The 121973-nt window shown below is 42.1% G+C and overlaps 3 protein-coding genes and 4 long non-coding RNA genes across 17 annotated transcripts; 4 read left to right on the forward strand and 3 right to left on the reverse strand.

The window, feature by feature from the left end:
• The first annotated feature begins 4708 nt into the window (after positions 1 to 4708).
• LOC144004195 (uncharacterized) lies at positions 4709 to 13943 on the forward strand. Its single transcript, XR_013279232.1, has 3 exons — positions 4709 to 5246; positions 10197 to 10271; positions 13577 to 13943. It is a non-coding gene; the product is annotated as an uncharacterized LOC144004195 (long non-coding RNA).
• Positions 13944 to 30236: 16293 nt separating this feature from the next.
• LOC144004136 (uncharacterized) lies at positions 30237 to 34788 on the reverse strand. The gene is made up of 6 exons (XR_013279212.1): positions 33478 to 34788; positions 33353 to 33409; positions 33134 to 33193; positions 33001 to 33054; positions 32458 to 32514; positions 30237 to 32309 (listed from the first exon to the last, which is right to left on the reverse strand). It is a non-coding gene; the product is annotated as an uncharacterized LOC144004136 (long non-coding RNA).
• Positions 34190 to 39248, forward strand: LOC144004137 (uncharacterized). The gene is made up of 5 exons (XR_013279213.1): positions 34190 to 34803; positions 34908 to 35050; positions 37072 to 37235; positions 37853 to 38066; positions 39004 to 39248. It is a non-coding gene; the product is annotated as an uncharacterized LOC144004137 (long non-coding RNA).
• A 17577-nt stretch (positions 39249 to 56825) lies between these two features.
• Positions 56826 to 99920, forward strand: prickle1b (prickle homolog 1b). Of its 3 annotated transcripts, none has more exons than XM_077498866.1 (8): positions 56826 to 57000; positions 88139 to 88342; positions 93212 to 93325; positions 94841 to 94978; positions 96679 to 96882; positions 96969 to 97155; positions 97233 to 98213; positions 98292 to 99920. In XM_077498866.1, the coding sequence occupies exons 2-8, from the start codon at positions 88151 to 88153 to the stop codon at positions 99221 to 99223; spliced, it is 2748 nt and encodes a 915-aa protein (XP_077354992.1). In that variant the 5' UTR covers positions 56826 to 57000; positions 88139 to 88150; the 3' UTR covers positions 99224 to 99920. The 3 variants fall into 3 exon arrangements, with proteins under 3 accessions (XP_077354992.1, XP_077354990.1, XP_077354991.1); XM_077498864.1 differs by lacking the exon at positions 56826 to 57000 and adding an exon at positions 57857 to 58047; XM_077498865.1 differs by lacking the exon at positions 56826 to 57000 and adding an exon at positions 84539 to 84677.
• LOC144003073 (uncharacterized) lies at positions 91381 to 92665 on the reverse strand. Its single transcript, XR_013278883.1, has 2 exons — positions 92192 to 92665; positions 91381 to 91512 (listed from the first exon to the last, which is right to left on the reverse strand). It is a non-coding gene; the product is annotated as an uncharacterized LOC144003073 (long non-coding RNA).
• Positions 99921 to 100049: 129 nt separating the features above from the next.
• pphln1 (periphilin 1) lies at positions 100050 to 118374 on the reverse strand. 9 transcript variants are annotated; one of them, XM_077498869.1, is made up of 11 exons: positions 118303 to 118374; positions 117781 to 117834; positions 117503 to 117573; positions 117217 to 117408; positions 117066 to 117130; positions 114137 to 114244; positions 112696 to 112847; positions 111297 to 111380; positions 108045 to 108100; positions 105068 to 105205; positions 100050 to 100611 (listed from the first exon to the last, which is right to left on the reverse strand). In XM_077498869.1, coding segments are annotated over exons 2-11 (1140 nt in total). In that variant the 5' UTR covers positions 117782 to 117834; positions 118303 to 118374; the 3' UTR covers positions 100050 to 100338. The 9 variants fall into 9 exon arrangements, with proteins under 9 accessions (XP_077354995.1, XP_077354999.1, XP_077354996.1 ...); XM_077498873.1 differs by having other exon boundaries at positions 114137 to 114241; positions 117066 to 117127; positions 118274 to 118374; XM_077498870.1 differs by having other exon boundaries at positions 117066 to 117127; positions 118274 to 118374.
• A 22-nt stretch (positions 118375 to 118396) lies between these two features.
• Positions 118397 to 121307, forward strand: zcrb1 (zinc finger CCHC-type and RNA binding motif 1). The gene is made up of 8 exons (XM_077498877.1): positions 118397 to 118540; positions 118642 to 118742; positions 118842 to 118870; positions 118972 to 119083; positions 119420 to 119527; positions 119620 to 119729; positions 119802 to 119880; positions 120823 to 121307. The coding sequence occupies exons 2-8, from the start codon at positions 118659 to 118661 to the stop codon at positions 120967 to 120969; spliced, it is 669 nt and encodes a 222-aa protein (XP_077355003.1). The 5' UTR covers positions 118397 to 118540; positions 118642 to 118658; the 3' UTR covers positions 120970 to 121307.
• Positions 121308 to 121973: the final 666 nt, after the last annotated feature.

Here is a 121973-nt window from a genome sequence, read left to right on the forward strand (position 1 = left end):
GTGGGCGAGAACAGGGGCATTAACAAAGAGTTCTTTCAGACGGTTAAAAGCACATTGAGCATCAGCAGACCACACGAAGCGAAGTTTGTTTGAGGTCAAACGCGTGAGAGGAGCAGCTATACTACTATAGTTTCGGATAAATCTCCTATAGAAGTTAGCGAACCCAAGGAAACGTTGTAGCTGCTTCCGATTGGTAGGCAGAGGCCAATCTTTAACCGCTTCGATTTTAGAGGGATCGGCCCTGAGCCGCCCCTTTTCTATCACATAGCCCAGGAACTTAACAGTGGAAACATGAAATTCACATTTCTCAGCTTTAACATACAGTTTGTTTTCTAGTAACCTCCTCAGGACATCTCTTACGTGCCCCACATGCTCTTCATGTGATCGAGAAAAGATGAGAATATCGTCTAGATATGCAAAAACATTCTTATCTAGCAGGTCTCTGAGTACATCATTCACAAATGACTGGAATGTTGCTGGAGCGTTTGTGAGCCCAAAGGGCATGACCAAATACTCAAAATGTCCCAAATGGGTATTGAAGGCAGTTTTCCACTCGTCGCCGTCGCGTATCCTTACCAGGTGGTAGGCGTTTCGGAGGTCCAATTTGGTGAACACCATTGCATTGTGGAGAGGGCTGAATGCAGCGTCCAGAAGCGGCAGAGGGTACTTGTTCTTAACTGTGATGGTGTTTAAGCCAGTGTAGTCAATGCAAGGGCGCAGAGTTTTATCCTTCTTTTCCACAAAGAAAAACCCTGCGCCTAATGGAGATGAAGACGGTCTTATAAGTCCTGCAGCTAATGATTCGGTGATGTATTTTTCCATTGCTTCCCGTTCGGGTTTGGTTAAGTTGTATAGTCTGTGTGTTGGGAGTGGAGCCCCAGGGAGCAGTTCTATAACACAGTCATAGGGTCTATGTGGGGGAAGGGAGCACGCCAAGTCTTTTCTGAAAACTGCCTCTAAATCGTGGTATTCACTGGGGATGTTACTTAGGTCAATATCTTTTGAGTAGTGGGGAGAGTTAGGACCCCTGGCAGGTAGGGCTGACTTTAGACAGTGGGCATGGCAATAGTTGCTCCAGTTCCGAATCGTACCTGTGGACCAGTCTATGTGGGGGTTATGCAGCTTCAACCAGGGAATCCCTAGAATTGCGGTGTTGAGGGGGGAGGAAATCACATAGAACTCAATTACTTCATGATGGTTACTAGAGAGTGTCAGATTAATGGGTGTGGTTCTGTGTGTAACCCTTTCTAGAAGCCTCCCGTCGACTGCAAGAACTTTCTTGGGGGAGGTCAGTGGAGTCAGGGAAAGATTGTTGTTTTTAACATAGTCAATGTCTATGAAGTTGTCATCGGCTCCTGAGTCTATCAGCACCTGGACAGGTAACGAGCAAAGTGTCGTGTGAATCATACCTGGTACCTGTATTTGGGAGGACGAGGGGGAAGATATTCGGCTCACCAGTGCCTCCCTTCCTACTGGTGAGCCCCGGCTTTTGGCAACTCGGGGCAGCTTGCCAAGAAGTGGCACCCCTGGCCGCAGTACAGGCACAGTCGGCTCCTCATGCGTCGCTGTCGTTCGACAGGGGTGAGTCGAGCCCTGCCCAACTCCATGGGCTCGTCGCGAGGTGTCGTGCTGGAATGGAGTTCAGGAGCGGTGCTCGGAGATGAGGCGGCGGAGTTCCCCATGACGGTTGAGCTGGACGGTGAGAAAGTCGACGAGCGACGAGCCATGTCCATCTTCCTCTCCCGCCGTCTCTCCCTGAGCCGATTGTCTATCCGTGTTGCTAATGTAATAAGGTCATTTAGTGAGTTACATTCATCCCTTAAAGCCAACTCATCTTTTATCTCCCCAGCGAGCCCCTTTTGAAAAATTGTTTGTAGCTCAGAGTCCCCCCATCCGCTACTGGCTGCCAGAACCTGGAAAGTTAATGCATATTGAGAGACAGAGTGGCTACCTTGACGCAGATCCAGCAACTGGCCAACTGCTTCCTTGCCTCGCACCGGGTGATCAAAAATGCGTTTCATTTCTCCGGTAAACTGTTCAGAATCATTTAGCACTGCCGATCCTTGTTCTGTGATTGCCAAGGCCCAAGCGGCCGCTTGTCCTGATAACAGACTCATAATGAAGGCGATTTTTGACTGGGCAGTAGCATAAGTACCGGGTTGCTGGTTAAACACTAATCTACATTGTAGCAAAAACTGAGCACATGTGCCTAAGTCTCCAGAATACCTAGCAGGAATCGGAATAAATGGCTCTCTGGGAGAAGACGGCTGGGAGGCTGGAGGGGTTGCCGCCGATGGAGAGGGCGAGCAACCAGAGGAGCTGGACGACGGCAGTTGGTGACTCATGGCTGCCATCTGCTTGTTCAGCTGGTCCACACTGGTGGTGAGTTGCTGTAGATGGTCCATCACTTGTTGCAGGGTTGATTGGTGTTGTCCAACAAGTGCTCCTTGTGCCGAAAGCGCACTCCTTAAGCGCTCTGACTCTGCTGGGTCCATTATGGCCGGAAGATTCTGTTATGTGCCGTGAGGCAAAGCAAGGCCAGGACCCAGGATGTAGAGTGAGAGACAAAGTCCACAGTTTATTGTTCATAAAAGTATCAACAGAAAATCACCTTGCTCAGGGAAAAAGTTCTAGAAAACAAAGTAGCAACCAAAAATCACCTTGTTCAGGGATGAAGAAACACTAAAGCGCAAAGTAGCAACATAAAACACTAGGGACCAAAGTAGCAACAGAAAGAGCCGTCTTAATAGACCGGTAGAACGAGAAACAAAAAACCACTACAAGCCGGAGACCAGGGACTAGAACACAACAAGGGTGTGGCAGGAGGAGACAAGCAAACGTAGCAGGTATGTTAAAGGAATCTTCCGGCACAGAACCAAAGGAGGGGCTGGTTAAATAGGTTGTTGGCTCATCAGGCTGATGAGCCCCAGGTGCGGGAGCAGGCCTCTGCCTACGAGGTTGGCGCCGCCTCCTGCCACACTCCGGAACTGCTTAGAGAGACAACAGAACCATCACAATTGGCATGTTAAATTAGCATTACCATGTTAACTTAGCGGGCAGCACGGTAGATGAGTGGTTAGCGCGTCCGCCTCCCAGTACTGAGGACTCAAGATCGAGTCCAGGCTTCAGCCTTCCTGGGTGGTTTGCATGTTCTTCCTGTGCCTGTGTGGGTCTTCTCCGGGTACTCCCATATTCCAAAGACATGCATGGCAGGTTAATTGGGCGCTCTGAATTGTCCCTAGCTGTGCTTGTGAGTGTGAGTGGTTGTTCGTCTCCTTGTACCCTGTACATAATTGGCTGGCAACCAGTCCAGGGTGTACCCTGCCTACTGCCTGAAGCCAGCTGGGATAGGCTCCAGCACCCTGGCGACCCTTGTGAGGAATAAGCAGTTAAGAAGATGGATGGATGTTAACTTTTTAAATTACCATGCTAACTTAGCATTAGCATGGGCATGGCAACTTAGCATTAAAATTAGCATGCTAAGTTAGCATTAGCATGTTAACACATGCTAACCTAGTATTAACATGCTAACTTAACATTAGCATGCTAACTTAGCATTAACAATAGCATGCTAAGTTAACACTAGCATTAGCATGCAAAGTTAGCGTCATCAAACGTTTTTGGGGGGTGAAAATGTGAAATGAGAGTCTCAGTTTGGGTTGGCACCGATCTGACGAAATATGGAAATGATTTTTCTCCACCGGACAGCCATCAGGTTGCACTTATTATTATTATTATTATTATTATTATTATTATTATTATTATTATTGCATAGCCATGCAGATGAATTCCACGCCTTGAGGACTTGCACAACTCAATCAGCTACATATCAGTAACATGCATCCTAAGCAGGCCCTCGACTAGACTTTTGTCCAACGCAAGCCAAAACTCCAGTGCTATTTTAACAACCGGCTTTTTTTTTCTTCTTCTTCTTCTTCTTCTCTTCTTCTCTTGAATCCGGTCTATTGTTTGCAGCAGATCTGCGCTTAATCAGTGGATGTGCTTGTCGGGGTGTTACATGACGAAAGTGCACGCTCGCATCGCTCGATGGCGGCCTGCCCACGTGAAAATGAGGATATTGTGTCCTTAACCCGCTATAAGCCGAATGCACATAGGCCTTGAATTGCTTTCAGATTTGATTTCACAAATAGAAGACATTATCACAGTGTATCTAATTGTTCAATTCAGGGAAAAAACAACAACATACGTACATAAAGACATGCAGCAAACAACTGTACATGATAGAATAACATAAGCAAGGGGACTACGGTGTTTACAGCATGAAGTGAAGCATTCTGGGACTTGACAATTTGCATTCCTGTCTGGGAGAGTGATGTCATTTCGACCACATGAAAAACAACAATGGAGGAAGGTTGAGACGTTTGTGTTTTCAAGATGCAAATGCAGTCACTATATTCAGATTTTGTCAGCTTAAAGGGATACTTGACTCGAACGTAACTGGTAAGGCGTTACTTAATTTTTTACTTAATTTTTTACTAAGTAACGCATTACTCAAAAAAATTGTTTTCCAAAGTAACTAGTAGTCTAACACGTTACTTTATTCTACAAAGTAGTCTGATTAAAGTTACTGTCCAGAGATTCAATGCATTACTCCACATTTTCATGAAGAAGGCAAAATATCTCACTGTTGTAACAGTCACAAACAACTGCCGCTAACTATGAAGATGAGGCGGAAGTCATTGATCACCACACTGAATTCAGCCATGGTCTGGTCGTGAATGGTTTGCACATTCAAAACAAAAGTGATGATACTTTTACTACTAGTTTTATTAACCAACAGGCACACAACGCAACAAAAAAAGTGTACATTATGGACCATAAAAGTGGTAAAAAAAATAATTTATTTCCATCCTCAACTGGTCCGTGAAGCATTATGGGATGAGGTCGTCTCCGCCCTCTCGCCAGGGGGAGTGACGTCAGACAAGTCACGTTTTCAGTAGGGGTGGAACAAAAAAACGATTGACCGAACCATCGTTCGTCAAGGGGAGCCACCTTTTTTTGGGGGGGGGGCTACCGTCAACCCCATGCTCGCGACACGGCACGCGCGCGCACAACGAGTGACAACATGCAACTGGAGACAGTTAGCAGAAGCCGGTGCCGTAGATCTCGGTATTTCCCATGGCTATCGAGTCCTCTCGGTGCACTTGTATGTCTCGTTGGTACTGCGCGCGAGCCAAAAAGAATAACTCCCATGACGATCCAATGCATGGATTCAAACGACACAGGTATGTCACACAGCCAACACACCAGCTATGCTAAAAGCACACTGCAAGTATCTCATTTCTCAGTTTGTGGCTCCCTGTCAATGTCTACAACTAGCATGAGCAGCAGATAGGAGAACTGAGACGTGCCCGCGAGTACGTCATCAAACTCAAAATGAACGACAGCCCAAAAAACAAAATATAAACAGTAGTGATTCTGTGGTCATCATCGTGTCTCAGATTAAAAAAACAAAAAAGATGTCATATATTAACCAAAAATGAATGTGATGGCAAAAGAAAAACAAAAATTGTTAAAAACAAAAATTGTTGATTAAAAGGGGAAATGAACTTTTGGAAATATTTTTGCATATATTAAGTGGTTAAAATGTGTTTGATAGATTTATTGTTGCATAAGGTGGCTTCATATTTCGTTTGGCTGGACGGTAGGTTTATTTCATGTCTTAAATTTGTGTTTCTGAAATACTTCACAATGTGCACATATTCTGTTTAATTGTGTTGGTGTCTGTCTAAAGGTTAAATATTTATATTTAACATTAAATTATCAACCTTTTGTTTTCCTGATCCTTATTTTGAAGAGAAACCCCCCCCCCCAAAAAAAAAACAATTATAACTGTCAATAACTACTAATAAATATTTAAACTGATACATTTTTCAGTCATATCGCCCAGCCCTTTGTTGCGGTATATTTAAATAATTGATTCAAAATATAAAAATATAGAAGACATATTTGTTGTTGTTCTTTTTTAACACATTTGTAGATACTGTAAAAATTTGTGGTGTTTTAAGATTAATGTTTACAAGCAACAAATGTCACTATAAGTTTTGAATATTGAAATGAATCGTATCGAATCGAAAATTGTATCGTTCCCAGACTTAATCGAACCGTATCGAACCGTTCTGTTCTGAAAGATAATTGTTTTTCAATCGAATCGCAACCTGTGTATCGAGATACATATCGAATCGGCCTCATTTCAGAGATTCCCACCCCTAGTTTTCAGCATGCACGAATCGACTCAAGTGGAATAGCGGAACAAACAATAGAGGAATTAAGGGGATTTTCATTTTCAACCTGGATAGATTTTTATTTTTTGTTTTATAAAAAGTATTTACGTTACAAGAAGTCAAGAGAGACTGCCTATTTTGTTTTTCATAAAAAAAAACTTTAGTTTCATGTTAAAAATGCACTTTCAATAAAGTATTTGGAACTCCGTTTCTACCGCATTATTTTTATGTTGAGATGGTGTTATCGGCAGCTGCTGAAAGTAACTAAAAAAGTAACTTTTAATCTAACTTAGTTACTTTTAAAATCAAGTAATCAGTAATAGGGCTGCACGATATTGGAAAAACATGCGATATGCGATATACTTGCTGAACATAGCGATATCGATATTATTGCGATATTTAACATGTACCTCAAGAAATTACATTTGTATTACCTAATGAAAGAAAAACATTTTTCATGGGGCAAAATAAGCAACCTTCATGTAATCTTAGTTAATTAATTGTAATTATGTCTTGATAATTTTCAACTATTGAATGGCGATGCACATTTTAGTTAGCATCTGACTGGTCAAATTCATATAAAAAGCATAAAATTCCATATAAAACTTATTGCGTGCCTTTGTGATATGCATATTGCAAGGGCCAATATCGCGATATCGATATTTTTTCGATATATTGTGCAGCCCTAATCAGTAATGCAATTTAGTTACTTTTAAAACCAAGTAATCAGTAAAGTAACTAAGTTACTTTTTCAAGGTAACTGTGGCAACACTGATTATTTCTCATCCATCCATCCATCCATCCATCCATCATTCCATCCATCCATCCATCCATCTTCTTCCGCTTATCCGAGGTCGGGTCGCGGGGGCAGTAGCTTTAGGAGGGAAACCCAGACCTCCCTCTCCCCAGTCACTTCAACCAGCTCCTCCGGCGGGATCCCAAGGCGTTCCCAGGCCAGCCGAGAGACATAGTCTCTCCAGCGTGTCCTGGGTCTTCCCCGGGGCCTCCCGCCGGTGGGACATGCCCGGAGCACCTCTCCAGGGAGGCGTTCAGGAGGCATCCGAACCAGATGCCCGAGCCACCTCAGCTGGCTCCTCTCAACGCGGAGGAGCAGCGGCTCGACTCTGAGCCCCTCCTGGATGACCGAGCTTCTCACCCTATCTCTAAGGGTGAGCCCGGACACCCTGCGGAGGAAACTCATTTCGGCCGCTTGTATCCGGGATCTCGTTCTTTCGGTCACGACCCATAGCTCGTGACCATAGGTGAGGGTTGGAACGTAGATCGACCGGTAAATCGAGAGCTTCGCCTTTTGGCTCAGCTCTCTCTTCACCACGACGGGCCGATACAGAGTCCGCATCACTGCAGACGCTGCACCGATCCGCCTGTCGATCTCCCGCTCCATCCTACCCTCACTCGTGAACAAGACCCCAAGATACTTAAACTCCTCCACTTGGGGCAGGATCTCATGTACAGTGAATACCTTTAAAAAGTACTTTTTGTACTTGCTGTTGAATGATGATGACATCACCTGTGCTGACCAATCATGGCTCATCTGTTTTCTGGGCTTGGTCAGTAAACTGAGCCACGATTGGTCGTCAGATACTTCCTCAGCACAGGTGATGTCATCATCAGTCGACAGCAAGTAGAAATGTTACATTTTAAAGGTATTAATTGTACATGCGAAATAATGAAGTTACCACATTAATTATAGACAAAATATGAACGTTTTACGAATGAAAATGGCTCAATGAGTCAAGTATCCTTTAAAGGTACGTTGCACACGTGCTGTTGACAAAGTGTTATCTAGATTAAAGATACTGTACATCACTTATTTAGCCAATTATAGCAATAAAAAGTTAATATTTTGTCTATAATTAATTTGATACTTTCATTGTTTTTCACCTACAATTACTACCTTTAAAAACACATTTTGCAACTTGGTGTCGACTGAAAATGACATCACAAGGGCTCGGGTAACCAATCATCACAGCTCACCTGTTTTCTCGGTTTGGTCATGTGACATTCACAAGCTGAGCTGTGATTGGTGATTGGCAAAATATTGTTTGACTGCCAAAAATGGCTAAATAAGTAAAGTATCTTTAAAAAAATAGTACCGGTACATCATATGAAATGCCGACTTTCGCTTTGCAGATATTGATAGTACTGACGGAGGGAAAAAAAACAAAAAAAAACTTGACACGCTAGAAAAAAACTGACTGCAATTTTGAAATCAGCATCGCAATTTTAGTTTTAATCTGCATGAAAATGTAGTTCAATAGATATTTTTCTCTCCAAATTGTTCCCCAGTGTAATCGCTAGTGTAAATGAACATGAAGCCCAAAAAGGAACATTGGAGCATTTGCAGAATGGTGTCTTCATGCTGACACCTTGACTTAGTGCATCCTCCTTTCACCGTTCAAAGGTGAAGGATGAGGAAAAAACGCTCGCTTCCGTTCTCTCTGCCTGTCAGATGTTTTATTCATTTCGCAGCTTGGAGCCAGATGGAAGCGCTTTGTTACGCAAAACAAATTCTCAGAGAAAAGATACTGGCCGGGTAATGAAGACGAGGAAGTGGATCGTCAATCACTGCGAGGAAAGCTGTTGTTAGTCAGATACAGGATTATTATTATAGTTTTCTAATTTTTCATTTTAGCTTGTTTTGATTTCGTTTTGAATTTATTATTATTTTTTAAATTTAGTTATTTTTAATTAGTCTTCAGTGTGGTTTCCTTAGTTTTTATTAGTTTTAGATATTTAATAAATGTTTTTTTTAGTTTAGTTTGTTAGTTTCAGTATTAGTTTTTTTTTTACGTGTATTACTTGTGCACAATATTCAAAAACCACCATGGGAGGGATATCATCTGAAAGTTATTTTCTATTGGCTGCCGCGAGATGACGTTACTTCTGTGTGACACTTTCAAACGTCCTAATTCCGGTTCATATCGAAATAAATCGACTTCAAATCACATTTCAAATCATCCCCAAAGGCTCGTGCATGAAATTAATAGCCAAAGACGAAAACAAAGGACATTTTTGCTGTCATTACAGTTTAAATTAGTTTTCAGTGTGGTTTCATTAGTTTTTATTAGTTTTAGTTTGACGTTAAATATCAACTTTTCCCCAGTCATTTTCAATAGGACTGACATTGAACTTTTTCTAACTCCCACTTTCCACACGCCCACTTCCATACATACAACTGATCATCATTACCAGCTCTGTGATACTGCTCAGTTCTTTTGATTCATTTATCTTCAATTAAAACTTGGTAATTTTCACATTATTTATCTTTCAATTTGCTTCGGAAGCATTCAGCTCAGCATTCAGCTTTCAGCATTCCCACGCAATTTCTGGAAGCGTGGGAATGCGTCTGGTTTAATAAATGCTTTATTTTAGTTTAGTTTTAGTTAGTTTCAGTATTAGTTTTAGTTTTTTTTTTGTTTGTTTTTTTACATTTTTGCTATAATTATAGTTAGTTAATTTTGTCAACATAAAAGGTAGTTTCAGTTAGTTTTCGTTTTTTAAAAAGCATTTTCATTTAATTTCGTTCATGAAATTTTTTTAATTTTAGTTTTAGTTTTTTTGTTAGTTTTGGTTAACTAAAATAACCTTGGTCAGAGATGAGCGAAAGATTTTCCCCTGTGCAGCATAAATCCTCACTTCACCTTAACAACTGAAGCAGAGTGCGGTCAAAACTGAGCACACGTGACGACGAGCGTGTAGCAACGAGGAGTGCAAAGGTCAAAGATGCCAGACGACGGTTTGACATGGGAGACAGCGAAGGGCGGTTGGTTGGGGGTTGCGACGTTGTGGGAAGCGGACAGGGAACACAGCCTGGGACACATTACCCTTGGAAGGCAATCAATCTTTTCCTAAAATTCAGACGGGCAAACGTGTATGGGGACGCAAAATGCACATTGAGAGATCAACCTTCTTCAAATCTTTTGCTTTCAGGATTCTCCCTCCTTGACTTGATTGTTCCATCTCGACTTTAAAGCCAATTATGGATAATAGTTGGTGGTGCTCAAGGTGTGTTTTTGAGCTCTCTCGTGCAACATATGGCTGCAATTTCTACACTGTGTGTATGTGCACATGAAAGTGTGTGTGTGTGTGTGTGTGTGTGTGTGTGTGTGTGTGTGTGGGTGTGTGTGTGTGTGGGTGTGTGTGTGTGTGTGTGTGTGTGTGTGTGTGTGTTTACGTAGAATGTGCTGGGGGTGCATTTAGTTAGCATGCGAGCCTCCCTTGGACAAGTCACGACGGTCTGTGGTGCAGATGGCGAGATGATAGCCCTGCTGCAATCGAGTGCGGCGTCCCGCCTGGAAGCGTCCGGAATCCCAGGAAATATTCTTTTCTTTTTTTTTTCTTTTTTTTATTTGCTCATGTATTCGTCCGTTCACAAAATTGTCCGATTAACTTAACTATGTATTCCTATTTGAGCTGGCTAATGGCACAAGACAGCAGCTCAAATAGTGGTTAGCAAAAAAACATTTGTTGTTTACTTAAGTTGGACTTTTGGGGCAGGACGATTGGCCGAGTGATTCTGACGTTGTTCTTACCGTGCGTGCGTGGGATTTCTTCTCCCGGCTTCCTCTCGCCCTGCGAGTGGCTGGCGGTAAGTGTTTTTTTGCGCCTCTCACTCAGATGGCATCGGCTCAAGTTCATCCAGTCACCTTTGGAAAACAAGAATAATGAGGGGAAAAGTTGTCTTTAGACAAACTAGTGTTAATTTCGTCAACAAAAACACAACAAAAATAATTTCGTCAACACAGATTTTTCACTGGACTAAAACTAGACTAGACTAGACTAAAACCCTCATTAATGAACAATAACTGGGACTAAATCAGTATGCATTTTCATCAACTAATGAAGATGAGACAAAAATGTCCTTCACTTCATAAAAACGGGACTAAAATCGCTGGACATTTTAGTTCATGAACAAAAACGAGATGAAAATTACATGATTTTGTCAAATCTTGTCTGCTAATCTGTCACGTCTGTGACACTGTCATGCGACACACGGCACAAACACATGTGACAGACGGGAAGTGGACTCATGGTGAAGGGTTAAAACCTTAAAAACTATAACTTAATGTTCCAACAAAAATAATGCAACTGCTAACTAATGGTGGCTAACTTGCTAGCTCATAGCATGAAGCCATAGTAGTCACTGTAATTGTGTGTCAAGTTGGTTTTCATCAAAAAGATGAGAAAATTTGATGTGAAATAGTTTTAGATTAGAAAAGCTTCAATAAATCTGCTGCACAAAAAAATAAATAAATTAAAATAAAGGGGGTAAAACGATTGTCCCGACTAAAACTAGACTAAAAAGTTGACAGTTTTTTGTTGACTAAAACTAGACAAATAAAATGACGTTTTTTCTTGGACTAAAATAAAAACTAAAATGCCAGATTCATAGTTGACTAAAAATGGCCAAAATAAAAAAGGGATGAGGTTAACCAACTGGAATAAAAACTAACAAGCATGACTAAAATTGGACTAAAACTCAGACTAAATCTAAAAATTGCAGACAAAATTAACACAAATAAAAACAAAAACAACAAAACCCGGTGTTTCACTATGATCTAGCTTATTCTTCTTGGACTTATTTTTTTATTTTTTTAAACATACTCAAACTCTTCTTTCCCTTTGCTATCAATGGCAAAAGGCATCTTCCTCCCCGCTCTATGAAATGAAACTCGCACTATTGTCGTTCTCACATTAAGAACATCCGGGAAGACGTAAATGTTTATATTAGTCATACAGAGCTGGAAAGGTCTGCAAGAGTTGTGGGGTCCCGAGCAGAAAACTGGCACCAGTTCACACAAAGTTCCATCCAAAAGGTTTACAGCACAAATCTGTTTTATTGCCCACTTTTTTTTCCATCATACCAGCGAGCAGTCTAAGGGAGAAAAAAAAAAAAGTATGTTGTAAAACTTTATTTTTCAATGTAGTCTTATGGCCTAAATATCCAAATATTATTCATTCATTATCTAATCAAAAAACAAAAACAAAAACAAAAAAACCTCCTCTTTGACGAAGAAAAGACACAAAATCAGTCAATCATGACTGCTTGATGATTTTTCAACATATCATTTTGGGCTCCCTTCTTTAACGGTCCCGCCGGCTTTTCTGGCTTCTTCCTGTCATTCTATCATCCCGTTGTCATCTGATCCCTAAAAGTAAGGATGACGGCCTCAAAAACGTTTGAGCGCTTTCTGTCACTCAATACAGTTTATAAAGTGCCGCCACATCTCCTTTTTGTCTTTTCAACTTCAACCACAGACAGCTGGGATAGGCTCCAGCATCCCCGTGACCCTTGTGAGGAGCAAGTGGTTAAGAAAATGGATGGATGGATAAATCATGCTATTTCTACTAAGTACTGTCTTAAATGTTCTCCAATTTGGATCGTGGAAATGTATAGGATGGTATGGCGAGAAACGTTTCTTGGGAGGAGCAATATGGCGGCCTCGCCATCTCAAAAGTCTTGGCCTATCGGCTATCCAGTCATATAATATAGATCAGTGCATTACACTTACTTCTCCTTATCCGAGTATATTTGTCTTACAATATTTTGGCAAGCCATGCAGTTTCGTCAACTCTGCTACTACGAACATTGTTCCAAACAATGCATTATTTTAATTTTTGTTACATTTTAACCTTGTTGGAGGTACTGAACCTTACCTGTTTCCTATGTGCATTCACAGAACCCTTCTTTACAGAAAATGAATTCCTTTTTCAAATTTTCCTCAGAAAAATACAAGAAAAAAATGGCCTTTGATTGCACGTTTACAACGGGTACAATACATGCAATTAATTAGCGAGTTAATTGTGGAAATCTTACAATTAATTGATTGACAGCTCTAATAGTTCTAATGCTGACGTGTGTTTTAAAACAAGAAACTGTTTTTTTAAATTTCTCTCTCTGTGTGGCAGATTTTCAGTTACCAGGGTTCATCATATCCATACCGAGACTCGCTGTGCAATTCCCATTGCTAATAAAATGTGGTGTGCTTGCCGAAGTGTGTTGGTCAAAGCCCGCTAATCGGCTTGTCAAGTGACCGTGAACTCGGGAGTGTGTGGTCGCCGGCGTGGCTGCTGCTGCGTTTGCGCGACGTGTGATGTGTGACATTCCGGTCATACCACAACATCACGCCAGACCAGGAAGGGAGGAAGGAGGAGCGGCGTTGAAAGAGAGATGGAAGGGGGACGAATGTGGCAATTTGGGACAAAATGGGCTGGGGAAATTGTGTGGGGGAAAAAAACATAATTATTTTAGATGGATAGTGAAGTTGTCATGTTGCTGGGCTCTCAGTGTGTTTTTCCTTGTCTCACAGTGCCTGGTTGATGAGGGGGGCGTGTCTCCTTGCACCGCACCTGCACTGCATCAGCCATTAGGACTTTATAAGGACTGGGATTCCAAGCTGCCACTGTCGGATCGTTGCTCCGTCTGCTCACAGCCATAGCCTAGTGTATCTACTGTTTTTTCGTCTTCGCTACAATTCTATACTAAAGTACTTGTTTTGGGTCTACGTAAGTTTTGCTACGTCTCTTTTTGTTCCCACCTTTGAGTGGCGTGTTTTCATAGCTATAGTAATCTGTTACTTTCTTGGTTTGCGGTTTGTAGCCTTCGGGTCTTTTTGTGTTGTTTAATTTCTCTCCTTGCATTTTGCAAGCACCTTTTGTTAACCTTTTTCCCTGGCTTCTGTCCAGCGCTTTATGTTTATATTCACGTGTTTGGTGAATAAAACATTCGCATCCTCCTCTTTGTTCTGTATTTCTGGGATCCACTCTCCGGTCATACCGGAAACCTAACAGAAGTCATGATAAATAAACACTATTATTCAGTGATTTCAATTCGATATTTATTCAGTTACGGGTAGTCCTCCATTTACGAACACTACGGGTTCTGAGAGGTTGTAAGTCCAATCATATTCAATTTAAAGTTCAATTTTACAAAATTATTTTTTTTAATAAAAAGTGTAAAATATGTTAAAAATTAAAAAAATGAAGTATGTAATAAATTAAAAAAAAATACATTTTATTATTATTTTTACAATATTTGGTGGATGAAGAGTGTGCGCCATGGCTCCTGTGCCAGAGAGGGGAACTACAGTACAGTACTGTACCATCATATATGATGATATAAATATTTACTTGCAAGCGAAATACGGCATTTATGGACATCAGTCAGCCTTTGTTTGTATTGGTGAAACATTCACAAGTCGAATATTAGTAACTAGAGGATTACCGGTACCTAAACTAGTAATATAAATTATACGAGTAATTAGGGATGACAATATCTTGACATTACAATATTAAAACTCACGATATTAAAAGCAGCACATCTGTTAAAAAAAAGTCGGGCTGATTTCCATTTGTGCAGTTCTAGCACCCTCTGGTGGCTAGTTTTTAGTGCAGTTTAATTTTCACAAGGCATGTTTTGGCCCTTATATCTTTAAAATCCACGCTAATGGTCAGCTGAAGGGGAACGTAATATTTGCTTGTGAAGCGAGTCAATATGTGGAGGAAGTCAATGTGTTGTGCTTGCATTAGCAATTAAGTCAGTGCTTCAATATTAAGTATTTTTAGAGATTTAGGTTGTTTATATGCATTGTTATGTACAAAAGTACAATACTGTGATTTTTATAGTATTTAATTCAATTAAAAAAATTCAATAATTAATTTAATTATTTAACTTATTTAATATAACTTGTTTTTCACAGATTAGTAAGAATATCTGCTTTTGAGGAATTTTACATCTGTAAGTTATGACAGTGTGTGTGAATATTTATTTTTTTAAATAATATGACTCCCGAAACTCTAATTTTCTATTAGCCTATTACTCAAATTTTGAGTTCTAATGCAAGATCCCCCCGTTACCCATAATGCATCATATCCTTGCTCGTCCTCCATGCTCACTTTTACAAAAAAAACAAAAAAAACAAAACATCCTCCTCACATTGAACTGATAACTGCCTTTTATATTAAAGCTATAAAAAAGGTCCACTCTTGCTTTCAGGGGACTTTTTTCTTTGCTTTTTTTCCCAGCTCAAAATTATTATTTTTTTTGCTGGCCCTGGTCATTCTATTCCACGTTTCAATAAAAGTTGCAAGCCAGCTGGGATTTTTTGTTTTGCACATAGACTTGAGAGAACACGTCTTTGCAAAGTCCACTATACTATACTAACGAAAAAAACAACAACAACAATATTGTTTGTGCTTTTTTACATTACAACAATGCATATAAACAACCTACCTCTAATAATACTTCATAGTGAGGCACTTACTTGCTAATGCACGCACATATTGAGTTCCTCCACATATTGACTCAGTTCACAAGCATATTATGTTTATTTGACCATTAGCGTGGATTTTAAAAATGGAAGGGCCAAAACATGCCTTGTGAAAATTAAACTGCACTAAAAAACTATCCACCAGAGGGTGCTACAACTGCAAAAATGGAAATCAACCCGACTTTTTTTTTTTTTTTTAAAGATGTGCTGATTTTAATATCGTGACATGACGACGACGATATAGTGTGGCAGTTTAATATCGCGATATCGCCTTTATCGTTACATCCCTAATCGTTAGGGATGCAGTTTTTTAGTCCAGTTTAATTTTCATAATTAAATAATTAATAATAAATAATAATAATAATAATAATAATAATAATAATAATATTAAATCAAATAATAAAAAATAAATAATATAAATTAAAAAATTATATATATATATATATATATATATATATATATGTACAAAAGCACAATATTGCGTGTTTTTTTCTTATTTTAATGTGAGCTCATTTTTTTACAATATTGTGACCTTTATTGTATCGCAAACCTCCGCACAATATCGTGATAATTATCGTATCGTGACCTTCATATCGTGATAGTATTGTATCGTGATGTTTGGATATCGTTACATTCCTACTAATCGTCATCAGTTGAAAGTGCTTCAAGAAAAAATTGAACCTTTTCATTCATTCCCTATTTACGATTTGGGAGGGCCAGAAATTACACGAACTTCATGTTGCATTTCATGATTCGTAACCGTGCTATATCGTAGTTTTAAACAATTCTTTTATGGGCTTTTACATCTGAAGTTCAAATTAGAGTTGGGCATACATAGTTGACTAAAGTCACTAAACTCTGGTCGGTCGTCAGCGTTTGGGACGTAACTCCAACCTCAAAAAAGTGCCTGCGGATTCCTTCTTTTGCTACTTTTTAGGCCTTCCCGCGATGTTGAGAATCCCCGCTTGCGCACGATTGGAATTTACAGTCGGATGGGCCTGCATGCCTTCTAATAAAACACATGTGGACTTGTAGAGGAATGGCAGCTTTGAACGGGGGGGAGGGACGGGACGGCCGAGAACAGCCTCGCTCTGTATTCCAGCACTTAAGAGCACAAACACACACATCCATTTTCTGTGTACATATACACTTATACTTGTGTACAAGCTCAGTGCACATTCCTCCTGCTGTTTATTATTGTATCCTTCTTGTATACAGAATAAATTCGATTAGCGTGCGTTGAGAACATGGGCCCAAAAATTTTGACTCCTGACATTTGTTGCAATTCATCAACTTCTCCACTAGGTAGTGTAGCAATGCTCAAGTGTAGTCCTTCCCAAACGTTTTTTTGTTTTTTTTTCCTCCAAGGAACCCCTAAATACTCCAAAATCCCAACACATTGTAACGGTCACCTGTAGCCCTGCCCAATTGGTCGTTAAACTATACAAAGTGAAATTTCTGCAGAAATTCTGTGCTGAAAGCTGAATGCTAATAAGAATATTTCCCAAGCGAGATTTGAACCAACGCACGTGCATGTCTCCATAACGCTAGGCAAGTATTTAACATGGCTTGTTGAAAGTCATGGCTCATGGCCTACTTATATGTGAAAGTGTTAGCTGAAAGTACCCTCCATTCATTTAAATGGAAAAAATGGAATGGTATCCAATGGAAAAAAGGAAAAAAAAAAAATCACCCAATAGTGCCACCTAGACATGCAGTACCTGCCATTCATTTAGATGGAAAAGTGGACCTAAGATAGTATACATGTACTGTAATCAGTTAGCATAATTGACATGGATACATTTGCAATGTACAGTCGGAGGTGGGATTCGAACACGTGACCTGGTTACCGGACAATGCATTTTACCGAGTGTGCCCACTGAGCAGCATCACACAGCTGGTAATGATGAGAAGTGGGCGTGGAAAGTGGGACTTAGAAAAAGTTCAATGTCTGTCCCATTGAAAATGAATGGGGAAAAGTTGATATTAAATGTTGAATTGTGCAAATACTGTAAGTAATGTGGAATCACACAATATATACCCCGGGAGGCGTCAATTTTTGAAGCTAGTTGAAATTTGAACAACGTAAATTGGAAGTATTATGTGGGAGTTTTTACGCGGCAAAAAAGTGTGGAGAATAAAAATCACAATAACGTGGGGAATGCTTCAGCATTCCCACAATTACAAAAGAAATAGCCATACGAAGAATTAATCACTCACAATATATAGAACCAACAAATCCGTTATTCATTCCATTCAATACTCACGTAAGTTGCGTTACGTTAAAAATGCTTGCTTTGTTCTTGTTTGTGTTACCTTATTCTTTACTGCACAACTGATTTCTGTTTCATGTACAGCACTTTGTATACAGCAACGCCTGTTTTTAAAGCACTTTATAAATAAAGTTGAATTGAGAGCAGACAACTTCTCGATTGTTCCCCAACTGTCCCGTGTCATATGGTCGTACAGACGGACAAGTATGAGGGGGGGGGGGGGGGTGGGGGGGGGGGGGGGGGTTTGATGGACAAGAGGGGTCATATGAAGGCTAAATCACAGGCTGTATATTATGAGGATGCAGACAGATAATAAACGCTTGTGGGGGCGGGACTATAGGCTGTCCCTATGTGCACGCTATAAAATGCATAAAGTGGAGCCGAGTCGGGGGTGGGACGTGGGGGGCGGGGGTTACAGTAATGAGCGTCACGAGGAGTAAGACGTCTTTAATGACCGTGATGAGACTCAACATGGCAGCTTTATTGTTTCCATTAGTGGAGTTTTTTTTTTTTTATGTACAGTACACGGCAATCTTCAGTCTGCTTCAATTGACGTTATAGTTGTCAGCAAAACTCACAGGAATGCTCCTCTATGTATGTACAAAGCAAAGATATGAGCTAACCCCAGCCATTTAAGCACAATGTCCATATATGGACTTTTTTCCGTCAAGTTCTCACAACGATGACTTTATTGTTAGTCTCTTGTGACCCCACGCCGCAGGCCTTACCCTCGTGTGTCACACGCTGCCGCAGTGTCAATAATACGCAGCCTACATACATAATTGATCCGTTTCCATGGCGACGCCGAGGAGGAGGAGCTGACCTGATGCGCTCCAGAGTTGGCAGATAAACAGCCATGTGTCAACCTTGGCATTGATATATATATATATATATATATATATATATATATATATATATATATATATATATATATATATATATATATATATTAGTGCTGTCAAAGTAAAAGCGTTAATTAATCACAAAAAATTATCGCATTAATCATTGTATTACCACAGATTAATCACACTATTAATTTTGACCGCAGATTATCCTTTTTAGCTGACAGTGGATGGTTACATTAAAGGTAGCTGTTGGAGTTGAGCAATAAACATAACTACATGCATTATGCAAATTATTCAAATAATTAATTGATTAGAAAAAGCAGGATGAGCGTGTGCAGTGAATATAAATTTTTGAAAACGTCCTCATAACATTAAATGTCGAAAAAATTAACACATAACAGGCGCGCTTCAAATTTAGCGGGCAAAATATGTTGGGAAAAAAAAGCCTTTTTAAGTCAATGATTAATCATGATTAATCTAAATTCTAAGATGTGATTAATCTGATTTAAAAATGTAATCGTTTGACAGCTCTAATATATATATATATATATATATATATATATATATATGTATGTATATATCAGTGATGTCAGTTAGTGTTAACTAATTAATCATGCAGATTAATCACACTATTAAGCTTATTATCCTTTATCTTGACAGCAGATGCTTACGTTAAAGTTAGCGCAGGTTGTTTGAGGAATAAACATAACTAGAGTACCAACCTTATCATTTCCTAAATGTTTTCATATGACATTCAGAATATTTGTTCATGTCAAAATATTGGGGTCATTTTTTTTGTCCCATTTTAAATTTTAAAGAAAAAGAGGAGGATAAATACTCATAAGGATCAAAAAATGTTGAAGACGTCTTCATAACATTAAATGTCAAAAAAATTAACACATGACTTTAAATTTGGCGGGCAAAAAATGTTGATAAAAAAACTTTTTAATTAAGCGATTAATCGTGATTAATCAATATTCTAAGATGTGATTAATCTGATGAAAAAAATTTAATCATTTGACATCTCAAAATTGATCGGCCGGCCAATTTATCGGCCCCGATTCCTTAATTTTGGGAGCTCGGTGATCGGCCGATCCCTTCAAAATAAACCGATATTTTCCACCAATCTCGTCTCCCTCCTCCGAGGTCTGAAAAAGCCAGCCACTGTCCTCTTCTGCTGAGACGACTAATCGGATTTTAATTTTTATGAGAGAGAACAAATCCATGTACAGTTAAAACAACCCATTTGTATTATTTCGCCAATATTGTTCAATATTTTCCAATAAAACAAGATTGGGACACTGAAGGTATATGCTGCTTGTTATGAAAAAAACTAACAAATCGGTATCGGCAGATCAGACTTTTTAAAAGGTCGGAAAATTGTGATCATGCACCCCTAACACGCACAAAGAAATATATATATATTAGTGCTGTCAAACGATAAAATTTTTTAATCTGATTAATCACAATTTTTAATTTTGATTAATCAGCTAAATTACTTGTGTAATGTAAAATACAAAATACCGTAATATTTTTACATTAATGCATTTTATTATCTGAATGTCATTTGCAAACATTGATTAAATGCACGTACGCAATTGCATGCATGCGTGTATTGCTCAAAACTTAACAGCATCATATCAATTGGGTGCAATTCAGCAATTATTAATTAATTAAATGCAAATTACTTTTGTTTTATCTAAAGTCCCGTCGGGGTGTTTTTTTTATAGCAAAATTTACCACCGAGCACACCAACTGGAGTCACCCCGCTCATTTTGGAACAACAGGCGTAGGAAATGCCGTGCATTGACCTCATCACTGACCTGCGTAGCCTTCAATGGAACCATCCGCGGTTACGTTCAAGGCTCAAGTGCGCTCGAAAAAAATAGTGCGATTAATCTGCGTTAATACGTGATTAATGCGGCAATTTTCCGTGATTAATTAATCTATTAAAGCTTTAACTTTGACAGCCCTAATATATATATTAGAGGTGTGCAAAATTTCCGATTCTTAGATTATTCACGATTCGGCCGTGCAACAATCGAGAACGATTCACAAATGTCCAAATTCCGATTATATAAATATGCCAAGGGAAGCGAAACGAGCGAAAAGTACGCGGAACTGAAACGCAGTAGCGCGCGCGCGGTCTTCGGGACGCTTTTTGGGACGGACCGAGAGTACACATCCACAACTCACGCCTCGAGATTCAAAACAACAACAAGCATGGCTGAGCTGACCAACCCACCTCTTCGTGAGATCAGACCTGCTCCGAAAAGGCAAACAACTTCAGGCGGAAGTATCAGCTAGCTGGCTGCAGTGCGTCGGTTAGCGTTCTACAGGGCGCCGCGCAGTGATACGAACGAACGAACAGAAAAGTAGTGGCTGGCGGTAATGGCGTCTGACTTTATTCAGAAAAGAGTATTGTGGTGGAAATGTATCACGCTTTTGAAAAAAATAGTTTTTAGAAGAAAAACGCTTTATTTCCGAGACCCCAGCCAGCTTGCTGGACTATTTTCCTCTCGTCCAACGCCGAAGTCAGCGCTGATCGCACACACGGGAGGTGAGGATCAAATTGAGATTCATGTTAAAAAAGCCGAACGATCCCATTGTTTACACGTTCATGTTTACACAAGTTAAAAAGCAGAAAAGCACTTGAGTTTTTTTTTTTTTTGTACCTCTGAGAAACTTTAATGTTTACATGTTCATCTTTACACAACTTAAAAAGCAGGAAAGCACTTTTTTTTAAGGCATTTGTATTTAAGTAGTAGTTCACATTGTCTTTCATTTATACCTATATATAATAATATATTTTTGCTCAATGCTATGTTTTATTCTGTTGAAGACTGAATATACTTAAAAGCTGTTGTTACAGAATGAGGACTTGAGTATTTTATTTACTGTTTTGAACTGTTAACTTGATACTGAAATAGTAGTTTATTTAGGCCTGAGAGGACTTTTGTACTATTTTTGTAACTAATGTACGAAACATTAAAAGCGCCAAAATACATTGTTTTTTTCTGCTGCCTGGGGGGAAATCAATAATCGTTTTATAATCGAATCGTCGCCTCTGAATCGTAATCGCAATCGAATCGTGAGGTGCCCCAAGATTCCCACCTCTAATATATATATATATATATATATATATATATATATATATATATATATATATATATATATATATATATATATATATATATATATATATAGGCAAGGCAAGGCAAGTTTATTTGTATAGCACATTTCATACACAAGGCAACTCAATGTGCTTTACACAAGGATATATATATAAATATTACATACTCCTAGGTTGTGTGGGAAAAGTTAGCTAGCCGAGGTGATTGATGTTGCATATAATGAGAGCAATAGATTCCACTTTTCACCAACAAACAAGTCTTTTGTTGACCTCTCGGTAAACAAATGGCAGCTAATCCTGCAGAATGTAGAGCAGGCCGACATCATTGGGTCTTCATCGTGTTCTGTGCCAATCTTCGGCTGCAAAGTGGACAAAAGCTCTCAATGTGTTTGCCCACAGTCGCGTCGGGGGGTCGGTCGGTTAGGACGGGTTGGCGAGAGCCGGGTTTTCCTGCAGACCACCTTTTTAACCCATGTTTATTTTCAAGTGACCTGTGATGATGGAATAGATGAGTGTAAAAAAAAAAAAAAAAAGCTACAGTATTCACATTGAGCTGCTGGTCCCACTTAGCAACACAAACACCCCCCCCCCCCCACCCCCCCACCCCCCACACACACACACACACACACAAGGGCGACTCATGGTATGGATGTGGAGTGGACTCACGCGCGCACTCACGCACGCACGCACGCACGCACGGGTTGCCCAAGCGAATGAGCTTAATCGAGCCAGCTTGATTGAGCCCCATTTCCAGCTTGGATTGCATTTTGCACAGTTAAACGCATTTTCATAAACAGGGAAAATGATTGTTTTAGTTGAACAGAATGAATGAATGAAAAAGCAAGGCTCACAATAACGATGATCTCACCATATGACGATATCGCGATTAGCGATATATTAGTCAGGTCATAAATCCACGATAATCTACGATAAAACTGCTCAAGACATAAACGGATGTTTTTTTTTTTCAATGAGAAAATCATTTCTTTTTGTACCATCACTGAAACACAATATTAAAATTGGTATCTTCTTCACAATGAGTACTTTAGTGTATTTTTTTTTTAAACAAATACAAACGTCTTAAAAAAAAACTGTAAACATGTTTTTGTGTAACATTGCATAAGTAAATAAATAAATAAAATTACTTAATTATTAACTCTAATTAAATCAATATTAATATTCCTCAGAAATTGTGTGCTTCAAAAAGTCGAAACATAAAATGTTTTCAAATGTTAAAATTGAAGATATAATCCACATTTTTTATAGAAACGTATGCAAAAGTGAGTCAGTTGCTAGACAGATAAAAGTCAGCTGATGAGTCTTCTTCACCTGACGACTTGGGTCCATTTCCCCCCCACTCTTATGAGGGGCTCCCCCTAGTGGCCCGCCAAGTAATTGCTCAATAAGTCATGAACGATGGAGCCGTTATAGCCGGCTGTATATTAACTAATTTGTTCCCAAAAACATATATATACACGTTCTATTTTAAATATTACCATGCTCCCAAAGACGTATGTAACCTCTGAACTGAAGAGAACGGTTGAAGCAATGTAGTTAATACAAAAATGGCCAGGAGTGGCAGCAGAGTATAAGAGATCAAACAGGGCATGTTGCAACAGGCTGTTTTCCCCACAGTTTGAAACAGATTTGTGAATAATGTTGTAACTATAGCTATATTATAATGCTAATTGCTGTAAAATGGAAATAAACAGAAATGCACTTTTTTTGTCCTGATGAAAGAAGAGACTCTAATCTTTCTTTTGGTTGGTTCCATATTTTGATAGCAATAGAACACAATATTCTGTGGGCCTTGCGAAAATCAGTCAAAATCCTGTAAAACAACCGGGAGCGAAGGGGGTTGCTTCAGTGAAAAGGGCTGGTAGTGAATGAGTTAACTCCAAATATCGCAATACTTGCGTAGCCGTATCCATCGGGAGGCAAAGTATCATGATTTATGGCGATATCGATATACTGTCACACTCCTAGTGTGGACTTTAAGTTGTAGATGGACGCGTACGCACTTTCCCCAGAAGCTGCTACTGTGCGCCTTGGCCTGCAATTGGGTCCTTTTGTGAGTCAACGGGTCGTGAATAACAGGCAGGGGCGTTGTGCAGTGATGATCCGAGCGAGGTAAACAAAAGGACGAGAGGGTGCGAGGGACCAACTGCAGCGTCGCACACTTTAATTAAGTTGGCACAACACAGCAAAAGAGGTGAAAGATGAGACAAATATTCTTCGGCTTTACGTTGATCGCAAAAAATGATTTTGTTAACAATGCTGGCATCTTTCGCGGCCTCGCTGTTTTGTGGATTTTTTTTTGGTTTTGTTTTGTTTTTTTGTACTGAACAGACCCAACCCACGCGGGCTGATAACCAAGCTCACCGTGGTCAAAATGGATTTCCGCCTCGTATCGTCATCATAGTGTCATTAACAGTTGTTTTATTGTTGTTGTTGTTACTGTTACGTGTGCGGTTTTATTATTATTATTTATGTTTTTTTTGTTTTTTTGTATTTTTTGTTTTTAGGGAAACATACCCGCCGGAGAAAAAAAAATGGATGAATCGCCATTATTTTTTTTCTGTTTCTTAAATCAATGTTTTGGATATTAGTTTAATTCTATTGTATTATTATTATTAGTGTTGTTCCGATACCGATACTGATATCGGCAGAGATGCCAATACTGCATTAAAACAGTGGTATCGGTATCGGTGAGTACTCAAAAGTAACATGCCGATACCATTAATTCCAACGCTAATATAGGATTTTGGATGCAGCATCTTGTGTCTTGCTGGTGCAAGACATTCACTGGTATGTGACATGTTCACTGCACGCCGATCTAAGATAATCTATTGGCCCTTGAATGCTCTGAACCAATAGCAAGACAGCTTTTTCATGTTGAGGAAAAAAACCTTAAGTATCGGTATGGTATCGGTATCGGCCGATACTGCAAAGCTGGGTATCTGTATCGGGGGCCAAAAAACGGTATCGGAACAACACGAATTATTATTGTTACTATTATAAAGGTTTGAACACAGAATGCCTACTGTATTTAAATAAGCGATAAAGTATGTGAGAAAATGTTAATACCTGGGAGAAAAGTGCGTGGTGAGGTGTTTTACAGCCTTAAAACATACATCATGCATGAAAAAAATATAGTATGGATAAAATAAACATTTAGAATAAAAAAAAATATATCTACTGTACTGTGAAATAAGTAAATAAAAAAAAACATACGATGATGAATAAAAAATCATTTAGAATAAAGTAAAACTCATACCAAAATAAAAATATATATATTTAATTAATGTGAATATATATATATTTTTTTTAATTAACACGGATTTCCAATATTGCGGGCAACAGCCGCGATAAACGAGTGAACACTGTAACTTCAAAAAACGTCCCCTCTGTGGTCTCATTTTAAGAGCAGACGCAAGTGAGAGTGAATGACCAAATTAGTTTGACAAAAAAAAAAAGACGACGACGTTTTTTTCCAAGTTCTAAACAAAATTTGGAGGGTGCCTACTAGGGGTGTGAATTGCCTAGTACCTGACGATTCGATTCGTATCACGATTCACAGGTCACGATTCGATTCGATACCGATTAATCCCGATACGAATGGTCACGATTCGATACCGATTAATCCCGATACGAATTTATAAGTCGATTGTTGCGATTTTTTTCCATTCAAATTTAGAAAATACTATCAGTAAATTTGTACATGTACACTGTAAGATTTGTATGAATATATTTATCTAAAACTTGAGGCTTATAACCGTGAGCCACTGTACACAAACAGTTTGCAATCTGTTTCACATTTGAACAGCATTAAAATAAAAATATTAATGTGCCGTTCATATAACCTTCTTCCATGCTCAAGGTGTGAATCCCCCCCCAAAAAAAAAAAAAAAAAAAAAAAAAAAAAAAAAAAAAAAAAAAAAAATCGATTCTGCCAATTACTGAATCGATTCGAGAATCGCGCGATGTAGTATCGCGATATATCGCCGAATCGATTTTTTTTAACACCCCTAGTGCCTACCGACAACGTTAGAAGGCCCCTAATGTGATAAGCAAATGGCCGCTTGACGCTGGAACAGGACTTTGAAAGCTGAAGATGCACGACTGCGACATCATCCAACATGATGCACGCTTTCATATTGATTGGGGCCTTCTCATCCATCAAACTAACACACTCACCATTTTGTTTTCCTTTCAAATGGCGCTCCTAAAATTGAATTTGCACAGTTTGCACTGTTGTGTTTCAAGGTCATCCATAATCTTTTGATTTTCTTTCCACAACCGTCTATCTCACAATTTGTTTTTTTTTAAACTCAAATTTAGAAAATACTCAATTAGTAAACTTGCACGTGTACACTGTAAGATTTGAATGATAATGTATATAACTGAAACTTCACAACTGTATTTAACAAACAGGCTGCAATCCGTTTCATGTTTTTTTTTTTTTTTTTTTTTTTTTTTTTTTCTTAGAGCTCAGAATTGTTCATTCGGTAGTCTTACAGATTCAACGTCTTATCATCATTGCTCTCTTTTTTTTAATGTTTTTACTTTATTTTTATTATTTATTTATTTATTTATTTACGTGTATGAGTGCGTTTGTGTGCGTGCGTTTGCGTGCGTGTGCGCGTGCGTGTAAATACGTATAAATTTATACTCATTAATTCACCTAAAACCTCATAAAAATCCCATTACCCTTCACCTTAACCACATACTTCAGAGTCTCGCCAGAGTCGTGAGGTTCAAATGGTCAGGAGACCAGAGAAAAGGTCAGAAAAGATAAAAAGAAAAGAAAAATAAATCAAAGTGAAATCCAGCACCGACCAAACACTTCCTGCCTTCCCCATGGTTACAAAATCAAAGTCTTAGGCCAACCTCAGAAGCCTCTAAATTATAAGGACCGCCACCAAAGAAAGGAGCCGTCAACCGCGGCCCAGCTAAGCGAGCACCGCCGCCCCCCGGAATCCCCCGAGCCGCGGCAGCACCAAGGCCACCCCCACGCCACCCGGGCGGACACCCAGATGCCCGGAACACCCCCGCCCCCGCCCCGGCCAACACCCCCGAGCCCAAGGCCGCAGAACGAGGCCCGGCGGGCCCCCACAGCGCCCCACCGGTCCCCAGCCCCCCCCCCGCACCCCACCCAAACCCGCCACCCACCACGACCCAGGCTCCAAAACCCCCGAACACACCCCGACCCCCAACACACACCTCCACCCCCCCAAACAAGGAGGGGGGACGACAAGGGAAAAGGGACCGGGAGGCGGAGGAGGACGGGCGGGGGGAGGGGAGGAGGGAGAGGCGACAGGGCGGAGGAAGGGGGAGGGGAGAGGGAACCACGGGGCACACCAAAGGCCCACCCGCCCCGAACCGCGCCGCCGGGCACGGAGCACCGGACACCAAGTGTAGATGCTTAGTGCCCGCTAGAAATAAATCTTAAGGAGTTAGTGAGTTTAGTGTCGTTTAGTGTGGTGTACTTGAGCCCACTGGCAGAAACTAGGTTCCTGACTATATAAAATTAAAAACAATCAGTTACAAAATACCAAATACAGAAGCAGCAAATACAGAAGTTATAACGATGTGGTGGCTCTCGTTAACAGGGAGAATCCGTTTCATGTTTGAACCGCCGTGACAATCCTCGAGGGACAGCGTCGGTGCTTGACGGTTGCGGTCCTTCAGCGGCATGCTTGCACCAGTACAATTTCTGATGGGGGAATGTTGGTGTTTTCCGACTGTCCCACTGGGCACCTGTAGGCTTTTAAGCTAAGGCTCATGCTAAGTTAGCATGCTAACCTAATGCTAATGCTGAGTTAGCATGCTAAGTTAGCATGTTAAGTCGGCATGCTAAGTTGGCATGCTAAGCTAATGCTCATGCTAAGCTAATGCTCATGCTAAGTTAACATGCGAATGCTAAGTTAGCATGGTAAGTTAATATTAATGCTAAGCTAACATGACGTTAGCATGCTAAATTAGCCTGCTAAGCTAATGCTAATTATTATGTTTGTCTTTCACTCAATATGATGCATCAAAAGCTGCCCTGTATCCAGTCAAAAACGATGGAATATGCCCCTTGGATCTGTGGGTTCTTTCCTGGCCCACCTCGGCAAGTTTTTTTTTTTTTTTTTCCGTAATCTTGCTACACAAACTAAACAAATCATGATGATAACATAGCTAACAATACAGATGATTCGAACATGAAAAAGTAGCCACAATTGTGGGGATTTCAAACCTCAAAAACATCAGGGGAAAATGAAGGGTTTTAGGTTGAGATTCATCCGCCACTAATGAAGCTTATGTCTTAAAAAAAAATGTCCTCGGGTTTGATTGTGGCTTGAAATCAAGCCTGTGTTTTGTTGTTGCAACAACAAAAGTGTGCCTTTGCAGCGTTTGTTGGAGCCATTCCCAACCTGAACTCTCCCTTCCGTTGCCGACTCTTTGTATAAGAAAGATGGGCACGCTGCCGCTGTTGGAAATGTGGACTTGAAGTTTCGTTTTGGCACAGGAAGGTGGACATTATGTGTAATTGTTGTTTACACAAACGGACAATGCAGCTCTGGCAACCGACCGCACTGTTGGTTCAGTCAGACCCATAAAAGATGATTTCCTCACAGGCAACGATACTTGTTGTTTTCTGTTTAGAACTGCCTTTTACTTATTGGGACCAATCAATATTTAAGATGACACTCCTTTCATTAGCATGGAGTTACCCATATGAAAAAGTCCTATAAAAATTGCATATGAATCTTATCTGTTTTAACAGAATTCTATGTGGATTTTATATGTCACAAAACTCCCAAATACAAAATGCATACAATTTATGTATGTTTAAAATCATGCGTGTCAGACATGCCCAATGCAATACCAAGTCTTATATATTTTGTATAAAAAGAACCTACTTAAATTATATCACTGCTGTTCTTGTGCAAATATATATGGCATGCCATTATGCACAGTTGTGTTTAAATTAGGGCTTTCAAAGTTAAAGCGTTAACTAATTAATTGATCACAAGAAATGATCGCATTAATCATGTAATAACGCAGATTAATCTCTATTAATTTTGACTGTGGATGATCATTCAAAATATTTGTTCATGGCAAACTATCGGGGTCATTTTTTTTTCCATTTTAAATTATGCAAGTAATTAACTGCTGAGAAAAAGAGGATGTGCGTGCAAGTGGTTCAAAAAATGTTGAAGACGTCCTTATTAAAATTCAAAAGAGTTAACACATGGCTGACTGGTTAGCACATCCACCTCCCAGTTCTGAGGACTCGGGTTCGAGTCCAGGCTCCGGCCTTCCTGAGTGGAGTTTGCATGTTCTTCCCGTGCCCGCATGGGTCTTCTCCGGGCACTCCGGTCTCCCCCCACATTCCAAAGACATGCACGGCAGGTTAATTGGGTGCTCCGAATTGTCCCTAGGTGTGCTTGTGAGTGTGGATGGTTGGTTGTTCGTCTCTGTGTGCCCTGCGATTGGCTGGCAACCAATCCAGGGTGTCCCCTGCTTACTGCCCAGAGCCAGCTGAGATAGGCTCCAGCACCCCCGGCGACTCTTGTGAGCAGCCAGCGGTTCAGAAAATGAAAAAAAAATTAAAATAAAAAGCCTTTTTAATTAAGTGATTCATCGTGATTAATCAAAATTCTAAAATGTGATTAACCTGATTAAAAAATATATATATATTTGACAGCTGTAACTCAAATGTATACTTTGTACAGTTGCTCATAAGTTTACATACCTCTCGGGTGAATATGTTAATTTATGAGCACAGCTGTATGTTGACAACCAACTAAATCTACTCCTTGATAAATCAAGATAAATACAACAATAAAAAGTCAAATATTCATGAAATGCATATATATATTACAAGTATTTTTGTTTTAATAACTTAAAACATACTTTCAATTTGGCGGCACGGTAGTCGAGTGGTTAGCACGTCCGCTTCCCAGTTCTGAGGTCTCCGGTTCGAGTCCAGGCTCGGACCTTCCTGGGTGGAGTTTGCATGTTCTCCCCGTGCCCGCGTGGGTCTTCTCCGGGTACTCCGGTCTCCTCCCACATTCCAAAGACATCCATGGCAGGTTAATTGGGCGCTCCGAATTGTCCCTAGGTGTGCGTGTGAGTGTGGATGGTTGTTCGTCTCTGTGTGCCCTGCGATTGGTTGGCAACCAGTCCAGGGTGTCCCCCGCCTACTGCCCAGAGCCAGCTGAGATAGGCGCCAGCAGCCCCCGTGACCCTTGTGAGGAATAAGCGGTCAAGAAAATGGATGGATGGATGGATGGATACTTTCAATTTTTCACAATTTTATTACAATACTGTACAACACAATCTCATTTTTGTTCTTAACAATAGTACGTCATGATAGCTTCACAAAAAATAGGACCAGATGCACAATTTATGTAAACACATGGTCTTATTATTTCATTGCTATCAATAGCTCTTTCAAAGCCAGTTGGAAAATGAACAGTCTTAACAAAGGTCATTGAGGTTTTTACACTCTTCCCTTGAACCAGTTTCTGTACAGTGCAATTTCCAAACTTGCCTACTGCATATAAATGCTGATCTTCATTCACACTGAAAAAATATGAAATTTTGAAAATGTGTTCATCTTTCAAAATCACCACACTGTTGTTTCTTTTCTTTGTCTTTGCATAAGCACCACTGTGAATGACCTCTCCATTAATAACAACTATTCTGCTATAATATCGAACAATGGAGCCTGGGGTTACAAAACCATGCAATGCTATCAGGTCCTTTTCAGATACTTTCCCTATCTTTGGCACCCCAAGAGCTGTCACTTTGTCAAATCTTGCAGCATTTCTTACTTGATGTTTAGTTGAGGTCATTTCTCGGAGGAATAACTTCATTTCAGGTGAAACTTCACTTTGCGCACATGCATTAGCTATTTGTGGCAATGCACGAGACCAAGCGACTCTTTTACATATCTGCTGAGGTACTGCATTGCTGCTTTTTACTTGCTTAAGCAAATACCCATTATAGTTTTCAAACATGAAAGCTGACTGGGCCCAGAGAGGGCCCAAGTTCTCAACACTATTGCTCAAATGTAGGAGTGAGTGTACATTAAATGTCATTTGCCCTTCACCAAACAAACACTGAACAGACTTAACATAAAGCTCAAGGGAGTTTCGTGCATGGTCAATATCTTCTTGGTTAATCTGTGACCCTAACAAAATGCTTACACCCTCCACAAGCAATGCCCAATGACAAAGGTATTTGCTTGGGAGTATGCCCTTTAGGACTGGCACACTATAGTATAACAGCCAGTTCTGCCACTCATGTGCTTTCCAAAACCTTCTCTCAACAATAGACCGTGGGCTTCGTGAAAAAGTACTCGGAGGCTTGATTTCCAGTAAAGTTTCATCCACTCCTGCGGTGTTCAACCCAATATACCATGGCTGATTATGATATTTAGAATCAAACCATAAAGTTGACATTTGTCTGCAAACCCCCAGCAATACACAATGCATATAATCAGGAACCACACCGTTGATGAGGTCAAAATGTGGCAAGTCAACTATTGGAGATGGGCCCTTAATACCCAAAACACTGTGACCATTATTTCCAGCTATTTGACCTATTTCTGCAGTTGTATCATGTTGTCTAAGTTCAGGAATGCCCTCCTTGAAAGGATACACTCTCACAGTACCATTACCTTTCCTTAGTTGTTCACCGAGATGAAGACATTGACTACATCCATACTCTCCATTGAACTGTTTGAAATTTTGTAACAACGGCCGTGCTACTGCATCACAAATGGCGCACAATGCGTATACCTTTACAGTTTTAGCTGATTTATCTGCTGGATCATGCCAAGAAAGGCCAATCTGGGCAAGACTTTTACATTCCTCTACAAAAGGTTTGAGAAAGCTGGTCATTATTGGCTTAGATGAACCAAACCACAAAGCACATAATAGAACATGCTTATCTCTTTTCACGGGAGGTAATTCATTAATACAGCATAGTAATGGCCAGATATTAAATTTAGATGACTGAAATACAGGCACACCATCACAATTGAAGGATAGTGACACAAAAGAATCACTAAGAGATTTCAGACGTTTGTACAACTTCCCATCATAGATATCAGTAAAAACATCTCTGTTTTGCTGTGACACACTGTTCATAATGGGCTGATTTTCTAAGAGACTCTGGAGTTGGTCCCTCAAAGGCAAACAAACAAACAAGTTTCCCATCTCAATGTTCTGACTTTTCTGTACAGTTGACAAGCAGATGCTACATCTTAATTCATTGTCCTTAGTTGCAGCGATGCCAATATAAGAGCTACACACTCCACAGTAGTGATGATATTCTGACTTTACCACAAAGTCTTGAAAAGCTTTCTCCAGCATGTACTTGCTACGTGGAATGGGGGCACAATCAGGGCTGCATAACCTTAACAGTTTCAGCAAATCCTCCATCAATGCCCCAGTTACATTGTGTTTCAGAGAGAAGGCAAGTATGCTCAGCCAAGATGCATCTGGTGTGGATCTTGGTGCATTCTGTTAAAAAAAAAAAAAAAAAAGTTATTTTCATTTAAAAATTATTATGTATTGGAAATGGGACTATCTAAATTTTCAAAGTCACACACATATTCATAAACAATGCTATTAAATATCCCATGCATTACTGCTAAATTTCTTATGGTACCTCTTCATAAGTTGGCCACCCTTCTGTGGACTCCGTTACTGGTGTTATAGTATCATTCTGTAAATGAGAAAAAAAAGGGATTTAAAAAGTATAACTTTCAATTAATGTGTTTGCTGTCATGTTAGAGACATTTCACATGCAACATGGTAAACTGATGTTTCTGAAACTTTGACACTAAATATTATTTTGTTGTACTATGATTAAAATCATAATTAAATTAGGAACATAGTGGATTCTAAACTTTGCCTGGATTTGTTCTAAAACACCACTGCCTGGTTTCAAGTAGGACTAAATTATTACTTAGGCAGTTGGAAGAGTAAATACCAATAAGAGTAACAGATAGATAGATATATATATATATATATATATATATATAGATATATAGATAGATAGATAGATAGATAGATAGATAGATAGTCCTTGTGTCTCTGGAACATGTGCAAGGGTTATATCCTTTAAATAAATAAAACATATGGTATTATCCCATTCCCAGATGCAGTTTAAAAAATGTATACATTATCTGAACAATTTTAATACCAGTACCTCAGATGAGGGCACCTCATTAGGGTGTGGATGGTGTGGCAAAAGGCAGAATTCCTAAAAACAATTAAATATCACTACTCCATTGTAAAATTAATGAGAAATAGATCTAAACAATAATACAAATTTTCTATACCTGCACTGTTGATGAAAATCGTTCCTTTGGCTCTGGAGTACAAGACAAAAGGTTGACATCCTAAAAATTAAAGCAATACATTTTTCTATTGTGAAATTTGTTTAAAAAAACAAACAAACAAACAAACAAAAAACTATATATATATATATATATATATATATATATATATATATATATATATATATATATATATATATATATATATATATATATATATACCTGTATTTCTGATAAATTCTCTTCTGGCTCTGGAGGACATGTCAAAAGGTTCGAATCCTAAAAAATAAAATGTAAAGTAAAAGATAAAGATAAACAATTTTTATTATGATTATTGACAGACACACCTGCTCATTGGTGGATGTGGATGGCTTTGTCTCCCCTGATGAATGTGAAAAATGATACTAAAATGGTGGAAAAAGGAAAAAAGAAAACCATGATATATTGGGGGAAAAAAATTATATTAATTTTTAAGTGTATTCTACTTACACTGTCGGTTCTTTGTGAAGAATGCTCATTAAATTGAACGTCTTTTATTTTCCGAAAACAGTTTTAATGATACAGATGTTAAAATATTGGACAATATAGATTTGTGCATACAGCCTGTGTAGCCTAGACTTTATATAGTGTTAACTTCCTGTACACACCGATAGCATAGCACACTAGCATCGTGTACAGGCTGCAGTTAGCATAAAATAGCTTAGCTTTCATGAACTCATGCTACGCACACATAATGTACCTTTTTTTCCATCGACTCAGGGTACGACGAGGAATCTTTCTCTCTCTTCCCGCAGTATCATGAAGACAGTATATTTTTCGTTTTGGCATTTTTAGACTTCTTTTGTGCTTGCTTGGAGGTGAAAGAAAAGAACACAGACAGATAACACGACCTCGGAGACGATTAAGCTAGGTGGAGCGTGATTGGTTGACATCGATTTGAACTGCTACGTAGTTAGCCAATGACAAGCCAGAAGTCAATCCAAGCGGGATAGACCAGAAGAGAGATGGCGTTACTTGCTGCTTTCTGTGGCTTTTTCGTCTGAAAAAAGTCGTTGACCAGCGAGGCAGCGAAAACATGGACACCAAAGTCCCTTCTGACTTATTGCCAACAAGGTAGAAACATTTTCAACTTGCTCCTTTGAGTTTTAAGTTATATTTGAGTAAGTTACGTTACAGCCTGTATTCCACCAAGGATGAACGTTTGCTAGTGTTGTGCTAGCTAAAGTATCGAATTTCTCCTCAGTAAGTCATTCGCCAACATTTTTAATATTTTAACGTTTGTATTAGTAGTTTTAATTTAGTTGCAGACAATATTTAACAGTAATACAAAATTTGACATAAAACAGGAAAAAAAATGTCAAAAGACAAAACATGTATAAACTTGTCTATTCAGATTTGTTAATGCTATAGCCAAGTTTATGTTGTTTAAACTCTCACAATTTGTTGTAATTGTAGTATGACAAGAAGATTCGCAGTGGTAGTGTGGTGTAATGGAGAGGATGCTGGGAAGTATAGTGAAGTGAAGACAGATGCTATAAAGTCTTATGATGATTCCAAGTTTGATGACAATGGATATCCTGTATCTGACTACTTGGCCATTGTGGAGTGGCAGAAAGGTAAAAAACCCAAACATGGTTGGCCAGTTTACAGAGCATCTGTCAAGTTCGTCAGCAGTAAGTGATTTTTTTTTTTTTTTTTAACCCAATGTCAGTTTCCATATCATTACATACATTTACATAAGGGAAATGTAATTTGTTTTGTCTATTTTTCATTTCAGGTAATCGTTTCCAAACAAATGGCAAAATTAAACAATATTTGTCTGTCAACAAGGATGAGCACCTGCCCAAAAAAAGACCCTCAATTCCGCCATGTCGATATACAGACTCTGATTCTGAAACTGATCTAGGTGAATCACCACAAGTAAGTAAAATCTTAAACATATATATGTATATATATATATATATATATATAGATATATATATATATATATATTATGTAATACTGTCTAAGAAGGTTAAACTACACTTGATAGATTGGTACTTTATTCATCTTAGAGCGGAGAAATACATTTCAGATGAGTGAGAATCTAGGGCAACTGACTCTTCTTCGAAAAGACAGAAAGAAATAGTTATAAAGAAATTACAGAAGTTGCTGCAAATCAAAGTAATAAACAAACAATCAATTGAATTGACACATTACACGTGTTCATATATTGGAGCATGTTGGCATGCGTTTTGCCTGATGATGCAAATGCAGATATTTATTTATTTGTTTTTTTATTTTTAATCAGTAACTATTGGCCAATCCTCCGTTGAAAGTGGGTTTTGCATTATTCCAGGAATAAGTGTGTTGTACTTTCAGTGAAAGTAACTGTTTTAATTTATTTTACAGACTCATAGTAAAAAACAATCGATAACAAAACCACAAAAGAATGTTGCCAAAAAGCTTATCGATAAATATCAACCAATTTTCAACCAACAACAAACTCAGAAGCTGAATGAACTAGAGGAAGAAAATACAAGATTGCGAAGTGAGAATGAAAAACTGAAAAACATGTTGGTTAGAGGTGAGTATGGTTGTGAATCAACCAACACACAACAGTACTTTTTGGTTTGGTTTAGCCAGGCACTTTTCTTGTATTGCATCTGGTTTCTTGTATTTGATTTCCTCCGCTAGGTGGCACTGTGAATGAGTGGTTAGCACGTCCGCCTCCCAGTTCCGGGGACTTTGGTTCGAGTCCAGGCTCCAGCCTTCCTGGTTGGAGTTTGCATGTTCTCCCCGTGCCTGCGTGGGTCTTCTCCCACATTCCAAAGACATGCATGGCAGGTTAATTGGGTGCTCTGAATTGTCCCTAGGTGTGCTTGTGAGTGCGGATGGTTGTTTTTCTCTGTGTGCCCTGCGATTGGCTGGCAACCAGTCCAGACTGTCCCCTGCCTGCTGCCCAGAGCCAGCTGAGATAGGCGCCAGCACCCCCCGCGACCCTAGTGAGGAATAAGCGGTCAAAAAATGGATGGAAATGGATTTCCTCCGCTAAAATCCCAGAATAATCTCATACCAAGGCCTCAAATTTTAATTTCTCTGACATATTTGTTGCTTATTCAGAGAAAATTAAAGGCACATTCAAACCAGACATTTCCAAAGTACTGTATTTTGTCAGTATTTAATGCAGTGAGGAAATTGCTGACTAACCAGAGGCCTCATGTACAAAAGGTGCTTGGCGAAAACACCTTTGCACACTCAATTCTAGATACAACAACAGTTAAATGAGCATGGGAATGTAAGGTGCTCCATACCAAACACCTTTGCTGGTGTACACGTGTCTTTAAAAAAAATAAAATAATTTTTTTTTTTTTTTTTAAACATTTTTTATTTCTCTGCTTTAGGGGGCTGTCAGCCAGTTGTAGAGATGATGCTGGGCAGTGGTGGGTGCAGTGGTGTGCAAAGCCCAGTAAATGTCCAGGACGAACGACCAACTTTGATGCTCCTGAAAACTTATTTTGCCCACATAGGGGCATATGGTGGGCAGTGGTGGACATGCCAATTTGTCAGTCAGTATTGCCATCATTATTTCAAGAGCAACTCAACACCAAATAAACTTTTTTTTTTTGCTAATATACTGTATTAATGGTGTCTATTAATGCTGTCGACATTACATATGGGCCCAGTGCATCCCTCTCTGGTGACAGCCAATGTGCGTTGACAACATACTTATTCGGTAAAATCACATGCAGGCGCCATACAATCAAACACCTAGATTGTACTGCGCCATGTGATGTATTACCAGTAAGTACGATCTCCTCCTGTTTCCAACAACTCGGATTGACTGGTCTGACCTGAAATAATGACATCATGATGACTGACAGATTGTCATGCCCACACCATTGCACAGTGGTTTGTGCAGGTAATCAGGTATTGAGTTCAAAATGTAATTGTGTTTACAGAGATACCAGATATGATTGGTGAGCTCAAGACTGCCCTCAAGTCCCGTGGTTCCACAACTTCCTTCAGCTCTGACTTCCAAGCAGGGCAAATTTCATCTCCTAGTGTTCAACAAACCTCTGCATCTGGTGTTCATGACCATCCCAAATCTTCCATAGAAGATCAGGTAGTTTTATATACTACTGTATAAACACTTTTCTCTCTCTTGCTTTGCAAGCTCTTAGTTACTCAGCAGTTTTGTTTTTTGTTTTAAATTGCCTTCTGTTCTGGCCTGTTCTTTTAAAATGATTATTTATCAAAATGTTTCACCTCTGATCTCTCAAGTCTTAATCTTGATTTACAACCAAAAGGTTTACTCTGCCTTTTGGTGGTAAAACAAGATGGCATTGCTAATGACTTGACAACATATACCGAGGACTAAGTGAAGGCTAAGCGGGGATTGCGCCTTGTCTGTTGCAACCCCCCTCTCTATCCATTTTTAAAACTTGTCTTGAAACAAATTTTAAATCTATGGCTTTTTAGTCAGCATGAGACGTGACATTGTTGTGGTGTTTTATTGATTGCTGTATTTGTGTTATTAATTTGTTTTAACTGTTTTCTTCCTTTTGTTTGTCTGTTTTCTTGTATGACTGATTTTACTCCATGTATCGCACTTTCTATACAGCAATGGTTGTTTTAAAGTGCGCTATAAAAAAAAGTTGGGTTGAGTATTTATTTATTTATTTATTTTTGTTACATATTTCTGAGAAAACATTTTTAGATTTTTTTTTTTTTTTTTAATAGGTAGAAATTGTTCCTGGGTCAATCGTCCACATCAACAAGCTGGCTTGGGCTGTGGCTCAAAATGCCAATTCTGCCTCCTGTTTTATAAGAACGCTTCTGACAGCTGTCTTTCCCATGGATGTGCTACTTGTCAGCAACCTACGAGGAACATCTAGGGATTCCTCAGGAACACGCCGTCAGGCTCTTGAAAAAAACAAAGTGGATGCAATATATAGTAAGTTTCTTAACAGTTTCTGACATACTGTTAGTGTTTAAAATGTACCTGTGGTGGTCAAAAGGAGAAATATACTGTATATAGTTTATCAAGTAAAACTGCAACACATTTATTCACTGTTGTATTAAAGAAAGTTTATAATGGCTTGCAGAACGTATTTATCAAGACACCATGACAACTGCTGGTTACAGCCATACTCGCTTGCAAGAAGCGAAGCCGTGACGTCACCACGTTGAAAGCCGTCTTAGCTCAGCCATGTCCACCTATTCAATGTGGCATTTTTTTTTTTTTACCATTCTGAATCAAGGCAATTAAAGGCAGGAGCTTGTCTGTGAGCGGGTCAGGTTGCATCCTTTCCATTAAAATAAGAATAAATCAGTAAATATCAGGCTGAGTGGTTAGCACGTCCGCCTCCCAGTACTGAGGACTCCGGTTCGAGTCCAGGCTCCGGCCTTCCTGGATGGAGTTTGCATGTTCTTCCCGTGCCTGCGTGGGTCTACTCCGGGTACTCTGGTCTCCCCCCACATTCCAAAGACATGCATGGCAGGTTAATTGGGTGCTCCGAATTGTCCCTAGGTATGCTTGCGAGTGTGGACGGTTGTTCCTCTCTGCGTGTCCTGTGATTGGCTGGCAACCAGTTCAGGGTGTACCCCACCTACTGCCCTACTTATCTGTTGCATCACTCAATAGTATTTAATAGTAACTAATGGGTGTGCGCCGTGCGCTAAAATTAACCAGGGGAATTATTTTGGCACATACAAAACGAGACACAAAAATAGAAACACCAGATATTTATCAAACTTGACAATATTGCTCCGTCCCATCAATACCTTGAAATGGGCCACCAGAGATATCCTTTAAGTGGTTTTATTTCTGCAGATGGAAATTGTGTATGCTGGTCAGTTAATAATAGCTATTTATGTTGTTTGTCTTACAGGAGCAACATTACAAAAATGGCCTCATGTCATCCCATCACATATTGGTACTGTGATCAACTCAAAGCTCTCCGAAATCAGGGCAAAGAATAAACCTAAAAATCTGGACCCTGAAACCATCATGCTGTTTGACAACAGTCAAGAGTAAATTGTCAGGTGCTGTGCTTTGGCCATGTTAGCTCAGGTGTAGTGAAGTTTTGATGCCTGAGCCACGTTTAATTTGCCTGGGGGTCTGGGCCAATCAGGGTTCGTGGCATTCTAAATAGTGTATGTAAGAAAAAACAACTAATTGCTTGAAGTTATGCATAAGGTTTTGTTTATTTGTTTTTTTGGGGTGGGGGGATGGGGGGTGGGGGGATGGGGGGGGGGGGGCTTAGATGAGAATGTCAGTGTTTTGGGAATATGTCATCTTTGACAGTCAGATGGAAGGACTAGTTTACCCACGTCGTTTGATGTTGTGCAAATTAAAGCGTGTGTGGGTGTGTGTGTGCGTGTAGGCGTGTGTGTGTAAATAATGTGTGTGTGTGTGTCTGGAATAAAAATTTTGACACAATTGTGGACTGTATTCAAATTGCATATGTCCTTTGTACAATGCACATGATATACATATAAGGATAAATACATTAATCTATCATATAAATATAGTAATAGTATTAAATCCTAATATGGAATTTGTAAGCATTTAACATTACTAACTTATTAAAATCATATTTAAATTGCCTAAAATACTTACAACTAATTTACTAGATTTAGATATTAAATGTAAGTGATTTTTTATGAAAACTTTAATATGTTCTTATAAAGTTCATATATAAATTGTTTTAAATAGTTATTTGTATTATATATCAAACATTTTAAATTGCATATATAAAACATATGTAGAACTTGTAATATTCATATAAGAGTTTGAAAATCCCCTATATGATTTATGGGTTGTTTTTGGTATGAAAGGGGCCATAATTGCACAGATATTATATAAGACATACACAGTCCTTATAAAGAAATTCTACTCAATTTATGAAAGGAATGTATAATGCTTGCCATATATATATCATATAGGCTTTTTTCATATGGGTACGCCCGGTCCACCATTTTAGCCCCGTCTGCCATTTTGGCTCCTGTGTCCACCATTTCGCCCGCAGTGTTTTCCCTTCGTCCGCTATTTAGCCCTTAGCTAGTGCTTGCGCTTGTGCACTTGTGGGAGTATCTTTGGCTACATATTCTATCAATGTTCGTCCAGCCAAAAGAAAAGCAATTACCATGGAAACGAAGCTAGACATAAAAAGATTGCAGAAAGGAGAGATACCGACTAACATCGGCAAAGACTTGGGCTTCAGTCGGACAGTATCTTTTTTTTTATTTTATTTTATTTTATTTTTTTATTTCAATATATTTTAGATTTTTTTTAATGCAAATTATTTTGATGTAAATATTAGGGATGTAACGATAACAGCAATATCGTGATACCGCGATATTAAAACTGACACAATATACTGTCGTGGTCATATTACAATATTAAAAGCAGCACCGATGGGCCCTCGGAACGTTAAGGGGTTGTTTATTGTTTAATAATTTTATCTATTTAGCTATTTTTATTTATATTATCTTTTAGCTTTGTTTTTGCCTTTTATTCATTTTTTTTAGTGTTTAACTGTTTTCTTTTCGTGTTTAAATGTTTTTAATTGGTAGTTACTAAGTTTTTTACTAAGTGTTTCCTCATGGGGGAGCCTCTACACTGGGAGGGAGGGATGGTCTCCTGTGGGCGGGCGGTTGTTAATCTGGGCCGGTGGTCTCTGGGACGGCATTCCTCCCTGTGGGAGTTGGCCGTTATCCTTCTCAGTGTGGATGAACTCCTCCTGGGTGCCTTTCCTCACAGGGTTGTTCTGTGCCCTGTCATGTTGTGGTTTGCGTGTGTGTCTGTGGGTACGATCATGGGGATATGGGGGGGGAGGGGTGGCTTTTTCTTCTTATTGCATTATGGATGTTTTAATTGTTCAGCACCTTGAGTTGCATTTGAATGTGTGAAAGGTGCTATATAAATAAAGTTTGATTGATTGATAATGATAGAGCTTTAATCGGACCGCTTGAAAATCTGTGGCTAATGGTAAAGTGTGTCAGTGATGTAACGTTACACCTGTCAGAGGCTGCAGTTGCCGCAAGGTGTCGAATTACCCACACACACACACACCACTAGGTGGTTCTCAGGTGTGTTGGAGATGTTGTTTTGCCATTGTGTACGTCCTAACAAACTGTCTGCAAATAAAGATGGCACCCTCGGGATTCCATGCGGTGTTTACCATTTGGTCGTTGCAGCATAACAAAACCCCAAATACTTGTTATAATGACTTTGCATTTTTGGGAGCAACTTAGCCACCAGCGTTATCATGCCTGTTGATCCTTTTAATAGGGGCATTTAATGCAAATCGGGATGCCTCTTTGAGGCATCAACATGCTTGTTTGTGTATTTGTGCACCACCATAGATTTCTGCATCCAAGTGCAGCATCACCACCAACTCAAGAATGTAAACAAAGCGAACCTCGGCAGACTATGTGGCGTCTTCTGCCGAGGTTGTTTCCAATCAATCTTGAGAGTTGTGTACCTGTGAATTGTTGTTAGGCGGCCTTTAACAGTGAGGAAAAGCAGGAAGTGCAGGGATAAAGAATATTTTTCTGAAATGACAATAGAGAGCAGTTCAAGTGATCTGAAGATGTGTTTGCATGACACAGTATTTCCGCAGCGTGTGTGTGTGTGTGATAAATGGCATCTCGCTATGTTCCTGTTAGACGTGACTCATCATTATGGCCTCACCAGGCTGCTAGCTTGGCACGGTTCAGTCGCCACGGCAGCCAACTCTTGCTGACTCGCCAGTGAGCGTGCTGTTTAAGAGAGCGAATGACAGAAAATGTTCACCCTAAAAAAATCAAAGCACGTTTTTTTTTTTTTTTTTTGTTTTTGTTTTTTTGCTGAGGTACAATTCTCCCAGTTTTATAAAGGTGTTGTTGTTGTTTTTTTTTTAAAGGAACCTTTCATGCTGCTTGACAGAGCTTAACCATCTGTTTGGAGCAGCAGGGGAGACCGTAATCGAGATAAAACCTTCCTCTGACTTCAGTGCAGTCCCCGGGGAACAAAGATATCACAAAGATGCCCTTGCGGATGCTTTCTTAATTTAGTCCCAAATGCAATTCAAGCGTCTTCTGCACTAATGTTGTCATTTACTGGAGACGCACACGTTGAGTTTTCCACATATTGACTCGTTTCACAGGTATATTACGTTCCCCTTCATCTGACGATTAGTGTGGATTTTAAACATAGAAGGGCAAAAACATGCCTTGTAAAAATTTAACTGCACTAAAAAAAAAAAAAAAAAAAACAACTAGCTACCAGAGGGTACTACAACTGCACAAATGGAAATTAACCTGAATTTTTTTTCATTTAAAAAAATTGATAATTCAACTGCCAGACTAAAGAGGTAAGTCTTAAGCCTCCCCTTAAAAACTAATTGTTGCCTAGGTCACAACATTGGAGACCGCAATATAGAAAGGCAACTTGGGAAGGACAACCTGGACAATAGGTCAACTTCAGTGCAAGGAACAAAAACTGAGCGGGAATGGACTAAAAATGGACTAAATAAAAATGGGATGAGGTTGACTAACTGTGATAAAAACTAACAAACTTGACTGAAATTGGACCAAAACTGAGACTAAATTTAAAAATGGCAGACAAAATTAACATTAATTGTGAATAAGACCCCAAGACGCCAAAAGATATTTGGATGCGCCTCAAAAAACAAACTAAGCAAACATGGGGTTGTCTTCCAAAGCTGGCCTGCCATTTTCTCAGGAAGGAATCACTACTATAGGGGAATCTGAAATGATTTTATGGACAAGATACTTGCTGTGTAAAATACAGGAAGTGATACAGACCCCAGGCTTCTTTCTAAACCGACTTTCTTCTTGATGTAAAGTCATTGTACAGTCGTCGTATTCTTTGATATTCCTTGCTCTGCTTTTTGTCTCACAACCATGCCTCAAGGGACATAAGCAAGCTCTTAACAATTGATGTGTCGAAGCTCAGGATCACACATCATCTTTTCATAAAAATCGCTGTCTTAACCCAGAAACTTCAAACCCCCATACGTTTTGAATACTTTGATATGGTACACGCACGCTAGGCAGATTCTTGTGGCTTGAATAAAAGGAATGACCGTATTATCTGCTTTTTTTTCTCTCCTCTCTGGTTTTCTGCATAACATGCCGGTACAGTAAGGTCGCTCGCTTCTCACAAGAAAGCACTCCATCATCAGTTAATGTATCACATTCGACATACTCCGAGGGCCTGCTTGCTGATTAAGCGCTGCGTATAGACGGCATGTGCATACATCATCTGAAACACAACACGGTTATCAGAACAGGGCGGTATGTTCGTTGGTTCCATTTGAATGTGTGCGTAGAACATGTGTTTCTCATTGGGCTTCATTTGCCTATCGGAGCCAGGTTCCCACCTCTGAAACCTTCATGGGTTTTATGTGCTCAAACATAGATGAGATAAAGGGGAACAACAACCAACTTCTCACATTACCGGATAGGGTCCAATGACGGTTACAACCTTTGATCATGTTGCTTAGAGACTATTCCTGAATGAAGAGACAACAATGTACACTTTTGGACCAACCACTATGATGGACAGTGGTGATTCGGTAACTATTTGTCCCTCCGTGATCAAGAAAACTCAAGTTCTTTGTCTCAAAATGATTGTGTTATGGCGCCTATAGTTGAGGTTTGAGAACGGACATTTCATCATCAGAGAGATGTTCAAATTTTTACATTTTATCTCGTTGACAGACTGTGGGTTGGAGAAGGTAAGGAAGGAAAGAGGGCAAATTTGGCCAAGATTGTAATAAAAGAAGGAAAATACATCTTTGGCCCGTCAGAGGCATCTGTTCCAATGGACTGGACTCCACGTTCTGGGAAAGTGCAACTTCGACGTAAGGCTTATGTGCTGAGAGGCACAAAATCTTGCCACTGGGGTGATACCCTCAAAGTTCCTGGGATGTACAAGGATTCATACCAGATATTGGCACAAGTCTGTAAGGCCAAGTCGTCCCTGACAGCAAACTTTGCATGTTTCTCAAATCACCGTAACTCCTGAATAGTTAGCAACATAATTCCAACGGATTCTGAAAGCAGAGGAGCGGAACTTTACATCGAGACCTCATACATTACGGTAGTTGGCTGAATGTCACATGTGGAGGATGAGGAAGGTCGTGCGTCAGAGGGGAGAGACTTCAAATCACCATAAATCCGGAACTGTTTGTGATAGCAACGTAATTTCAATGAATTCTGAGAGCGGAGAAGCGGAGCTTTGCATCAATACCACATACGTTACGGTAGGTATTTCTATACGTTTACGGACGATTTTCATGTGTGGAATAGGGGCAAGCACTGTGTCATAGAGGAGAGAGATGGAGGAGACAGGAAATGATGCATGATTTTCCAAGTCTACGTAACTCCGGAACCATTTGCGCTCGCAAAAAAAATCTAAAAGCGGAGGTGCGGAGCTTTACGTTGAGAGAAAAATACAAATAAAACTAGAGCTGCGAGCAGCTATAAAGGGCCCTCGCAACTTGGGCCACGTTGGGGTATTTGCATGTCGGGGTACTGGCATGTTGAGGTACTGTTTCATAGGAAACCGTCTAATTTGTAAATGTTTTTGACATGCTTTGTGTTTGCAAAGTTTCATTGAAGGCCAAAAATTATGCACAATTAAAATAAAATCAAAATAGATTGGCACATGGCTATAGAATACTTTTTGGAGGTTATTAGGCTGATAGGTATGCCTCCCAATATTCACACATCTAGCTGAACCATATAATCGGATATACTTCAGAAAAATATCTAGACAGCGCTATTGAGCCATTTATTACAAATTGCACAACAAATTATAAAATATTCATGTTCGTGAGAGATCTGATCTGCGTGCAAAGTTTTGTGAGTTTTTGCCCATGTTTAGACTCTCAAAAAAAGTATTTTTCTTTGCAAACAATGGATCGCTACAGCAAAGGCGTGTGACAAAATAAAAAATTTCAATAACTTTTCATCTTAAATATCTTAAGATGAAACATGCCAAAGAATGAAGACGATGTGATAAGTTTTACAGAAAATATGACCCCTATAAAAGGCCCCAAAAAGTGGCTACAAATACCAAAGTAAATCAAAATGTTAGACTTCCTGTTTGGTTTAGCATATGGCTTTAGAAACCTTTTTGTAAGTCTTAGGCTGATAGGTATCCCAATTTTTACAAATCCAGCTGAATCATACAATCGCAAAAGCTTCATAAAAATGTCACGAGAGCGCTATTGAGCCATTTATTGCAAATTGCACAAGAAATCTCTAGAATATTCATGTTTATAACGAGCCTGATGTGTGTGCAAAGTTTCATGAGTTTTCACACGTTTAGACAAAAAAAACAACAACAGCATTTTACTTGGCAAACAATGCATCGCTATGGCAACGGCGTGCAACAAAATAAAAAACTTTAGATAACTTTGCATCTGAAACATCTTAAGATGAAACACACCAAGTTTGAAGACGGTCGGATAAATTTTGTAGAAGGAGTTTGTTAAAATATGACCCTTAAAAAAGGCCACAAAAAATGGCTACAAATCCCATCGTAAATCAAAATGGAGGACTTCCTGTTTGGTTTAGCACATGGTTCCAAGAGACTTATTTTGTACATCGTGGTCTCTTAAGTATGCCTGCAAATTATCGTAGCACTAGGTGAAACGTACAACCGGGATTGCTTCGTTAAAGAGGAGGTTTTTTGTTTTTTTTTAGCTCAAATTGTGATGCCTTCCTGTTGGGTTTAGCACATGGCACCAAGAGACTTTTTTGTACATCGTGGGCTGTTACATATGTCTCCAAATTTTCGTAGCTCGAGCTGCTTCGTACAACTGGGAAAGCTTCATTAAGAAGGATTTTTTTTCCTTTGCAAACTGTGCATGCCACGACAACAGCGTGCGACGAAATAAAAAGCTTTCAATAACTTTTCATCTACAACATCTTAAGATGAATCACACCAAGTTTGGAGATGATGGGATAAACTCTGTAGGAGGAGTTCGTTAAAATAAGACCCCTATGAAATGGCCCAAAAAATGGCAACACGTTCCAAAGTAAATCAAAATGGCGGACTTCCTGTTAGGTTTAGCACATGGTTCAAAAAGAGTTTTTTGTACCTTGAGGGCTGTTACATATGTCTTCAAATTTTGGTAACTCTAGGTGAAATGTACAGCCGGGAATGCTTCATTAAGTACGAAATTTTAAAACACAAAATTTGATGCCCTGCCTCTGGCGGACTTCCTGTTAGGTTTAGCATATGGCAACAACCAATTTTCGTAGCTCTAGATTAAACTTACAACCGGCAATGCTTCGTTAAGTAAGAATTTTGAAACTGTAAATTTGATGCCCCGCCACCGTCATATAGTATGTCAAAAACTTTTGATTTTTTACCATGATGTTGTCCCAGGTGTTGAGATGGTACAGCCCAAGTTTGAAGTCAATCGGGTTAACCGTGTAGGAGAAGCGGGCAAAAGTATGACCCCTGTAAATGTGCAAAAATGGTCCAAAATTGGACATTTAAATACTTATACCTCACTTCCTGTCTATTTTAGGTTACACATATCAAAGAGGTTTTCTGGATGTGCTACAGGTGCCACACAATTTTCGTAGCCGTAGGACAATCATAGCGGGACAGGGATCCGTTTAACCTATGTAGGTGGCGCTACAGACCCATTTTTCTGTTATCATGTATGGCGACTTTAAAATATCAAATTTTTCGCCAGGCCTGATGTATGTGTAAAGTTTGGTGAGTTTTCGTTTACGTTTAGTGTCTCAAAAATGCGATTGTTTGCGGAGAAGAAAAATAATAAGAAGAATTCCTACAAAAACAATAGGGCCTCGCAGTGGCACCGCCGCCGGTGCCGCCGCTGCTCAGGCCCTAAAAATGCCACAACAACAGACGGAAAAGCAAAAGTTAACACAAACGTCAGTTTGCCATGCTGGTGATTGTGTGTTGTCGCATTAGTCCACTCGATATCATTAACATTGGACACAAACAGACATTTGGAGTAAGGAGAGAAAATAAGAGCAAGCCACACCATAGAGACTCATAATGTTCACAAGTCCTAAACCAAGAGTCTGAGTCAAGTCTCGAGTCTATAGTGGATGAGTCTTAGTATCCAAAAAATAGCGTTAAGTCTCTCATGATTTCAGAGTCCGAGTCGCAAGTCCCCAGCTCTGCAATGATACAGCGGCTCAACAAACTACTACTCCTTTATCAGCCTGAAACATACCTGACATCTCCTCCATCACTTTTGTCATTCTAACGGTCTAACGGTGTGATTTCTTGCTCACACAAGTGCCTCGTATTTGCTTTTCAGCTCACCTCTCCAAACACGACACAAAGACGCTCATTTGCTCGTGCTCACTCCCAACACATGCTCGAGGGTTTACTTGCAAGAACGGTGGCGTAAACAATGCTGACACTAGGAAATGATGTCGCGTGTCAGGGATGCGAACGCGCCGTTTATTGTGTAATTAAATTTTTCTCCACATGGCCAACGATTAGGGTAGGGTAACTTTGGGTTAGCAGAGGTTTAAAGATTAGACAATGCTATACAGAAGAAGTTTAGTATTAACTTAAGAGTGAGGTAATCGCTCTAAGATCTATAGGTGTAAAAAGGGAGCCGCTACTACGCATAAATAAAATTGCTAGTATTTAAAAAATTAAAAAACAACAGATGAAGTTCTGCCCCCAAATTCCAACTGTACCAGTTTGGCCAAGTTTCGCGGAAATACGAGATGAATCCTTTAGTTACGAGACGATCTTGCACACCACCAAATTAAAGTGCTCCCGCGTTTGGGATTTCACCGTCTTACAGTACAGCCCTGAGGGTGAAACTCTCCCCCCCCTCCACACACACACACACACACACACACACACACACACCCCCCCCCCCCCCCCCCCCACACACACACACACACACACCCACACACCCCCCCCCCCACACACACTCACACACACACACACACAACCGTTTTTCTTTGTATCATCATGGGGACTTCTCATTGACATAATGCCTTTCCCTAACTTCAACCATCAAAATGATTTCCTACCCCCATTCCTTACCCTAACATCAACCATAACCCAATTCAAACCTAAACTCTAAAACCAAGTCTTGACCCTCAAAAAAGAGGTCTGAACTTGTAGGGGACCAACAAAATGTCCCCACAATTTCAAGTTGTTTCGTACTTTCCCAAACAACCATCAAAAATGTTTGCCTACCCCCAATTCCTTACCCTAAGCCCAACCATAACCCAATTCAAACCTAAACTCTTAAACCAAGTCTTGACCCTCAAAAAAGAGGTCGGGACTTGTGGGAACCACCAAAATGTCCCCACAATTTCAAGTCGTTTTGTACTTTCCCTAACCCTTTCCCTAACCTCAACCATCAAAAATATGTGCCTATCCCCAATTCCTTAGCCTAACCTCAACCATAACCCAATTCAAACCTAAACTCTAAAACCAAGTCTTGACCCTAAAAAAAGAGGTCTGAACTTGTGGGGGACCACCAAAATGTCCCCACAATTTCAAGTCGGTCCTCACAATGGTCGTTAAACCTGGAAAAACGTGCGCGTATGGGGCCCCACAATGTAGCAAAGACAAATGCCCAGTCTCACACACGCACGCAGGTGGGTGTTACACTACAGATGGGAATGTAATTGCTTCATGCTACAGTTTTTGGTAGAGTTTCAGTTGTGTAGCAACTGCGTACGAGCAACATGTCTGCAATGGAGGGAAGTAATGAAGTACTCATGTTAAATGGTAAAGAAGATAGCGCATGCTTGCCACCATTGAAAGTGCCTTTAATGATCCCCAAATAAAGTTCAGATGTAAAGTTCTAGACGGCCTTTCATAGCATTTTGTAGTCTCATTTTACAACATTGACAATGGTCAACGCAACATCCGCCTCGCCTTATATGGTCAACACCTCCAGAAACCAAATCAGAGGGGCTGACAAAGTGCTCAGGTATGCCAGTTATGGTATACCCGGTAAGGTGTGTGTGTGTGTGTCCTCAGCCCTCATTAGGAGTGTTTGGGGCTCGTCACCGGGAGTCGCGCCGTGTGCGTGCGTCACCTTGGCGAGGAAAACGGCACATCCAACGAGACGGGATTAACGTTTAACTCGCTCTGTGCCACACACACACCTGTCTTCAAACAAAAAAAAACAAAAAAAAAACGCAGAGGCGTCAGAAATCCTCCTGGGGGGGTGGAACACCGACTGTTGATTTACCTCATTCACCAATGACCTCTCAGAGGTGGCAAGAATTCCAAAAATGAGGAATGGCTCTTGCTGCTGCACTCCATTCACTTTCCCACTCATAAAAAACGAGTTGAATTAGTTGGCTAAGCTTCTCTTGTGTGGCGTCCCGTCTGACCCTGAAAGGTCCGCTTGTCACTCCGAGTTAACGCATTTCTCTGGAAAAGTGACTCATGTTGAGCATGGAGGTAGAACAGAGGCACTTCCATCCGTTTGTTCAAGTCTTCGTCTAAATATGAAAGCATTTTAGTTGACTGCACGAGACCGTAGTCATTTTTAAACTGATGTTTTTTCAATGAGAAAATTGTTTCTTTTTTGTACCATCACTGAAACACATTAAAACCAGTGTCTTCTTCACTGTGAGTACTTCAGTGTATTTTTTTTTAAACAAATACAAAAGTGAGTCAGTTGCTGGACAGATAAATATCTTCCACAAGTAAGAGTAAGCTGATGAGTCTTTTTCGCCTTAAGAGTCCTCAGAACTGTGAGACAGATGTGCTAACCACTCATCCACCCAACTCTAACATACAATGTTAAAACCACATAATCAACAACTCCTCAAAAATGCTGCCGACTTCTCTGGGGCCCAAGCACATCTGAGAATGACTGACCCAAAAAGTGAGCTGTGGTCTGACGAGTCGATATTTCAATTTTTTTTCTTTTTTTTTTGGGGAAATCATGGACGTCATGCAAAACACTCGGACCATCCCGTACACACAACACAACATGTGCATACATCAGACCCGATCGATCTGTCTTGACTTGAGTCAGCTGACATATCTGATGACAGCTCAGCGAAAACACGGTGCCCACCCACCCAACACAGACTTTCCTTTTAACTTGCACTCCTGTTCTCCCCATGGCTACCGTGGCGACGACATGGGATTGCAGGTAAGTACGCATGATGAGTGACAACCAAGGTGTATCTTGCCACTGCACATTTTCCAAACATCCGTGGGTCACATGACAAAGATGGGACTATTGTTATTGTCTGCGCTTAGTCAGACCACGACTCCAATGGAATTCCCGTTCCCGATCCGTCCCGATTGATGTTGTGTTTGGTCAGCATTATTCCCACAGTATGATAGACAGTTCTCCTTGGGGGGGCCGTGTCTGGAGCCACTTACCTCATTCTCACCGAGGGGGTTATGGAGTTTGAAGCCGGGTTATTCGGGGTCACGGAAAAAGAGAGAACGAGGCATAATGCCAACAAGCCCGAGGGGGTCATGGCCAGAAACGGAAACGCAATGGCTTTGCCTACAGAGGCGGGTTGACTTGAGCTGACTTATTTAGAAGCTATAGAAATGGATAAGTATCGGCAAATATGGCTGCAAAACCCCATTTAAGGCATTTAATATTGTAACATGATGATGACAATATATTGTGGCAGTTTTAATATCGCAATATCACGATATTGCCATTATTGTTATATCCCTGAATGTTACTTTTTTTTTTTTTTTTTAATATTGCCCACAAGTAATACATATTTAAAAAAAATAAAACTAATACTGAAACTAACAAAAACTAAGCATTTATTAAATAACTAAAACAAATAAAAACTAAAGAATCACCCTGAAAACTAATTAAAACTAATTAAATTTAAAAAACAAAACTTAAAACATAACTAACTCCAACAAACTAAACAAACTAAAATGAAAAATTCCAAAACTATAATAACCCTGGTTTAGACGAGTGAAGGTGCATAGAAGATATTATATATTAAGATATTATTGTGAAGAATATACAAGGCCTTTGTTAGCGATGCAACCCGAATTTTGTCTTAAGTCGAATTATATTTACACTAAAATAATTTTCATTAAAAAAAATCTAAAATATATTAAAAAAAAAAAAAAAAAAAAAAAAAAAAAAAAAAAAAAGAAGATGCGGGACTGGCCATTACTGCTTTGAGGTGGATGGAAAAGAAGGAGCAGAGGCTGAAAAAAAAGAGGGCTAAAAAGCCAAAGATGCTCCCACAAGTGCACAAGCGCAAGCTAGCACTAGCTAAGGGCTAAATAGCGGACGAGGGGAAAACACTGCAGGGCTATATGGCGGACCAGGAGCCAAAATGGCGGACCGGGGTCGGTGTAAGATGTGATCGGGCTGCCAGATCGTATCGGGATCGCCTAACGAACATCAAACATTGGAAAGAAAAAATTAAATAAACCTAGAGAATATAACCGCAAATATATATTGAATAAATAATAAAATAGATTGACTAAATGATAAATACACAAAATTGTCTCAGATGTGACAAATATTGTCAGTTTAGATTGTTAATGTATTCCTATTTACATTAAGACTGTTTTTTTGTTATTGTGATTGATTTGTGAACAGTTCAAAAAAGAAACCAAGCCGAAGCTAACTTTGTTAGCCCTGCCGTACTGACGTCACCGGCAAGCGCGAAGGCGCGTCAATCTATTTTTTTTTTTAACTCTTAAAGTATCATTCTTTTATATTTTTAGGTTTGATTACATTATTACAATTTTAGTCCATCACTTTTGTTATTTTAAATGACATCTTTAATATTTTTTTTCCAATGTTTTGACGTCGACGTTGACGTCGATCGTGGTGTTTTTTTTTTTCAGGTTCAAACAGTTTACAGTGAAAACTAATTAAATCAGCTTTTGCGCGTACAGGGGGAATCTCCAGTGATCAAAAGTTCACAAGTCCCGCGCACGGTGACAGATGATGATGATGACAGCCTGTGCTGACTAAAACAGGCCAACAGCAGCGTGACAGATGAGCCTGGCGTGGCTCAAAGATAAAGATCGCCAGCGCCGTCTCCTGCTACGAGCTGATCGAAAAGATACGATTTCATCGCTCGTGACATCCAAGCTGCCATCACAAAGTGCGCTGGGGCCACAACAGTGCGGCTTGTTTTCAAAGTGCTCCGCCGCAAAGTCAATAAAAAAAGTGGTGAAAGAAAGCATGCGGGGAAAGTGCGGTGTGGTGCGCCCGCCTCTAACCAGCCTTGTTTTCACTTGCGGGATTTACTGACCCGCCACCCCCATTTTGTTCGAGCCATGCCGCACACTGATCCTCACTTCCTCTTCGGCTGCATGCGTAGGCCTACAGGGCTTACCTTTTATATGCCTTTCCCACTCTGTCTGCTGTAAATAGGCTTAATGTTACAGTTTTGCGTGGATGCACAAAAGAGGCGCTGGGGCGCGCTCGATTCTGCAATGGGCCCGGTTGGGAAATAAAGAGAAATGGCGACACAAAAGAGGATCGAATTTCCCTTTTGATAAAGGCTCGCCATCTCGGTAATGCGACAGGATCGTCTGGAAAATGTCCGTTTACAATTTTTCAATAAAGTTGTATGAAAAAAAAATTGACAGTAGCTGGTTTCAACTGGAAAGACGCTATGTGATATGTGATGTCAGGACCTGTGTGATGTCAACCTTTAATCCTTTACTTAGTGCCAACCAATCAGATCGATTCACTGTCTGTAGTAGCATTCTGAGAAGTGTTTGTGTTTGCCGGATCATTGCCTTCTGTCCCTCTGTGCAACTCTTTGTTTCTCGTCTAGTCAAGTTTGTGCTACGCTTTTCGGTGTGAATAAATAGTTAAAACATTATTTGTGTCTGTGCTTTGGGATCCAACCTTCAGCACATGACAAAACCCTCATTAATAAACTGCGACTAAATCAGTCAGCATTTTCGTCGACTAATGAAGACAAGACGAAAATGTACTTTGCTTAATAAAAACTGGACTAAAATCTATGGACAAAATGGAGACGAAAATGATATGATTTTGTCAAATCTTGTCTCTGCTAATCTGTCACTGTGACACGGTCATGTGACGCATAGCGACACCCCCCCCTTTCAAATCTGCAGCTAACGAGTGCAACACGCACAAACACATTGGACAGGCAGGAGGTGAATTCATGGTTGAAAAGTTAAAAAAATATCATAATAAATTATAGTTATAATGTAAAATTAACCCAACGGCTATAACGTTCCAACAATCATGTTAATCCCACCTCTAGCTAATAATGGCTATAGCTTACTAGCTTGTAGCATGGAGCTGTAGTAGCCACTTGCTGATATACTGTAATTATGTGTCAAATTACTTTTCATCAAAAAGATAAGAGATAATTTGATATGAAATCGTTTCAGATTCGAAATGTTTAACATAATCTGTTAACAAAGAAATATATACAGGGGTAAAATGTTGTCCTGACTAAAACCGGACTAAAATGTTGACAGTTTTTGTTGACTAAAACTAGACAAATAAAAATATTTTCTTGGACTAAAATAAAGCCTAAAATGCTCGATTTACAGTTGACTAAAAGTTGACTACCGGTAAATAAAAACGGGATGAGGTTGACTAACTATGATAAAAACTAACAAGTGTGATTGAAACTGAGGCTAAAGCTGAGACGAAATTTACAAATGACGGATAAAATGAACACTAATGTCCAATCTAAAAGGTTTGTAAACAAAGCACATTCACAAGATAACTTTGGATATGTGACTTTTACATACTGCAGTGTTTTCGTTCAGCATGAAGAGAGGTTGTTTTGGCAACAGTGCCGTATATCCATGAAACATTTCCAAGTTGTCATATTATGTAAGCAGAGATCAATGTAGCATTATGTTTTCAGGGCCAGAAAGCTCAGAAATGTGGTCATTAAAAATGTCAACAAATGATATCAATGTTGTCGTTGACAGTGGTGCTGAATAATTAATCAAATTCAAACATGACATGACAATAAAATGACATCACAGCTGTTCGGAGCTCGGGTGAATGACCAATCACAGCTCGTCTTTGTTTCCTGGGTTTGGTCACACGTGACATTCGCAAGCTGAGCCGTGAGCGTGATTGGTCATTACCCGAGCCTTGTGCAGCGGCTATGTTGTCATTTTCAGACGACAGCAAGTGGCAAAATGGCCGCCCCCTTAAGATGGATAAAAATGGGTACATTTACTGCTTCATTCATATTCCACAAATGCAAGATACTTTAATCAGAATATTGTATTTACATGAGCGGGGCTGCATCGAACATAAAGATTTTTTTGGGGGTTGACTTCCACTGAAAAAGACTGCCAATGTGTTTAGCACAAGTTCAATAAAAGCAATTTTTCTACTTGCTGGCGACTGATGATGACATCACCTGTGCTGAGGAAGTAGCTCACGACCAATCGTGACTCACCTGTTTTCCGGCTTTGGTCAGCAAACTGAGCCATGATTGGCCATTACCTATTTCCTCAGCACAGGTGATGTCATCATCCGTCGACAGCAAGTGGAAAGATTTGCATTTTGAAGTATTAATTGTACGTGAAAAATAATGAAGTTATCAAATGAATTCTGGGCAAAATATTAACTTTTCGCTGTTGAAAATGGCACGAGTCAAGTATCCCTTTAAAGAGATACTTGACTCAATTTTCATGTACAATTAATACCTTTTAAAAGCAATTTTTCTACTTGCTGTCGACTGATGATGACATCACATGTGCTGAGGAAATACATAACAGTCAATCATGGCTCACGTTTTCCGGGTTTGGTCAGCAAACTGAGCCATGATTGGCCTTTACCTACTTCCTCAGCACAGGTGATATCATCAGTTGACAGCAAGTAGAAAAAATACTTTTTAAAGGTATTCATTGTACATGAAAAATAATGAAGTTACCACATTAATTCTAGACAAAATATTCACTCTTTACTGCTGAAAATGGCTCAAATGAGTCAAGTATTGAATTAAAAATAAAAAATAAAAAATAAAAGTCTGGTTGATTTCCATTTGTGCAGTTCTAGCACCCTCTGGTGGCTAGTTTTTTTTTTAGTCCAGTTAAATTTTCACAAGGCATGTTTTGGCCCTTCTATGTTTAAAATCCACGCTAATCGTCGGATGAAGGGGAACGTAATATGCTTGTGAAGCGAGTCAATATGTGGAGGAACTCAATGTGTGCGTGTATTTAGCATGTAAGTGCCTCAATATTAAAGGGATCGTTCGGATTTTTTGACATGAATCTCAATTTCATCCTCACCTCCAGTGTGTGCGATCAGCACTGACTTATCTCTGACAGCGTTCTGTGACACGAGTTCCGGTCCGGTGTTGGACGAGAGGAAAATAGTCCAGCAAGTTGGCTGTGGTCACGGAAATAAAGCGTTTTTCTTCTAAAAAACAATTTGTGTTCAAAAGAGTGATACATTTGCATCACAATACTCCTTTCCTGAAAAAAGTCAGACGCCATTTCCGCCAGCCACTACTTTTCTGTTCGTTCGTATCACTGCGCGTCGCCCTGTAGAGGGCTAACCGACGCACTGCAGCCAGCTAGCTGATACTTCCGCCTTCGAAAAGACAAACAACTTCTAGCGGAAGGATCAGCTGGCTGCAGTGCGTCAATTCGCTGTCTACAGGGCGACGCGCAGTGATACGAACGAACAGAAAAGTAGTGGCTGGCGGTAATGGCGTCTGACTTTTTTCAGGAAAGAGTATTTGTGATGCAAATGTATCACTCTTTTGAACACAAATTGTTTTTAGAAGAAAAACGCTTTATTTCCGTGACCACAGCCAACTTGCTGGACTATTTTCCTCTCGTCCAACACCGGACCAGAACTCGTGTCACAGAACGCTGTCAGGGGTAAGTCAGTGCTGATCGCACACACGGGAGGTGAGGATGAAATTGAGATTCATGTAAAAAAATCCGAACAATCCCTTTAAGTCTGATGACAGATTGTAGGTTGTTGACATGAATTGCTGTTATGTACAAAAAGCACAATATTGTGTTTTTTTTTGTTTTTTTTTTTTAGGATGAGCTTTTTTTTTTCTTTTTTAATTTTTTTTTTTTACAATATTGTGACCAATTTTGTATCACCAACCTCCCCACAAAATCGTGATAATTATCTCATTGTGACCTTCATATCGTGATATCGTATCGTGATGTTTGGATATCGTTACATCCCTAGTTAACATTGACCTTAATGGGGAAATTTGAATTACATCGACTTTTGGGTTACATCGCTAGCCTAGGAACGTAACTCCGACATAACTGTTGTCGTAAATCATACAAAAATATGATTTTGCAGCACGGTGGGCGGCGCAGGGCTCTCGAGTCACTATCACAACAATACAACACACAAAGATGGCGGACATGGTAAGCTGGAACCAAGCATCATTTTTCCTAAATATTTTTTTGTTACATGCTGAAAAAAAAAAAAAAGTTAATCGGGTCCAATATATAAACCAGGAAACAGTTTATATAGGTCACTTAGAGTTCAAGATGACCTCATCATATTTTGTTATACTTGTCGTGGACAGGACTATTATTACTCAAAATATCACGAGATATGTTGTTTATTGGGCGGAATACACCAGTACAGTATGTTGTCTGTCCCAAGTGAGGAGAGAGGGTGCATGTACTCGAAGCAGAGAGGGGAGGAAGAAGAGGAGGAAGAGGAGGGGGGTGGAGCCAATAGACATCCAGAACTGCTAATATCATTCCTCGACTCTCTAAGCTGGTGCCAGAGCTGCGCAAACTGCTTCAGTCCCGGTCAGTCTCTCTTCGACTCAACTCAAGAGATGAGCCCGCAGACGACTTGCAGTGACTTTTGGTACGCCCGCAGTGAATTCATCTGAAGGGAATATTCCACCCACATCGCTCCATTCAAGCTGTTTGGGTGAGTTTTCTTCTCTTTTAATAATCAATACTTCCACGCCTTTTTTTCTAATTGTGATGATAACGACAGTATATTCTTCTGAAATAGCATTGCACGAGAAAGTGATGTTCATAATTCAGATTGTGGGAATCACATCTAATCAGGTTGAGAGAGAGACAAGAGCAAGTAAAAAAAAAGAAAAAAAAAAGTGAAATTACATTTGAAATTGTGTGGGATTTTCATCGTAAAGACAGTGAGAAGGGCCGGGGGGGTGCGAATTTTGATTTCCAGATGTGTGGAGTGGACTCAGCTGTTGCGTGTCAGTCAAGTGGTCCCGCTGCCCCTCTCCGTACCTCTCCGACTGACCGTAAACGTGTCAGTGTGGACAAAGCGCAGAATAAGGTCATCAAGTCATGGTACATTGAGAATGTCATGTTGCTCTTTCATTCTTTTATTTATTTATTTATTTATTTATTTATTATTATTATTATCAAAGTCATCTGGGAAAACAAGCACACTTGAGCTCTGCTGTGAAGTGTCACTGCTGTCAAACGTGTGCTGAAGCCAGCGGCGGCCTCTAGTGGTGGGTTGTTGAAAAAGAAGCAGCCCAGTGGGAGCGTTTTATTTTGGCAAACGCCACTTGATGATGCATCCGTCCATTTGGGAGCAGAGCGGATCCTGTGCACGGTTGAAGGGAGGTGGGTGGGGGGGCGGAGTCTGCTTCTCCCAGCTGATACCCCAGGCGGGGTTTTCATTGCTGATACAGGATCAGAGCAAGTCAAGGGTGAGGATCAGGTGACGAGTGAGGTGTGTATCCCATACCCCCACCTCTGCTCCGTGGGGGGCCGTTCTTTGCTGGGGTGGGCGCGCTAAGCAATGCTAAGCCTTTGTTAATGAGTATGTATCTGTGTGCGTTTCCTTGTCTGTGTGTGGCGCTTGTGCGTTCCGTGCAAATGTGTGCATACGTGTACTTTCAGGTCCCAGTTGGGAGTTAAGCTCCGGTTAATTGGTCAGCCATTTTTGATGCACGCAACCAGGCCAGGCAAGTCGAGCGTGCATGCACAGCAGGTACTAAAAAAAAAAAAAAAAAAAAAAAAAAAAAATCCAGAAAAAGCAGAAGGTGGCGCTACAGGCCTTAGAAGTTGGAGGCCATTATAGCCAATCAGAAGCCTGGAGAAAAACTGTTTCCCGACAACTGAGGTTTTGTGTTTTACTAGAATACGCGTATTGAAATGTGTAATTGCACGTACACTACAGTAGGTGGCAGCGGACTATCAAAGAAGCCCTGCCTGAACTCATTCAAGGCTGCCAGCGATTGTAGAGCAATTTAAAAGTTTTTTTTTCCAAGATGCACAGTTCTATGATTATTTCTTCAAATCAAATCTAAAAATGAAAGTTTTTCACCAGGGAAAAAAAAAAAAAGTTCGATTCTACCATTTTTCGTTTCATTTTTCGGAGTAGAACATAGGCTAAGTTTTATGGAATTCAACCACTTTCCCGCAAAAACTGGAGAAAAAGAGCTTTTTTTGTAAACATAATCAATCAAAACTGTGACTTTGACGCCATCATTTTTTTTTTTTTAGTAATAACTAACTTCTGAACTGTGGCTTCATCCTGTAAAATCAGATAATTCAACATTTAGCAGACACGGCGCTCCGCATACCCTTACCACGCACTGCGCGTAGGGCACCAACTGCCTAAGGGGGCACCAAAAAACAAATCAAGCCCGTAAAAATAATCATATTAGTAATTATAATATCAGTGTCTAATATTTAAAATAAAAGCTTGTAAAGCATGTTAATAAATACAAAAAATAACGTAGCATTATTTACTCGACGAGCGGTATCGCTGGTCTACGTTGGTGCCCCCCCTCCCCTAGTAGTTTGTTCCTATTAGGGAAAGGGGGAGGGCTGCGGGGTGCACTTTTGCTCCAACGAAGCAAACTACTAGGGAAAGGGGGAGGGGGGCGGGGTGCACTTTTGCGCCAACGGAGCAAACTACTAGGGAAAGGGGGAGGGGGGCGGTGTGCACTTTTGCTCCAACGAAGCAAACTACTAGGGAAAGGGAGAGGGGGTTGGGGTGCACGTTATGCTTCAATCGCAAATTTGGCAGAAGTTTATTCTTGGATATCTGGACATGTCATCAAAAAGGCATCAAGAATTGGGGGCGGAAAAGAGGAAAAGAAAAAACAATGAGATGATGCTCGCGCATCACTTGCAGGTATGACAATGACAATTTGTTTATTTTGTAGCAGCTACGTTTACATGACCACAGTTAGCAAAAAAAAAACAAAAAACACTCCAAACCGCCGCAGTGGAATGGTTGTGACCAGCACGTTCATTATACAGTATGTTAAATGGAATGTGACGAGAGAATATTGTTTCATATGGAACGGCCAAGAGCGGCATGTACTGGTGAAAGTGTCATTTGAAAATAATAATAATAATCATCTTAAGGCTAAGTAGATTTCCTCATTTCATATTCATAGTTTTAACATTATGTCCAGAATTTTTACATAGTGCCCTATCAGTCCTTCTCTAAAAAGGTAGATTATTAAAATTTTCATGTACCTGTGTTTTAAATATAGGCCTGCACAATACCATAATCCTAATCAATTTAGAAAATGTTTGTACCATGGTTGGTTCAAAACCATATTTCATTGTAGAATCCCTGAATATTGTCTTGTATTTCTGAATACAGGATCAATGCTTCAATATGTTCAAGGAGCATTTCATACCCTAACATAAATGCGGAAATTGCACAAAAGCTGTCATATGATGACCTGATAGCCGATTTTGCAGCCCAGAAATGGAGACATGTACCTCTGTAGGGCCTCTAACATGCTTGCACTTTGTTTATTTCCAGATGTTTATTTGTTAATAGTAGTGTCATTGAGTTTTATTTTAATTCATTTAGCTTTATTTGTGTTATGTGCCGTGAGGCAAAGCAAGGCCAGGACCCAGGATGCAGAGTGAGCGACAAAGTCCACAGTTTATTGTTCACAAAAGTACCAACAGAAAATCACCTTGCTCAGGGAAAAAGGTCTAGAAAACAAAGTAGCAACCAAAAATCACCTTGTTCAGGGATGAAGAAACACTAAAGCGCAAAGTAGCAACATAAAACACTAGGAACCAAAGTACCAACAGAAAGAGCCGTCTTAATAGACCGGTAGAACGAGAAACAAGAAACCACTACAAGCCGGAGACCAGGGACTAGAACACAACAAGGGTGTGGCAGGAGGAGACAAGCAAACGTAGCAGGTATGGCAAGGGAATCTTCCGGCACAGAACCAAAGGAGGGGCTGGTTAAATAGGTTGTTGGCTCATCAGGCTGATGAGCCTCAGGTGTGGGAGCAGGCCTCTGCCTGCGAGGTTGGCGCTGCCTCCTGCCACACTCCGGAACTGCTAGAGAGACAACAGAACCATCACAGTACCCCCCCCCCCCCCTAAGGAACGCCACCCGGCGTTCGACCAGGCTTATCAGGGTTACGGGCATAGAACTCACGCAGCAGTTGCGGGTCCAAAATGAGGGCACGTGAGATCCAGGAGCGGTCCTCCGGGCCGTACCCCTCCCAGTCGACGAGATACTGGAACCCCCTGCCCCGCCTGCGGACATCAAGGATGCGATTCACGGTGTATGCAGGGTGTCCATCAACGATCCGGGGAGGAGGCGGCGGTGGGGCGGGTGGCTGGAGGGGGCTATCCACGACCGGTTTCAGAAGGGACACGTGGAAAACGGGGTGGATCCTGAGGGATGACGGGAGCCGGAGTCGGACAGCATTCGGGTTGATGATCTTGTCAATGGGAAAAGGGCCAATGAAGCGTGGAGCCATTTTGCGGGAGTCCACTTGAAGGGGCAGGTCACGTGCGGAAAGCCAGACACGCTGTCCCACTTGGTAGTCGGGGGCTGGGGTTCTCCTCCGGTCAGCCAGGCGTCGGTTGCGCTCCGCTGTCCTGGACAGCGCTGCTCGAGCCTCCCTCCAGACTCGTCTGGCACGGCGGAAGTGGGCATGGATGGACGGGACGGCAACCTCGGACTCCTGGCTGGGAAACAGAGGGGGTTGGTAGCCCGAGGTCACCTTAAATGGGGACATGCCTGTGGCAGTGCTGATCAGTGTGTTATGCGCGTATTCCACCCATGGGAGGTGCGCGGACCAGGAGGCAGGAAGGCGTGAGGCTACGCAGCGCAGAGCTGTTTCCAGGTTGTAGCGACTCCAAGCAGCCTTGTCGCTTCCGAGAGTGAGACGGTGGGTCCTGTACTTGATGACGCGCTGTGTTGCGATGTCCGGCTTGTGAAAAAAAAAAAAAAAAAAAAGAGGCACGAGTCTCGAATGCTCTTTGGTGGATTTAATCAACTTTTTATGGGCAATGGTGCAGAATCGCCATACCGGTTAACGTGCTTGCGTTGTGTCTTGCGATCAACAAAAAATACGGCTACCCAGCTCGACTCACTACTAACTGACGGGAAACACGTCTATTTGAAGCTCCCGGCAATCACCACCTGTCATGTGACCAACACACCCACACATCACCATGTGACATATACTATGGCGACTACACAGGTCTTGATTTGCACGCTCCGTCTGACCGTTGGTTTGGGGGTGGTAGCCGGAGGAGAGACTGGGAGAGATCCCCAGTGCCCGACAGAAAGGATTGTGTCATTGCCCTCGGATGGGGGAAGTCCCGTGACGAAATCCACCGCGATATGCGACCATGGCCGAGAGGGGATGGGCAAGGGGCGTAATAGGCCTGCCGGGGCTTGATGAGAAGGTTTATTGCGGGCGCAAACTGAGCATGACGCAACAAAAGCCCGAACATCGGCAGCCATGGTTGGCCACCAGAAGCGCTGTTGGATCAGGGAGAGTGTCCGGTGGATCCCAGGGTGGCAAGCGATTCTTGAGGTATGCCCCCAGAGGAGCACAGGAGTCCTGGCGGCAGGTGGCACGAACAGTTTCCCTGGAGGACATTCATTTGGAACTGGTTGGTTGTCAAGTGCCTCCTGAACTTTCTTCTCCACTCGCCACCGCATCGCCCCGACCACACACTCAGGGGAGAGGATCGTGCTTGAGTCCCTCTCTTCCTCTCCAGAGGCGAACTGCCGGGAGAGGGCGTCAGGTTTCAGGTTTCGGGAGCCGGGGCGGTAGGTGAGGGTGAAGTTGAAGCGTCCGAGGAAGAGAGCCCAACGAGCTTGACGAGAGTTCAGTCGTTTGGCGGTGCGGAGATAGGACAAGTTCTTGTGGTCCGTCCAAACAATGAAGGGATGAGCTGCACCCTCCAGCCAATGCCGCCATTCTTGGAGGGCTAGGACCACTGCCAGGAGTTCGCGGTTGCCCACATCATAGTTGCGCTCCGCCGGGGAAAGCCGGCGGGAGAAGTAAGCACAGGGGTGTAGTTTTTGGTCCGCAGGCAGGCGCTGAGAGAGGACGGCCCCCACTCCTGAATCTGACGCATCCACCTCTACCACAAACTGCTGCTCGGGATCTGGGTGGGCGAGAACAGGGGCATTAACAAAGAGTTCTTTCAGACGGTTAAAAGCACATTGAGCATCAGCAGACCACACGAAGCGAAGTTTGTTTGAGGTCAAACACGTGAGAGGAGCAGCTATACTACTATAGTTTCGGATAAATCTCCTATAGAAGTTAGCGAACCCAAGGAAACGTAGCTGCTTCCGATTGGTAGGCAGAGGCCAATTTTTAACCGCTTCGATTTTAGAGGGATCGGCCCTGAGCCGCCCCTTTTCTATCACATAGCCCAGGAAATTAACAGTGGAAACATGAAATTCACATTTCTCAGCTTTAACATACAGTTTGTTTTCTAGTAACCTCCTCAGGACATCTCTTACGTGCCCCACATGCTCTTCATGTGATCGAGAAAAGATGAGAATATCGTCTAGATATGCAAAAACATTCTTATCTAGCAGGTCTCTGAGTACATCATTCACAAATGACTGGAATGTTGCTGGAGCGTTTGTGAGCCCAAAGGGCATGACCAAATACTCAAAATGTCCCAAATGGGTATTGAAGGCAGTTTTCCACTCGTCGCCGTCGCGTATCCTTACCAGGTGGTAGGTGTTTCGGAGGTCCAATTTGGTGAACACCATTGCATTGTGGAGAGGGCTGAATGCAGCGTCCAGGAGCGGCAGAGGGTACTTGTTCTTAACTGTAATGGTGTTTAAGCCAGTGTAGTCAATGCAAGGACGCAGAGTTTTATCCTTCTTTTCCACAAAGAAAAACCCTGCGCCTAATGGAGATGAAGACGGTCTTATAAGTCCTGCAGCTAATGATTCGGTGATGTATTTTTCCATTGCTTCCCGTTCGGGTTTGGTTAGGTTGTATAGTCTGTGTGTTGGGAGTGGAGCCCCAGGGAGCAGTTCTATAACACAGTCATAGGGTCTATGTGGGGGAAGGGAGCACGCCAAGTCTTTTCTGAAAACTGCCTCTAAATCGTGGTATTCACTGGGGACGTTACTTAGGTCAATATCTTTTGAGTAGTGGGGAGAGTTAGGACCCCTGGCAGGTAGGGCTGACTTTAGACAGTGGGCATGGCAATAGTTGCTCCAGTTCCGAATCGTACCTGTGGACCAGTCTATGTGGGGGTTATGCAGCTTCAACCAGGGAATCCCTAGAATTGCGGTGTTGAGGGGGGAGGAAATCACATAGAACTCAATTACTTCATGATGGTTACTAGAGAGTGTCAGATTAATGGGTGTGGTTCTGTGTGTAACCCTTTCTAGAAGCCTCCCGTCGACTGCAAGAACTTTCTTGGGGGAGGTCAGTGGAGTCAGGGAAAGATTGTTGTTTTTAACATAGTCAATGTCTATGAAGTTGTCATCGGCTCCGGAGTCTATCAGCACCTGGACAGGTAACGAGCAAAGTGTCGTGTGAATCATACCTGGTACCTGTATTTGGGAGGACGAGGGGGAAGATATTCGGCTCACCAGTGCCTCCCTTCCTACTGGTGAGCACCGGCTTTTGGCAACTCGGGGCAGCTTGCCAAGAAGTGGCCCCCCTGGCCGCAGTACAGGCACAGTCGGCTCCTCATGCGTCGCTGTCGTTCGACAGGGGTGAGCCGAGCCCTGCCCAACTCCATGGGCTCGTCGCGAGGTGTCGTGCTGGAATGGAGTTCAGGAGCGGTGCTCGGAGATGAGGCGGTGGAGTTCCCCATGATGGTTGAGCTGGACGGTGAGAAAGTCGACGAGCGACGAGCCATGTCCATCTTCCTCTCCCGCCGTCTCTCCCTGAGCCGATTGTCTATCCGTGTTGCTAATGTAATAAGGTCATTTAGTGAGTTACATTCATCCCTTAAAGCCAACTCATCTTTTATCTCCCCAGCGAGCCCCTTTTGAAAAATTGTTTGTAGCTCAGAGTCCCCCCATCCGCTACTGGCTGCCAGAACCTGGAAAGTTAATGCATATTGAGAGACAGAGTGGCTACCTTGACGCAGATCCAGCAACTGGCCAACTGCTTCCTTGCCTCGCACCAGGTGATCAAAAATGCGTTTCATTTCTCCGGTAAACTGTTCATAATCATTTAGCACTGCCGATCCTTGTTCTGTGATTGCCAAGGCCCAAGCGGCCGCTTGTCCTGATAACAGACTCATAATGAAGGCGATTTTTGACTGGGCAATAGCATAAGTACTGGGTTGCTGGTTAAACACTAATCTACATTGTAGCAAAAACTGAGCACATGTGCCTAAGTCTCCAGAATACCTAGCAGGAATCGGAATAAATGGCTCTCTGGGAGAAGATGGCTGGGAGGCTGGAGGGGTTGCCGCCGATGGAGAGGGCGAGCAACCAGAGGAGCTGGACGACGGCAGTTGGTGACTCAGGGCTGCCATCTGCTTGTTCAGCTGGTCCACACTGGTGGTGAGTTGCTGTAGATGGTCCATCACTTGTTGCAGGGTTGATTGGTGTTGTCCAACAAGTGCTCCTTGTGCCGAAAGCGCACTCCTTAAGCGCTCTGACTCTGCTGGGTCCATTATGGCCGGAAGATTCTGTTATGTGCCGTGAGGCAAAGCAAGGCCAGGACCCAGGATGCACAGTGAGCGACAAAGTCCACAGTTTATTGTTCACAAAAGTACCAACAGAAAATCACCTTGCTCAGGGAAAAAGTTCTAGAAAACAAAGTAGCAACCAAAAATCACCTTGTTCAGGGATGAAGAAACACTAAAGCGCAAAGTAGCAACATAAAACACTAGGAACCAAAGTAGCAACAGAAAGAGCCGTCTTAATAGACCGGTAGAACGAGAAACAAGAAACCACTACAAGCCGGAGACCAGGGACTAGAACACAACAAGGGTGTGGCAGGAGGAGACAAGCAAACGTAGCAGGTATGGCAAGGGAATCTTCCGGCACAGAACCAAAGGAGGGGCTGGTTAAATAGGTTGTTGGCTCATCAAGCTGATGAGCCTCAGGTCAAAAAACATTTATGCTTAGGGCACCAAAATGGCTAGCGCCGGCCCTGACATTTAGGAATGTCTTTTGATTGCAACGTAATCACCTATTTAGTGAAATACAAGCACTGGAGTGTCGCGGACTCACCAGCACACTTCCGTCAGCTGTTCACGTGATGACATTGTAATATTTCAATCCATAAATATGTTCCCTGTTCCAATTTAATGCTTTTCGCCTCTCCATCAACTGTAAGCAGTTGGCAAACTGGATTTTCCAATCTCAAATGGCTCACCGCTTCTCTCTTTCTGACGGTTTGGCTCATTATCACTCTTCAAACTGCTTGCAATTTCAAAGGCTAGCGTATCACAACTGGTGTCAGACCCACAGCAACTCATACCAATGAAAAAAAAAGAAAAACGTACAATACGACATGACTCAGCCTTGGCACTGAATGTTTTGATCGCAGTGGACGTGTTAAATCGCTGTTGGCATTTAATGAGTTCATCTTAATCCCAATGACTTCAACGTATCATTCAGATTTGATAGAATCGGTCCACTCGTTTAAACATGTCATACGGACGAAGCTCCTCTTAGATGCATGTTTTTTGTTGTTGTTTTTTTTGGCAGTGTGCTGTGTCCATGATAAGTGGCTCCATCCTTCACTGTTCTTTGTTTTTTCATATGCAACCCAGATTCTCCTTCTCTCGGGCCGTTGTTTAAGTGCCAGAATGGAAATCCAGTCTCAGAGATTGTTTTGGTATTGTTGGACACTGTCCTGGGAAGGGGGCGGGGGTGGTGCTTACCCTTTACACTCAACAACTGTGCTTAATTTGGAAATGCATATTTTACAGGAATCGTGGCTTAAATGCTCGAGTTGATGTTGTTTTACAGCAGAGCACAGAATATGAGCGACTACTTTTTGGGTGTCTTGCAGCTGGCTGACTCATGATTTAGGGGATGAGCCAGTTCGATGTTTCCATGCGCGCAGCACAGACTGGAATTAGATCAAACAAATTGAGCTAATAAGAAACACAAACATGAATGTGAGCTATACGTGTCTATAAGTGATAGAGCCCTTCGCATTTACACACAACACCGTCCTGACTGTGCGCACGCCTGTCAGTCTCGTACCTCCGATCAACTGCACACTGGCGTATTTGTGCGGGCGTACGCTGGCATTAATCGAGCGCTGTGTCGTGTAAATCACTGCAAACATCAGAACACGCACACACACACACCAAGCAGCGACGCGACCCCTCTGGTTGTGTGTACGTGTGCGAAAGAAACAGAACAGTTAATAATGAGAAACAGAAGCCATCGGTACAAAACAAGACTCTTTGAAAATGGGGAAAAGGTTCATTTTAAATTGGTCAAATTTGCTGCAATCGGAACGCTCCGACCAGACGGATGTGAAACAGACGCTGGGTCATCACAAAAGAAAGCTTGATTGGTTGACAGGGCAAGTTGTGTGATACAAAGTTAATACGCGAGAGGTGTGTCTAGCAAGTTTTTGCTAGCTTTGGCTAGCTTCTCCCGCTAGCCACTCGTTAGCCGCTCCAGGAAGTTCTTGCTAGCTTTTGCTAGCTTCTTCCACTAGCCACTCAGTCATTCCAGCTAGTTCTTGCTAGTCGCTTGTTAGCCACTCCAGCAAGTTCTTGCTAGCTTCTTACACTAGCCACTCTTGTTAGTCGCTCCAGCTAGTTCTTCCTAGTCGCTCGTTAGCCGCTCCAGCAAGTTCTTGCTAGCTTTTGCTAGCTTCTCCCGCTAGCCACTCTTGTTAGTTGCTCCAGCTAGTTCTTTCTAGCTTTTGCTAGCATCTCCTGCTAGCCACTCGTTAGCCACTCCAGCTAGTTCTTGTTAGCTGCTCCAGCAAGTTCTTGCTAGCTTCTCCACGAGCCACTCTCGTTAGCCGCTCCAGCAAGTTCTTGCTAGCCGCTCGTTAGCTGCATCAGCAAGTTCTTGCTAGCCTTTGCTAGCTTCTCCCGCTAGCCACTTGTTAGCCGCTCCAGCTAGTTCTTGCTAGCCGCTCATTAGCCGCTCCAACAAGTTCTTGCTAGCTTTTGCTAGCTTCTCCCGCTAGCCACTCTAGTTAGCCATTATAGCAAACTCTTGCTAGCTTCTCCCACTAGCCACTCTTGTTAGCTGCTCCAGTACGTTCTTGCTAGCCGCTCGTTAGCCGCTCCAGCAAGTTCTTGCTGGCCTTTGCTAGCTTTTTCCGCTAGCCACTTGTTAGCCGCTCCAGCTAGTTTTTGCAAGCCGCTCGTTGGCTGCTGCAGCAAGTTCTTGCTAGCCTTTGCTAGCTTCTCCCACTAGCCTCTCGTTAGTCACTCCAGCAAGTTCTTGCTAGCTTCTTCCACTAGCCACTCTTGTTAGCCGCTCCAGCTTGTTCTTGATAGCCACTCGTCAGCCACTCCAGCAAGTTCTTGCTAGCTTCTTACACTAGCCACTCTTGTTAGTCGCTCCAGCTAGTTCTTCCTAGTCGCTCGTTAGCCGCTCCAGCAAGTTCTTGCTAGCTGTTGCTAGCTTCTCCCGCTAGCCACTCTTGTTAGTTGCTCCAGCTAGTTCTTTCTAGCTTTTGCTAGCATCTCCTGCTAGCCACTCGTTAGCCACTCCAGCTAGTTCTTGTTAGCTGCTCCAGCAAGTTCTTGCTAGCTTCTCCCACGAGCCACTCTCGTTAGCCGCTCCAGCAAGTTCTTGCTAGCCGCTCGTTAGCTGCATCAGCAAGTTCTTGCTAGCCTTTGCTAGCTTCTCCCGCTAGCCACTTGTTAGCCGCTCCAGCTAGTTCTTGGTAGCCGCTCATTAGCCGCTCCAACAAGTTCTTGCTAGCTTTTGCTAGCTTCTCCCGCTAGCCACTCTAGTTAGCCATTATAGCAAACTCTTGCTAGCTTCTCCCACTAGCCACTCTTGTTAGCTGCTCCAGCACGTTCTTGCTAGCCGCTCGTTAGCCGCTCCAGCAAGTTCTTGCTGGCCTTTGCTAGCTTTTTCCGCTAGCCACTTGTTAGCCGCTCCAGCTAGTTTTTGCAAGCCGCTCGTTGGCTGCTGCAGCAAGTTCTTGCTAGCCTTTGCTAGCTTCTCCCACTAGCCTCTCGTTAGTCACTCCAGCAAGTTCTTGCTAGCTTCTTCCACTAGCCACTCTTGTTAGCCGCTCCAGCTTGTTCTTGATAGCCACTCGTCAGCCGCTCCAGCAAGTTCTTGCTAGCTTCTCCCACGAGCCACTCATGTGAGCCGCGCCAGCTAGTTCTTGCTAGCCGCTCGTTAGCCGCTGCAGTGAGTTCTTGCTTGAAACTCTTGCTCGCCGCTCGAGCTAGCTGCTGCTCACCGGGTTGCCCACTTGCTCACTGACCCCAATTGGTAGTAATTTGTGGTAGGCTTACGAAATGGATTCTATCATTGCATTCTATTAGCCCACCATAAAATAGTACTAAATATTATACACCTCTTTAAATTTGCAATCAGTAAATTATTTCTTGATTCCCCAAACGAAAATTGTTCTGAAGTCTTACAATACACACACAAGTTGGATCTGGCTGTAACAAGTGTTAGCATACTGGAGGAGTTGTCATCACTCCATGTCTGACCATTAATATGGATCTTTTTTGCACTTGTGGTTACAAAGTTGAACCTTGAAGGCCACACTGGCTGCACAAGGCTGGTATTATGGTCAGTTTGCGGAGAGTGCAAGTCAGCCAGACGTTGAATAAATGCTCTACACGAATTGCGAGACCGCAGTGCAGAGCGAAGACTCCCGACTGCGAGTGAGAGTCGCTTCGGCACCAACTTAATTACCTGTACACACAAGCTCCATTTGATGATGATTAAAGCCCTCCCGCACGCACACATGCTCAAAAACCTTCCCAGACAGCCCAGTCTCCAGCCATGCAGACATAAAAAGGTGATGATTATTAGATGATAATAATTAAAAGGCTTTTTAGTCTAATCGTATAGATAGTATCTCATTTAAGATGTCGGTGCAACAAGCGCGTAATTATTCCCAGTTATGTGACCACCCAGAGACACAGGAAAATAAGACGAATGTTGGCTTTTGAGGGGGGGTGGGTGGCGGGGGTGGGGGTTAGTTGTTGCCATGTCAAAATAGAGCACATGCCAATTTTAGTGATGTGTTCACCTCAAGCTGAAGGACCGCATGCTCAGATAAAAGTGAAGATAATACTCAAACCTCACAACTAGTGCATGATGTCAGTCGCGCATCGCTATGGAAGCAATAACAATCTCAGTGTTGTCGGTGAAACGATGTGACATTTCGCAATATTTACGGTTTGTATGTTTGGCTGTGTGCTCAGTGTGGCTGATCAAAATATGATAGATGGCGGTAGAAACAGCTTATCTTGCAGTGGTTTGGTCTTTGCTTGCACGACTGCTTTTAACGTACAAGAAATCAGCCAAATATACTCGTTTGAATTGGTCTCATGTTTGATAATGTGGTCTTCAGTTTGCTTAGGCTCCATGTATTTTCCAAGTGACTACATAAGCATAATCAACATAAAATCTTTTACCCCCAGGGTGGACACCAGCTGCAGCAGACCGTCTATTTCTTTGTCGCTTCACATGGTCCCAAAGGATTTCATCCAGAGGGGAAATGGTTTTGTCCAATCTGATGGTACTCTGAGTCAGGAAGTGACTGAAATCAGGATAGCGAGGATGTGGCGTCACTTGTCTGATGGTATTTGTTAAACCGGCTGTCGTTGCATTGCATCGCTTCATGTCCGGCAACGACCAATTGCAGCTCACCTGTTTTCGGAAGCTGGGCCTTGATTGGTTGTTAGCTGAGCAACTGTGATGTCATTTTCACTCGACAAGTGGCAGAATAGCCGCCTCCTGGATGGATTTTACTGCTTAGCTCCTATTCAACAAACTCAATATTAATGGGAATGCTGTGTTTAGACTAGTGAAGGTACAGAGAAGATATTATTGTAAAGAATATATTAGGGTTGACTCAATATTCACAATCCTTTACTTTGCTGTGTATCCTCAAGAGAGGAAGCATCGTCAAACCCTAGTAGTTACTGGATGAAAGCTTGGGGGCTTTCAACGTGCTCGACTGAGCCCGGTGATACAAAACAGTCATTTGACTGGTTGTCTGGCTTACAGTGCTCGGAAGATCCATTTGTTCCGTCCTCGTCTTTGTGATAGCGAGCTTTAAATTGCCCTTTGCATTAACGAGATGCTTAAAAGTGTTTGTTGTGTTTACACCATTGACCTCAAAAACCAGACACGAAGCTGCAAGCGAAGGCGTTCTTTATCCCCCAACCAGCCAACCATGAAACTCAACATGTGAGGACTTGTTTCATGTACGTGTGTACATACGTCTCTCTTGATACATTGCATACATTTTGGTCGATTCCCAATTGTAAATCATCCGTTTTGTAGAGTATGAAGGGAGTGGAAACCTCTCCTGGAATGCCCTTCAGGGCCCTTTCAGACATCTGGTAGTGGACGGACAGCTTGGAAGTCCAAATATGTCCAACAGAGCCCTTTGGGGAACCGTCGTGCACATCATTACAGCCCATCCGATGACTCGGGTTGTCTGAAACCCTATCATTTGGTTTCCAAAGGCTACAAATATGCTGTAAGAGAGCTTTTAAAACCACTTCCTTTTGCTATTGCCTCTTCCATCTGTTGCAGATTAGTCTTCAGTGTGTTTAGAGAGCTGAGACCACGGGACCCAGAAGAGGGTTTTTGTCGGGACAATCACTTTGGTCCAAATGAACGCAGAGGCCATCTTGGTCAGACTTGCCATTGGCCAGCTGTTGTTGTGTTTGAAGTAGCAAACTGTAGCAAAGAGATCACTTCAGTCGTGAAGCCTCAAGCACATAAATGTCTATCTGTGACGTTTGACTGATGCAGGATCCCTTCAGACTTGTCATGAAGCCGTTGTGTACACACCCTCAATCATTGGCCTACATCTAATGTATCTATTATACTAAATTGATTGTATGTACAGGGGAAGGGAATGCAACTTGGTTGCCTCACATGACGTTATCAAATAATTTGTTCATCATATCTTTTCTCGTCTGAGGCGCTTTGCATCGACTGATAGCATTTATTTTGGCTCACGTGTGCGCGACACAACTGTAAATCATTCTGTGATACAATTCTCCATGTGAGTCAACAACATTCTTCAAGCCGCGTCTTGTATGAAGTTTCCTTGGCTTGCAGGTTCAGTTGAGGTACGTAAAAAAAATTGAGGGGCCATTTTCCCAAGACCATTTCAAACTAAAGACAGGAAACTGAAAACATTTGAAAAAGGTCTCATACCGGATCCAAACATTGTTGATGTGCAAGTTAAAAAAAAAAGAAGAAAAAAAAAAGAAGAGAGATTCCTGTTTTTCCAAGCGCACACAGTCAACCCGCGGGGTCCTACATTGCTCGCTGCAGTACTGTACTGTATGTGACCACACACAAGTAGTGAATACTCCCAGTGGACCAAATTATCCCCCTAAGAAAATTGCACCAAGCGTAATCTGCATGCTAATTTGCATTGTGTGGGGTCCGAGAGAAAAAAAAGTTTTTGCCCCTATTCAAATACAAAAACACAATACGGGCAGAACACGACAACAGTAACCTCTGGATTTGATAAACGTCAATTAAAGCAGTGCAAGATAAAAGACACTCACACCAGGACTGTATTGTTCCCTAATAGACATGATCGTTTTCTGATGCGTTTCTCACTTGTATTGCAGTTCCTCAATTGAAGTGGTTAGCATGTGTGAAAACATCCTCCCCGCTCCCTTCATGTTCATTTCTTCTTGCTTCGAAGTGTCAGACGGGCTCGTTTCGACTTACAGTACCTGAACTGCTCAATTCCTTTGCTGTTGTTAAGTTGATCTCAGGATGTGCATATGACCGATTTGCCAGGTGAGCGGATTCTGGCACCATCGCATTATTTCACAGTTGGAAACGCAACATCTAACCGCAGGAGAATGCGCTGGCTTGTGAGAATGGAAGCGTTACAGGAAACTGGAGGAAGTTGTTAAAAGGCAAACAGGGAGAAACCTCTGTGTGGTCTAAAGAAGTCACTTTGCAAGAGATAGACAGCGATTTAGTGTTAATTTTGTCAACGGAAACTAAACAAAAATATTTTCGTTACACACAGATTTATCACCGGACTAAAAGTAGACTAGACTAGACTAGACTAGACTAAAACCCTCATTAAAAAACAATAACAGGGACTAAATCAGTATGCATTTTCATCGACTATTGAAAACAAGAGGAAAATTTACTTCACTTAATAAAAACTGGACTAAAATCTATGGACATTTTAGTTCATAAGCAAAGACGAGACAAAAGTGATATGATTTTGTAAAATTTTGTCTCTGCTAATCTGTCGCTGTGACAGAGTGACAGAGTCCCTTTCAAATCTTTAAATCACTAATCCAACGGCTATAACGTTCCAACAACAATGTTAATCCGACCACTAATTAATCCTGGCTAATTCACTAGCTTGTAGCATGGAGCCATTGTAGCCACTTGTTGATATACTGTAATTGTGTGTGTCAAGTTGTTTTTCATCCAAAAGATAAGAAAAATGTTTATGTGAAATAGTTTTAGATACAAAATGTTCAACTTTATTTACTGACAACAAAATAAACTGAGGCAAAATGTACTGTCTAAAACTAGATTAAAATGTTGACGGTTTTTGTTGACTAAAACTAGATGAATAAAATGACGTTTTCTTGGATTAAAATAAAGACTAAAATGCTGGACATAGTCGACTAAATGTTGACTAAATCAAAATGGGATGAGCTTGTATGATTAAAAACTGACGAGCGTGATTGAAACAGGACTAAAACTGAGACTAAATTTAAAAATAGTGGATAAAATTAACACTACAGCGATGTTGTAAAGGCTCGACATTGGCCGAAAACTGTCTCGTAACTAAAGCCAGTACTTGACAACCTCTTCTAAAGGTCGCTCGCCATTTACTTGACAATTTCCTGCATTTTACGGCACTTTTACGACTGCCCCCCCATTGTCCCAACGGTGTTTAAGTAATACCCCGCGGTGGTTAGCAAATCTCAGCACTTGGTTTTATGACTTGGAGCTGAAATCAGCCATCATTTAGCAATATTAGCACTGAACTGTCAAGACCGCTGAGCAAAGACTTCCGCCAAGCCATTGGTCGAGGACGAGCTTTCGGGTAAAAACCAGGAAGAGACCAAGAGGATGCAAATTGAGACGTCTGAGGTCTGTTGGATGGCCCGCAGCTGTGCATCAGGCCTGGGGTCAAGGTTTATGAAAATATGAAATAGATACAGCAGATATACTTAGCTTAGATAATCGGCATCATAAATCGCACAGCGTTACGATTTAGACGTGCCCCCTGGTGATTTACACGTTGAGGCTTGTCATCAGAAGGGGGATGTATCTAAGTGTTTCTGGATTGGAGCTTTGTTCGCAACAATTTATGTGCAAAAATGATTTGGGGTTCCGTATTTAGAGGTTCTTATAATGAGCTTGAATTGAATTTTGTGGAACTTATTTTTTTTGCATGTTAATCCCATGGACCTAACACAAGGGTTTATCATAAGATTATGACGATATAATGTTTGATCAAATGTTTTTTTTATTTTATATATATATATATATATATATATAAGCAAGAGTTCTTATTTCTTAAGTGACATAACCTTTTGTGTCAGGCTTGGTTGCATCCCGCTGGTGTCCCACAGGGTTTTATTTTGGGGCCCCAGCTGTTTGCATTGTATTTGCTGCCCTTGGGTTCCATCTGAAGAAAGTGCTTGATAAACTATAAAAAAAAAATTCCACAGAAATTTTGGATGTGACTGCTGACTCTTGAAAGGTAGAAGGCCGCATGCACTAAACAGTTTGCCAAATACTGTTGAAATCAAGTCATTTCCTGTTGAAAACGGGGCATTTCCTGTTGAAATTAGGTCAGTTCTGGGTTACTTCCTGTTGATTTTAAGCCACTTCCGGGTCACTTCCTATTGAAATCAAGTCACTTCCCGTTGAAATCAGGTCAGTTCCAGGTCACCCTGTTGAAATAAGGTCAGTTCCGGGTCACTTCCTATTAAAATCAAGTCACTTACTGTTGAAATCAGGTCAGTTCCAGCTCACTTCCTGTTGAAATCAGGTCACTTCCGGGTCATTTCCTATTGAAATCAAATCACTTCCTGTTGAAATCAGGTCAATCCAGAGGTGCTTGATTTGTGGATCTTATCCCCCCCTACTCCATTCATTCCTTTTGGCGTTTTTTTTTTTTTTTTTTTTTTTGCCGGAGGGGGAATCACGTTGCCATGGTAACTCGGAAAATAATAATAATTCCCCGCCGAGTCAGATCGAGCCGCATCTTTTGATACCTCATTTGTGCCGATTACGCTCAACGGCTCGGGCTGCATTCTGTCTGAAAAATTCTGGTAAATAAAGAAAAAAAATAAATGCTGTTCTCTCAGATTGTAAAATGTGCCTGCTTTGCTTCGCAAGCGGTAGCTCTGCTATTGCTTTTCTCTGCAGCAGTCACATAATAATTGACAGTGGATTGCCACTGTATATTCTTGCTCAGAAGCAAAAAAAAATATACTGTTTTGTATTTTGAGAACGTTAATAGCGCAGACCTCAAAAGTCAAAATAAAAACTCATTTTAATGAATATTTTAATCTCAATTTGGCAACTTAATCCTGCCAAGATTCTGCCTGTTAACGAGAGCCACCACATCGTTACAACTTCTGTTTTCGCTGCTCCTGTATTTGGTATTTTGTATCTGATTGTTTTTATTTTTATATAGTCAGGAACCTAGTTGCTGCTAGTGGGCTCGAGCATACCACACTATACGACACTATACTCAATAACTCCTTAAGATCTATTTCTAGTGGGCACTAAGCATCAACACTTGGTGTTACTGCATGCTAATTAGTCAATTTTCTTGACGCCGTCCCCTGTGGTCGGGCGGGGGTGGTTCTGCCCCCCCGTTGTCTGCTCGGTGGCGGTTGCGTCTTGGCCGCTCCCTGGGCCCCCTGTGGGGTGCGGTGTTGGGGTGCTTCCCCTGGTGCCCGGGGCGGTGCCGTCCCGGCGCGGTCCGCTGCTCCGTGCCCGGCGGCGCGGTTCGGGGTGGGTGGGCCTCCGGTGTGCCCCGTGGTTCCCTCTCCCCTCCCCCTTCCTCCCCCCCGTCGCCTCTCCCTCCTCGCCTCCTCTGCCTCCCGGTCCCTTTTCCCTTGTCGCCCTCCCTCCTCCTCCCCCCCCCCCCCCCCCGCCTCCTGCCCTGCAGCCGCCCTTTCGCCTTCTTGTCGTCTTCTCCCCGCTTCCCCCCCCCCCCCCCCCCCCCTTCCCTGTCTGCCCTGCGGCCCCTCCCCCTCCCTCTCCCTGGGCCTGGGGCTCCCTCCCCGGCCCGGGCGTCGGGCTCCGGGGGCCGGGCGAGGGTTTGGGGCCTGCCCCGCTCCGGTATAACTCCTGGCGCCCCGGGCGGGCTCCGGTGGCCGGTGGGCTGTCCGGTAGCCCTGCTGCGCTGGCTGTCCGCCCATTGTGGTGCCGGGTGGATGAGGTGGGGGGCGGGTGGGGGTGGGGGTGCTGGGGGGCGGGCGTGCCACCTACACCCGCCGGGTTGGGTGAGGCCCCGCTGGTCGCTCCTCTTACTCACTTCACTAGCTTGCACTATACACTTTGTAAATATACACATAGGGCACACAACACATTTCTTGGTGGGGTGGGGAAGGGTGGAAACACCGTCTTCACCCTTCAACTCCCCTCCAATTTTAATGCACCTCACGTCCAAGGGGAGGGGTGAGTTGGGGCGGGGAGCCATCAGAGGGGATGGACTGCAGTGCCTGGCAGCGCTGTGGTCCCCCCCATTTGTGTCCCTGCCCCACCACTTTGTCCCTCCATTCCCTTTTTTAATGCACCACACATATACATATTCATTTTTTTGGGGGGGATACGGGTGTGTCGGAGTAGGGGAAATTTTTTCCCTCTGCTCCGACTCACCTGCTCCCAATTTTAATGCACCACACGCACACACTTGTATATACACTGGGTGGGGCCACATTCACGGTGTAAGGGTAGAGCTCGCCAGTCGGCGAGCTGGCGGACTCAGTAACAGGGTTAGGTGTCACTAGTATTCTGGCGTGACGACCGGGGCCTCTCCCCACCGGGCTCGGTGTTCTGGTGTTCCGCCTTCTCCCCTGGTGCTTCCTCCTCTGCTTCCCCCCTCCCGCCGCTGTGCAAATCTCGCGCGGCTGGAGGTGGGGTGGGCACATCTTCCCTCTCTGCGCTGCTGCCCGGTGCCGGTTTCCGGGGGGGGGTGGGGGGTTCTCGCGGGGGGCCGGGTTCGCGGGGGGGGTGGCGGCCGTCGGGGGTGGGGGGGGCGGCTTGTTTGGGGGGGGGGGTATGGGTGGGTGGGGAGGTATGGGTGGGTGGGGGGTTGGGTGCTGGGGGTCGGGGTGTGTTCGGGGGTTTGGGGGTCGGGGGTGGTGGGGCCTGGGTTGTGGTGGATGGCGGGTTTGGGTGGGGTGCGGGGGGGTCGTGGGGGGATGGGGGCTGGGGACCGGTGGGGCGCTGTGGGGGCCCGCTGGGCCTCGTTCTGCGGCCTTGGGCTCGGGGGTGTGGGCCGGGGCTGGGGCGGGGGTGTTCCGGGTGTCTGGGTCGGCTCGCCGACCGGTGTCCGCTCGGGTGGCTTGGGGGTGGCCTTGGTGCTGCCGCGGCCTGGGGATTCCGGGGGGGGGTGCTCGCTTTGCTGGACCGCGGTTGACGGCTTCTTTCTTTGGTGGTGGTCCTTATGCATGCCAGATCCGTCGCACCAGCATCTACTGAAACTCAACAGAAGTACCCTCTCCCTCCCACAGCCCCTTGAATCAGTTGGTGCTGGTGTCTGTGGTTCTCACTTTGCTTTATCTATCCTTCCCTCCTTCCTCTCTTTAGTTTTTCCTCTGGTCACTTGAGATCTTAATTTATTAGAAGTATGAGGTTTCTGGGGTTGGCATAAGACTCTGGTTTTGTAACCACGCAGGAGGGGTCTTGTTGGTGCTGGACTTCACTTTGATGGATTGGATGTACTGGCTTCTATTGATCTCACTCTGCCTTATCGATCCTTCCCTCCTTCCTCTCTTTAGTTTTTCCTCTGGGCTCTTGAGATCTCGCTAAATTTGCTGGAATTTAGAGGCTTCCGGGGTTGGCGTAAGACTTTGATTTTGTAATCATGGGGAAGGCAGGAAGTGTTTGGTCGGTGCTGGATGTCACTTTGATTTACCTTTCTTTTCTCTTTATTTCTTTTTTTTTCTGACCTTTTCTCTGGTCTCCTGACCATTTAAATCTCACGACTCTGGCAAGATTCTGAAGTACCTGGTTAAGGCGAAGGGTAATGGGATATTTATAAGGTTTTAGGTGAATGAATGAGTATAAATTTATACGTATTTGCACGCACGCACACGCACGCACGCAAACGCACGCAAACGCACGCACGCACGCAAACGCACAAAAGAAATAAATAAATAAAAAAAATAAAAAAATAAATAAAAAAATAAAAAATAAAAAAAGAGCAATGATGACAAGACGTTGAATCGGTAAGACTACCGAATGAACAATTCTGAGCTCTTTAGAAAAAAAAAAAAAGAAAAAAAAAACAACAAAAAAAAACTCACGACTAATTGTCAGAACAAATAACATTCGCAATATTATAAATATTTGAAACTATTTGTATATTGTTAATTTATTCAACAATTTTCCAAACTGTTTATTCATTTTCTTTTAAGATAGATTTTTTGAAACTTATAGGATAGCATAGCGTAATTCATTTCAATTTCTGGTTCAGTTTAACAAGTAGACTTTCTCTCCGTCGTCCAAACACATAACTTCATTTGCCTCCAATTTTGTTGTTCAAAGTTGGATGTTCTCCGCTGTGGTTCCAGCCATAAGTCTGCGAAAAGTGTAATCAATCACCCAAGCGCTCAATTGACCTTTCGCAAACTCCGCCCCCCAAACGAGCATTGACCAATCACACATTTAGCAACCGTTGCTATGTAAGCATAGTCCGTCACGCTTTACTCAGCTCTCGATGACGTCCATAGTCTGATTGATTTTATTTGATGGCTTACGAGACTGCTAACCACCATAAAACTTTACGGAAGAAGAGTGACAACCATTAACAAGCTCCGGACCTCCAAAATAATGAAGCGGTGTGCCTACGGAGTATGTAAATCGGACTGTGCTAAGGTAAGACGATGCTAACTCTATCGGGCTAACTAGCTAGCTGTAGTGTAGTTTGCTTTCGGGGCAACAAAAAAATAACAAAACGATATCAAAGAAAAGAACGTGTGCTACAGCCGTCCCGCTATAAATGCTTGATCCGGGGGCCACAGTGAAATAAAGGCATATCGGTGACCCAAGTCGGGCGTGCCATCCATCCCATAAAATCGACTTTATTGCTCCCCCTTTTACCACGTATATATATATTACTAGAATGGCATTGCCATCTAAGTTAAGCTTGTTCAGTCAGTGGTTAATGTTAGTTTAATGTCTTCTGTTAGCTTTTGCATTTGTCTAAATGTTGCGAGCTAACGTTAACACAAAGCTTCGTCAATTTTGTAAAACTTAACGTCCTAATAAGTGCCACGAGCTTATCTTGTTTTCATTTTTCATGCAGCATTTTGTGAACGGACACCCGTCTCCGGAGTATCCCAACCTTGTGCTTGCTGTACAAGTGTTGAACCAGACAAGGGAGCAGCTCGAAGGCTGTTAACCTTAACTAAATCCATGGCTAGGGTGACATAAATATTTTTTTTATGATGGACAAAGAATAACAATGACTGATGCTTTCAAAGACAAAAAAACAAAACACTGTTTAGCTACCTATAAACACCGAGGTTTAGCTAACTTGCTGACCTAACAGTAATCCTCATATTTTAACAATACTAGACTAATATAAGTAAGAAAACTTACCCGGCAGTACAAGAGCACGACAGGTCCATAATGCTGTGATGGTTGCATCTGAAGTATAGGTCATGGGGTTTTCTCAGATTTAGCGTGCGTCCTGTATGTTTCCCCTTCGCTGGCTAATTTAATATTATGACTATAACCCTCCACTGCATATTGTAAACCCTTTTGCCTCGATCTGGAGGATATTGCACTGGTATTGCTCCAAAAGAAATCACTAATACACGCCAGTGTAAGTCTTCCCGTCACGGCTTGTGCTGTCAAGAGTCGCCAAGCTTGACGGACTAGCAACAGTAACTGGGGGGCGGAGCTTATGCGAAAGGTCAATTTTGGTCTTTAAACGCACTAGCCATGCCAGTTAGCTTCGGTTAGCTTAGCTTAGGAATTAGCATGGCTTCTCAACGCTACTTGTCAGATGTGTTTGAATGAGGTGCAAAATACGCATTTTGACCCGCAAACGATGCAAAATTGCTTACTTTTTTTTTTTTTTTAAAGAGCTCAGAATTGTTCATTCGGTAGTCTTACCGATTCAACGTCTTATTATCATTGCTCTTTTTTTTAAATTTTTTTATTTTTTATTTTTTGTGTGCGTTTGCGTGCGTTTGCGTGTGTGCGTTTGCGTGCGTGCGTGCGCGTGCAAATACGTATAAATATATACTCATTAATTCACCTAAAACCTTGTAAATATCCCATTACCCTTCGCCTTAACCAGGTACTTCAGAATCTTGCCAGAGTCGTGAGGTTCAAATGGTCAGGAGACCAGAGAAAAGGTCAGAAAAAATAAAGAGAAAAGAAAGATAAATCAAAGTGAAATCCAGCACCGACCAAACACTTCCTGCCTTCCCCATGGTTATAAAATCAAAGTCTTACGCCAACCCCGGAAGCCTCTAAATTCCAACAAATTAGCGAGATCTCAAGAGACCAGAGGAAAAACTAAAGAGAGGAAGGAGGGAAGGATCGATGAGGCAGAGTGAGATCCATAGAAGCCAGTACATCCAATCCATCAAAGTGAAATCCAGCACCAACCAAACCCCTCCTGCGTGGTTACAAAACCAGAGTCTTATGCCAACCCCAGAAACCTCAAACTTCCAATAAATTGAGATCTCAAGTGACCAGAGGAAAAACTAAAGAGAGGAAGGAGGAAAGGATAGATAAAGCAAAGTGAGATCCACAGACACCAGCACCCACTGATTCAAGGGGCTGTGGGAGGGAGAGGCAAATTCTGTTTGAGTTTCAGTAGATGCTGGTGCGATGGATCTGGCATGCATAAGGACCACCACCAAAGAAAGAAGCCGTCAACCGCGGCCCAGCAAAGCGAGCACCGCCCCCCCCCCCCCCCGGAATCCCCAGGCCGCGGCAGCACCAAGGCCACCCCCAAGCCACCCGAGCGGACACCGGTCGGCGAGCCGACCCAGACGCCCGGAACACCCCCGCCCCAGCCCCAGCCCACACCCCCGAGCCCAAGGCCGCAGAACGAGGCCCGGCGGGCCCCCACAGCGCCCCACTGGTCCCAAGCCCCCATCCCCCCACGACCCCCCCGCACCCCACCCAAACCCGCCACCCGCCACGACCCAGACCCCGCCACCCCCGGCCCCCAAACCGCCGAACACACCCCAACCCCCAACACCCAAAACCCCCACCCACCCATAACTCCCGAAAACAAACAAGACGCCCCCCCCCCCCGACGACCGCCAACCGCCCCGCGAACCCCGACCCCCGCGAGTCCCCCCACCACCCCACACCACCCCCGGAAACCGGCACCGGGCAGCAGCGCAGAGAGGGAAGACGTGCCCACCCCACCTCCAGCCGTGCGAAAGGAGCACAGCGGCGGGAGGGGGGGAAGCAGAGGAGGAAGCACCGGGGGAGAGGCGGAACACCAGAACACCGAGCCCGGTGGGAAGAGGCCCCGGTCATCACGCCAGCGTACTAGTGACACCTAACCCTGTTACTGAGTCCGCCAGCTCGCCGACTGGCGAGCTCTACCCTTACACCGTGAATGTGGCCCCACCCAGTGTATATACAAGTGTGTGGCTGTGGTGCATTAAAATTGGGAGCAGGTGAGTCGGAGCAGAGGGAAAAAATTTCCCCTACTCCGATACACCCGCATCCCCCCAAAAAAATTTATATGTATATGTGTGGTGCATTAAAAAAGGAAATGGAGGGACAAAGTGGTGGGGCAGGGACACAGATGGGCGGGACCACAGCGCTGCCAGGCACTGCAGTCCATCCCCCCTGATGGCTCCCCGCCCCAACTCACCCCTCCCCTTGGACATGATGTGCATTAAAATTGGAGGGGAGTTGAAGGGTGAAGACGGTGTTTCCACCCTTCCCCACCCCACCAAGAAATGTTTTGTGTGCCCTATGTGTATATTTACAAAGTGTATAGTGCAAAACTAGTGAAGTGAGTAAGAGGAGCGACCAGCGGGGCCTCACCCAACCCGGCGGGTGTAGGTGGCACGCCCGCCCCCCTGTTCAGAGCAAGCAGAGGGCCATTGGTTGTGATATTTACATTTGAAGTGCTCATTCAACCTCTGACGTCCCTCCTGGGGATGAAACACAGTGGCGGTTGTTGAGTCATGGTGAGAGAAGATTATTACTGATGAAGATGGAGCACTTGTTCGCAAAACGGAGCACTTTGGCTTTGCAAAGCCTCCCTGCAGGCTTGGAACAGTGTCGGCATAATGCGTAGTCAAGCGACAGTAATAAATGTATGTTGTGTGAAGGGTTATTATAGTTTTGGAATTTTTCATTTGAGTGAGTTTTGATTTTGTTTTGAGTTTGTTTTTTGTTTTTTTAAATGGAGTTAGTTTTAATTAGTACTCAGGGTGGTTGTTAGTTTTTAATAGTTTTAGTTATTTAATAAATGCTTAGTTTTAGTTTAGTTTCAGTATTAGTTTTAGTTTTTGAAAAATGTGTATTACTTGTGGGCAACATTTTAAAAAAACAGCATGGGAGTGATGTCATTTGAAGGTACTTTTTCTATTGGCTGTTGCTAGATGACGTCACTTGTTTGTGACACAGTGTCAAACGTCCTTATTCTGGTTCATATCAAAATAAAATCACATTTCAAATCATCCCCAAAAGCTCATGCATTAAATTAATTACCAAAGACTAAAACAAAGGACGTTTTTGCTATAATTATAGTTTTAGTTAGTTTTTTAAACGTAAAATGCAGTTTCAGTTAGTTTTCGATTTTGAAAAAGCATCTTCGTTTTTATTTTATTTCGTTCACAAAATTGTTTTTTGAATTTTATTTTTTCCGTGAGTTTTAGTTAAGTTAAAATAACCTCGGTCGTGCGTAATACATGTATCAAATACAACCTTTAAATATCATCTATTATGCTCAAAAGGTGAAGCTAAAGACTGAAATGAATCGAAAACATCCATTTTCACGAGCATCATGTGTTTGTACTGGCAAATGCTGGAGGTCAGAGGTCACGGCATAAACCCTCCATTAGTTCACTTTGAGTGTCGGACATGCGAATTGAACCAGAGTATAATCCACCATTCAGCATTTATCTAATGACTCGGCAAAACACTGCTCCGGGATGTCGCTTGCTTTGCAACGATACTCTGGGGGGGGGGGGGGGGGGGGGTGGAGCTTCCATGATTCCAATAACAATTTCACTGATTTACATCAATGATCTAATAATCAGCTGCAGGATGAAAAATACATTGAAGATTCAAAACACAGTTGCTGCCTGACGACAAGGTTATATAGCGTTCCCATTGTTCTTCCAAAAAAGAAGGGCATGATATTACGAGAACATTTCCATCGATACGAGTAGTATATGGGAGAAAACGTCTTCTGTTACTCGAGTTGATGCATTGCCAGGAAAGAAGGCCGCATTGCCAAAAAGCGCTCTCCAAAAAGCGCTCTCCGTAAGCAGAAGCAAGCCTCATTCGAGGCAGCAAAAATTTGGCATGTGACAAACAGCCCCGTCGTCCCTCTCTGTTAAGTCACTTAGCGCGGGGGGGAGGGGGGCGTCTTTGTCCCGCCAGACAATTGAGTAAACTCATTTTTCATCCCGGAGCGTTTTTAAAACGATTCCTGCTTTTCAGGCCTTTCACAAATGACAGATGGTTGCGACCTTGTCCAAATAAGTCAACTTCGGGCTGCCGCAGCAGGACGAGGAGTCGCAAATATACGTCGATTTGTTTTTCCATTTGCTTGTGCTCAACCAAAATATATTTTCGCATGAGCTAAAGTAACCAGATTGACGAGCAATTACATTTGTTCTAAATAGTTACTAGTGATAATGTATTTGATTTTCAGCAAAAGTTGCAGTGTCTCGGTTCGTGTTAATTTAGTCAGCAAAAACTAAATAACAAAAATAATTTCAGCAAATTCACCGGACTAAAACTAGACTAAACTAAAACCCTCATTAATAAACAATAAGTGGGACTAAATCAGTATGTATTTTCGGCGACTAATGAAGACGAGACCAAAATGTACTTCACTTCATAAAAACTGGACTAAAATCTGTGGATATTTTATCTCATAAACAAAAACAAGACAAAAATTATATTTTGTCAAATCTTGTCTCTGCTAGTCTGTGACAACTGTCATGTGACACACAGCATAAACACATGGGACAGACAGGAAGTGGATTCACTGTGAATTGTTTAAAATATATATATATATACACACACACACACACACACACATATACATATATACATATATATATATATATATATATATACAAAACAGGTAGCTTTAACACGTCTGGAACTCAGGCAAAGTGTTGCCGCGTTTCATTTGCATTCGTGTTATTTTTTTAAATAATAGATTACAGTTGAGCTCCGTAATTTAGGGCTGGCCCAAAAATTGCAAAAATCTGTGTATAATTGACGGCAATTGTTTTTAAGTTATATACCATTATTTTACCGATTCGGCCCACTTTGTAATATATTTTCCTCCATGCGGCCCCTGAGCTAATATGAGTTTGGCACCCCTGCCGTAAACATTTGCAGTCAAGTTGGTGGCTGGGGGGCAGGGTGTCACTCTCGTGGAGGAAAGGGGCAGGCGTGATTGGTGAGGGGAGGAATGAGGGCGGGGCCAGCGATGAGGGCGGGGCCAGCGAGTGAGACCTCCACTCACAACACACTTGGGATCTTAAGACACTCCAGATCGAGACATCATCTCTCTTGGATTTCTGGATTCCTAAATGAGGCGCCCCGCAGTTGCAAAGGGACTGCCCTCCTAACTTTTGGAGACATTTAAACGAGGGAGGAGTGGGAGGGGTGGGTGGGGGCACTTCCTGACCCGAGTTGGATCTGGACCTGATTAGAGCAAAAGACGCATCAGCCTTGGTGCTTACAGACATGTAGAGCGAGTGCTGTGTGGCTGAGAGGAAGCGAGTGAACGTTGGGAAGAGATGGGAAGAAAGATGATTTTCATGGAGGTAAGCAAGGACCAAACATGAAAAGATACCAAGAAATGCAATACCAATTTGACGAGGAGTTTTTAATATTACATTTCTGTATTTGTTTTTGAGTGTGCAAGTGGCCTCGCTCCAGTCTGTTAAAGTGCCTCGTGCACCCCGTGACACCCATTTGGCCCAAAAATAACAAACACACTTCAGCAGTGAAGGAAGTGATCACCTCGACCTTTGAACTACACTTTTTCATATTTTTCCTCAATCACTGTTGAACATTTGCTTTTTTTCTTTGGCATCAAAATTGGTCCTCATCATCTATGAATCTCTGCTCATCTAGTGTTCATTTTGTCTACCATTTTGAAATGTAGTCTCAGTTTTAGTCCAATTTCAGTCACGCTTGTTCGTTTTTTTCACAGTTAGTCAACCTTATCCAGTTTTTATTTAGTCCAATTTTAGTCAACTATAAATCTAGCAGTTTAGTTTTTATTTTAGTCCAAGACATAATTTTATTCGTCTAGTTTTAGTCAACAAAAACTGTCAACATTTTAGTTGAATTTTAGTCAGGATAACCCTTTTAACCGTGTATCTATTTTTTTGTCAGCAGATTATGTTGTAATATACTCCAGATCTAAAACTTTCACATGAAATCCTCTCTCATCTTTTTGATTAAAAACACAATGACAGTGGCTTCTATGGCTCCATGCTATTAGCTAGTAAGTTAGTTAGTTAAAAAAAATGTGTTGACGAAATTATTTTTGTTTTGTTTTTGTTGATGAAATGAGCACTACATTGTAGTATATAAGAATAAATGAAACACAAAATGATCAAATAATAAATGACTCAGTGAAACGTCCCCTGCAGCGCCGCAAGCTGAATCACGACACCTCTTTTCGCAATCGGCGTTAGGATTTATGTTTCAAGTAACTTTTTTGACCTAGTCAGTCCATCGTCAGCAGTGAACGAGAGACACGGCTAAAAATGTCCGCCAAGCTGGGGGGCTGGGGGGGCACGCAGTTAACCGTTAAGGCCTCAGTATGCTTCTGCGAGAGGCTCGCGCGGAGGCGTTACGGCGTAGCTCCGCTCGTGCGTTTGCCTTCCGACTTGTGCGCAATACACATCTGTGTCTGCTGGAGTTTCACACCAAGTCCCGCTGTCGCTATGGCTGGGACGCCACAGAGTGGCGATTCCTCTGCATTTTATGACGGATTCAGGAAGTTCAATTTAATTCAGAAACACGAAACAAAGCCGGGGGGAGAGTAAGTTCATCACCGTGGCAATTAATTATTGCCAATTTGCACCGGTGTTGGCCGTAAACTCGCCAAAACACAACAGCCATGTGCTTAGCGAACACAGTTTTTTTTTTTTTTTTTTTTAAGTTATTGTTTTCCGCTTCTCGTCCCATATATCCACATGCACAGCCGTGGTCTCCGAGCAGGAAGTCGATTTGAGGCGCCAATTGCCTTCACGGAAACTATCTGGGCGGGGGGTGAGGAGAGAGATAGAAAAAAAAGAAAAAACGCCATCCAACGGACCAATCAGAAGCGAGCTACGCCCCGCCATCTACGGCGTTCAAGGATTGCCGACGTGACTACCGCAGCCGGCCACGACCGACGCGGCACTTAAAATTCATGGCTCGCGTCGATCATGTGACCTACGGCGTTCATCAACGCGAGAGCAAACGTGGAGGCATAAATTAGGCTTTAGCCGACTACATCTGGCCCATGTTTACACAGGCCCCAAAACGTTTTTTTTTGTTTGTTTGTTTTAAACGTGCACTCTATCGACCAACCTTCCCCTTGTCACGTCCCCATGTGACGATTTCTGTTTGTGTTTTTCCCCACAAAGACAACCGTCGTGTTATTGCCAAGCGAGTTGACCGTGTCGGTTTGAACGAGGAATGCAACATCTCCAAGATGGTGGAGGTTATTTTGTGTCCAAGAGGGATGTAACGATATCCAAACATCACGTTACGATAATTATCACGATATTGTGGGGAGGTAGGCAATATTAAAAAAGGTCACTATATTGTAAAAAAAAATGAGCTCATACTAAAAAATAAAAAAAAAATAAAAAAGCACAATATTGTGCTTTTGTACATAAAAGCAATGCATAACAACCTAAATCTCTAATAACATTTAATATTGAGGCACTTCTTTCCTAATGCTCGCACATATTTACAGCAAACAGTCAATGATGAGGTGCCACAAAATCGACTTAAATCATTTTCATTGTGCTCCTGACTTGGTGCTAACTCGTTTACGTGAGATAGTCAGTGTGGAGTGGGTGGAAAAAGAATTCTCCAGAGTGATAACATTATCTATCCGACCATAAAAGCTGATAGATTAGGGCACAGGAGAACAAAGCGACATTCAACTACTCCTTTGTCTCCAACTAGCATCAGTTTTGGTTTGGTCTTTAACAGCGTTTCTAATGTGCACATTTGTGTTTTCAGGTCTTCCTTTGATGGAACTGTATGCGAATGGGGAAAAATGCTAATACTTGTCCATCCTTGTTTCTTTGATAGTGTGAAGGGTGACAGACATTTGTAACATATGGAAACAGTGTCTGTTCTCTGTTTCTCATCCGAAGTGCTTTGCAAATCCAAATTTTCAATTCATGGGATCTTATCAAAAAGCAGTCAACATCCAAGCACTATTGTTTTGCCAATCGAGGCCATCGAGATCCTAACGACCCAGATAGTGCTGCCCTCGTACATGTAAAAGATCACACCGACGCAAGCTCTGCAGTTGTTATGCAAAGCATCCGCTTGCCCCCAAACAAGTTCTGTTTCAGGTCTGCATATCAAAGACGACGTTTACATGAAGTCAATATTCGGGTTAAGGTCGTCCTCAAGCGGTAGAAGACGGATGGATGGCTTTTAAAAGGGTTATTGACTACATGTAAACATACTCAAAGAAGACCGAGCAAATCAGTCATTTTTCGACAACCGAATGCTGCTGAAAGCGGGAGACAATGGCCCTCTTCCAGTCCAAATGTGCTTGAAAGGTTCTTTGGAACAGCCGATTCAAGCTCTTCCCAGATTTCCTTTTCCTGCCCCAGTTCTGCAGTAGTCAGTTGACAGTCTTATGCATATTTAAAGCATCACTTATCACCGTCGTCATCCAGGCCATGGTGAGCTTACATATGTTCTTACACAACCTGGAACGCAGCAGATGTTGACTAGCTGTTGTCCAAGCATCCAGAGTACGGATTTAAAGAACTGTACTAAGCCTGTTCATGCATGAAAATGTCCTCAAATATTGTCAGTTTTCGCACATTGAGGGCACAGCACGAGTGGAACGCAAACCTTTTAGTCCTAATGGAAAAAGCTTGGGTGGATTTTTCCATTACACATCATCTGGAGAGCCTCTTAATGCTATGTTTTGATTTCTCATCAAGCATGAGAGGACTCACGACACAAATGGAGTGACGACTAAAAAAAACAATAAAAAAAACAAGGCTTTTTTTTTTTTTTCTATCCACAGCGGCGGCCGCGCATGATCAACCCGGAGCGCAGTGAACGAGGAGAGCGTCCTTCGCATCGAGGACAGGAGATGGACCCTCTTCCTGGGGGGAAGAAGGGCAACAAGGTGGCCACGAGCTTCCAGAGGAGCTCCACCTCGGATGACGACTCTGGCTGTGCGCTGGAGGAGTACGCGTGGGTGCCACCAGGACTACGGCCCGAACAGGTAAGCGCCTGCTTTTAGAGGTAAATGGGTTCGGCAAACAGTCTCTCGCATGTCCACAGTTTTCAGTGTCGGTTAAACCTGGAAAAACGCGTGTCTGGGCCCCACAATGTTGTCAAGTCAAGTCATATCATCGTGGGGACTTTTCATTGACATAATGCCTATCCCTAACCTCAACCATCCAAAGTGATTGCCTACCCCAATTCCTTATCCTGATCTCAACCATAACCCAATTCAAAGCTAAACTCTAAAACCAAGTCTTGACCCTCAAAAAGAGGTCTGAACTTCTGGGGACCACCAAAATGTCCCCACAATTTCAAGTCGGTCCCCACAATGGTAGTTAAACCCGGAAAAACACGTGTGTATGGGCCCCACAATGTAGCAAAGACAAAAGGCACACACATACACACGTTGGGTCTACCTTTCTCACGGGGACATCTCATTGACATAATGATTTCGTAGCCCCTGACACTAACCTTAGGCGCTTTCACACCGCAGGAACTTATGATGGAACTTCCATATGTTCCGGGGGAGTTTGTCCAAAGATTGCGTTCACACACAAAACCAGTTCCGGGTCTGGGGGGGTCGGAACGGTACTACCTAAGTTCCTAGGCATGAGGAGGGTATTTGGGTGTACCCTGAACGACACAAGGTGGGGGCGTGTTGTCTAGTGTGTTATGATTGGTTGACTGGATGAGGAGGTGTGTCGTTTTGGTTAGATGATTTTTTTTTTTTTCCGCGGTAAAGCCGCCATTTCTTCTTTACTATACTCTATCGGGCGCTACGACTTTTTCTTCAAACATTTCGGCAATGGAAGGATTAAAAAACCGAGAGGTGGACGGACGAGGAAGTACAGGCTCTCCTGAGCAAACATGGGACGAGGAGACCCAACGGCACTTCGAAAGTCCAACAAGAAACGATAATAACCTAGCAGAGTTAACATTACACACACAAAAGCAGGTGAGAGAAAAACTAAAGAAACTCCAACAGGACTAAAGGAAACTCAAGGACCACAACAACCACAGTGGAAATGACCGCAAAATTAATAAATGTATGAAAGACTGGACGACATTCTCTGCCACCGGATGGGTTGTACCACCAATAGTACAAAGGAGGACTCTGCAATCACCATGCTGGAAGCAATGTGCAAGGACACGGCAGTGTGCGAGGATTCATTGCCAACAGCCTTGCTAACACACGAAGGTAAGACAGAATTACCTCATGCACATCTTTGTATATATATTTATTTAGGTCGATGCTTGGTCGCAACGTGGCTTTTACACCGCGCTAGCATTAAACTGTTAGCGTAGCATGTTAGCTTAAGCTTGGCAAAGTCACGCATCCAGGGCAACTCCGAGCCCATGTAATGTGAAATCATTCCTAAATCAATTAACCTAGTAAACGAAAAGTATTGTAGGCAGCTAACGCCGAAATAGCCCTGCTTTCAGTGACGAAATTGAAAAGCTTCGTGAAAAGGACGTGTGGAAGTTAGGCATACTATTCACTGTTAAAAGCAAAACAACCACTTCGTTTTTTGTTCTGGTTTTTTTTTCCTTAATACAAAGCTCTGCATTCAACGTAACTAAAACGTTTTAACTTGTTAGCCTCATCACCTAACAACGCATAAAAAAATCAAAAAAACAAAAAAAACAACAACAACTCATAAACAGTTCTAGGGAAACTGAAACGTAAGAAAAATAATGTTATGTACTGTGACTTACAGCTGGACCTTCTCTGTGCTCTCCTTTACGTTATGATGCTTCCCTGAACAGTCCTGGTATGTTTCATTTCATTTTATATAACTTCAAAAGCTTCATTTAAAACTTTTAAAGCAACACCCCACTCACAATTAATTTTGCTTCGTTGAATAAGGCAGTGTGTTTGTTTGTTTATTGGACATTATAAACAAATGAGTAGCAGTTAACATTTTAAAAGAAAGAAGAAACTTATTGCAATCATTCATAATAGTTTACATGTTCAAAGGAGTAGAAAGAAGTTAAAAACTTGTCTAGTCCTACCCATTCTTTATATCTACTGACTCATTTCATTAAAAGAAAAAAAAAAAAAAAGTACATTACTGGAATGTATTAATTTACTACACATTTTCTTTTACTGGAATGTACTAAAAGAAAATGTGTAATCCTGCTTGTGTAAACAATTGCACCTTAACACATGCGTGCATTTGTCATTAACGTATGTACATGAAATTCATAGGCATACACAATAATAAATCCTCATACTCACATATACAATTTTCATTTCACTCATAATGGTGCATTGAGAAAGGGGAAAAAAAAAGTTACATTCTTGCAATTTTACTAGTGTGTATTGCCTAAAAAAGCTTCAAGTGCATGCCGCCATATTTGGCAATGTAGTGTGGCATATTCTGTTCTGTAACTATGAAAAATGAAAGTACATTAACGTGAGTGCCGTGTTTTACCCCTACCTAAATCATTGTACTGTACTCTTACTCATTGCACGAATCTGTTGAAACCGTTTAAGTCGATGCGTTAGGAAGGTACAAGCGAGGATGGTCCGTCCACAAGCAGAAACTGCGCCACTCGAACAGAGTTTCCTGCCCCTTTGTCAAGTTCCAATAAGTTCAAAGTCATGTAACTGGAAGCTCATCAAAAGTATTTACTGTCACTCATTGTACATTTACATCCCTATAGGTTAGCGGACACGGGACCGAGACCACCTATTTTTGGAATACCTGCACCAATTTGATGAAAAGAAGGGGGAGTCCACGAGTGCAATGTTCTTAGAAGAAATGCAGTTGCACAAGGAGGACCTTGAACTCAGACGCGAGCAGCACAAGGAGGAAGTTGACCTCAGAAGCGAGGAGCGCAAGGAAGATCAACACGTGGCACATGAGCTGGTTGAACAAAGGCACGACAGAGAGTTCCAAATGGGCTTCCTGGCAGTCCAAAACAGACTTGTGGACACAAATAAGCCAAATGCATAAGTAATAAATGCTTTTGTTTTCATATCACTTTTGTGGTTCTGGTTTTTTTTCCACACGAATAAAAACTTATGCTCAATTAATTCTTTTTAATGTTTTTATTTTTGACAAACAGTAATGCAAACATAATTACAGCGTCCCACCATTCAGAGGTTCTGATGTTCTTCCACTCCCTGCGCGGAACACACCCAGATTGGTAGAAGTGGCAAATCTGAAACAGAAACACAACAAATTAATAAATGTTAATATCTACATTAATTACTTTTGTGCAACAGCCTTGTGATTTACATGACAGAATACCTTAAAATAGCGGAATATGCACCAATTTATGGCCCTATGATAAACCACTGGCTTGAGGTGGCAATCTGACACTTCCAAAATCAGCACTTTTCCCAAAATCCCGGCAACTTTGTTCTAACATTCGTGCATCGTCAAAGAAAGCAAGCCATTTCAACACTTTGGATCGGTCAATCATGTGTTTAACAGAAAAAAAAACAAAAAAAAAACATGCGGACAGACTAACAATACATCCAGGTCCAACGGTATTATGAAATACGCAGCGTACATGTAGCGTGAACAGCAACTCGCCATCAAGCCCTATTTTGCCGTGAATTGCACGAGAACTAGGCAGGAAACACCAGTTTCCAGCGATTGCCCTTTTCATGGCAGAAAGTACGACAAAATATCCACAAACGACCGACGCGCGGGGACACACGCAAGTAGACGTGCAACTGAACGCGCCAGTCATACGTTGTGTTTAAGGCACTAATACACTCTGTAACTTCATTTTTTTTTTCGTGTTCTCCACCTTGCAAGGGGAGCTCCGTTACATGTTACAGCTTAATTCCGATGTGAAATAAATTTCGTATAATTGTGTGTTTAAACCTTACCAGTGCACGTCTTCGTGCTTGCAGGTTTGACTGTCTTTCCAAGTGAGCAAGTCCTGCCCATTTCTCATCTTGATGTGGTAATACGGCGGGTCCCAATGGTTCTCATCAACCTTTCCCGTGAAGTTCTAATTGCTGCAAACACAACTCTGTACAACATGACAAGGAAAACGAAAAGATGATATGCCTTGTATCATAACAAATGGAGATGGAGGGTCAAAGGTCGCGTTTTTCAACGTCACACTGGTTGTTTGTCATTCAGTTTTACCGGTACCGCCACTTGCTGGACAGGCGGGGTAGTGCTGTTTTTTTTCCTCCCCTGACATACGTCATCAGTCTCATTTGAATAAACTACCCTACCTGCTTTCATGCCGTGTGAACGCAAACTCGTGGGCCGCTCACAAGTTCTTCGGACCCGGAACTGACTCTACCATGAACTCAAAGTTCCTGGGCTTTTTGGTGTGAAAGCACGACTGATTGCCTAACACTAACCCAGGGGCGGGCTTCGAGGGCCGAAGTCCTGCAGGTTTTGGAGGTTTGCCCTCTTCCAACACAAGCTGATTCCAATCAACAGGATCATTATCAGGCTTATGCAGATCTTGCTAATGAGCTGATCATATATCAGCTGTGCTGGAGAAGGGAAACATCCAGATCCTGCAGGACTCCGGCCCTCTAGGACCGAGTTTGCCAGCCCTGCCCTAACCCTTACTCCAACCAAAACTCAAAAACCAAAAAAATTCAAACCTAAACTCTAAAACCAAGTCTTGACCAAACCAAACCAAACCAAAAGATGTCTGGACTCATGGGGATCACCAAAATGTCCCCACAAGGACGTATGGTCCCCACAATGACAGTTAAAACCCAGAAACTGGTCCCCATGATGTCATATAAACACACAGTGGCAGCTATTCTCCATTGATCCCATATTTGCTCTTTGTGCCCTCATCATTCTCAAACTGTGTGATGTATTGTGCCAGTTGATACATGATCAGTACTTATTCCAGTGCATGCATTCATCTGCAGGTCCAGATCTATTTTTCCTGTCTGCCGGAGGACAAGGTGCCGTACGTTAACAGCCCCGGTGAGAAACACCGGATCAGCCAGCTCCTCTACCAGCTGCCACCGCACGACAATGAGGTAACAGGGGCCAACATGAAATTTCTCATCCAATGTTTGCATTATTGGTCCTGCCTTAGCAGGGAAGCCCAGACTTCTAAGTAATTCCAAATTCATTTCAAGTGCCTTAAATTACAAAGTAATCCAACTAGGGGTGGGCGATATGACGATATTAGATCATTAAGATCTTTAATGTGTTGACGATCTCATAAAGCTGGCAGCGGCCACGGATGAGTCGGACACTCGCGGAAGCTCTGGCCCGGAGCCACGGGGTCGCGGGGAGGCCGGCCGGCTCGGTTTGCGCTCCCCTCCCCCGGCCTGGGGCCGAGGCCGGCGTGGGGACGCACCAGAGCGGTCCGGCCACCTCAGAACCTTACCCAACAGCCGACGGGTACGCAACTCTCCCCGCGACACATCCACATTGCCCACATGCGCACCTATGAGAATTTGTAAACTACGCGGAGTCGCGGACGAGCAAACGCCGTCGTAAACAGTGTTTTCTACTTTCCAATTCTGTGTTTTATTTACTTTGCCAACTCATTCCAAACTCTTTTTGTCAATAGTTTATTGAGGAAAAAACATGTTCAACTTCTATTTTGGTGTTAACTAGCGCTGTTCATACACCGTTGGCACTCTTTACTGTCTCCTGTGGTCTGGGAGAATATCCACCACAGCTGCTATAATTGCACTATTTCAATTGAAACCTGTTCAGAAAGCTTAGTTGGCTTAAGATGACTTTTTTTTTTCTTTTAGGGTTTTATATACATTGTAAATATGTTTTAAAAGTTAATAAAAATGTGAAAAATCAGAAATGTGAAGATTAGTCTAAAAACATGTAAAAAAAAAAAAAAAAAAATCGTGATAAAATTTATTTTTAAAGAATCGTGATATGACATTTTTACCATATCGCCCACCCCTAAATCCAACAATTGTTTACCAGTCATCAGCTTATTTTAACTCAAAGCATCCCTTAATTTAAACAAAAAAAAAGAAAAACTATCATGGCAACAGAGAAAGTTGTGGATCCTCCTGGCAATAAAAAACCAACAGCTGATTAAAGCCTGGACTAACACACACGCAACCATAGCCACATTCCCTCGTCTGTAGAACAACTTTATGGTGCGTCGACTAAGCCTGCTTTCACATCTGCTGATAAGAGTTTATATTGGGAAGATAGGGTGGGGAGCTTTATCAACCCACACGAGGGCTGACTGAGGCGCTCTCTTTATAAACACACAGAGGATACACAAGAAGTCTCGTCAACAAACACAATGTTTGATGGGGAGGGGTTTTATAATGTTTGTTTTGGTGATTGAGGAGGAAGAATTCCTTGCGTTACTGTGGTTAGCGAGGGAGAAAGTGCGCCCAGCGTGTTAGGAGAAGTTGTGTTTTTTTGGGGGGGTTTTTGTATCTGGGAATCTACACCATTTCTAAACACAGGCAAAGAGTTGAGTGGATGGATTTAAAATAAACCACTTTTCCCAGACTGTGATATGCGGTATCAAGAGTTATTTTCTTGACTTTTGTCTCCACTAGGTTCATTACTGCCAGTCCCTAACCGAGGAGGAGAAGAGGGAGCTTCACATGTTCAGTGCCCAGCGGAAGCGAGAGGCACTCGGGAGGGGAACGCCCAAGATCCTGCCCCGAGCTCTGCAACACACTCGCTGCGAAAGTGTAGGTAGCGCGGACAGATGCCCGTGAGCATGCACACGCACTGAGAGGTCATTTCAGAGCTCGTGTCGCTCTCAGGCAGTTTCTACTTAAACGAAAACCAACTGGTGGGTCTTACGCTATTTATATCTTAAGCTGGTCTGATGGGCTGACGTGACGGCTTGGAATTCAGTAATAAACGCAAGACCTCATTATTTGGAGGAAGCGGAGGGAGGAGGGTGGAATGGCAAGCTCCAGCTGAGTGGTGAAATCAGCTCCCCAAGAGGACATCAACCAATTTCCTGCCAACAAGCTACATCTCCGCAGGACAGGTTTATAAATCAAAACTCGTTTCCAAAATCAGTCATGGTGTGCAGCTTATGCATATAATGTACACACGTTACTAGAACTTGTAGGTTAAGATTCAGAACTTCATAACATCACTAAAACCGAACGTAAATGTAGCATGTCACAAAAAAGTCGTGTGGGAGAAACTTCAAGCGCTTATTGTGAAATCCAGCTCACAGAAACAAAAAAGTTATGATGACCGAAAACCATTGCCTGATGTAACTGCAGCAAACTTCTTTTGCAAATGAGTTACAAATGCTTCCCCCCCTTTGACTGTGAGATCTCAACCAACGCAACAAACCCGAAAACCCATTTGTTGTTTGAATGTGGCGATGGTTTTCATACCACTCGAGATGTCCTTAATCAAACTTATGGAAAATGTCCTTTCAACATTCACTGGAATTGAACAAATGAAAGCCTTAACAAGGGACGAAACCACATCCTCTGCTTGGCTATGCTAGCTATGTTACTTTGGGTTGCAAGCTTGTCAGCGTCCAAACATAGATGCTAACACGCACATCATATGTTGAGAACTAGGAACACACACTAACCCATAGTGGAAATGCCACCCTGTCACGTTATTCATTGGGTCATAACTCACATTCTCATCTGCATAATAAGCCGCAAGTCATACAACCATGGTTGTGTACACATACCTATGAATGCACACATGTTCACAGACAATTTATGAGGCTCCAGTTTCTGTCGGCCTCAGGGACAGACATGAGCCAAGACCCCCCCCCAGCCCCCGTCCCCCTGTCTGTCCACTCGTAATAATAGCAAACAGCTGGGCATGCTATCCTATCGCTGTCTATTGGCGTCCCCACGCTCTGGTGGGTTAAATAAAGACTTGTGATTGAGACACACTTTGACAATCTCTGTGGAGTCATATGAGCTTTGGCGACTCAGGACCAAGGACAGTGGGCTCTGTTCAAACTCACTGGACCAACCGTGTTATTAAATTTATGTCTTTCATAGTAAAGCGGGGCCAACAAAGACAATGCTGACTTAAATCAGCGGAAGCCAGCTACAAGAGCAGATAATCCTGAATTAAAAAGGAACAGGCAAGCTATTCTGAAAGACGTGAAACAATCTGTGGTGAGGTTTTAAAAGATTAAAATGCTTTGTATTTATGTTACTTTCGTTTTAATAACAGTAGCTATGGGAGTTATGGTTTCACGGATTTGTTTTGATTGGATAACATCACTGGCTTTTTCTGGTTTTAGAAAACTTAACAGGGATGACCATGTCTATTTAAAAATGCATTACACTACAATTTCAACATAATAGATTATCAACAGAGGCCACTGCATTAACTGCATTAAGATGCCTACAATATGACTTTCATGCACGCATCATTTGTATACGTTTGGCAGTGTGGAGGTGGCATCAATGGAGGGGAGATGGCAATCTTTGCCTCGAGGGCTGGACCGAACCCCTGCTGGCACCCAGCATGCTTTGTATGCGCTACATGTCAAGAGCTGCTCGTGGATTTGATCTATTTCTACCAAAATGGCAAGATCCTCTGTGGGAGACACCATGCAGAAATGATGAAACCAAGATGCTCCTCTTGCGATGAGGTAGGTAGCAACAACGGTGTCGAGGTAACATCTATGTCGGGGTGAATCGCATTTCATCGAGCATTCGTATACAATTCCGCTTTAAGATCATCTTCGCAGATGAGTGCACAGAGGCGGAGGGCCGTCATTGGCACATGAAGCACTTTGCCTGCTTTGAGTGCGAGACAATGCTGGGGGGGCAACGCTACATCATGAAAGATGGCCGGCCCTACTGCTGTGGATGTTTCGAGTCACTGTATGCAGAGTACTGTGAGGCCTGTGGTGAAAATATTGGTAAGTCAAACATTTGGATTCAACAACTTGGTGTTGGCCTCATTCACAAACGTGGCTTCCATCTGACTTTCCTATAGGGGTGGACCATGCTCAGATGACCTACGAAGGTGGGCATTGGCATGCCACAGACGAGTGCTTCTGTTGTGCGCAGTGTAAGACATCCTTACTGGGCTGTCCTTTCCTGCCAAAACAAGGGCGTATCTACTGTTCCAAGGCCTGCAGTCAAGGAGAAGATAACCATACCTCCGATTCTTCGGACTCTGCCTTCCAATCTGCTCGTTCACGCGAATCCCGTCGCAGTGTCCGCATGGGTAAGAGCAGCAGGCCCGCTGAACAGTGGAGGCAGTCTCAAGTCTTAAACCCCTCCGCCATTGTCTCTGGGAGCGAGTGCAAGTTTGTTGAGGGTGAAGTTGATGGCGATATGGATGTCATTGGGCAGAAGCTTTCCCATCTCGGCCTGGATGAGGAAAGGTTCTGGAGGGATCGCGAGGAGCAGGATGCTGGGGGAGAGGAGGACCCCGAGGAATGGGCCCAGCATGAGGACTATATGACTCAGCTCTTGCTCAAGTTCGGCGACCAAGGAATGTTGCACCAGATTCAGCAGCCATCCCTAAAATCTCCCAGTCCTAGTAATGACAGAAACCATCTGATAAGTCTTTCTGACCCTTGGCTAAAGCCAGAAACCCATGGCATTTCTGCCTCTTCACCGACCCCTACCAGTTCCACTCAGAGCCAAACTTCCAATCAATCCAGAGCCAACAGCCTTAGCCCTGGACTCATGAGCAAAAAGCACCTTCCTGAAATGTACTGGGCCCAGTCTCAGGATGGATTGGGAGACTCCGCCTATGGAAGTCATCCAGGGCCTGCCAGTGCCAGAAAGATCCAAGAGCTGGAGTTGGACCAAGATCAGGACCAGTCTAGCGCAGGCAAACATTCCCTATGGCAAGAGAACAGGCGGTGGTACCAGGACACACTGGAATGTATTGCAGATGAGCTGAGGAAGGCGGGGCAAAGTGTGGGAGACTCTATGGATTCATTGGCGCTGTCAAACATCACAGGTAAGGAGGATGATTGTTTGGTTTGATGTTCACTGATTCCCCTTTCAAATGTGTAAAACAACATTTCTGCTTCCTTAGGTGCTTCAGTTGATGGCGACAGCAGGGATAGGCAATTGGTCTGCTCCCTTCATACAATGCAGGAACCTTTGGTGGGAGATGGCTGTGAGAAAATGAGTAACATGGGGACCTTTAATTCATCTCATCTCCACCACAGTAGCAACTCTCTCAACCTTAACTTGGAGAAGGAGGGACGGGAGAAAGCACAAGATGGAGACCTAGAAACAAGGGGAGGACTTCTGTCTCACTACCCCCATTCAGAAACACCACCTTCTGCATTTGTCCATGCACCAGCTCTGAGGAGGACTAAGTCACAGTCCAGGCCTCCTCAGATGGTCAAGTTCACCGATGACACTGTGGACAATGGATATAATGATGGATTTGAGGTCAATATCAGAAAGCATCCCATGAGTGAGAGGCCACAGCGAAGGGCTTACGCCCACGCTGAGGCGGGCCGGGAAAGAAGCCGTCCATCGAGTCACCATGGCCGCAACAGACAGAATCCTCACCACAGTAGGCACCACAGGAGCCGCAAAACCCATTCGGACGTTGCCCTGAACATGGTGCCTTTGGAAAAGGCGCAGAGACCTTATCGACATCACCGACAGAATCTAGCCAACCCTCGCCAAAGGTCTCCAAGCCAACCACTGGCGTACTCTCAAACCCGGTCAGACTATATGATTCAGGGTCCATCCCAAGCAGACTGCCGGCTTGAGAGTTTTATGGGTCTCTACAAAGATGAGGATGAATGGTGTTCCACTTGCTCTTCATCATCATCATCGGACTCTGAAGAGGAGGGATACTTCCTGGGCCAGCCAATCCCCCAGCCTCGACCTACTGGGCGCTACTATGCTGAGGACTACCCCAGAGTCATTGCTCTCTCGTCCCAAAGTCATGGCTCAAAGGCTGGTCGGAGAAAGAGCCACCGCGCCAAAAATTGTATTATCTCCTAGAGCTCCGTCTGTATTAACACTATGACCTGCATAAGGCAATAAAGTATTTAGCAGTTTTTTTTTTGTTTTTTTTGTTTTTTACAACAAATGTTTTGTACAGGTTTTTAAGAGTTCGGGATATATGGTAAATTGTAAGGAGGCCACCATCTAAGAAATGAGTTCTGAATTGTTGCAATGACAAGAGAAACTGTAAACTAGTCGGAAATGTGTAAATTCATTTGACATTTGTAATGCATGGGCTGCAAAGTAGCCTTTTGTGCAGAAAAAAAGTACAGCTTGAGTGAAAACATGTTTTTTTTGTATTTTATTTTTTTAATCTAAGCTTTGCAGCTATGTGTACAGTCAGTTCTACACAAGAAAGATTATTTAATGCAAAATAGCATCAATGTTATGTAAATAGTAAGAATTGAATACTGCTATCTTTATATTGGTTTAAAATGAATACTTTTGAAGTGTGATTAAAGTGAAAAAAAAAATACCAGCTGTAAATGTACACAGACCTTCCTTCATATTTTACAAGGAACCAAAAAGGTGCTGTTACATAAACTGCGTTCTCCAGTTAAGTGCCATAAAACATTTCATACGTAATGTCTATATTGAGCCCAAATGTTCACTACACCTGTTGTGTCATAACCAGTTACAAACCTAAGATTGTAAAGATGCTTGTAATAAAATATTTTTGCAAAGCTGCAGAAAAGGTTGGTTTTTGGCAATGGTTTCTTCTTGCTTCAGCAAACTTCCTGAATCAACTCCACACTTTACTCAAAAGTTCATCATAGCTTATTAATCTTATGAGTGTGTGCAACGTGCAATAAATAGCTTAAAATGCAAAACAAACAAAAACAAACATTTTTATTGGAAAAATGTTTTCATGATGAGACGTATAAGGTGACACAGCACCAGTAGATTTTAACTTCAACTTTTAACAGAGAACACTAAAAAGGTACGTTTTTTTTTTTTTTTCTCTCTCCAAAACTAACACTGATGAACCTCCACCTTCTGTGCTGGAAAACAGTGTAAATCCAGAAATCCAACGTGTCCAGTGAGTCACAATTGAACTTATCCGCTGTGTGGTCAGACGTTAATCCTACAAGGTTCCATCAGAAAACAAAATGTCAGAAACTTGAGCTGTGATTGCTCCCAGTCTTGGAATTTTTTTGGCTGCTTGAGGTTGTCGAAGGGGTGATGGAGTCACAAATGGGGACTTCTGGCTGTTGGATTGCCTGATCCAGTTCGCTTATGAAGAGTTTGAGGTCCTCAAGACAACGTACGCGGATCTCCCCGAGGTTCTCCCTGAGGGGGACTTGGAGCTGCTTCTCCAGACTGGGATCTTTAGCTACCAGCATCTTCACCACCGTACCGAACGTTTCACAGTCCTGCCGGTACACCTGAGAGTGGACAAGGCAAAAAATAAAAAAAATGAAATTCTTTGCTTTCAGTGGCATCATCCAAAAGCATTTTCATCATCTTCTCAAGTTCCATAAACGCACCTTAAATTGCAGATGGCGGGGAATGAAGCAATAAAAACACTTGAAGCTGAAAGGTGTGCGAGGGGGCAGTGACTTGGGAAGGGAGAAAACATCCATCATTTCACAGGTGCCTCTTTCTTTACTCTTCTAATGAAGATACCTTTTCCCCATTCTGACAAAACTGCTGCTTTGAGTCGTTTACAGTCTTGAGGAGACATCCAAATTACGTCCGTAGGTTTCGCTTCAAATCATGTGAAAGGATGCCGATTGGTCCAGTAGACGCAATTAGTTCCAAGAAATTGTGCTGATGTCACGAACGCACTCTTCTTTGGTCATTTTGAGAGGAGATTCCATTTGTGACGTAAACGCTCAAATGAGTCTATCTCAGAAAATATAGAATATCAAACGATAATCTTGGCAGCAAGCTAAATTCTCACGGTATTTGTTACCTTTTTTTTTTTTTTTAGGTCGGACCAATCAGGCGTTGTTTCGGGCGGGACATGAAGCTGTGACGAAAGCAAGAAGAGCGCCGAGCCCGGGGGGAAACAAACAAACAAACCTAACATGGACGATTGGACACTGCAATTAATTCTGATCTCGCAGAATTACTCACAGTTTCCTTTCTGAAGAACAGCGAGAGGTGCGTCATGCATTTTTAGCTGGTAAAGACGTTTGTGCTTTTTGTTCGACTATGGCAACATTCAAATCCGTTGCCATGATTGGTCAAAACAATAGTTCGGTAGGCGTGCACAAGTTAACGCATCATCCAATCAGCAAGAAGTATCGTACAGAATGTCCCGCCTTTCCTGAGCAAATCAGAGTGGAGGAATCCCAGATTGATATTGTGAAGAACTCCCTTGAGTAAATCACAATTATGAACCTGGCTATTGTCAATTAAAGTATATGAACAAAACACTTGAACAGAGAATAAAAAATGTCTCTGAAACAATGTGCTAAAAATATACTTCCTGTATTATAAATAACTTCACTTGTTATCCAAAGAGGAAGAAAAAGGACTGTGCTTGATTGGGTGGGTCGGGTAAGTTTAAATAAAGCCACGTCTGGGTTTCCAACTCCCCTAAACTTCTTTTCTAAAACGATACCGACTGCGGATTGTTGTTAAATTGGAGCAGAGATACCATGTGTGCCTGCCTGCCCACTTGCAAGAGGAACAAAACCCAAATCAGTCAAGCGCTGCCACCTTTGAGGGCAAAACTAAAAGAAGGCCTCAAATGTCTGTATTTCTGCCCAATCGTCAAATACATTTCGCTTCCTCAACAAATGAAACGAAACACCCTTTGTGTCACGGCCTGGAATGTGAGGAGTATAAAACACGATCCGGTTGATTGCCTTTCATGCCTTGTCGCTCACGATAACCAGCTAGTTTGTACCTCAGCCAAAGTCAACTCTCGCAACGAGGAACAGCTCAGGTCGAGTTTCAGAGGAGCAATTTTAGCAAGTGCCATGAACACACATGGACACGGCCTGACATGTCGTCAGGTTTTGGGTTTTTTTGCATTTTTTTTTTTTTTAACAGGAGCAGTCGGACGGACTCGTGCTTGTGTACGTTTGTGATGGCTAGACCAGATTGGATTGCAGAAAGCCAAACAATCAGGGCGCACGTAAAGTGACTGCCCGCTGTGATAGAACCACAAATCCAAATGTTTCAGAAGGGGACAAAAAAAATAAAAAATAAAAAAATAAAAAAAAAATAAAAAGGTTACTACTCCAGCTATATAATCTTTTGAATGACGGTAAAGGAGTGCTTGACAATTTCGTGGCTGCTCGGTTTGTCTACTTTGTGAACCACTTTCATAACGAAAAAGAAACTCGCTCAGGTTCAAATGACATTTGGGAACGGTGACATTGTAAAACTATGGTGCTATTTGAACTATTTTCAAGGCTATAAAGATGGATGTTTTTTTTTTGTAGGAGGCAGTGGGCACACACATCTGGGAAGGGGTATACTTTTTTTTTTTTTTTAAAGGATGTATTCAGACCTGCACTGTTTGGTCCACTTTAAACGGACCAGATCCTGATCTGGACCTTTTGTGCCAGTCTGAATACACACAAAACGAATCCTGGTGCGGACCAAACAAGTGGACTGAGACCGGAAACTCCGTTGAACGACCGTTGACGCTCGCATCTACTAACGCCACAAATATACAGAGCAGTAATGCAGCACGTGTGAATATCATGCAGTCCTCTATTTAATGGTTTCGTTATGCATTCAGCCCTCGTCATTTCTGTCCAATGGGAGCACAGATCGTCACACGGGTCGACGTGATTGCGCAAATATAGTCCACTTGCAAAAAAAAAAGCACAGTGTGAATATGAAGCGCACCAAAACGAAAAAAACTAATTAAGTCCGCTTTTTGCTCCGGACCAAACAAGCGGACTAAAGGACTTTTCTGGTCTGAATACACCCTCAAATGTGCAGTGTGCGGAATGATAATCACGTTCCAAAAAGGGGCATAAAACTTGTGGTTCGAGGGGGTAAACACAGATGGGCTCGAAAGAAGACTGGCTATAAAACAGGCCTGAATCTGCAGCGTCAGCAAGCGCGTTCCAAGCAAGCGTCTGTATGCGAACGCGCATTGTACGCTTCAAGGCACAACTGCTTCGGGTTTAATGGTCCCCAGTAAAGCGGCCGTAGCATTGAGTCTTGCAGGAAAGACCCTCATTAGATGAGCGAGCAGAGCTGGACGCCATTTCAACTCCGTTGACCTCTCTTTATTGAACGCACAAAAGCTATATCCTGGCCAACTTTTATATGTTCATGGAGACGGGGCTAATTGCTTCCAGAAACACTGTACGTGTCGTGTTAATAATGTTTGAAGGAATGAGCATTTCTTGTCATGATTCCATCCAGGGGTCATTGTTATTTTAGATTTACAAGAGTTAACAGAAAAAGCTTCTTGTTCACAATTTATTTTTGTTCATAATAGGGGTGTGAATTGCCTTGTATCTGGCAATTTGATCCACATCACGATTCATAAGTCACGATTGGATCTGATACCGATTAATCCCGATACGAATAGATAACGACCAATTCACACTGCCAGCGGAACGGACGCGGTGCGTTTTTCGCAAGGATTGCAATTCACACCGCGTGCGTTGCGTGTCCAGAAATCTGTACCTGCCAGACCATTTTATTTTGCACTTTATTTTGGGATCAGCCAGTCCTCACTGCAGTGTCTCCAGCTTGTCCAAAATGCTGCTGCTCATCTCCTGACTGGTGCCCGGAAGAGGGAATACATAACCCCTATCCTGGCCTCTCTTTACTGGCTGCCCGTGAAATTTAGAATCAATTTTAAGATTCTTCTATTTGTTTTCAAATCTCTCAATGGTCTTGCCCCACCTTATCTCGCCGAGCTCTTGCACCCCTACACACCTGCCCGGTACCTCAGGTCAGCAGACCAGACGAAATTGGAGGTACCGAGGGCTAAGCGGAGGCTTAGAGGAGATCGAGCCTTTGCTGTTGCCGGTCCCTCCCTTTGGAATGACCTAGCACTAAATATTAGGTAGTCCCCCTCGTTATCCTCTTTTAAAAGACGTCTTAAAACACATCTGTATTCTTTGGCTTTTGGCGCACCATGAGTTTGATGTTTAGTCTACTTATTTATGTATTTATTTATCTCTTTATTCACTACTTCTTATTTATTCACTGATGTAAAAAAAACAACAACCTGTATTCGCACTTCAAAATGTTTGCTTTGTTCTTGTTTACTGCAAAACTGTTGTTTATGTACAGCACTTTGTATACAGCAACGCCTGTTCTTAAAGCGCTTTATAAATAAAGTTGAGTTGAGTTGAGTTGAGAGAAGCGCTACATGCACATTGCATTGACAGGAATGTGATAACGCCATCTGAGACACGCATGCGGAGAAGGTTGAACCAAATATGTTCCCAAAATACAGTAGGTCAAAATACGTTATAAGTGGACAAAAGACGCAACAACGCCTGCTCTTCTTTGATTGGTTCTTTCCACTAACTATTTGGTTTGCCCCACCACCCAAATGCGCTTGATGGTGACTTGTCTGCTGGTACAGCAATACGTCTGGCTTCCAGGCTAGTAAAATTATGCTGTTTGAACATTAACACTGTGCTTAAATTTTGGGGGGTGGGACTATATCTTATGACTGATATTTTTCCACAGGATGCGGATACAAAATATAATGCAGCAATAGTTCGAAACATGACAGAATGATATCACATAATTTGTATTATTTCGTTCCCTCAACCAATCAAAATCCATAAGAGGACCGATAAGAGATGAAATCAAAAGGCAGTATTCAATAATAAATAAGAATTGCTTAATTCTTACCAATTCTCATCAAACACAGTAATATCAGAAAAGGAAAAAAAAGGTCACCTTCTCAATCTCCTGGGCTTTAGCTGCAATTGCCACCGATCGCCGCTCCTTAAAGTTGTCTGCGTTTATCTTCGGATTCTCCTCTACAACACCTGACAATGGCTCCTCTTTTTCAGCTTCAGGCACATTGTTCTCCTCCTAAAAGAGACACAAATGTCAACCATCCATATGAGTGCATTACAATTTTGATAGAGTGTCAGGGTGAGCAAATATTTGCTGACAAGCTAACTCAGAACACCGCAATGAAAACAAATTAAAGCAATGGCCTTTTTGGTCTAATACCTAGTTTTAAAGAAAAAAAAAAAAGCCAGCCATATTGTATCCACTGGGTTTGCTGGGACCTCGTGTATGCACATCTACGAGCTACTATGGAAGCCAAAGGAATGAGCAAATGAGATGACGCGGGGCGTAAACTCGGTCACTGCTTGCTCTGTTGAAGGCCAGGGAGCAGAGCAATCCATCCGTGACTAAAGTCTACTCACAGTAAGCAAATCAGGCCATGCCGAGAGCCACGAGTTCCTGACATGACTGGGGAAAAGATATTGCGGGCGGATGCTACATCACAAAGGCGTGTGCGGTCTACGATGACAGTTCGTTTCGCCCTCAAGCCAGTTAGTTTCTTGCCAGGGAAAAGTCTAACGTGCATGTTTAGGAGTTTGTCATTTCATTGCCTGCTTGTCCAGAGTGGGGAATCATGTGAATCATTCATCCAATTAAAATGGGCACCACCCAACATGACAAAACTGGGGTGGACTTTGATCTGAATTTTGGCGAAGTGATGCGGTTTTCAATGGTTTTGGACCGCTTTCCTCCAAACTTCTTTTATAAGTTCTCTAAATGACTGTGATTTGGCAGGATAGTGGACTCACTCCAACAAACGAGTCCCAATTTCATATTGCAGCCACAGTGGATCTCGACTTTGTCCTCGCAGACTGAACTTCTGTCACTTACTTGATTCAACCGTCCAAATATATTCATACAAATACATACGCAATGAGAGCTAAACATTTTATTTTGGTGCGTGCACTGTGCAGTCTGGAGAAGTCACGTTTGCGTTTGTTGATCCTCCACAGCAGGCAGAGACTGGGGGGCCATTAGTGCAGGCTTTACTGGGGGCACAGTGCAGGCCTTTCATCTTGGCAAAGGTTATTTGGTTTGTGAGCCTTTTTTTTTGCAAAAATGAAAGAGATATTGTACTATTTCGAAAAAGTACACTTTTGATTTGTCGTCGTGCTTCCATTTGAAGAGAGTTTCACTTTCTGAGGGGCAATTCTGATAATGTCCCGTCTTGCGAAACCTCCCTGTTCTGTAGGAGGTGCTCATGATGTTTACAGAAGATGGATGGACGCCCAGTGTTGTTTACATTACTTTAAAAACACTCTCACCGCATCGGGTGGATTCAGGCATTTGGTGTTGTGTGTGTTATCGTGCGGACGCATAGAACAGATTTCAAGCCGTGTCTCGCTTGTTGCCGGTGTTAACGGCCATTTCTCATGCAACGATAACGAACGTGCATTGAACGACGGCATACTGCAGGGGTGGCAAACTGCGGTCCTCGAGGGCCGGAGTCCTGCAGGTTTTATAGATTTCCCTACTCGTAGTGCAGCTGATTCCAATTAACAGGGTCGTTATCAGGCTTCTGCAGAGCTTGCTGAGGAGGACCGGATCTCGCCACCCCTGGCATACTGGCTCTGTAGCTAAATGGCTTTGTGCTTAAAAAGACTTGCTATCCCCCCGGGAGACATTTCCGACGCGAAAGCGAGTGGCCCCGTACTTCCTGTAAGCCTAAAATGTTGTTGCTGTTGTTGCCGGAGGCTGGGTAAAAAGGCGGGTTACAAATAGTTTTTAGTTTCTGATGTTTTCCCTGCTAAATTAAGCAGACATGGCAGGAGAGGATTTCAAGCTCCTTCCCGAAGGATGGGAAACTCGCTCAGTTGCATCTCTCTCTTTTGCATTCATGACATGCGAAGCATACAAACACTTCAGCATGTAAAACTAAAATACAAAACAGAAATGAATCATTCTCAAAACAAATAGTTAATGGCAAGTAAATAAAAAATACATATTGGCAAACAACATGTTAAGATTCCTTTCCTCCGTGACCAGGCGGGTGTCACATGACTACTGATGTGCAAAAAGTGTTTCCATGACACTTTTGCGAAATACTTTGATTTCGACACATCTCAAAAACTACCTCATGAGAGCAATAACTTTTTTTGCGATATTTGAAAGTTTTTTCCGCAAATCGAGTGTATCTATTACCAGCTTGCTTTTGCGAAACTTGCCTTTTGTGCAAAACTGAGGGTAATGGAAACACACTTGCTAAGACACAATGCACTGGACGGCAACCTATTTGGAAGGGTGGAGCAGCTCATAGGGCAGCTTGTGAAGCACACACCGAGCATCCATGTTCTGTCATTTAAATTTTGAATGAATAGGCTATGGTTTGAATGTGCTACCTCAAAGTGGATACCAAACAGAAAGTTGGAAGCTCTCCACGGGCGAGAGAAAGCAGTTGTTCACTTTGAATAGTGGACCAAGTTATGTTCCATAGGGAGAGACTCTCTTAGATTTGTGGCAAAGATCCTATGATAAAATTATGACACTTGAGCCGTTTTGCTTCTTGGGTGGCCGCACCAGCGCTGCTCGTCACATCTGACTCTATTTAACCTTGCAGCTGCAATGTCGGAGAAGGAGGATATCAGCAAAACTATTATTTACAAAGCTGCTTCAGTCAATATACACAACAGCAAAGAGCAGTAATGTTGTGAGAGATTGAGAGAGAATACAAACACGACTTGAGATTCAGTGACACTTGAGCCCTCCAATGCAGCCGTCATTTCAAGTCCACGTGAGTCAAGTCTGCTTACGAGGCAGGTAAACAAAAGCTGTGGGCCACTTCAAAAGCCATTAACATGCTTGAAGGGGACAAAACACTTATTAGAAAGACTGAATTTAAGGTGGTCCAGATGCTCACCTTGTTTGAGGTGACACTACTCGGGGAGCCTTCTCTTGACAGACCGGGAATCTTTTCTGAGGAAAAATGAGAAGAAAAGGCAAGATTGAGAAAGCAAAAAAAGGACACAATTTAAAAAAAAAAAAAAAAAAAAAAAAAAAAAAAAAAAAAAAAAAAAAAAAAAAAAAGAGGATGAGGTTTCAAGGAGGGAGGCTAAATGTGAACAAGAATGCAGGAGCATGACAGAAGATATTTTTCCAGTTCCAGGATTCAAAGAGTGACAACGACTTCTAGAACAAATAGGAAGCAGTTTGTGCTTCAAACCCGACTTTCCCAGAATGTACACGTCAACTCCTCAAAAGATTTTGATCAAATCACTTCACTCCACTCAAGGCTATCTCGCTAACCACCAAACATGAAGAACATCTATCTTGTGGAGGATTTCACTTCAGGTATACCCATCAGACATTCAATCTCTCTTCTTTCCCACACACAAGATGGTGGCATGTTTACGAGCTCGGACAAAAGGTGGCTGTCGGATGCATTAGAAACGCTCACTCTCCTGAAAGTTTACATTTAACGACGGTGACCTCAAGATACACGCAGAGAATTTCTTTCAGAGGTAGCTCACCCCCTTCAATTATTGTTCTGAGGAGATGATGATGCACAAAAATAGTACTATTTTCACTTCAGGTATAGCCATCAGACATTCACATACAAAAATACTACTATTTTTGTACATCAAAGATTCAAACAACTACATCACTGTACACCATCTTGTTTCTTTTACAAGGATGACAGCATGAAGTCGCCATCCATCCATCCATCCATCCATCCATCCATCTTCCGCTTATCTGAGGTTGGGTTGCGGGGGCAGGAGCTTTAGGAGGGAAACCCAGACTTCCCTAACCCCAGCCACTTCAACCAGCTCCACCGGCGGGATTCCAAGGCGTTCCCAGGCCAGCCGAGCGACATAGTATCTCCAGCGTGTCCTGGGTCGTCCCCGGGGCCTCCCGCCGGTGGGACATGCCCGGAACACCTCTCCAGGGAGGCGTCCAGGAGGCATCCGAACCAGATGCCCGAGCCACCTCAACTGGCTCCTCTCAACGCGGAGGAGCAACTCTGAGTCCCTCCATGCATGAAGCATGAAGTCGCCTTCAATTAATTGCAGTCACCCGAAAGTAAACTACGTAACATTACTGCATACAAAAGTCATAAAGTTTGGCATACTTGTCTTAATTTTTATAGGTTGTGAATGAAAACACAATCTGTCTGGACTTCACTTAGTTGAACCTAACTAGCTGCCCTGCTGATGCGGTTGCTAAAATTTGAACGCTTAATAATCCATTTGCCATTAAAGAAAATGACACTTAAAGGGATAGTTGACTCATCGAGCCATTTTCAGCTTCATTATTTACTTCATTATTTTTCAAGTACAATTAGTACCTTTAAAAAGTAATATTTCTACTTGCTGTAGACTGATGATGACATCACCTGTGCTGAGGAAGTAGGTAACGACCAATCATGGCTCAGTTTACTGACCAAACTCAGAAAGCAGGTGAACCATGTCATCATCAGTTGACAGCAAGTAGAAAAATTACTTTTTATCCATCCATCCATTTTCTTGACCGCTTACCCGGGATTTACACCGGATGCGGTAGCGGTGCGTTCCGGCGACGCAAGCAATTAGATTACATTCATTCGAATGGTGCAGTTTACACCGCTTGCGTGTGCGTTATGTGTCGACTGCGTCTCAGCTGCGGCGTGCCGCAGCCCTTCCGCAAGGATAGACCTATTTTCCATTTTTGCCGGACGCTGCAGTGGTAGGCCTCCGGCAAATGGCAAGCTAGCACAAAACACATCGAGCGGGACAGGAAGACCGACGCAGTTTCAAAATACATTTCCGGTTACCTTTCAAGATAAAACACTCGCCAGCTCCTATTTCGCAAGCATGCTAGCAAAATGTGATGTGGGCGTAGACGGGCCTGGAGTTAACGTGCGAGGTGCTCATTCACGGTTTAGACACCAGCGAACATGGACGAGAAGAGGTTTATATTGGAGGTAGAAAGCCACAAAATAATAAAAGTCCACCTCTCTTTCTGCTTCTCTGTTGAGCACAGACTTTCTGTGTGTTTGTCGTTGTTTTTAATGCCACATGATCGCGCGCGGTCACTCGAGACACGGCGGGAAGTGGTCGGCGACGGAGCTGCCGGACCGCAGCTGTGCGGAGCCGGTGTGGATTGGCCAAAAAATTGACGCGTCCGGAGCAAGCAGTCAAGACGCACCGCACCGCAGCCGCACTGCGCCGCAGCCGCACCGCACACGCAACCGGTGTAAACCCGGGGTTATTCCTCACAAGGGTCGCGGGGGGTGCTGGCGCCTATCTCAGCTGGCTCTGGGCAGGAGGCAGGGGACACCCTGGACTGGTTGCCAACCAACCGCAGGGAATTACTTTTTAAAAGATATTAATTATACATAAAAAATAATGAAGTTATTAAATTCATTCTGGACAAAAAATATGAACTTTTCACTGCTGAAAATTGTTCAATGAGTCAAGTATCGCTTTAAGTAAACTGACACTTAAAAAGCAGGGGGAAATGAACTAAAGATTCCCAGATTCATGAGGTCAATCTACAGACTACACCATACAAATGAGTATCTCTTGTTAGTATTTGCAAATAAGCGGTCAAGAAAATGGATGGATGGATGGATAGTATTTGCAATTTTTGCAGTCAGGTGGCATTCGAATATGTACTAACCTGCATAACAATATTTTGGAAACCTTGGGACTGTAAAGGACACTGTTCCTCAACTTTGTGCTATTGCTTACAATGGCCTGATAACTACTACAAACAATTGTGACCAGATCTATACTTAAACAGAGTAGATGAACAAGTACTACTGTATCTCCATAAAGATTGAGGGAGGAATCTATTGACCACAAAGTCACCTCTACACACCAATATTAAACAGTTGTGACGCACCCTGTTCCTACAAAGACCTGGGTGACAGAATCAGCTTCATTGTAGCATTGCTGCATTTGGATTTATATTTTATAAACAAAGTAAAGAAAGAAAAAAAAAGCCAAGACACATACATGTCTTGCAAGGCAATTTCAGAACAAAATTGTCTACCAACTCCACACTCTATCATCTTTAAAAAATAAAATAATAATGATGTTTTACACGAAGCGCAAATGTATTTTCTTGACATGATGCTGCAAGCGCATCTGTCACTCAGGTCAATGCTTGTTTTTCGAGACTGTGTACAGACCCGCAGAGTCGGGTCCACTGTGAGGAAAGAGCGCCCCCCAGAGGTGCTCATTCGGACCCGTGTGCCCCTCTGGACCATCCCCACCTGAAAAGCCAGTGAGCCAAGGTTATCAGAAATTGATAAACAGGTGAAAAACAAATGTATTTATTTATTTATCCTAACTCATATTTTTAAGGGTTACTAGTAGGCGGTGTATTATGTAGAAGAGGTGCGTGAATTGGATGTATTTGACATGAATGTTTTTTGCGGTTTTGTCGACACCCACGACTCCCCTCCCATTAACTGACTAGTGTTAATTTTGTTAGCCATTTTTAAATCTAGTCTCAGTTTTAGTCCAGTTTCAATCACGCTTATTCCTTTTTTTATTATTATTATTTTTTTTTATCACAGTTAGTCAACCTCATCTCGCTTTTATTTAGTCTATTTTTCGTCGAATATAAATCTAGCATTTTAGTCTTGATTTTAGTCCAAGAAATCAATTTTATTCATCTAGTTTTCGTCAACAAAAACTGCCAATGTTTTTAAGTCAAGACAATCATTTTACCCCTGTATATATATATATATTTTTTGGTCAGCAGATTATATTGAGTCTTTTTGGATCTAAAACTATCCATCTATCCATCAATTTTCTGAACCGCTTGCTCCTCACAAGGGTCGGGGCGCTGGAGCCTATCTCAGCTGGCTCTGGGCAGTAGGCAGTACACCCTGGACCGGTTGCCAGCCAATCGCAGGGCACATAGAGACGAACAACCATCCACACTCACAAGCACACCGAGGGACAATTCGGAGCACCCAATTAACCTGCCATGCATGTCTTTGGAATGTGGGAGGAGACCGGAGTCGCTGGAGAAGACCCACGCAGTCACGGGGAGAACATACAAACTCCACCCAGGAAGGCCGGAGCCTGGACTCAATCTTGCGTCCTCAGTACTGGGAGGCGGATATGCTAACCACTCCTACACCACGCCGCCCGATCTAAAACTATTTCACATAAAATTTCTCTTTTTGATGGAGAGAGAGAAAAAAAAAAAAAAAGACACAATTACAGTTTGTCAACAAATGGCTACTATGGCTCGATGCTGTGAGCTAAAACATTAGCAAGCATTAGTTAGCAATCGGATTAACATTATTTTTGGAACGTTATAGCCGCTGGATTAATGTTATATTATAACTAGAATTTAATTTTTTATTATTTTTTTCAACATGAATCCACTTCCTGTCTGTCTAGTCTATTTTAGTCCAGTGAAAAATGTGCATTGATGAAATGATTTTTGCTTAGCTTTCATTGATGAAATTAGCACTATAACTGACTAATTACAGTTTTGCCCAAGCTGGCTAACGAAACGGGCTGAGCAAGCGGTGTATCAAAAGACAACCAAGCGAAAGCAATCCGACGTACTCTTGCCTTGCTGTGAGGGAAAGGGCAAATTTTTGCTGCGATCCGGCGAGTAGCCCCTGCTGCTCACGCTGGAACCCGAGCGGCTGTGCGGGGAGCGCTCTCTGGGGAGCGGGTACGGCGGCGCCTTCCTGCGGTATTCCTGTCTGTCATCCCTGAGCCAACAGAAGCAGTACAAATATGTGCTTTAGAGATGACGTTTTGATGTCAATAATGTCATGAAGATACAACACCGCCTTCTAGAATTCTCTGCAGCATCCGCATGCGACCATATCACCTAATGAGTCAAAGCTCTTCGATAGTTGACGCATTGCATGTCAGCAGAACGCTCCAACTTGAGCATGTGCTGACAATGATACTACATTTCAGGGTTAATGTTGATATGTGCCGACTCCTGCAAAAAAAGGCGAAATAAAACAGCTCCCATGTATGGTGCAATGCTTGGGATAGTTCACGCCAGGCATTTCGAGCCATCTGATTATCTTTCGATATAAATATGAATTATAAAGATGGGGGTACTGGCAGATATCACCAAGGTTATTTTAGTAAAAACTAACGTGAAAACGAAAATTCAAAAAGCAATTTCGTTCATGAAATAAAATAAATACGAAAATGCTTTAAAAAAAAAAAATGAAGACTGAAACTACAGTTTATGTTTGCAAAACTAACTACAATTATACCAAAAATGTCCTTTGTTTTAACAGAAAAGGATAGTCACTGTTTGTTGTATGTTGTTCATCGAAAACGTTTCGAAATGAACAAAAATTTTTTTTTAAATGTCCTTTGTTTTAGTCTTAGGTAATTCATTTAGTGCATGAGCATTTGGCGAGGATTCTAAATGTGATTTTAAGTCAATTTATTTTGATATTAACCGGAATAACGGTGTTTGACAGTGTGTCACACAGAAGTGACGTCATCTCACAGCAGCCAAGAGAAAAGCACCTTCAGATGATGTCGCTCCCATGCTGTTTGCACAAGTAATACACATTTAAAAATAATAATAATAATAATAATAATAACAACACTGAAACTAACTAAAACTAAACTAAAACAAGGCATTTAATAAATAACTAAATAATAAAAACTAACAGAAGCACCCTGAAACTAATTAAGACAAAACAAAACTAAACTAAAAAAACTTAAAACGAAATCAAAACTAACTAAAATGAAAAATTCCAAAACGATAATAACCCTGGATGTTGTTAATGTTATTGTTTGTGCTCTGCACATACATGGTTGATGCGTTTAAATGCATTAAGTCTGTGCAATCACAAAAAAATGAAAACCCTGTGAACAGACACACGACAGTGTAAGGCCTGAATAGGCCCTTGCTTTCGACATGCAAAGATTTGATGACTCCAGTCGCTAAAAGCTATATCCAACAAAGATGAGCCACAGAATTAGAAAAAAAATAAATAAAATAAATAAATAATTGTATTCATACCCTCGGTCCAGGTTGAGGATGGCTTGCACCAATGTGTCAGCGCCACTTTCTGGCAGTGATCGGGGTGCTGGGTACATGCCGTGGTTCCGAGGTGTTGGCGTACGGCTGCTGAGGGCATGAGTGATTTTTTTTGGGGGGGGAGAAGAAAAGAAAGAAGAAAAGAAGAAGAAATCATACTCCAAATTAAGACTGCTCGATTATGGAAAAATAATCATGATTATCTTGGTAATAATTGAAATCATGATTATTCAAAACGATTTTTTTGTTCAAAACAAGAAAATGTTTAAACATTTGAAAATATTAAGACAAATAAAATGATTTAAAACACTATAATTATCTAAGTTCCTTTTGGACCAAACATAATTGATAATAAAATAATATATATTATTATTTATGTTTGAAGTTGGGGTGCAGCGTGTGCAGTATGGCTTGTGGGGTGCAAGCTTTTTTTTTTTTTTTTTTTGACAGCAGCGGTTGGAATCGATTCGGCAATATATCGCGATACTACAGCACACAATTCTCAAATCGATTCAATAAGCAGCCGAATAGATTTTTTAACATCCATTTTTGATGAAAAAATATTCAACAAAGCGTCTAACTTTCACACCTTAAGCATGAAGAATGTTATATTAATGGAACATTAAGCCTTAATATTTTATTTCAATGCTGTTCTAACATGAAAAAGGTTACAACCTGTTTGTTAAATACAGTGGCTCACAGTTATAACACTGAAGTTTGAGATCAATAATAAATTTTCATACAAATTTTACAGTGTACATGTACAAGTTTACTGAATGCTATTTTCTAAATTGAGTAAAAAAAATCGGAACAATCGACTTGTAAATTCATATCGGGATTAATCGGTATCAAATCGAATCGTGACCTATGAATCGTGATACGGATCGAATCGTCAGGTACGAGGCAATTCACACCCCTACTGTACAGTATATACTTTCTTAGTTAAAGCAGCTATATGGAAGATTTAAAATTTCAAATCGCTACTGCCACCTGTGGCCAAAAACAAACTGCACGCTCGTACACGCTGCGCGCACTCGTACGTGCACGACCTCAATACTGAAGACTGGGCTCTTCATATCCAATTAAACTATGTTTTCAGAGGTAAGAAGTTTTATAATAGCTATTAGCTTTTATAAAAGCTATATGAAAGATTTAAAATTTCAAATCGCTACTGCCACCTGTGGCCGAAAACAAACTGCACGCTCGTACACGCTGCGCGCACTCGTACGTGCACGACCTCAATACTGAAGACTGGGCTCTTCATATCCAATTAAACTATGTTTTCAGAGGTAAGAAGTTTTATAATGTTATACAAAGCTGGCTACTTCACGGAATGAGACTCTGATCCCCACTAAACAATTGATGTCCACGGGACGTGCAGTTCATATTGCTTTAGTCGGTCGAAGTTCAGTCCTGTGCTGTGCTCCAAAACGATGTGCAAATTACGTCAATTAATTGGACCTCATTCCAATGTTAATATGCAGTTACATATTGTAGTCACCCCGCTCGACGGACGTCAACCTGATTCTAGTCAGTGTATGTCGCCCCCAGGCTAGCGTCATTGTGCATGAGCCGAAAGGTGGGCTGTCATTTATGGAAATTGACGATTGTGAAAAACATCCAGACCCATTCACTACTTAGTGTGATATGGCCATGAATGTTATCGCCATTCAGTAGTACCATTCACATTCCGTTAGCATAATGTAGCTACAATAGGCTGTTTTCACGGAGGAAAATAAGGCAACATTTAGCCTGATTGAAACGCCGCGGAATGGAATGTCTGTTCTTCATAAAGTCATTCTGTTCTATTACATTCAACTTTGCCGACCCTTTCACGCTAAATGTTGCCGTCCACCTCACTTTCACCCCAATAGTTACGACCGAGAAGTGATCGATCTTGAGGTCACTGCTATTTGAAAACAACACATTTTTTCTGAATGTCAAGATACTCGCTTCTTACCTTTTGGAGTAGAAAGCCAGCTGTGAATCACTTTTCTAATCCAAGTCCGATCTCAACTCTCTCCACCGCTGAAATGTCAAACCAATGTTCACTCTCGTTCTTGCCCGGCGTCGGTCACTATCAAGTTTAGATTTTTATTTTTTTTTCGTGGCACTTGACATTGTTTTCATTTTTCTTTTTTAAGCAGCCTTCCCCGGCGTAACAGAGGGTGTCTGGGGCAGTGAAAATCTGTACTAGTTCCGTCTTCGCGCGACAGGAACCAACTGACGAGGACGCGCATGACGTCACATCCCGCAGACAGAGGGCGGGAAATTCGAAGGATTCAGACCGGACGCTTCCTAAATAATATTGGCCAGAGGCTTGTAGGAGTACCCATTGTGAACAGCTCAGATGTTGATCTACTAATTAGAATATGTTTCAGTCATAAATGGTAAAATAAAAAGGCTATTGTTAAGATATTTTTTTGGGAAATCCTCCATATAGTAGCTTTAATTTAAAGAACAATTATAAATACAGAAGACAAAAAACACATTTGCACGTAGTAATAACAACCAACTGGTTTTCATTTTTAGATAAGCAACTGTTTTTTGTTGTTGTTTTTTTGTTTTTTAACTTAAACTGTGCTTGCCAGCAAACTATTTTCCTGAGATTTTCAACAAATCTCTCCCCATAGATTTTGGTCAATGGAACTAAAGTGACGTCAAACTCACAATAGCAATTTTTTTTTAAGGCACGTATGTCTTTATACATACGGACTTGTAAAAAATTAACAATTGTAAAGCTTATACGCCATTCCTGGTCATTTTAAGTCATTTTGACAGACAACGAGTGAATTCTAGCGAGTTTGAGGTGGTCATTGTCGTAACCATGTGCTTACCTGCCGACCAGAACTTAACACGCCACCTCACACCAAATGCAGAATTATTACTGTACTGTGAAGCGAGCATTTACTTGTATTCCATAGGCCGCCCTGTATGTTGCTCCTCCCTGGATCCTCTGTATGGATACTCCTCCTGCTTGAGAGACAGGAAAGGAATTAATCAGGCTTTTTCAACTTCATATTTGCATCCGGTATTGAGTTGTGTGCTATCTATGCCTTCACCCTTCTTGATGGGGGGCCAGCTCTGCGTTCTGAGGGGTAGTGACTGGCATCACTGTGGTAGCTCCGCTGATCTTCTCCGTGGTAACTACGCGAGCCTCCTCCATTCGGGTAAAAGCGAGGACCTCCTTCATATTCATAACCATCGGGCCTGCCAAAGTGGGCTCGCCTCTCCCCTCCTCGAGGGAATTGACCCTGTAAAAAGGACGGTGGATATGAAGAGGTGATGATGTCTTACAAACTATTTAACTAATTATTGTGTGTGCTTATAGAAGTGTAGGAAACATACTCTCCCCGGCCTGTCAGACAAAAAGCGCTCTTCATACGCGTCTCGTATACTCCTCTCCTTCCTGTAAGTCACTACCCAGCCAAAAAAATAAAATAAAATACAGATTACATCCAATTTGTCAGCATTTTAATTACCCAACATCTCTAAGTTGGGAGGGGGGAATCAATGCAGCAAAGCAATATACAAAAACAACTGAAAATGCAACACTATTAATTAACAACTACATCAATGTGGTTTGGCATATATGGTATCTTATATATCAAGGTCAATCAACTCACTCTCTGATCCAGGGTCTTTTCGGGTTGCTTTTGGGTGAAGTCTTTCAACAAAACCTGGGGAAGTTTATATAAAAAAAAAAACGTTTATTGGACACATCATGTGGCTAGTTCAACGACTTATTATCCATTCAAATGCAACACGGTGTACTAAATATCGAGCTGCGGTGAAACGAATAGCGGTCGAAAAGCCTAAACCTAAATGTGGCTTATCAACTCCGTAAAATGATTGTACAACAACACAGTAGCAACGCTCCATCAGAAGCACGAAATGTTTATTAGTTTCAAGCGTGTTAATGCAGACTCGTACTAGCATTGCTAATTAGCAAACGGCTGCCTGCACAAACGATGCCTAAACGTGCATCTTTTTTTTTTTTTTTTCAAAAACAAAAACAAAACAAAATACACTGGCTCATTGTTACCGCCCAATAATCTAAAATATAACCACATGAAAGGTATGTCTTATATACTGGAGGACATTTAAGGAATAACAAACCGGCTTAGCTTTCCATTAGTTGGACTCACGTTAGCCTTTCTCGAATGCTACGCTTTGAACAAATTCGAGACTGCTCGCTACGCCGCCATCTTGGCCCTCCTCTTTTAACAACAGCGCTTATTTTATTGGACAGGAGGGTACACATCATCAGTCAGCGACATAGTAGTAGTAGTGTTTCTGTTTACCTTCGCTCACCACACGTACAAACGTGGGAAATATTCGATTTCTGTACATGAGATTATTTTTATAACATTTAACACGGTGTCGGTAAGTGATTTTGACTTCGAGAGCCTCAGGTTGTGTTTTATATGGAGGTATTATGTTCAGGTACCTGGTTAATTGGCTAAATTGTGCATTTTTTCTTAAAGCTTCGTATGAATTCAACATGAGCGGCGGCTTAGCACCGAGCAAAAGCACTGTATATGTGTCGAACCTGCCGTTCTCTCTCACCAACAACGACCTCCACAAGGTAAGGTTTTTCCCACGTTAAATCTATACGGAATGTTAAATAGTTTGCAAAAAAAACAACACACACATGCAAATAACAAAATGCTTGTAACGATTACAGCTGTTTACCAAGTATGGAAAAGTAGTTAAGTGAGTATGTCGTTGCTCTTTGTTGCACCTTTAGAAATCATTTCCCTTTATTGAACATAAAAACCCTGTGGTGGTACTGTAATGGCTATCTGTTTTGTCAGGGTTACAATTGTGAAAGATAAAGACACCCACAGAAGCAAAGGCGTGGCATTCGTTCTATTCCTGGACAGAGATTCAGCACACAACTGTGCAAGAGCAGTAAACAACAAGCAGGTGGGTGACAAATTCTCAGATGTTTATTTTATTTTCAGAGGTGGGTACTTCCATCTCTCCGTTGGCCCCATCGTTGATGGATGCCCACATTTTCTGCGAGAATTCTTTGATACGAAGCCTCCAAAAAAAAAAAAAAAAAACATGGACTGAGAAGGACCGCCTGTACTAAGTCTGACCCGCATCAATGGACGGAAACCTGCTTCAGTCGGTGCACATTTTTTTCCAAGGCTTCGCCGTTATAAAGCACTCACTGAAAATGTGGCCGATGGAGAGAAGGAAGTGCCCACCTCTGATTATTATTATTGCAAGTGAGTTACAGATGTGCTTGCCTTCCAGTTGTTTGGCAGAACTGTAAAAGCCAGTATTGCAATCGACAACGGCCGGGCGACCGAGTTCATCAGGAGGCGCAACTACACTGACAAGAGCAGGTGTTACGAATGCGGGGTGAGTACAATTGTGATGCTTTTTCAGTGTCTGTTGTCATGTGCATTTGTCATCATTTGACAGCTACCGAGTGTTGTGCTAAAATATATCAGGATACAGGACACATGAGCTACGCATGCCCCAAAAATATGCTGGGAGAACGAGAGCCACCAAAGAAGAAGGAAAAGAAAAAGAAGAAAAAAGCTCAGCAACTTGAACATGTGTAAGTAACACGATAATTGCTTAAAATGTGGATGCATTCTCTTTTAATGCCTATATGTTATTTCCCTCATAGTGAAGAAGAAGAACTGGAAAGTGAGGAAGAAGGAGAGGATCCAGCACTGGATAGTCTTAGTCAAGCCATAGCTTTCCAGGTAATGGGCAGATGGAGAGAATTACTTTTTATTTTTATTTTTATTTTTATTTTTTTTTTTATTTTTTTTTTTTTTTTAAGCCAAGTTAGTCAGATGAACTAGACTAAGTGCAATTTCTGAAGAAATTGCGTGGAATGCTGAAAGCTGAATGCTAATAGCTGAATGCTAATGAAGTACTGCAAATTGAAAGATAAATTATGTGAAAATTGCAAAGTTTTAATTGAAATCAAAAGATAAATGAATAAAAAAGAAAACTTGTACTGCAATCTGTTTTAAGGTGGGATTTAATCATTTCAGAGAAATTATAATCCATTTCCTGATTCGGTAGTCAGTTGGTACCAAACCATCGAATGTACTAAAATGTGGTCCAAGCAGGGTTTGAACCCAGGTTCTCCGTGGAGGAAGCAGTTGCTCTAACGACTGAACTCACTTGCCTCGTTCAAATTCATGGCTAATGGAGTATGTATTTTAAAAATAGCCATCTGATGATAGCCAGCGTGCATTTAAATCATTTCAGTTGCCAATTGTTATATTTCCAATGTACAGTCTGAGGTGGGATTCAAACCCGGGACCTCCTGGACGACAAACTTAACAGTACCAGACAGCTAGTAATGATGATCAGTTGTATGTATGGAAGTGGGCTGGGAAAGTGGGACTTAGAAAAAGTTCAATGTCAGTCCCATTGAAAATGAATGGGGAAAAGTTTATATTTAATGTTAAATTGTGTGAGTACTGTATGTAATGTGGAATCAGACCATAATATATACTGTAAGGTGTGAAGTTTTGAAGCAAGTTGAAATTTGAATGCTGTAAATCGGAAGTATAATGTGGGAGTTATTTCTCGGCAAAAAAAGTGAGGAGAATAAAAATCTGAATAACATATGTGGGATGCTTTCAGCATTCCCACACAATAAATGATTTGTTTCTTCTGTATCTTTACAGCAAGCACGTATTGACGAAGAGGAGAAGCAAAGAAAAAATGTTGTGTCCCTGGATGACAGCGCTCATCCTTCGACATCGTCAGACTCCAGGAAAGTGCGGATCAAAAAGAGTGCATACTTTAGTGATGAGGAAGAGCTTAGTGACTAATGTTGACTTCTTTGTTGATTTATAGTTGAAACGTCTTTTTTTCTTTTAAAGTGGAATACATCGTGAATATCTGGGTGCATGCATCCATTTTCGATAGCACTTGTCCTCATGGTCGTGGGAGAGCCCTGATAACTTTGGGTGAGAGTCGGGGTACACATTGGACAGTCTGATGCCAGTCAATCGCAGTATTTGACTAGCTTGTACATAAGTTGAATTTGTTTTAAATACTTTTTTTTATTTTATTTTTTTAAGTTCTGCTCATTTGTTGTGTGCTTCTTCTTAGAATCCTGTTATACTTCTGTGTAGGAATAATTTTAAATATAAGTTATCATACATTTGCTGCAATGAATAATGCTTTGCTATATTCCACATGTGCTAGCTATATGTTATCTTAACAGAAGATGACTCAAGAAGCACAAGAACCAGAACCTCTAACGCAGAAGAATGGTCAGAGCCAGTCTGCTGAGTTTTCTGTTAAGAAATGATTGCAAACTTGGCCACACATGTACTCAGCAATCGTACACTCACATGCACACACATTGACAAACAAGTACACTGTTTTCCAACTATGTTTTACATTTGCATTATTAGGAATTGAATTGTGTCACACCCCACGTATCAAGAGATGTTAGGATTCGTCTTTAATCGGAGAAAACACCCCTCGCCTTGCAGTAGTTTTTACAAGTCATATATGTATTTGCTAACTACATCGCAGATTTCATTTATTGCGGGTATTTTTTGGAACCTAACTCCAGCGGAAAAGGGGAACACTGTATATATTAGGGAGGTAACGATAACGGCAATATCGTGATATCGCGATATTAAAAAGACTTAGACTTAGACTTGACTTTATTGATCCCTTTGGGATGGCTCCCTCTGGGAAATTTACATGTCCAGCAGCAATGAGAACAGATAAAAAAATAATTCAATCAATCAATAAATTAGGTTATTACACCAGAGATTGAATCAATAGTAATAATAACATGAACATTAAGAATTCAATC

The sequence above is a fragment of the Festucalex cinctus genome, chromosome 16 (assembly GCF_051991245.1).
Source record: "Festucalex cinctus isolate MCC-2025b chromosome 16, RoL_Fcin_1.0, whole genome shotgun sequence".
NCBI lineage: Eukaryota > Metazoa > Chordata > Actinopteri > Syngnathiformes > Syngnathidae > Festucalex > Festucalex cinctus.

Excerpts from the sequence above, each read along its gene's own strand:
- prickle1b (XM_077498864.1), top strand. The coding sequence starts at position 58,003 with ATGCACGCAACCAGGCCAGGCAAGTCGAGCGTGCATGCACAGCAG. Across the intron at positions 93,326-94,840 it reads TGCCACCGCACGACAATGAG|GTTCATTACTGCCAGTCCCT; the intron begins GTAACAGGGGCC and ends TGTCTCCACTAG. Across the intron at positions 97,156-97,232 it reads GGCCTGTGGTGAAAATATTG|GGGTGGACCATGCTCAGATG; the intron begins GTAAGTCAAACA and ends ACTTTCCTATAG.
- pphln1 (XM_077498869.1), bottom strand. Across the intron at positions 117,409-117,502 it reads TGTCTGACAGGCCGGGGAGA|GGTCAATTCCCTCGAGGAGG; the intron begins GTATGTTTCCTA and ends TCCTTTTTACAG. Across the intron at positions 114,245-117,065 it reads GGGCGGCCTATGGAATACAA|CAGCCGTACGCCAACACCTC; the intron begins GTAAATGCTCGC and ends TCATGCCCTCAG.
- zcrb1 (XM_077498877.1), top strand. The coding sequence starts at position 118,659 with ATGAGCGGCGGCTTAGCACCGAGCAAAAGCACTGTATATGTGTCGAAC. Across the intron at positions 119,528-119,619 it reads GCAGGTGTTACGAATGCGGG|GATACAGGACACATGAGCTA; the intron begins GTGAGTACAATT and ends AAAATATATCAG. Across the intron at positions 119,730-119,801 it reads GCTCAGCAACTTGAACATGT|TGAAGAAGAAGAACTGGAAA; the intron begins GTAAGTAACACG and ends TTTCCCTCATAG.